At 35.2% G+C, this 144,179-nt stretch overlaps 1 protein-coding gene across 2 annotated transcripts; it reads left to right on the top strand.

The window, feature by feature from the left end:
• The first annotated feature begins 33,910 nt into the window (after positions 1-33,910).
• LMBRD1 (LMBR1 domain containing 1) lies at positions 33,911-143,703 on the top strand. Of its 2 annotated transcripts, none has more exons than XM_038554443.1 (16): positions 33,911-34,166; positions 40,782-40,958; positions 48,898-48,958; positions 60,281-60,378; positions 62,694-62,761; positions 73,116-73,204; positions 76,413-76,486; positions 93,784-93,909; positions 98,749-98,901; positions 116,245-116,309; positions 116,657-116,759; positions 117,292-117,396; positions 119,282-119,431; positions 120,986-121,064; positions 142,891-142,982; positions 143,133-143,703. In XM_038554443.1, exons 1-16 carry the CDS (start codon positions 34,074-34,076, stop codon positions 143,247-143,249), a joined length of 1,650 nt encoding a protein of 549 aa, XP_038410371.1. In that variant the 5' UTR covers positions 33,911-34,073; the 3' UTR covers positions 143,250-143,703. The 2 variants fall into 2 exon arrangements, with proteins under 2 accessions (XP_038410371.1, XP_038410372.1); XM_038554444.1 differs by lacking the exon at positions 33,911-34,166 and adding an exon at positions 34,720-34,815.
• Positions 143,704-144,179: the final 476 nt, after the last annotated feature.

Raw genomic sequence — 144,179 nt, 5'->3', positions numbered from 1 at the left:
AGATAGAAATTATTCAAAATTAGTATATGTACTAATATATACACTATTATAGAATGTAGTCTAATTTCATTTCTTTTTGTCTGCCACAGTATATGCTAGAGGTAATGGAGTGGACACCTTTATTCTTTTTAGCTATCCAACACATGAATTCCTTTTCCATGTTTGGGAAATTCCTACCATATGAGACTGAACCTTTCTCCCACTGTAAAAGCTGAAAATATGAGATACTCTTGTTTCCCAGCTAAGTACACAATGATGGTGGCAGTAGTGTTTTCACCAGACTATCTCTGTGGTATGATTTAGTCATTATTCCTTGTATACCTTGAAGAAGTTGGGTGAGTTACCCAGTATCTATTTAACAAAACCATTTTCTGCCTAAATCAAGCAGAATTAGTTTCATTTGCTGAATGATAGTGCAAATAAAGAGACTTGGTTGCATACCATATTACAACTTGAGAGAGGAGGGCCTAGTTGGAATTGAAAGCAATAAAAATCCAGCTTATGTTAATTGATGGAACATTAGAAACTCAAAGCATAAAATTATTTACTAGGTTACTTGAGATGAAATACTCATTGGAGAAAAAGGTTTTGGGAATTACGTGGCCAATACCAAGGGCTTGAAGAATTAAAGGACTATGGGGAGGGATGGTTATTTCTAATAGCACCATAAAGTTTATACATAAAGAGAATGACAAGGTCAGAGTAGATGGCCAAAGATAGCTCTGTTCCACATTTATGGAGTGAATTTATGCATTTTCCTGATGTTGCTCCTTGGATATATCTTCCCTAAGGAAATTCATAGTAGGATGGATGCCTGAGAGAACACTAAAATTGACTAAAGTCAACTCCTTTTTGCAAAATGTTCAATGTGAACATTTTATTTTTTCCCCTGTAAAAGAGTCAGACAGATAATTTAAATGACAAATTAATCAAGCATAGTTAAAGAAGTAAGAAAACACCCAGCCCTTTAGTGTATCAAATATCCAGGTCCAGCTAAGTGAATTATGCTATCAATAAGGCAGGTTCAGGTATAAAACAAGTTTAAGTCCTTAAAAATGCAGGGTGGGGTAAAGAAGTTAAGAACAAGGAGTGAGCAGAAAGATGAATATATGTATTCATGATTTGAAGACCGGTGGAGGCCAACCTAACTGCAAAGATTAGCCCCAATGATAGGAGCAAGTGTTCAAAGTAGGCTGAAGCAAGACTCAGGCAAGTACTGACACCAGATAATATAATTTCAATTGCAGGACTAAGTAGCAAGAGAACCTAGTTAGTAGTCCAACTCAGAAGTTAGCAGAATCTCCACCCTTTGACATTTCCGAGGGAGCAAACACCTGTAAGTAACCAGCAGAGTGAGACTACAGCCACTGGCTTGGGATCAACTTGATTTCTCAAGAGGCTGTATTAGTTAAGAAATTAAGAATAGAACTAAAATAACTAAGGATGAATATATAGATATGAAGGTGGAAACACAGCCTGATAATTCAGACCTATACAGAAGGCCTATACTGCCATAATAACATGGGAGTCTCAGAACAGCACAGAATTTACTGCTGTGGAATCAGATTCTGGGTGTAGGAAACATGGCTATTTCCAAAGCCCCAGATAACAAAGTTTTCTGCCTTGAATATAACAACTGACATTTTAGGACATAGATTGATACCTATTTTTAAAATTGTGTGGCACCAAGATGACTGAAGAAAACAAAACAAGGAAAGAATTGAAAAACTACCTCAGAAATCCATCTTCGAAGTTTTGTCGTCATATTTTAGGGATCACAGGAAATTTGAGTGCTGCAGAAGAACAGAGATGAGTAAATATTGCCTTGATTTTCAAAAAGAAAAAAATAGATAAATCATTCAAAAATTTAAAATGTAGATCGAAAAATACAGACATCAAGAGAATGAAAAGACAAACCACAGAATGGGAGAAAATGTTCAGAAAAGACACATCTGATAAAGGACTGTTATTTAAAATACATAAAGAACTCTTTAAAGATCAATAATAAGAAGCAAACAACCTGGTTAAAGAATGAATCAAAGCCCTTAGCAGACACCCCAAGGAAGATAAACAGATGGCAAATAAGCATATGAAAATATGCTTCCCATCATATGTTACCAGGGAAATGCAAATTAAAACAAACATAAGATACCGCTATACAATATTAGAATGGCTAAAATTCAGAACACTGGCAACAGGAATGCTGGCAAGGATGTGGGGCAACAGGAGCTCTTATTCATTGCTGACAGGAATGCAAAAATAGTACAGCCATTTTGGAAGGCAGTTTGGCAATTTCTTACAAAATTAAATGTACTCTTTCCATACAATTCAGTAATTCTGATCCTCAGTACTTACCCAAAGGAGTTGAAAATTCTTGTCCACATAAAACCTTGCTTTACTCATAATTGCCAAAACTAGGAAGCAACTAAGATGTCTTTCAGAAGGTGAATGGACAAATCGTGGTACATCCAGACAATAGAGCACTATCCAACGCTAAAAAGAAATGAGCTACCAAGCCATGAAAAGACTTGGAAGAACCTCAAATGCCATTACTAAGTAAAAGACGCCAATTTGAAAAGACTACGTGCTGTGTGATTCCAGCTATATGACATTCTAGAAAAGGCAAAACTCTGGAGACAGGAAAAAGATCAGGAGTTGCAGGCCGGTGGGGAGGAATAGATGAAAAGGTGGAGCACAGAGGATGTTTAGGGCAGTGGAAATACTCCATATGATAACAACTACTCTGTATGAGAACAAATACTCTTTATGATGGGTACATGTTATTATACATTTGTCCACCCATAGAATATACAAAAGTGAATTCTAATGTAAACAATGGACTTGGGGTGATACCGGTATATGATGTAGGTTCATTGGTTGTAGCAAATATACCACTCTGGTGGGGGATGTTGATAATGGAGAAGGCTTTGCATATATGGGAACAGAGAATATATAGGAAATCTCTGTACTTTCCCTCTTAAGAGAGAATCTTAAGAACATTCCACACCCAGCATGGAGTCCAACATGGAGCTCAATCTCACAACATTGAGATCATGACCTAAGCTGATATCAAGAGTCAGACACTTAACCGACTGAGCCATCCAGGTGCCTCCTCAAAAAAGTCTTAATTAAACACTTTTTTAAAGTAAATCTTGGAAAAAAATAGACCTTGCTTCCTGGGAAAAGAAAGTCCATTTGGATCATTAAGTAGAATTGTGAACTTTGGGAAGACAATGTAGTAAGTACTAAATATATCAATAAGTCACATAAGATATGCTAAATATCTTGGCTAAAATAATATTTCTTTTTTTTTTTTTAATTTGGGTTTCTGGACTAGTGGTACATTAAGTCAAAACCAAATGTGTAGTGTACCTTAAATTGAGCCAAAGAATTTGATAGAAAACTTTTTTGATTGTCTCAAGGAAAAGATGACAAAATGTTCATTGAATAATAGTGTAGATATTAACAACGTAAATTGGAAATATAGTATACATTCAATATAAAATTAAAATTTATTTGTTCTGGCTATAAAATGTCCTCAAATATTAAAGATATTAATTATTTAATATTTTATAGAAAAATAACTTAGGCCAGGAAGACTGAGATGGAGTTAAGGCAATGAATTTAAATTTTATATATATTTTTATGTAAATTTATATGTAATTAATTATCAGGTAACTTCATATTTTCCCATCTCTTCATAGTTTTCCCATCTTCATCATAGTTACTTCTGTTAAGTAGGCTTTGATGGGGAAGAATCAGATAGAATTTGAAATTTTTACCTTGCCTTGGCCTGTATTTCATGGCACCCTTGTGTTCTCTATGATAGATGTATTATAATGGTTAACACTTTTTTTTAACATCCTGAAATTTCTCCTCTGAAAATAGAACCACCTGGAGCATATGTGCTTTCTCTTTTTATAGGTTCTGATAAGAATGAACTTTGATGGCATTTTCTTTATTACTGTGGATGGTTTTTGTGACCTGGCTGTTCCTCTTGCTTTGATATGTGGACATTCATCTTGAGTGGTACACTTGGAATGCAGAAACTTTGGTGCATGGGGCATTCTGAAACTTTTTTCTGCGTTAATGAGAGTTCATGCAGACAAGTAAAAGTCACAAATATTGAATGGAACTCCAAAAGTTCCTCATTTGTCTTTCTGATAAGAGCCCACCTGTTTATCTGGGAATGTGGAGTGGGAACTTAAATCGGAATGGAGTTGGAGATGATATTGCATGACAATCAGAAATTTAGCTAATTTTAGATTTGGGTCCTGGGCTTGTGCCTGCTGAAGAGTGGGGAGGGGGAACATTACAAAGCCATTAAGTTTCACAAATCTCGGTGAGGCACACTGATCTGTGCTCTCTGCAACCCTGGGCTCCAGAATGGATCTAACTTTCAATGTGTAACTCTCCTCTCGGGTTTCCATTTTTTTATTTGCCCCATCTGACTGTTTTTCTATTTATTAATTTATTATACTTGTTTTCCAATATCCTGAAAGGTAGACCTGTCCCAAGGAACTGTCTTATGGTCTCCTTTTTCCTCCTGAGTGAGCCTCTCTGTGGATGACCTTATCTCATCTCATGCTTCCCACAGCCTCCACTCTGAGGATGGACCCCAGCTCCCATTTCTAGCCCTGACCTCTTTCCTAATCTCCAAATTTACAGTTTTGAGTTGTCTGATGAGTTTGACAGAGTATCCAACTTAACTTTTCTTAAATTTATTATTTAATCCCATACCCTCAACTTTCAGAAATAAAAAAGAAGGAAATCTTGCTTTTCCATTTAAATATTAAAGTGAAAAAAATTATTATAAGTGACAACACTTCATTAAACATGAAAGTTCAGGTCTTTTTTTCCTTAACTCCCTCGTCATAGACTATGTTGCCTACTATAACATATTTTGCCTTTAAAATGACATATATATCTGCTCCCTCTTGTTCATTCTAAAGATACTTTCTAGTTCAGACCCAATTTGCTGAGATTCTTACAATAGTTTTCTATTGGATCTGCCACCTCTGAGACACGCTATATACTGCTGCAACATTGATTCTAAAAGCAAAAGAATAATCATGTCAACTCCCTACTTATAACCCCAAATTTCTCCCCATAGTTTACCAAATTCAGTATAAAATTTTGTCTGACATCTTGACAACATTCCTTTACCCATTCATATGAGAAATGAGTGAGGGTAGTCTGTATCACTCGCATTTGAATCCCTGGGTACTTGTTAAAATTTGTGTTTCAGGAGCTCAGTCCACTCTCTGAAGAAAAATCTGTAGGAGTAGAGGCTTGAAAATTCCAGGTTTAAAAATCTTGTTATGTACTCTAAAGCATTAGAATAATTGGTCAAAATTCAGACTGAACTATTAGTTGATTGTCAAATATGTCTTGTGTATTCTTGCCTCTTGACCTTTGTTCATGGTTCTCTCTCTTTCTGAATGCCCTCCTCTTTCCGATCTGTACCTATTTAAATCCTACTCATTTTTTGAGAAATACACATACCACATGCCAGGCTTAGTGTATATAAGTAGTTCAATAAATACATTCATTGTAGATCAACAAATATATGACTTTCTCTCATGGCAAGTTCCTCAACTTCTCTAAGTCACAATTTCTTCAACCTCAGAAAACAGTGTTTTGAACTAAATGATCCCTAAAGTGACATTAGTCTTCTAATTGTGATTCTTAATTTTTTTCCCTAATTTTGGTGCTTATCACAATCTGCGTAGTGCTATTACTCGTATATTGTCTTTTCACCTTTATACTATAAGGACCTTAAGAACACAAACTACATCTGTTCCTATCTATGCCCTACACTATTTTGCAACATGATTGCCACATAGGTGGTATTTAATAAATAACTGATTTCATTGAATTGATTTAAGGGAGGTAAATAGATATCTAAACTCTACTTTGCTTCTGTATCCTGGGGTTTCCTGCCTTGACTATAATAATATAGGTATATGCACTTGGTTTATATTAAGAATGAGTCTGAATTCCTTCTTTTTTTTAAGATTTTATTTATTTATTCATGAAAGACACATAGAGAGAGAGAAACAGAGACACAGGCAGAGGGAGAAGCAGGCTCCATGCAGGGAGCCCGATGAGGGACTCGATCCCAGGTCTCCAGGATCACGCCCTGGACCGAAGGTGGCACTAAACTGCTGAGCCACCCGGGCTGCCCCCTGAATTCCTTCTAAAAAATTAAATTATTTAATATTTATTAACTAAATGCTACAGTGCTAATGACATTTATTGTTCTATTAACATGAAAGAATATGAAGTGTGAGACATGGAAATCTATACTCCATTAGAAGAAGTGACATGTTTGAGTTTCCTTCAGAAGCATTTCAATATTTCAGTGTGCTTATGATACTAGTGGTTCTGTGATATGCATAATAGATCAACTACAATGCAATGTTATCAAAGAAAAAGCTTTATTTGAAAAAAATCAACACATACAACTTAATTACATTGAGTTCTGAAATGCAAAAATGTCAAAAGAAATTATGTTTTATATTTAAGTATTTTAAGAAATGTGTCTGAAATTTAGTCTGCAGATTAGGAGGCTGTCAAGGGATTTGACTATTTCTAGATATATGCAGATATATGCAGATATATTCTCTGATAATGAGTAAATATTTCCACTAGAGTAACTCAAGAAATAATTAATTAATTAAGTTGAAACAGAAAGAATGATAGTTAGGTATTAGGAACTTGACAGCACTCTGAAATCTAATTTATGCAGTCTTAGAAACAATATTTAAAAAAGGAAGCATCTTCATAGAAGATTAAAATATTTCTATCTTTTCGGTCAGGCTTATGCAAAGGGGTCACAAACATATACCATCTATGCCTCATATATGGATATAAAATAGGGCTTATTAGGGGAAAACTTACAAATAAGTAATAGAGAGTACAACCACTGAGCTTTCAGTAGCCCATGGCTTAGGCTAGGCTTAGTTGAATGAACCATGCCTAATTGTCCAGATGAGACTGTCCTCCTCAATGTTCTACACATTTATAGGGTAGAAGTACCTATCATCATGGAACGGTTTCAGTTAGAGTGGGGTAACCTCTGGAACCCAGGAGGGAGTATCAGCTTGTCCTTCAGTTCCCTAACTCTGGCCTGCAGAATCTGCTGTCTGACAGGCCACTGAACAGGGAGCAAATAAACCCTGAAGCCATTCAGGTTGTCCCTCATCAATTACTGCCCTGGCTTTTGGGGATTTATCAAATCTACATATCTCCATCAGCTCCAAATGGCTCCAGGTTGCAGCATTTGCTGGTGTCCTTGGGAGTATGGCATTCTGTAGTGTAGTCTGGGAGGGAGCTATCATTTCAGATCCCATGCCAGACTTCTAGCACCAACCCAGATGGGGTAGCCCATGACACTTACCTCTCACTGCTTGTAACCAGAAACTTGGTACGAAATATAAAAAGAAACTACTTGAATAGCCAACAGATTGGAGAAAAAAAGTCAAAATTGAAGAATGGCTAGTAGAGTGAAGATAAGTTTCCTGATTTTTTCTTTTCTTTTCTTTCTTTAAAATCCTTTATTGGCTAATTTTGACCCAGAGGTAGGCAGAATCAAGTGGAAACAAAACTAAAAACTCCAAAAGAAACCATTTTTCTACCCAGAAGGCCAGAAAACCTGTGAGCCAAAGAGTATGGAGGAAAATCCCTAATTTCTTTTTTTTTCCTTTTTCTTTTTTTTTTTTTAGTTTTCCTCCAGCCCTCCTGAGGCCAACACTAGTGACAGAGCTGAATTGCCATCACTATGAAATCCATGATCATGAAGAATACACCACTGAGCAGTAATATGTCTGTTGTGATGGTAGGCATCTAAAACCCTGATAATTTAGGTGGAGAAACTAGAAGAAAAGCAAAAAAGTAATCTGTTGTGTAAAGAACAGAGTGTGGAAATCCTGATTACTTTTTTTCTCTCTTTTATCTTGGAACTTCACATTAAGTGTACCCCAGTCACATAGAACTGCACAACAGCACAGGGAACTACAATTCTGATAGAATCCAACATTTTTGGCCAGAGGAAGTAGGGGTCTCTGAGAACTACAGAATGTAGGACAAATTCCAGAAATTATAGAGCTACACTGATATAATTGGCAGGCTCACTCCCAAACTGAGTATGCACAGAATAAACTAAAGAGTAGCAAAGGCTTTTATTTTTTTTATTTTTTATTTTTTTCAAACCAAAGAAGCAAAGGCTTTGAGAATAAAATTATGAGAGAAACCAGAATCACATCCCAGACTAACCTGAGTGGTTCATCCATGGGGGCCAGCACTGAGTACAGTGAAAACTTTGAAACTAACATGCATTGCATACTTGGTTTAAAACTCGGGAGCTTCCAGGTGAAATCTGAAACTGGTCCCTGTACACAGAGGACAAGGAAAGATGAAGAAAAAGATGGTAGGTGGCAGTTTCAATGAGCAAGCAAACTGACTTACCAAGATCTTACAAACTTTTAATCACATTTATCTGATATTTGACCCTTTTCTAACAAGACTGATGATGTTATTTATGTGTTCACATAGTTGTTTATACTGCTTCAATAGGCACTTTGTATTCTTTAAAAACTATTTGATAAGGGGATCCGTAGGTGGCTCAGCTGTTTAGCACTACCTTCCGCCCAGGGCATGGTCCTGGAATCCCGGGATCGAGTCCCACATCGTGCTCCCTGCATAGAGCCTGCTTCTCCCTCTGCCTGTGTCTCTGCCTTGCTTGCTCTCTCTCTCTCTCTCTCTCTGTGTCTTTCACGAATAAATAAAAATCTTAAAAACCTATTTTAAAATTATGAAGTATATATGAAATATATATAAATGTATGTAATGTCTAAATATATTTTATTTTTTAAAGATGTTATTTATTTGAAAGAGAGAGAGAAAAAGAGAGAGAGAGAGAGAGTCAGAGAAGGGGGAAGAGCAGAGGAAGAGGGACAAGCAGACATTTCCCCACCCCACCCCCTGAGCGCAGAGCCAGATACAGAGCTGGATCCCACAACCTGAGATCATGACCTGAGTCAAAATCAAGAGTCAGATGCATAACACACTGAGCCACCCAGATGCCCCTCTAAATACATTTTATTTCATTTATTTTATTTTTTAAAAGATTTTATTTATTCATGAGAGACACAGAGAGGGAGAGGCAGAGACTTAGGCAGAGGGAGAAGCAGGCTCCATGCAGGGAGCCCAATACGGTACTCGATTCCGGGACTCCAGGATCACGCACTGGGCCGAAGGCAGACACTTAACTGCTGAGCCACCCAGGCATCCCTATAAATACATTTTAAAGAATGATAGTAAAATGAACACCCAAACATCATGAAGCCTATGAAATTAAGCTTTAAAAATCTGTTGAAGCTTCCTGTGTGCCACCCCTCATTTTCCTTTTTCCATAACAGAGGAAAGCACTATTTATGCTTATAAAGCCTTTGCTTTTTTGATAGCTGTACTACATATGTATCCCTAAACAATGTATTGCCTAGTTTTGCTCATTTTAAAATATTATAGTAATAGAGTTACATTGGACGTATTCTCGGGTAATTTGCTTTTTTGCTCAACATTAATTTCGGAGATCTTTCCAAAGTGATGTGTGACAGTAGCTTATTTTCATCACCGTATGTATTATTTCATTGTGTAAATACTCTATATTTATCTATGTGAGGGGAGAAGCATTTGGGTTGTTTCCATAATTTTTGCTATCATTAAAAAATGCTGCTAACACATTCTTATATGTGCCTCTATGTGAACATGGGCAAGGATTTCTCTCAGGTATAAATCTAAAAATTAAAATACTGGTTCTATGATATGTGTATGTTCAACTTTACATAATAATGCTGTATTATTTCCCAAGATGGTCATATTTTCCAAAATACCTCTAGAACAGTTTCATTGCTCTACATCTTTGCCAACATTTAATATTTTCAGCCTTTACATTTTTTATATCATAGTGTAGATGTGAATAGTTTCTCAATTGTTTTAATTTGTGTTTCCATGATTACTAAAGAGTTTGAGCTTCCTTTCAAATGTTATTAGCCATATGTACTATGCAGCTCTTTATATATAGAGGTCAAATAGACAAAGTTAATCTGTGGTGATAATGGTTATAATAATATTTGCCATGTGATGAGGAAATGAGTAGTTGTTGATTGGTAAAAGCCATAAGGAAGCTTTTTGAGGTGCCATACATATGCTACAGTTTAATTTGGGTGGTGGTTTTATATTAAATAAAAATTCATCAACATATAAACTTAAAGTTTATGGGCTATAAAAGGGTAAATTCTCAGATGAAAGGGAAAATGTAAATATAACTATAGAATTTCTAAAATGATAATAACTACTTTATGTAAAACGATCTCTGGGGTACAATTGAAATAGCTATTTGTGACAAAAAGTAGAATGTTAAAAAACATAAAAATAAAGAGAGAATTAGAAATTAATAAAATGGAAAGAATGAAACTAATAAATAAATCAAAATATTGTTTTTTAAAAAATCAGCAACATAGACAAATACTAAGAACATAGAATAAAAGTAACAAGAAGAAAGAGGTACCTGGGTGGCTCAATTGTTTAAGTATCAAAGTTTTGATCTCAGCTCAGGTCTTGATTTCAGGGTCTTGAGTTCAAGCTCTGCATTGGACTCTACATTGACTGTGGAGCCTAAGAAAGAAAGAAAGAAAGAAAGAAAGAAAGAAAGAAAGAAAGAAAGAAAGAAAGAAAGAAGAAAGGAAGGAAGGAAGGAAGGAAGGAAGGAAGGAAGGAAGGAAGGAAGGAAGGAAGAAAAGAAAGAAAGAAAGAAAGAAAGAAAGAAAGAAAGAAAGAAAGAAAGAAAGAAAAAAGAAAGAAAGAAAGAAAGAAAGAAAGAAAGAAAGAAAGAAGGAAAGAAAAACTAGAGGAAAATAACCAAATAACCACTGGAAGAAAGGAATTAAGAAAATGAGATTATTTTACACAAAACTTTGCAAATACTTCAAAAAATATAGATTAAATGAGTAATTAATTTTCTGAGAAAATGTAATTAACTGGAATTACCAGGGTTGATATAGAAAGCTTTAGCACACTATTCTCCATGGCACAGAAAAGGTTTTTTTTAGTAATCTTCACTAAAGATAGACCTGCATGTACCTTAAGGCCAAATTCTTACAAAACAACTACCTACCAAAAATGTTACAGGTTTTTTTAATAAGGAAATTCTATGAATCTTTGAAATCAATAATTGAGTGATATTTATATTATTTTAGAACTTATAAAAAATAGAAAAATTCCAAATTATTTTCATGAAGTATAAAATTAATAAATAGCCTTAAAATGTATATACAATAACTAGTTGAGATATATAAGAGAAAACCCTAAGTATGATCAAACCAAAAAAGATAAAAATATTTAGAATATTTATTTGCAATAAAAATATACAAAATCCTATATGAATAAAACTGAAAACGTGACTAAAATATGTAAAAGTAGACCTGAAATTTCAACACATGGAAACATCATGTCTATAAAATAACCAACAAGTTATATTTTATGAAGTCAAATATAAGTCATCAATTTTAAAATTTATATAGAAAACACAATATGGAAGAATTTCTACAATAATCCTGCAAAAAGAGGTTAATAAAGCTGTATTAGTTTGCTAAAACTGCCATAACCAAAAAGCACCACAAATGTCATGGCTTAAACAATAGAACTTCCTTGTCTCACAGTTTTGGAGTCTAGAAGGCCAAACTTCAGGTGTCAGAAAGATTAGTTCTTTCCAAGATATGAGGGAATAATCTGTTCCAGGCTTCTCTCCTTGGCTTATAGATGACTATTCTCTTCCTGTGTCTCTTCACATCACCTGCCCTATGTATGCCTCTTTGACCAAATTTCTCATTTCTATAAGGACACCAGTCATATTGGATTGATATGCACATTGCTAAATTCATTTTAACTTGACACCTCTGTAAAGACTATCTCCAAATAAGGTAACATTCTGAGGTCTCGGGGATTAGGACTTCAACATATGAATTTTGGAGAGAATAATTCAACCTATACCAAATGGAAGCTACCATTGCTTTATTATTGCATATTATTAAAAATATGCCACAAAGTCAGTGTGATATGAATAGAGAGACCTAAATAGAATTTGGTAAGTACAGACCAAAATGTGTAAGAAAATTTAATGTATGACAAAAAAACTAAATGGGTGAGGAGCACCTGTGTTGCTCAGTTGGTTAACTATCTGCTTTTGGCTCAGGTCATGATCTCAGGGTCCTGGGTTTAAGCCCTGCATTGGGGTCTATGCTCAGCAGGCAGTGTGCTTCTCCTTCTCTCTCTGTGCTCTCTCTCTCTCTCAAATAAATAAATAAAATCTATAAAAAATAAAATGAAACTCATTGAGTCTTAACTAAACTTATTGTGGTAATCATTCTGCAATATATACCTATATCAAGTCATTATGTTGTACTCGTAGAATTAATACAATGTTATATGTTTTATTACATCTGAATTAAAAAAATCAATGGAGTAAAAAGGCCAAAACCAGTAGAAAATGAGTGCCAAAAACTAAACCAAAAACAAATCTCAGGAAAAAATTACGATGACTATATGAAAAGAAGGACAGTATTTCTCTGTCATACTAAGAGAAATGTTAATGAAAACCACTTGATACACTTCTTACATATCAAATTTGCAAACATTAAAAAGCTTGAATATTTACTGTGTTCACTGTTTGTATGAGAGAAGAATGGTACATTCCCTCTGGAAGGGAATATGTTATTTAAGGAAGAATAAATATGAATTTATTTTTTGACTCAAAAATTCCCACTTTTTTGGGCAGACTGGTGGCGCAGCGGTTTAGTGTCGCCTGCAGCCTGGGGTGTGATCCTGGAGACTCAGGATCGAGTCCCACGTCAGGCTTCCTGATGGAGCCTGCTTCTCCCTCTGTCTGTGTCTCTGCCTCTCTCTCTCTCTCTCTCTCTCTCTTCCTGTGTCTCTATGAATAAATAAACAAAATCTTAAAAAAAATTCCCACTTTTGGAATTTATTATAAATATTACCTAACTCCTACAAGCATATGTATGAGGTTATTCATCACAGCATTATTTGTGAATGAGTGAGTAGAAATGCCATTAAGTTATTGAGAATAAGGAACAGATTTCTGAGAGAAGATGATGAGTTCAGATTCAAGTATGTAATCTTGAGATATTCCAAATAGAATATCCTACAATACATGTGTAGAAGGCCAAGGAAACTCTCAAAGACATTGGCACTATGTTCCACACTGATGGGTGCTCTGTACTGAACTTCAAAGTGTAACAAATATGGCTGGTATTTCACTTCTGCTTTCTTGTAAAATGTCTTTTGTGGTCAGCACTAAACTGGAACTATAAAGGTCAGAGGATCCTAGGAGATATAATTCCAGTCTAACAAAGTCAACACATTCCAAGATCACAAATGATAAGTTGAGCCTCTGAAGGTTTTAGTTATTTATGCATAAGCCTGTTGCAAGAGGGCTATATGCTATTTGATTCTAAAGCTGGTGTTCTTTCTGATACATTGCACTGAAATTTTTACCTGGACAGGACACACATGGGTGGGGAAAAAAGATCTGTAGATGGAGGCATTTTCTTTGTATATAATCATGCATGCACATAGTAGAATGCATTTATTGCTTGTGGTTCTATGCCACTTGTGTGGACACTTAGCAAAATGGAGGAGATATGTGGTTGGGAATTCTGACCAAAGAATGCTGGAGAGCCAGTTGCTGCTCTGACAGGAGGAACCTGCAGCCATTTTTGCTTTTTGTTCCTGGAACCACTACTGAGATATGAGGATGTGGCACTGTCTTAGTCTGTCTGGGCTGCTATAGCAAAATACCACAGACTTAGTAGTTTATAAACAGTAAACATTTATTTCTCAAAGGTCTGAAGGTTGGATATTCAAGATTAGAGGGCTAGTATGGTTGGATGAGGACTGTCTTCTGGGTTAAAGACTTCTCATTGTTCCTTCATATGGTGGAAGGGGCAGGGGCTCTGTGGGATCTCTTTTATAAGAGTACTGGTCTCACTCTTGAGGGCTTCACCATCATGACCTAGTTACCTCCCAAAGGCTCCACTTTGTAATAACATTATGTGAGGCATTGGGATTTCAACATGTGCATTTTGTGGGGGACACAACCTTCCAGATCATGGCAGGAATATAGTGAAATGCATCCCAAATATTGTTGGCACAGGGAAGCCATTCATGGCGCTACCTATTTGATCTTTAGTGTCTGGATGGAGAGGAGTCCCAGATGGCAACAACATATTTTATCTATTCACTTGCTTTGATATAGGAAGAATTGTAACTATTTTGGAAATGAATATTTCTGCAAGGAAGAGGAATAGACAGACAAAATGCTACCACAGGATATAGTCAGAATCAGTTTCATGGAAATTCAATCACATTCAGCAGGACCCCATGCTTAGTTTAATGTTCTATCACTGTCATTGTCTTAAAATTCATAATAATTATATTTTTTAATTGTCTGAATTTAAATTCAAAAATTGTATTTTCAAATTTTGTAAGTAAAGTCCAATGGGGAAATGGAGTATGTGCATGAGGAGGGGAGAAAAGTTGAAGAAATAGAAAAGTTGTGTATTTTATTATCTTTAATGGTACTTTTTTCTGCTTTTATAACAAGGGGTCCCTCATCTTCATTTCTTCCTGGGTCCTGCAAACTATGCAGCCAGCCCTAAGTACAGTGGTGGGACGAAGCTTGTCCATTCCAAAATGAATGAAATAAATAATTGAATTATGCGTTAAAACTGATATCAATACTTAGGAGTCAATAGTAAAAATACTATGCTGTCATGAAGTAGTAAATATTTTTGACTTAGCAGAAATAGGTTTGTTCACAGGATTGAACTACAGAATATTAATACATCTGTGATGTATTATTAAGGAGAACCTGGCTATTTCATGAGGAACCCCTTACATCAGGACATGTTTGGAGGCAAACGTCAACTTGTGCCATGCTTAGAATAATGGGAATAGATGGACATAGAATAATGGGATAGATGGACATAGCTCCAGATCAAGGCAATGATCAAAATATTTTGGAGTTTGGAATTTGGAGACTCCCCACCCTGTCCTTGTGGCCAATGGATAAAGCAGGAAGGCCAGGCAAGTGTGCCTGGAAGATGCCATATGGCTGAGAGAATAAAAAAAAAGTGGCAGCTGGGGTACCCCCAGGCAAGGCAAAATGGAGCAGATGGGCATGGACATAAGTAGGAGGGTGCTGTGGGAAATGGGCAGCAAGGCTGTTGGCAGGCCCAGGCCCAGGACGTGTGGGAGTAACAAGCTGGATAGCATATTCCAAACAGGAGAGATAGTATTTCCTTTTACAAATAGGTTCAGGAAGAAAAAAGTAAAAGTAGAAGACATTGTGGGGGAAGAAAAGACCAAATATATTCATAAAGAGATAAAAACTGTAAAAAGAAATATATCTGCACTGTTCCACAAAATTGGGGTAGAGCATAGATGTATTTTATTGCTCAAATGATTAAAACACCAATATATCTATTAGGAGAAGTTCCTTCTTGCTCTCTTGAGGCATTTCCCTCTACTCCACACACTCATCATCAATAATCCCTGGAGCATGCTCATTCTGAGGGATTCTGTACTTGTTCTAACCACGGGAGCCAAACCCACAGAGTGAGTCAGAACAAACTCCATTGCTTATTCTTGTTCTGCAGTGTTAGGTTGGAGACTGGTTTGGCATGATTCCAGGGTCTTATCCATCATGTAAGGGATGCTCTGGTCGGATCAGGGCTGTGCACAAGGTTACAGTGGTGTCCCACCTTGAGAGCCAACATGACCTATCTTTTTCACTCCCCTCCCCTTGATGAGCCCTTATTCTCCAAAGCCGAACCACTGTGGCAGGGTCGAGAGGTAGCTTTTAGACCTGGTCAGCCTAAAGCCTTACAGAATGCTTGAGGACCAACGTGGGCACTGTTATTTCAGGGACAAGATTTTCCCACGATGATTTTACTTCAAAAGTACCTTGCTCTTCCTTGAAACCTAAGACCTAGCAGAAACTGCTATGGTAGCTGAGATTCAGAAAACAGGGTTTGGAGGTTGATTCTCCTTGCTTCCAGAAGGTCTTGGATTTTCCTCCAGGGTAATCAGCTTTTGTGTAAAGGACCTCTAGAGAGGGACAGCATTAATCAAAAGATAAAAGGGGGGATCCCTGGGTGGCACAGCGGTTTGGCGCCTGCCTTTGGCCCAGGGCGCGATCCTGGAGACCCGGGATCGAGTCCCACATCAGGCTCCCAGTGCATGTAGCCTGCTTCTCCCTCTGCCTGTGTCTCTGCCTCTCTCTCTGTGACTATCATAAATAAAAAAAATAAAAAAATAAAAAAGATAAAAGGTTCTTATTTTCCATGCCTATCACTAGTAAGTCTGTTGTCCTTGCTATCGTATAAGAGAAGGAGATTCTCAGCGATTCTTCAAGGAACAAATATCTGCTTATCATGATTTTCTATTTTGCTGTTTTGAAGTTGCCAGAAGCAGCAGTAACTTTTCTTATTAAAATATGTGTGTGTGTGTTTATGTGTGTATGTCTCATGTATCTGCCATACCAGGTACTATATTTTGCACAAACGAAATGTGTAATACATAGAGGTGATTAAAGACTAGTTTATGTGTTTTAATTTTTTAGAATGGCTGTTTCACTTATTCATTTGATAAAACTTTATGGATTCCTTTCTATGCGCCAAAACTCCAAGTGTAGTTAACAAAATAGCCCTAGGCCTAGAGACTCAAATGGAGGAAATCGATAAGTAAATAGACCATTATAATACAACATAGTAAGTGCATATGCTGGCTAATGAGTACCATGTCCTGAAATTATAAAAAGGTTGTACTAATTAGGCCTTCTTTGTTGTTGCAATGACAGAAATCCCCTCAGAAGGTCTTTAGTCATGTGGCACTTATTAAAAGGCTTCATATGGAAATAAGAAAAAGAGAAATCTCACTCATGTGTTCCGAGCTCCTGGGAATCCAAGAAATGTTTTCAAAACAGGCCCCACAGGAAGAATTGAAATCTTCCACTTCAGGAATGTGGAAAGTCTTTCAGGATCCAATCAATACCATCATCAATTCCTCCACTACGTAAACTTTTAAATTCTGTACGTTGCCTGCTACTGATCTTATTTTCACTTATCTCCTTTCTGAGTCATAGCTTGCTTTACTTTTTATCTTTTCTGATATTTCGTAACTCACATCTTCCTCCTTGGCACTTGTATTGCCAGACGATGGCTTCTGCCTTCTGTCTGTAATGTCTTTCTCCTTCTGCTTTGTTAACTGGCCAACCCCTCTCCCTTTCTCTTTTCCTAATTTCGAAATTTCCTGAGTTTGCATTCAGTTTATCCTCATTGTCACTGATGGGCAAAATTTTAGCCTGCTCCTCTTATTTCCTCCTGTCTAGTTTTTAAACTACTTGCCCTCCTGGTCTCCACGATTGCATTCTGACCATGAAATCAGATCACACAGGGCATAACATGGCTATTAATGTGTTCTATCATTTTTTGCAACAAAGGGTTATGGGCAAGTTCACCTTCAAATGGCCCATGGGCATTGGAGGCACTTCAAGTCTAGGTTTGCCTAAGACAAAAATTAATATAAATATTCATAATAATTTATGAACTACTGATACAGCATTCAAGCTACCAATCACATAATTCTATTGGATATATAATAATGGTACAAGAGGTGTTGAGATACCCTTAGAAGATGATGCCTAAAAGCTTTGAGGCTTTAATCTTGCAGATGCCAAGCTCTCGACTTGGAGCCACCGCATATTTTTATGTGAGTTTTGGTGTTATAGTTTTTGGTTAATCAGATACTTGTCTTGTTTTATATGAATAACACACATTGATAAAGATGTAAACAATTGGGGATCCTATAAGATATTTAAGCATAACTATTACAAAAGACTAAACTGATAGGAATAATTTTAGTAGTAAATTGATAACAAACATTTTATAATTATTTTATTAGTAAAACAAAATAACATTTAGAGTTTTTTAGGTCATTTTTTTTTCATTTTCTGTTTGTATTTTCACAAAAGTCATACAAAACATAACTTGAACACATATGAATCACTTAAAGCACCTGATAACTGAGTACTATCTTGCAGTTGCTATTTTCTGTCCCATTGGCACCAGCGAAAGTCAAACAACATCAATTTGAATGTATGACAGTAGTTCACTGGTTGGAATAGAAAAATGTGATGATAGAATTGAAAGATACCATGACACAAGATAACATGGGCTTACCAAACTTACAATAACCTCTTTGGGCTAGTTGATGTTATATTCATATAGTCAACAAGTGATTTTAAGAATTCTGTGTATATTCCATTTTTAATACTTTGCTAGCAAAAAAAAAACTAATAAATTGTTCTATTCCCAATTCCAACAGTAATTGAATTACAAAACCATTTACTGCATACTTTGATAGTGTCAATACATGATTTGCAAGGGAAGAAGAAAATTCAGACAATTATCAAGTGGCTCCACTTTAAACTGACACTCAAGGATTGCTTACTAACAGGGATTCAGTTAAACATAAAGCCTGATTAAAATTAGTTAGCAAACAAAGATTTGAAGTTATTAAGTACCATATGCTATGGAAGACATTCTCTACATTTGTGTAATTGAAATCAGAATCCAAAAACAGATTAATTATATAGCCAGACATAAGTCTGTATCTTTCTACTATACGACTCAAGACTGGATGATTTTGTTTCAGCAAACACCATCATTCATCACATTAAAATAATGCTTTCAACATGGATTTTATTTTCTTTTAAAGTTTTGCTTAAATTTTATTTTTTAATTTGTTTTAAAGTTATAAAAGATCTATAAGCTCAAGTTATTTATATATAATTTTATATTTTTATATTTGAATTTTATATTTTTATATTTGAATGGCATTACAAAAAATAATTTAAATTGACAATGGGATTCCCCAAAATGTTTTCCCCTTTGAGAATATCCATCCATGTATTATTCAAGTTTGAGAAACACTGGATAATCATCTAAAACATGGAGACTTTTATTTACTTTTAATTCCAAAGCAGAGACCTACTTCTCTTTTTTATTTACTTAAATTCAGTTTGCCAACATATAGTATAATACCCAGTGCTCATCCCATCAAGTGCCCTCCTTAGTGCCTGTCATCCAGTCACCCCATTCCCTCATCCTCCTCCCCTCTGTAACCCTTTGTTTGTTTCCCAGAGTTATGAGTCTCTGGTGGTTTGCAGAGACCTACTTCTTAAGAAAAGAGCAACCAGAAGGGAGGTAGAGGAATAAAACCCAGATGCTTAGCAGGAGTTTTGTGAGGTGAGAGCAATGTACATAAAAATTTAATAGGGAGATAGGAGAGGTGGGGGGGGGGGATACTGTTAAGAAAGGAGTAGTACTTAGCACAAAATGTCAGCCTGTCTGATCTTTAGCAAAGTTTTCTGGGAATTAGCCAGAGGAAGAGAGAGAGAATTTTTTTCTCAACCGCAAGGCAGTAACTTTAGGGAGTTAGTCCTTTTCAGGAAAAAGAAAACAAAATTAATAATACAAAGTCCGATTCAAAAGTGAATTTTCATTTAGAACAAGAAGAAAACAAATTAGAAAATTGTAATAGCTGACAAATACCACATACATCAAAAAATAAAAAATAAAAAAGTCCAGGCTTGATTCTGGCTCCACACTTTTCAAAACTTGTGTCTCCTTCATCACCCACAAACTTCTGCTATTGAGTACTGAGATTTTTTTCTCATATCACACTACAAAGGCCTCTGGTCTTGGCCTTTGTATCATGGCACTCATTAAGTTGTGGGATATTTACCAACACCAATAATCAACTTTCCAATTCTCCTAACACAAGCTGGGTATCCAACAATTCAATTCAAATCTGAAACAATCTTCCTGGAGCTGGTGTCAGATCTCACAAGCTAAAGGGTTTAGTCCTGTAAGACTGCCTCCACTTGAAATACCAATCTCAAGTCCTGGGTCACTCATATTTCTGATTGGTAGTAAATCTGGGTTTCCCACAATTCCCTCAATGATTTGCTGGGTTCTATAATCAGTTAGAATGGCTCACAGAGCTTAGAAAGGCAACTTATGTTTATGTTTTTTTATAAAGGGCACAGCTCAGGAATAGCCAAATGAAGGAGAAGCAGAGGACAAGGTATGGGGAAGGGGAGTCCTTAGAACTGTTATGCTCTCTGGGAATACCATCCTCCCAGCACCTCAATATGCTCACAATCTGGAAGTTCATCAAGTCATTCAAGAGTTTTTATAGTACTTAATCGCCAATCCCCAACCCTCCCCTCTTAGATGTTGTTGAGTGGGGCTGAATGTTCCAACCCTCTAATCGCTGAGACTTTCCAGTGACCAGCCCCATCCTGAGGTTGTCTATGAGACCACTCTAAGTTACCTCATGATTGTCAGTATAGGAGTGTTCACAAGGGAGCTCATTATAAATAATAAAAGACATTCCTATTACTCAGGAAATTCCAAGAGTGTTAGAAGCTCTATGCCAGGAATCAAGGACAAAAACCAAATACATTTCATATATCACAATTGGAATAGTGGGCCATAAAAACATTCCTAGACACCATTCCTACACCAAGATGTCTAGCAATAACTTAACTATATAAGAGTATAACTATGAGCCACACAAATATATTTCATTTAACCCAAACTGAATGAAGCCCTAACTCTATTTGCCCAGAGCTGGATTCTCAGAATGCCTGTGGTCACTCAAAAGACACTCATAGGAGAGGGACCAGGATACAGAGATCATCTAAAGGGAAAGAGACGGTAGTGTCAAAAGATTAAAGTGAAAGTACATTTCTCTAAAAATTTTTTACAAATACCATGAAACCATGTGAACACATTGCTAGACCCTTTTTCAGGGACCATGAAAAATACCTATGCAAGTGGGCCATCTAGGTTTAAGTTTCATTAGCATCACTGTAAATCTGCCCCTGGAGACTTGTGAGAGGAAATGAGAGTAAGGTCTATGGGGGACTTTAAAGAAGTGTAATTACCCTAATTATCCTTTGGTGATTTCTCAAGATCCTAAGTAAAGATTTTACTTCTTCTAATTATATTTTTATGCCTACATGGTATAATTCTTTGAGTCCAGACTGGATTATGAGTAGCCCCAGAATCATACAGGTTACAAGATAATTAGATAAAAGTAAATTGATAGTTGACCTTGGTAGATGGTAAAGACCAAATCGTTTTCAAAAAAAGTTGTGAAAACTTATATTTGCATATATTTATCAGAAAAAAAAATTTGGCCTGAGGGGAAAAAAGAGTTCTAAATATCAGAAATGGATAATTTCTTATCTTCTACAGAGCTCCATTTGCCCTTAAAAATTAAGCATATTCTAGAATTGGTCAGATATTCATCGGCAGAATGGCTTAGTGTTTTTGGTTTTTGTTTTAGTTTGTTTAAAAGACGTGAAAAGGAAATTGCTTAAGGTTTTCTATCAAATTTATTACCAAAGCTGTCTTCTATTTTAATATGAGAAAAAGGCTTGTCTGAGTGACAATAAGCTATCAATCCATAAAGTGTGCATGTGGACACATTTATGTATTGATGAGAATAATTTTGAAATCAAAATTTGATACTTTTTTAAAAAAAGATTTTATTTGTTTATTCATGAGAAACAGAGAGAGAGGCAGAGACATAGGCAGAGGAATAAGCAGGATCTCTATGGGGAGCCTGATGTGGGACTTGAACCCAGGACCCCAGGATGATGACCTGAGCCAAAGGCAGAGGCTCAACCACTGAACCACCCAGGTGCCCCATGATACTTATTTCTAGGTTCTGGTTCTTTTTCTTTAAGGTCCTATATTGGCAGAAATAGCCCAGGCTTTTTATTTTACACAATTTTTAAACTGTCTGCTGGCTAAAGTTTATCTATAATTGATGATAGAAAGGAAATAGATATGGAATCAACATTATAAAAAAGCCCCTTGATCTTTAAGATCTTTAAGACCTATGGAAAGTTTTTTTTTTTTTTTTTTTAATCCAGTAGAGTTAACACACAGTGTTACATTAGTTTCAGGTATACAATACAGTATTCAACGATTCGTACATTACTCAGTGTATATCAAGATAGGTATAATCTGGGATCCCTGGGTGGTGCAGCGGTTTGGCGCCTGCCTTTGGCCCAGGGCGCGATCCTGGAGACTCGGGATCGAATCCCACGTCGGGCTCCCGGTGCATGGAGCCTGCTTCTCCCTCTGCCTGTGTCTCTGCCTCTCTCTCTCTCTCTATGTGACTATCATAAATAAATAAAGTAAAAAAAAAAAAAAAAAGATAAGTATAATCTTAATTTCCATCACTTGTTTCACCCTACCCACCCACCTCCCCTTTGGTAACCAACAACTTATTTTCTATAGTTAAAAGTCTGTTTTTAGTTCATCTCTTTTTTCCCCTTTGTTCATTTTGTTTCTTATATTCCTCATATGAGTGAAATTGTGTAGTATTTGTCTTTCTCCAACTGCTTAGAATTATATTCTCCAAATCCACCTATACTGCAAATGGCAAGATTTGCCATTCTTTTTTATGTCTGAGTGATACTTCAGTGTGTGTGTGTGTTTGTGTGTGTGTGTGTGTATGCACCACATATTCTTTATCCCTTTATCTATCAATGGACATGGACTGCTTCCATTTTCTGGCTATTGTAAATAATGCCACATAAGCATGGGGTGCATATAATCTTCCAAATTAGTGTTTTTGTATTTTGGGGGTAAATACCCAGTAATGGAATTACTGAATCATATGGTCATTCTGTTTCTAATTTTTTGAGGCAACTCCATACTGTTTTCCAGAGTGACTGCACAGTTTGCATTCCCACCAACAGTACAGGGGGATTCCTTTTTCTCCATATCCTCACCAACACTTAATTCTTGTGTTTTTGATTTTAGCTGTTCTGACAGGTGTGAGGTGATATCTCATTGTAGGTTTTTTCAAAAAAATACTTTATCCATCTATCTGAGAGAGAGTGCACAAGAGAGAGCAGAGAGGACAAGCAAGAACTAGGGGGTGGGGGAGAGGAGCAGAGGGAGAGGGAAAAGTAGACTCCCCGCTGAGCAGGAAGCCCAATGTGAAGCTCCATTCCAGGACTCTGAGATCATGACTTGAGCTGAAGGCAGATGCTTAAATGACTGAGCCACTCAGGTACCCCTCATTGTGGTTTTTGGTGGGAAACAAAGGCAAAAGAAAAATTAAATGTTTTTAACTGTCTACAGCCCATTGACAAGTCCTTGAAACAAGTCCCTTCCTCTGGGAGCTCAGGTGCCCCAATGTTGACACTTTGCTAAGGGCAAAAGGCAATGTGAGCCATACCTCCAGGATCTTGTAAGTCTACTTTAATGTATAAAAATTCCTTTGCAAACTTCCTTTATCTCTATGCCCCGAGATACATGCTAGCAATCATCCCCCAAGCATATGGCCCACTTATATACATCTGAAGGGCCTCATGACTGAGTTTTTACTAGACAGTAATAAATGACCTTTCCTAGCAATAGCTAGCCCCCTTAAGGTCCTGGAAATCTTTTTTCCAAAATACCTTGGGGGTTTGTGCTATCCTTAACCTCCTCCTAACTCATCAGCCACTCTTCAAAACCTCAGTGCAGCTCTTTCTGACCTGTCCCAGTGCTTTAATAAAATTGCCTTTTTGTGGGGCACCTGGGTGGCTCAGCCAGTTAAATATCCAACCTGAGGTCATGATCTCAGGATCATGAGATTGAGCCCCAAGTCCAGCTCCACACTTAGCACGGAGTCTGCTTGAGATTCTCTCTCTGCCTCTGCTCCTTTCCCCACTTACGCTCTCTCTCAAAACAAAAATAAAAATCACCTTTTTGCACCCAAGACCTCTCAAGAATTCTTTCTTGATTATTGGCTCCAAGCACCACCACTTCAAACCACGTCAGTTTTGCTTTGTATTTCCCTGATGACTAGTGGTGTTGAGTGTCTTTTCATTTACCTATTGGCCATCTGTATATGCCTTCTTTGGAGAAATGTCTGTTTATGTTTTTGCCCATTTTTAATTGGGTTATTTGGTGTTGAGTTGTCTAAGTTCTTTATATATTTTGAAAACTAACCCTTTATCAGACACATCACTTGCAAGCATCTTCTCTGGCTTAGTAGGTTGTCTTTTAGTTTTATTGATGGTTTCCTTGGGTGAGCAGAAGCTTTTTATTTTGATGTGGTCCCAATAGTTTATTTTTGCTTGTTTCCCTTGTCTCAGAGATACCTAGAAAAATGTTCTATGTCAAAGAAATTATTGCCTGTGCTCTCTTTTAGGATTTTTATGGTTTCAGGTCTCATATTTGGATCCTTAATCCATTTTGAGTTTATGGTATATGGTATAAGAAAATGGTCCAGTTCATTCTTTTTCACGTAGCTGTCCAGTTTCCCAACCTCATTTACTGAAGAGACGTCCTTTTTCCCTTGCATATTCTTCCCTCTTTTGTCAAAGATTAATTAACCCTATAATCATTGGTTTATTTCTGGGCTTTCAATTCTGTACCATTGATCTATTCAATGCAATCTCCATCAAAATACCAACATTTTTCACAGAACTAGAACATTCAAACCTAAAATTTGTTTGGAACCACAAAAGACCTCCGAGTAGCCAAAGCTATCTTGAAAAAGAAAACAAAATGGAGGTATCACTATTCCAGATTTCAAGTTATACAAAGCTGTAGTAATCAAAACAGTATGGTGTTGGCACAAAAATAGATACAAAAACCTAAAGAAAAGTTTAATATTGTTCTTTTTTTTTTGGGGGGGGGGCTAAAGTTACCAGTGGCAGTTATTTTTTTAAACATCAATTTATTCAAAATTTTTAAAAAAGAATCATCCTCCTAATTGGAAAGCTGTAAAAACAGCTTTTATGAAAAGATGAAACATGTGAATATTTTTGTAATCCTGCAAAGAATTAGAATCTTTTTATTTTTTATTTTATTTATTTATTTTTTTTAGAATCTTTTTAAAACCATAGTTATCATTGGTTGTTTTCAATGCAAAGTGAACAATGGGTATTAATTAAGACAAGGATGCTGGGCCTTTTCTTATTTAGAAATACCAGTTTCTCATTAACTAGGCAAAGTTAGAATAGTCTTTGTTGTCACTACTGCTAGAATACATCATAGAATCTGTAGAAAATGCTTTCTTTGTCTTTACGAAGAGTTCTATTGTCTTGGGTCTTAACTACCATTTGGACAAGCCCTTCCTTTTCTGTTCATTGTTTTCCATTTGCTCCTCCAGATCCATTCTCCACTCTTCTCCACCCTGCTGAATATCCAAGGAAGCTGATTATTATGCTTTCCATCAGATGGACTCCCTTGCCCTTTGACTTCTTAAGTTCATCTGAAGAATGCAGTGGCAGGATGGGAGGAGAGAGAATTCAGGGCATTTATCCTCCATGGCTCTCACTCTAAGGAACTTTGGGTTGACAATGGCTGCTATGCAGTTCTTTCCTAATAAGTTTACAGGTCTTGCCAGATTTCAGTAACTTCTTGTTTTATCCTTTTAGCAGTGGTACTGACTTCCTGCTGTTACCAATCTTAGGGTTAGTTTAACTTTATCCTGTTCACACTTTTGTAAATAGCTCAGTCATTGACCTGTCTTGAATCACCTCTTTTGGCTCTAATCTTTGCTTTTTTTTCTGCCAGGATCCTGGGTGATTAACTCATCTCCTTCCTTTCACCTGACTACCTCATTTCTTCAGAGTTCAAGTTGTCAGTAAGATGACCTTATAACCAAATTTAGACTGATGTGCTAACTGTGGCTCTTGTCTTTACTATTTATCTTAGAAACAAGTTCAAGGCTGAGTCACTTGTAACAAAATCTCCTTCGATCTCATTCTCTTCATATTTTTTTCATTGTCCCATCCTCCTTAGTCAAGCTTCCTTAAAGAAATGTTCACATTCCTGATCTCTGCTGTCCCAATTCTCCTTCATTCCTTAGTCCAGTGCACCTGGCTGCTTCTTCACGACTCTGCCGGTCATTTTAAAAGTTGTTAGTGGCCCTTATCTTGCTATATACTCAGTGGGTACTTGTCATTTCACTGCATTTGACATTGATATCTCCTCATAGCTTGTAAAAATTATCTTCTCACTTTGCTTTTATGTCATTTTCTGAATTTTTTTCTGATGACTCATTTCTTTTTTTTTTCTTTAAAATTTTGAGTTCTTTACAGTTGCCTATTCAGCTCTTCTCATGCCATCTGCTTTCCCTAGAGATTTTATCTATTTCCATTGCTTCAACTTTCACTTGAGTAAAGATGACTCTAGAAGTCCTATCTCTATGGCAAGCCTCATAGCTGGGTTTCATTGTTTCCTACCTATGTATTCTATGAACTAGAGTGATCCATGTCCCTCAGGTACTTCAAATTCAAGATACCAAATCAAATCCATTACGTCCTTTCCTTCAATCTAAGGTATCGTTGATTGTAAGGCATACCATCATTTTATAAAATACTAAGGAAGAGATTCCAATTAAAGTAGTAAGATCTCATCAATTGCAAGATGCATCCTGACTTCAGAGGCATTAAAACGTAAAGAGGGCAGCCGGGATGACTCAGTGGTTTAGCGCCGTCTTCAGCCCAGGGCGTGATCCTGGAGACCCAGGATCCAGTCCCACATCTGGCTCCCTGCATGGAGCCTGCTTCTCCCTCTTCCTGTGTCTCTGCCTCTCTGTGTGTGTCTCTCATGAATAAATAAATAAAATCTTTAAAAAAGAAAAACAAAACGTAAAGAAGAAAAGCGTATCTTAGAATCTCCTGCATCTTAGGATCTTCTTCATGTGTTCCCTACCCTAATTAGTGGCCCCCGTCCTTCTCCACATTTTTCAATTGAGAACCAGCAGTGATGTTGCTGTGCAGGTATTTCCTAGGTGTGATTAACATCTACAGCTGATTCAGTAAACAAGATTATTTTCCATAATCAGGATTGGTTTGATCCAATCAGTTAAAAGGCCTTCAGAGCCGAACTGAGGTTCCCATGAGAAAGAGGATATTCTGCCTCTGAAGTGCCAATGTCAGGTCCTGCCTGAGAGTTTTTAGCCTGTGTTTTCTGGTGGCCTGCTCTATGGAGTTCCGACTTGCCTAGCCAGCCCTCATAATTGCGTAAACCAATTCCTCCTGATAAAACTCTCTCTCTCTCTTCACCTTTCACACTTAGACTTCAGGTCTTGGAAATAAATCTTTATTACAATCTCATAAATCTATCTTCTGCTTTCATGTTGACAGCCTGTTTAGCTTTCATCATCTCTTGCCTTGACTATGGTGACAGTATCTTAACAGAAATAAACTCTCCTTCCAGTATGCTCCATCTCCAACTCAGCATTCAGATTATCCTAAGGGGACCTTTCCAAAATGCAAGTCTTATTATATTCTCTCTGCTTAGAACATTTCATGGGTCCTTGCTGACTATAAGATGAAGCCCAAGTTTCTTAGTGGGGAATATACATCCTCTCCTGACCAGTCTCTCAAATGTCTAATTCCTCTCCCCTCACACTGATTGCTCAAGTAATACTGAATATGGTATCTCATGCTCTGTGTCTTTATACATGCTATTCTCTTGATGGAATCTTTGCTCACTTTTCTCCTTGTCTGTTTGAAAAACTCTTAAGTTAGTCTCTAATGGTTCTGGAAGCCAAAAGTCCAAAATCAAGGTGGCAGCAGGGTTATGCTCCCTCCAAGGCTCTGGGGAAAGATCTGTTCCATGCCTCTCTTCCAGCTTATGGCAGTTGCTAGCAATCTTTGGTGTTCCTTGGCTTATAGACACATTAGTTCAATCTCTGCCCTCATGTCCGCACGGTGTTCTCCCATTGTGTCTGTGTTGATAAATCCATTTTCATCCTTTAAAACCTGATCCAGTGTTACCTCCTCCTGGAAGCTTTCTAAACTTCAATGAATGTATTTCATATTTTTAATTAAAATATTTGTCAAAAAAGAATTTGGACATAGTGATCGAAATTCCCACTTTGGGGCACGTATGTGGCTCAGTGGTTGAGCGTATGCCTTTGGCTCAGGTTGTGATCCTGGGGATCCAGTCCCACATTAGGCTCCCCTCACAGGAAATCTGCTTTTCCCCCTGCCTATGTCTCTGCCTTTCTCTGTGTGTCTCTCATGAATAAGTAAATTAAAAAAAAATCCCTACTTTATAACATTAAAAAACAATAGAAGAATTTACAGTGACTATTTGGCAACAAAAACATAAGGTTAAATGTCTTTATCAATTGTTTAAAAACTTAAAAGATCAACTTAAAATTCATTCATATTGTGCTACAGATATAGCTATCTAGACCTGAGCTACTTTAGCTCTGTAAATTCTAATAATAACAATTGGTTTCACAAAATTTTATGACTTATAAATTATTAACACTTGGGAATTTAACTCCAAAAGTTCCATTTGATTTATTTAAAACTTATATTTAATAAGTTGAGAAACTGTCCAGAAGTGAAGCAAGCAGAACCATACAAAGTATGAGAATAGATGTTGGAGTCAAGAGAGGAACCCCATTGTTTGAAAAAAGTTGAACATATGTTACAAATAAAAAATGCATTGTTTATTAAAATTATGCAGCATGCTATGGATTTTAACTATAAATTAAAAATCAGTTTCTATTGTAACTTTTACTCATATTACAAACTGTCTTTGACATTTCCTTATTTTGAGTTGTATTTGCAAACTTAACTTTTTATATCTTAAAGTAAATAAACAGCGGATTTAGAAATTGGCACAATGAAAAACACTTGGATGTATTAAGTGACATTTTAGCATGTCTAGACTATGTTTAAATAATTTATTTCATAGCCAGAAGAGAAATCTTAAGAAGAAAACTAACATGCATCACCAGTTCATATGGGAATGTTTGTTCCACTGGAAGTATATAGATGTTATCCATTAAGAGTTTATAATTGCAGAAATATGGAGATGTGAATTTTACAATTCACATTACGATACTGTGTGCAATCTAATTTTAGGATGACAAATTGGAAAATTGTCCTTTGCATCCACAAATCAGAAACACCAGATATTAACATTTCAGTGTTATTTTCTATACAATGAAAACAGATGAACTATACTTTTGAATATACCTTATACTTTAGGGGCTCAATAAAAGCTATTTTGATTTTAAATGAACAAATGTAGCCCATGAGCATTTTTCATGGATTGGCTCTTGTGCAAAAACCTCTGGCTCCCCACAAAATTATATACAAATGAGCAAATATTCTAGTAGAACCAAATAGACCTCTTCACACATATGTGCCAATTCCCTCTGAAACACACTTTCAGTACTTTCACAGAGAAAAGAAGAAACTTCTCAGGGTTTCAATGACCAATTCAGTTGGATGACAGTGGAAAGATTAGGGGAGGAAGGAGATAATGCAGTAATAGGAAAGAAAGGTTTGCTCAGACCTTCTCAGGCCCACGGTAATGTTCACTCAGAATCACTGTTAAATCCTTTTGACAGAAGATTAAGTGTAGGCAGTACATGGAACAGAACAGAGAGTTAAATTCTAAATCAACACATAATGGATCAGGCCCGACATGTGCAAAGTCACTAGGATCTGAGGCCAACAAGGCTTAACTGTAACCTGACTGAAGGTATTAAACAAGCTAAGGAAAGAATTTGTCAATCAGAAGGATTATTGGTTAGCAAGAGAAGCACAGACAACATGACAGAAAGAGAAATTTTAAGGCTTTTCAAGTATCTTATTTGGACAGAAAGTTCAATATTTTAAATTTTCAACAAGGTAACAAAAATAAGAGAAAAATGATGTATAAAAATCAGCTATTTCAAAAAGAAAACACAAGTTAACATCTGGTTGTATAATACACACAGTTAACTTGGATGCATAACTAGACTTTGCTGTGGTCTAAGTGTAATTTCAGACTGCAAGCTGCTTCATCACCTTGTATACTTCCCATTGGGTGGTTAGCTTGATGATGGAACTTTTTGAGATTACTGACTGACCCCTTTGCCAGACCCTGAACTTTCTGTGTTCCTGTCTCATCTACCCTCTAATTCTAGGCCTCATTAGGCCTCTATGTCCTACTTTCTTACTTTATTCTCTACCTCCTTTTTGTCTCATTGACATAAATTATTCTCCCAGTCTTACTTTTTCCTCTTAATAAATTAAAATGTTCAGTTTTCTTTTTGCTGTTTCTACCAATTCCTATGTTAAGATCCTTTTTATAAATTTCACCTCCTAGCCTGTGTCACTTGATCATAACCTAACCTGGAGTTAGGAGTGATTATCCTTTCATGAATTCTTTTGTTGGCAGTTTTGGTATCTGTGTTCACTGTAGTTTTCTATATTCCATTTCATCTTTTTCCAGTTTTGGTAACAAGGTAACCTTTCTGTAGGTCATCACTGCCTGTCCCACTTGGGACTTTCCCCCAACTTTTTGCTATCCACATGTTTCTGGGTCTAGGCTGAGAGAATTCTTAGTAAGCTCTCCTCCAAAACAAACAAAAAATTTAAAATTAAAAATTAAAAAAAAAGAAAAGCCTCTTCTAATAGAGGTTGCTGAATGTGTCCACAGGAATAGGCACATAGATAGGGTGGTTCTCAAGGGCTATCTACGAAAGCCTTCTGTATGAATTGAATGGGCATTTGTGGGTGGGGTTGGGAGGAAGGATGGGAAGGAGCTAATCTACACACCCTTTCTACACCAAAATACTCCCAGCACAGGTTTCTTTGCTAGCTCAGCACCAGGTACCTCTGTGAGTCAGCCACTCTCAGCACTTGCAGCAAGACCCTGGGCCTCTCCCAAAATTCAGGTCACACCCTCTAACCACATGGGTGATTCTCTTATGTGATCCCCTCTTACTGGCTTTAGGGGAGGAGGACAACTCAAAGGCTGAAGAACAGAGGAATGAGGAGAGGATACTTGTTCTCTTGCAAATGTTGCTTTCCTCCAGAGGTCTCTAGCCCTCTTAATATAGTCAATGTGGCTAGGTTTTGATAGGAGGTTTTCTGCAATGTGTCCTCTTATTAAATCCCTCAGGAGTGATGGGCTCTACATAACCATTTCTTTGAACTTAAAATAGAACAGAGTTGGGGCGCCTGGGTGGCTCAGTCAGTTAAGCATCTAACTCTTGGTTTTGGCTCGGGTCATGATCTCAAGGTCCTGGGATTTACCCCTCGTTGGGCTCCACACTCAGCATGGAGTCTGCTTGGGATTCTCTCTCTCTCTCTCTCTCTCCCTCTGCCCCTTTCCTTGCTCTCTCTCTCTCTCAAATGAATAAATACATCTTTTTAAAAATGGAAGAGTCCACAGTACCTTCCTAAGAGTTGCTGGTTGGGGGTAAGGCAAGGGCATTCTTTAGTAATGCCAGGTGTCTTAGTCTCTTTAGGCAGCTATAACAAAAATACCATAAAAGGGTGACTTTATAAACAACAGAAATTTATTTTTTATAGTTCTGGAGACTTAGGAAGTCCAAGAACAAGGTGCCAACCGATTCAGTATCTGGCTGGGGCCGGTTTCCTGGTTCATAGCTACTATCTTCTCACTGTAACTTGATATGGTGGAAGGGGCAAGGGAGCTCTCTGAGGTCTTTTTTCCATAAAGGCACTAACCATTCATGAGGGCTCCACCCTCATGACCCAAATGCCTCTTAAAGGCACTATCAACAAATACCATCACCTTGGGTTTTTAGGATTGAACATATGAATTTGTGGGTGTGTGACACAAGTATTCAGTCTATAGGACAGGGGGAGCAGAAAAGGATTATCTGTTGGTTTTCTGTAACTAGTCACAATTATCAGCAACACAGGTTTGTAAATTTTTTTCCACTTGAAAATCAAGCAACTGCCTAATAGGACCCCAATACTTAAGCATTCAGAGTCAACAAAAAAGCTAAAGCAGTTTATTAAATGGGCTTAATTAAATGGACAGTACAGCAGATATTTAAAAGGTTCAGTTTGGTCTTGCTAAAAACTCCAATTTCACATAAAATTTAAGTGGTAAGAAAGATTATAGTCTTTAATTCTTTGTCTCTCTCCTAGCCATGAATTCTCCTTCATATGCAAAATTATAAAGGGTTGTGAAAGGAAATTATTTTACAACTCTTGAACCCCTCAGCCAAAAAAATAAAATGTTAGGAAATGGATTAGAGTGGGGAGAAGAAAAATTGAAAAGATTTCTTTCTTTTTCTTTTTGTTTTGTTTTGAAGAGATTTCTTTCATGAGAATTTTCCTGGTTTGTGGATTTCCACCTTTAACTCCAAGGGATAGTGTGCGTTTGGGGGAAGGGAAACATCAGGCTAGGATGTTCTCATGTTTCTAACTAACTCTTAGACTAATAAGGGAGGCCTCAAGGGAACCACTGGGAGAATTTGAAACATGGTGTCTGCAGTGGGGAGATACAGAGGGCTGGTACTTGATTCAGGCCTGGGAAAACTGCAGCAAACTGGAGGGCAGACTGACTCCTTTTGGGATATCCAGGAACAGCTGATTGCTTTGATGGTACAAATAGGAGACTGCAGCAACCCTGAGATTGGCCTGTGCTTCCAAAGGTAGTAATGCAAGGTATGCAGAATCATTTCCTATAGAGAGGGTTTGGGCCATGGAGGAAAGGGAGAGAACTGGCCTGGGGTTGTGTTAGACCTTTCCTTCAAGCCAAGTGAGCCCCTAGGAAAGGATAAGGAGACTAGCAGGAAGAGGCAGAAGAATACCACAGGGGTGCCTGGCTGGTTCAGTTGGTAGAGTGTGCTACTCTTGACCTCTGAGCTCTACATTGGGTGCAAAGAATACTGAAAAATAAAATCTTGAAACAAACAAACAAATAAACAAAGGAGTACTACGCTATACCTGAGAACTGGTGAAGGAATTTAAATGACCACTTGAAACAGAAATGTCTCTATTCACTTTAAGGAAACTATAGATTTCCAGAGAAATCAATGTCCCACAGAAGCAATTCATGAGCAAACATATGTAGATCCAGAGAGCGTGAAGCCAGGTTATGATGGCACCAATTCATGTTAAAACCGTTCTGTCCTCTATTTCCTTCTTTCCTTTTCCCTTCTTCCTGACATCAGGATTCAGCTAGAAGTAGGTCTTAGGCGGGGGATAATTTATCACCGCATAATGCATTGTAAAGAGAGGACAGGGAGACGCCTGGGTGGCTCAGTCCATTAAGCATCTGCCTTTGGCCTGGCTCCCTGCTCAGCGGGGAGTCTGCTTCTCCCTCTACCTCTCCCCCTTGCTCCTGCTCGCTCTCTTACAAGTCCTGCTTCTTCCATTTAGTGGTTAAATTATGTAACCCCACTCCAGGGAACCCAGGCAAGCGCTCCCAGGAACTACCCATCCCTTTGCCTCACTAGGGCCTACCGCACGCCTCTGTTAACTTATGAATACTAGGAGAGCCTGCAGTTTCGCCATGAACGTGTTCACAACGTCATTACTGGAATTCGCAGGGAGGTATAGGACTAAACAGAAAGGCCACAGCATCACGTGATAAGGCAGCATCCGGCCAACGAGTGACCCAGGCTGGGCCTCAAAGCTGGCAAATTAGGAAGTCCCTGGGCACCAGGCAAACTGCTTCATCACAGCCAAGCCGGCAACCTGGTGGGCTCTGCTAGTTACAGGGCCCATTCTCTAGGACACCAGGTGGAAGTCGGAGCTCCTTAACGTCGGCGTGAATTTCTGGAAAAACGCAACCCAGGCCCTGTGGAGTCCCCTCGCGTTTCCAGTCCATCCGCTCAGGCCCAGCCAATTAACCCCGAGAAGGGCGCGGGGCCTTCCCAGCGCCCGCGGAGCCCCGGCGCGGGCAGCGTGGTGACGTCACGGCGTCCCGGGCGCGCCCCGCCCCCGCCCGGCTCAACGCCAGGGGACGCTCGAGGGCCGGTCTCCTTGGCAACGAATGCTCCGCCCCCTCCGCCCCTTTAACCTTTAGGGTGCACGGGCGCCGCGTCCGGCGCGCTCTTTCCCCTTTCCCCCTCCCCTTTCCCCACCCCCGCTGCCCCAGGCGTCCGGGCCGGAAGTGAAGATGGCGGCGGCGGCGCCGGCCGGCGCGGCTTCGGCCGGCGCGGCTTCGGCGGAGCTGGTGATCGGCTGGTGCATATTCGGCCTCTTACTGCTGGTAGGGGAGGTGCTCGTAGTTTCCCCGGTGTTGGGGCTGGTGGGAGAGAGGGAGGGGCCGGCCCCGGAGCTGGCCTTCGGGGCCGGGAGACCGTCTCCGTCCCGCCCGCCCCCCGTTTAGTGTGGACGGGGTCGGGGGGGCCCTTCTGTCCCCGGGCGGGGGCTGCGCTCGGCGCGGGGAGAGGAGGCCGGCGGGGGTTCCGGCCGCCCTTGCTGGCGTCTCCCGCACGACGGCTAGGGGTGCAGGTTTCCGTTCTCAACGCTCTTGCCCTTGCCCCTGACGAGGGCGCCGGGACGGAGGGGACCCTCGGGGTTGAGAAGGGAGACGTGGCCTTGGGTCCCCAAGGCGCGGGGCACAGCGCCCGACCTGTGCAAGTTCGGCCGGCTCCGGCCTCGGTCTGGGTGAAGGGGCCGCCGTGCTGCTCTGAATGCGTGTGTCCGTGGTCCCTACCCTTGCGGTTCCTGGATCTCCAACCTTCTCCACCCATTGTGCGATGCTGCCTTGATGACGTGAGGTGCTCGTTCTGACTTCCAGGTTTCACGTTCCTTCCCAGGCTTTCTTGTTAGACGTAGAAACCTGTGCAGGGAAGAGCCGTAGCCCTCTTTACTGCCAGTATCGGTGTATTCTGCTACAACTTGTCGGACCTCAGGTGCTTTCTTTCCCAGCCATCTAATCCCTGGTTATCCAGTGATCAAAACGTGGGCTTCAGTAGTCCACATGCCCTAGTTTTTACTCTTGCCTAATATGAAAACCCATGAGCTTATTTTATTTGGGGGCCCAGTTTGTTTTTCTCCACACTCCCCACCCCTCCCCATTCTCACTCTTTGCTCGTTGTCTTCATCCTGTCGGGTTGTAGCATTGTGTCCCAAAGTATTTTGCTGCTTTGCATTTACTAAAACAAAAACAGAATCAACCCCAGAACTCACTAATTTCGGTTTTAGAAATCAAGACTGCTTGGTACTTGTTAGATTGCACTACAGTGTCTGCAACCTGGGTACTAAGTAGTATCTTTTGCTGGTAAATGTCTCAGTAGAAACTTTACAAAGAAAAAAAAATATATATATATATATGTGAAAACTTATGGAGAGTTATCTGTTCTCACCTCCACACTCTCAGAAAATAATACTGTCTTTACACTACAGCATACTTTACTCCTGTTGATGGAGAAAATGGAAACAGTAAAAGGTGTCCCTGGTCCTCAAAGCCCATTCAGTCCTTGTACTTGAGTTCACTGGCTTTTCCAGACCATCATATATTCATTTGGTTTAGAAGAGGACAAATGAGCATGTAACTAGTATCAAAGTCTAGTGGGAATATTTTGGCAGTTATCAGTTAATAAGTGCTTAATGTAGAGCAGCCCCAGTGGTGCAGCAGTTTAGCGCCGCCTGAAGCCCGGGGGTGTGATCCTGGAGCCCTGGGATCGAGTCCCACGTCGGGCTCCCTGCATGGAGCCTGCTTCTCTCTCTGCCTGTGTCTCTGCCTCTCTCTCGCTCTCTCTGAATGAATGAATGAATGAATGAATAAATAAATAAATAAATAAATCTTTAAAAATAAGTGTTTAATGTATATGAGTTGTGCAGTAAATCGTGGGAGGATGCAAACAAAACAGTGTCTTTTAAGGGGGCCTGAAGATAGGTGGGAAAACGAAGTTTCTTTCTTTTTTTTTTTTTTTAAGATTTATTTATTTACTTAAGGGGTGTATAGCACAGAGAGAGAGAGAAATGCATGGATCTCCATGCCCAGCTAGAGATCCAATGACTGAGATCAGAACCATAGTTGAAACCAAGAGTGGGACACTTAACCAACTAACTATACCACCTAGGCTCCCTGAGCACAAAAATTCTTAAAATAGGTATATATAAAAAAAAAAAAAAACAACAACAACCCACAGGTATTTTAAGTACTAAAAAACAAAGTATGATTTTATAAATGAAATAGGACCTTAGAGAATAGAGAACAATATTGGAAGAAAGCGAAATTGAGGTAGACTTCGGATAGATGAAGAAGGGAAGGCATTGAAATTGGTGATAGTACAGCAGGAAAAAAAGTGAGAAGGGAATTAAGGAGTTTGAAGCTAGATGTTGGAGTAGAAGAAAATAAGTAATAAGGGCTATTTAATTTTCTGCAGATTTCTTTAATTCCTGACTGATTAGAAGAGAGCTAGATTCTCATGTCTGCTGTGCATTCAGTCTTTTGAGATGTTTTGTGGTGGTGAAGAATGGAACAACTACTTGATTCATGCCTAATTTGCCAGCAGGAAAAAAATAAAATTGCCATTGTCTTGATTCATGCTTGATTTGCCAGTTTTTTACTAATGACTTACGCAGCATGAGTGCAAGTATCAACATAGTGAAAAGGGAAATAAATGACTTTTTAGTATTATGATCATACTTTTCAATTTGTAAATCCCCAGAAAGGATTCTGAGACTGTTAGGGGTTGGAGCACTTCACACTTTGAGAACTGCTGCCAGTAATTTACTAAAGAATCAGAACTACTAGTAAGCTTGACTACAAGTGTGATCCTGAGGAAACAGAATGGACTTTAGTTTCTTCTGCCATGTGAGAAATGGTTAAATTTGGTCCTCCAACCCTGTGATCTAACTATATGTTTCTTTTATGAAATCTAAACCTTTCTACCTAAGTCCCCCAAGATCTTCAATTACATTTCCCTTTGCTATATAAATAAGAGTCTTCATTTCTGTAAAGCAAGTTTACTCTTATTACTCAAAATGGTCACTTGGGAACTTGTTAGAAATACTATTAAATATAAGACCCCAGCCCTACTGAATCAGAATCTGCAGTTTAACAAGATCCCAGGCAGTTTATATGCTCATCAGTTTAAGAAACACTTATCTATTTTCATTCCTACCTCTGCCCCAGTCGTCAGCCTTGACTGCTCATCAAAACCAATTAAGGAGTTTTTAAAAATCCTAATGCCTAGACCAATTAAATTAGAATCTCTTGGGAGGGGCTGGGGCCTGTTCTAAACCTTTCTTTATAATTGTTAGCAAAATTATATATTTCTTTTATGAAATGCTCTTAAGATGTTATTTCATTACATTTGGTTTCATATGATATATATTATGACAATTCATATGACAGTTGCTATTTGATAGTTACTGTGGCCAGACACTGCTAAACTTTTTTTTTTTTTTTTTTTTTTTAAATGATAGTCACAGAGAGAGAGAGAGGCAGAGACACAGGCAGAGGAAGAAGCAGGCTCCATGCACCGGAAGCCCAATGTGGGATTCGATCCCGGGTCTCCAGGATCGCGCCCTGGGCCAAAGGCAGGCGCCAAACCGCTGCGCCACCCAGGGATCCCTGCTAAATTCTTTATATCTTATTTAACCCTTATAAGCGGTTATGAAGGATTTTTGTTACTATTTTATAGATGATGATATTTGGTTTATTTTATAATATAGTAACTACTGATAGATTTAACTCACATAAATACAAAAAGCTCTTTGGGGTTTTCAGTTTTAAAAGTATAAAAGTATAAAGGGATCCTGAGACCAAAAAATTCAGGATCATTTGGCTTAACTATTTTGGCTGGGTTGCTTGCCCTTCCCCCCTTGTCTGCCTGCTATTGGCAAACATATGCCTCTGCAGTAAAACCTATCACTTTGAACTTTGTAGATATGCAGATCATTTTGAAATCCAACAAAAAATTTGTGGAATACTTTGTGTCAGGTCCTGCTAAGGATAGAATGCTAAGCTCAGCTTCCAGTGGCTTCAAAATAATTTGAGGAATGTTTTAAATAATTGTGAATTCACCTAAAAACAAAAACAAATCCATTAGTATAAATTTATGAGAAGTAATTTCCTCAAACAAAAATAAATTAGTAAATAGTCCAGAATTTGAACCTAGGTCTTTTTCCCCTCCAACATCCAGATTCCAAAGTACATTCCATTCTCACTTTATTTTTTCCTACTGTTCTGACACCAGTTGAAATGTTAGTAATGTGAAGGAATTACATGAAACAACTTGGATGGATTTAAAACGCATTGTCCTGGGATCCCTGGGTGGTGCAGCAGGTTTAGCGCCTGCCTTTGGCCCAGGGCGCGATCCTGGAGACCCGGGATCGAATCCCACGTCAGGCTCCCGGTGCATGGAGCCTGCTTCTCCCTCTGCCTGTGTCTCTGCCTCTCTCTCTCTGTGACTATCATAAATAAATAAAAATTAAAAAAAAATACAAAAAAAAAAAAAAACCCCGCATTGTCCTAAGTGAAAGAAGCCAGACTCAGAAGACGATATGCTATATAGATACATTACGACATTCTGGAAAAGGCAGAAGCTCTAAGAACGTATAATAGTGATTGTCTAGGGTGGAGAGTAGAGAGAGGGGTTCAATATACAGGGCAAAGGGGATTTTTCTGCAGTAGTGGAACTGTTCTTATGTCTTGATTGTAGTAGGGGAATTTGGAAGCTGTGAAACAAATTAGGTGGTGGTATTAGTTCAGTACAGGCTCCTATACTAGGATACCCACAAAGGAAGTAACAGTGGTATCTGTTGAAAAGAGTGAAAGGACAAAACAATGCCTTTGTCTCAGAGCTCTTAATAGAGTTTATTTAAAACAATGGTTCTCTCTTATGGCTAAGTAATATTCCATTGTCATTTGCCACAACATGGATGAACCTAGAGAGTGAAATAAATCAGATACAGAAAGACAAATACTATATGATTGCACTTACATGTGGGATCTAAAAAAGCAAAACAAAAAAAACAGAAACAGACCTGTAAATACAGGGAACAAACTGGTGGCAGCCAGAGGGGAGGGGTTAAGCAAAATGGGTGAAAGGGAGTGGGAGGTATAGGCTTCCAGTTATGGAATGAAAAAGACATGAAGATGAAAGGTACAGTATAGGAGTCAGGGACACTGTAATAGTGTTGTATGGTGACAGATGATAGCTATACTTGTGAGCATGGCATAGGGAATAGAGTTGTGGAATCACTATGGTATACACTCGAAACTAATGTAACATTATGTGTCAACTATAGTTCAGTAAAATAGGAAACAACAATGATTCCCAAGTTTGGCTCCGATTGGAATCCTCAGGCTTTTTAATTTTTATTTATTTAATTTATTTTTTTAAGATTTTGTTTTATTTATTCATGAGAGTTACACACACAGAGAGAGAGAGGCAGAGACACAGACAGAGGAAGAAGCATGCTCCACTCAGGGAGCCCGATATGGGACTCGATCCCGGGACTCCAGGATCACGCCCTGGGCCAAAGGCAGGTGTTAAAACCACTGGGCCACCCAGGGATCCCTTATTTTATTGTATTGTATTGTATTTATTTTATTTTTTATTATTTTATTTTATTTTATTATTTTATTTTATATTTTATTTTATTTTTTTATTTATATTTTATTTTATTTATTTTATTTTATTATTTTATTTTATTTTATTTTATTATTTTTTAGTTTAGTTTTTTTCAACCCTCAGGTTTTTTAAAAGTGCTGTTGCCGGGAGGAGCCTCACTCTGATTGAATTGGTTTGTGGGGACAGCATAAGGGTATTTAAAAACTGCCCAGGTGATTTTGACAGTCTAGGCTGAGAATCACTGATTTAGTACCTATCTGCATTTTCCTAAATTTGAGTAGAGCAGAGTTTCTCCTAGTTCTGGACCAGTAGCAGCCTCACCTGGGAACTTGTTACAAATACAGATTTTCTGGGCCCAGTCTAGACCTCTGAATCTGAAACTGGGGGTGGGGCCCATTCTGTACTATATAACAAGCCCTCCAGATGATTCTGATACTACCTAAGGTTGGAGAACTGTGAGTAAAGTTCTGTATTCTATGTCAGTCATTAGAAAGGCATTGGTAACTATTAAGAATACTTGGTGGAGGGACACCTAGGTGGCTCAGCAGTTGAGCGTCTGCCTTTGGCTCAGGGCATGATTCTGGGATCTGGGATTGTAGTCCCACATCGGGCTCCTTGCAGGGAGCCTACTTCTCCCTCTGCCTATGTCTCAGCCTCTCTCTTTATGTCTCTCATGAATAAATAAATAAAATCTTTATTAAAAAATAGTACCTGGTGGATTAGAGATGCCATTGTCAGTACCTCTGGGTGTACTTTTATCACTGGAAAGTTCCTTGCGATGCACCTGTACTCATTTTAAATGTTTTCTTTGTTTAATGCCCTTTAAAATTTGAATTATAGTATAATTTGTGAATTGCATGGTGATTATTGGCATTTAATCTTTAGCTGAATTCTTGAACTGTCATAATGGGGCTAATTTCAGTTCAAGTTATATTTTATTAGGTTGGAGAAATATATAAATAGAAAGTATTCAAAACTAATAATGACTGTGGTGATATGTGAAACCATTAATGTTTGCAGTGTGTTCAGTGAGGATATATATAATTGAGCACTGTTAACAAAACTTGGTTTTTTGTGTGTCTCTGCACCTAAGTGAGATTGTACTGCATTCGTGAATAGGCTTTGAAAATTATAAATCTTGAATAAGTTTATAAGAAGTAGTGGACCTTTCATACACATCTAAAAGAACCTTTGTTTGACATAGTTTCCCATTGGAAACTTAAACTTATACTAACATCTGTGTTAAAGAATACATAGAGCAATAAAAAAACATTTTTGTTTTCTTTCAGGCAATTTTGGCATTCTGTTGGATATATGTTCGTAAATACCAAAGTCAGCGGGAAAGTGAAGTTGTCTCCACCATAACAGCAATTTTTTCTCTGGCGATTGCACTTATCACATCAGCACTTCTACCAGTGGATATATTTTTGGTTTCTTACATGAAAAACCAAAATGGTACATTTAAGGTAATTACTGTCATGCTTTGTGATTTCTTTTTCCTTCAAGTTCTTGGTAATTAAGTGTTTTAAGTTTAGCAGTCCAGTATATATTGTGCTTTTTATTGTGGTCTCTGGGGAATAAATGAGAGTGGAAATGCAGCATAGAGGCTGAGAATGGGACAACCACCATCGAAAACTAGAAACAAACTGTTAATTGACTTAAGAACTGTTAATTTGGGAGCCCTTCAAATGTGAAGAATCCCTTTTGTTTATCTGAAAATATATTAAGTAATTGAAATAGGTTTTATTTTTGTGTCTCTTATAGCTCCCTTGAAGTTTGAGTTGATTTACATTAATGCAGTAAATAAATAATTTAGCAGGGCTTTTGTTAGTGGTGGATCAGAATCTCAGTCTGTTTCGTATTAAGTACTTTGAGTCAGTACTTTATGGAACTTTATGGAAAAGTTTTTTTCCATAAAAGTTTTTTCTTTATGGAAAAGACCACTAAGCTAGCTCGGAGTTATTAAGACCTGCTTTCTAGTCTTGATGCATTATTATCTAGGCTGTGTCTTTGGCCAAATTAGTTAAGTTTTCTGAACTTCAGGTTCTTCATTTTTAAAAAGAAGGGTATTGGACTGGAAGGACTCTTTTCAATTATGTAAATTATTTTTAAGTTTCTTAATAGTGTAAGCTTCTTGAGGCAGGAGCTGTGTCTTATTTATTGTTGTATCTCAAGTGTTCAGCACACAGTAGATATTTAAATATTTGAATGAAATATTTCAGTTAACTCAATATTACATGCTTTCAGAATAAGTTCCTGGATTGAGCCAACTGGACTTAAATAATTTGAAAATGTTTTTGTAGTTAGGTTTAGATACATTATGATTGGTGTGAAAACTAGTTACTTATGTAGGTTATTTATTTAAAGATTTTATATATTTATTTGAGAGGAAGCATGCTGCAGAGCACAAGTGGGAGAGCACAAGTGGGAGAGGGGCAGAGGAAAAGGGACAAGCAGACTCCCCACAGAGCACAGAGCCCAACCAGCCATGTGAGGCTTGATCCCAGAATCTTATGATCATGACCTGAACCAAAGTGAGATACCTAACCAACTGAGCTACCTAGGTACCCCAGTCACTCATTTATTTAGCAAGTATTAATTGAGTGCTTAGCATGTGCTAAGTGCTATATGAAGATAGTAATTAACATCTATTGAATATTTACTGTGTTAGATCCTATTTTCAATGGTTAATGTATATATGAACTCTCTTTAACCTCCCAAACAACCCTGTGAGGTATAGTATTATCCATGTTTTTATGGGCAAGAAACCAAAGTCTGGAGAGGTGAAGTAACCTGTTTAAGGTCCTACAGCTTGTGGGTGCCATAGCTGAGATCTGAAACTCTGCAGTCTGGCTTCAACAGCTCTTTGTTCGCTATATTATATATATATTCTCAGTGAGTACTATATAGGTATAGAGGTAGATAGGTATCTGGTATGGAAGTAGTAGTATCCCTTATAATTATTGATTGAATAGGACATTTTTAAATTTTTTAATTTTATGAATTTAGAATATTTGGTTTGTTTAGATTTTGTGGAGATATGTTTCCATCTTGAAATTTCTAAAGTATTTTCATGAAGTTTTGAACCTTCTCTTAGAATATGTAGTTAGTTTTCTGGGACTATGCTTAAATTAGTAGCTACTCGGTATTAGTTTTTGTTTTTTAATCTGTGAGATGCATTCTACCTATTTGAGCAAGACTGAGAATACACCCTCCTACAAAAGCAAAACTATAACCTATAAAAATTTAGGGTACTTGTTTTATTAAATGTTTCCTAAGAGAAGAAAATGTACAACTCTATTTAATGTGCTTATTTTATATTTGTTAGGTGTAAATGTGGCACCAGTAATTATGAGAGAAAAATGTTCATATTTTTCCTCTATTTTTACTAACTTCTTTCTTTGATTATCAGATTATTTATTCAGTAATTATCTGTTCTCTTTTTACTACTTTGCATTTACTTGTCTCTATTTTGTTCTATTTTTAGTTACCTCAGAGCTTAGATAATGTATTAGTTTTTACCCTCAGTACTTTGAGACTTTTTTTCTTGGTATCTTGAAACATTCTTTGCTTCCCTTTCTCTCTTTCTTTCTCTTTGCTTTTTGAGGTGGGAGGCTGGGGGACTGGTGAAATTCGTAGTTTTCATTTGAAGAATGCCTGTGCTAATGCTTAAAAGTAGAACTGAAAAGACTTAAAAAAAAAACCTTTTCCTGAATAAACTGTAGAAAATATTTCTCCAAAGAGTTCTGATGAAACTTCTTGAGGTGTTTAGTGAAAGAAAGACAAGTGCAAGTATTTAAGAGTTCTTCAGACTTCATGCCACAATTTTAAGTTCAGCCATATTAGAGTAAAAGTTTGGCATAATGATTTTAATCTGTCTATCCTTCTTTATTATTTAGGAGAAATGTACAAGTTCAAACTTTTCTATAATGAATTATATTTTATCTTAATTTTTCTGATGTGCATTTATTCTTAAAATTCTTACCCATTTTCACCTCAAGTATTTTGAAGCCTCTGAATGAGTGTAGGCTTGTTGTTTACTTTCTATTATTAATTAATTAATTAATTTTTGTGTATTATTTTATTGGAATTCAATTTGCTAACATAGAGTATAACACCCAGTACTCATCCCGTCAAGTGCCCCCCCCTCAGTCTTACTGTTTATAAGGTATAATTATTTAGAAATGCAAATGTCATGATTGTGAACCGAAGATGCCTAAGCTTTTCTGTGAGCGGGTCGTAAACAGTGCTTTTTTGTTTTGTCTCAGTTAACCTTCCTTGCTTTCTATGCCTCTTATGGCAGGGGTATATTGTAATAATGCCTGAGTTTCCGAGTTTCCATTGTTTTTTTTTTTTTTTTTTCCTTCTTCTTCTACACATGGCACTATGGCACTATGAATAATTTTAGCCAGATAATGTTTCTAGTTCTTTTGCAAAACAATTAACTTTTCAGATTAAACAAACAAGCAAACCTTAAAGAATAGTTGTAAGTATTCCGTTAGTGTCTTATATAGTTGGCCAGTAACTTTGGATAATGGTATACACAAAATGTGCCAATCACAAAAAAATCAGAAATTGGCACTGACTTTAAAAAATATTTTTTATTGTATACAGTGTGTAAGAATTGTTCTAAAAAATTAATAGTTAAGATATGGCATTGGAACATTTAGTGTTTTGGTAGCTAAAATGTTCATATCTTACTCCCTTTCTCCAATGATTAATCTCTCTTCATGGCCTGTTATTAGATGTCTGGGTTTAACTCTCCAGTACTGCCTCAGTACTCTCAAATTGTGTTTTAGAACTGCGTATTTTTCACTGCACCTTAAATATATTTATTTGCTTAATACTTATTAAGTATGTAGTATGTACTTGACACACATGAGTGCTGGAGATTAATAAAACAAATGAGGTTGCTGTTTTCATGGGGCTTATATTCTGTAAGATCTGGCCAACAATAAACAATAAACAAATAAAACAGACTGACTTTGTAGTGATACATTCTATGAGGAGATATAACAGATTGATGTGAAAGTCTAAGTCGTAGGTAATTCAGATAGGGACATAGGAAGGCCAAATTGCTGAAACAGATTACTTGAGATGAAGCTTGGACAAGGGAGAGCCAGTCAGAGGAAGAGCCAGAGATGAAAGCCTTTAGGGAAAGGGAACAACAAATACAGAAGCTCTTAGAGATGAGTTTGGCCTGTTTGGCTCAAGTGTGGTGTTAGGGGTTGTACTTTGGTACCAGCTGAGATGGAAAGGAATGGTGGGATCCAGATTGTTCATGACTTTTAAGTCGTGTTAAAAGAGCTGTAGTTTGGGCAAATTACCTTCAATATTGTCTATTTGTGTGTGTGTGTATCAAGTAGGGAGTTGGAAGAGTTGGTGAGAGATGTAGTGAGAAGGATAGAGAAGTGATTGCTGGCTTTGGTCAGTGGTGACCAAAGAGCAATGTAGTTTCAGTGGAGCATTTGGGTGGTTAGGTTGGAGTGGGTTAACCGTGGACAGGGAGATGAGGAAACATTGACAAACATTGATAGGGAATGCTAAAAACTTTTCAAGAACTTTTGTTTTCCTAAGAAAACAAAAAAACGTGGGGTCAAGGGAAGTATTTATTATTTATTTATTTTTATTTAAGGTGATTCTGTGTATATCTCTGTGCTTAATGGAAGTTACTAGGGTTTATACTTTAGGATTCAGTGGAGTAGAAGAAATTTTTAGAGGGAAGAGAGGATACTATTGCAAGCCAATGTCTTTGAGAAAGCAAAGGGGTTGGGGGTTTAATGTGAAAGAACTGGCCATAAGTAGGAGTATAGGTACTTGGCAGAAGGAAGGACTAATATTTAAATACAGATAGGGTTAAGTTTTAGATTTGGTAGTAAGTTGAGGAATTCCTATCTTTTGACTCCCAAGTTATTTTAGGGACCTCAGAGTCAGTGTTTCTGAAGCATTGACATTTTGTGCTGGTTAATCTGTATTGTGAGGATTGTCCTGTGCATTGTAGACAGCAGATCTTTGCTTCCTCCCACAAGTGCCAGTAGTACACGGACACTCTCCAGAATTCCTGGGTCTCCATTGCCAAATGTTCCATAAGGGACAGAGTCACCCATGAATGAAAGCCACTGGTCTAAGGTGAGAATATCAGTGAAAATTGAAGAGAGTTGAATACTTTTGCATTGGGCAGAACATTTCCAAACATCATCTTGAGGAATAGGAAAGGAAATTTTACATACATGACCTACTACTTCTTTCTTCTATGGAATTTATATTCATTTTCTTTCATCTGAAATGTAATTTAATATTCTTCGGTATTCCAGTTCTTTAAGTCTTAAATGACTCTGGTTTCTTTCGGTCTCTACTTTGGGAGGCTGTGATCTATGAAACATAGCAAGGGCATAGTGGTTTTCAAAATGTAAAAGAAGGAAGGTTTCATAAACTAAGCTTTTTTGACAGTATATACCTTAAAGACAAGACAGGGTATAAAAGCCAAATGCACTAATAGTACTTGAATGATGTTGTATATATTACACATATTTTTAGCCTCAAAATAGTAACATTAATATTTTCTTGTTATAAGATTTGGTTAAACAAAAGAGCTTTTCAGGGTAAAAGTTTTTTTTTGGGGGTAAAAGTTTCTAAATGTCAGTGTATCTTTGGCTTTAAATTACCTACATACTTTCTTCTTTCAACTTTTTTCTGGGATTGGGGTCTTAGTTAATTTTAAAGTTTAACTTTTAAGTATTCTCAGTGGGTTCATTAATACTTTGTGGGATTATTTTGGAAATTGGAAGGGAGTTTGTATAAGGATAGGTGAATTATCCAAGATCTTCAAGATTTAAAAATCTTTTTAAAATTCCATTTTGTGTATAAACAGTAACTAAAACTGTTAGGAATTAAAGTTTTGATTATGTGCATATCCATTTGGATACTTGAATCATTGATGAAAAAAATTTCCAATCATTGCACAGAATTATTCCCAGTGCTTTGCAATTCCCATGTGGTAAAAGCACTGTTCCATTTTTTTGGTATATGTGTGGTATTTCATTTTTTAGACAAAGATTGCATGTGTTAAAACTATTAGTTGGAATTCATTCTGTGTACCTCCCCCCACTCAAAAGTACCTCGATATTTATATATACCAGGTTAGACAGATTTCATTGTTTTTAATGTCTTACAGTTTTTCCTCAGGCATTTAGATTGTTTCTAATTCTTACTGTTTTTGATTTTTTTTTAACAATACTGTACTGCATATTGTTGGATAAGGAGGTCTTGAGTGAAAAATCAATAAACATTATTTGGTGTAGGCTGGAATTTATAAGGATAAGGGTCCACAAGTGCACAGGTTCTAATATACTTGACATTCTGTAAAAAGGTGAGCTTTCCCAAAGTGCAGGTGCTTCAGCAGAGGTACCGCTATCTTTTTTTGTTCTCCCTTCTTCTAAGGCAAGAAGAGTGGCCTTGCAGATAGGTAAACACTAGAGACTTCGGTGCCAAGTATTGTGAACTTATTTAGATACAAGCTGTCTGTGACATGAACATTGGACATTCCAGTTGCTGAGCACCTAGAGTCTTCGGGGCCCTGTAGTACTGTAATAGAGATGGGGTGCAGCTCTTCTACTGAATGGGAAGAGGAGGCCCCCTTTTGGTAGCTTGTCATGCAACCCAGTAAGACCTCTTGAGGTCATTAATTACATAGTACTACTACTTATCTTTAAAACTTAGGTGTGTACTGATATCTGTGCTGATTTGTGTGACTCTTTTTAGGATAGATTCCAAAAAAGAATGTCTGTATCATAGACTATTTTTCTTACTATGTAGGAGATGACTTTTCCTCCAAGTTTGCCATTAATAATGTATTTTAAATTTTGCGACTTAGGTAAATAAAAGGTAGTAGATGTTCATGTTTTATTAATAAAATCTAGTAATTGGGTAAATTCCTCATTGTTGGTCTTTTTCAAAAAATTTCTTAGCTCTTGCCTATATGTTTTTCAGATGATTTTTATAATCAGCATGTCAAAATTACTCTACTTCCTAGTATATTAGGATTTGGATTGACAGTATATATAGTTTTTATAGATTAATTTTTAGGGATTTGGTGTTTATAGTCTTTTCATGTAGGTGCATGTTTCTTTCCATTTATTTAGATTTTTAATATTCTATAAGTTAGTTTTCTTTATGTAGTTAACATAAAATTTTTATTTAGCCTATTAAGTTTCTTATAGTCTTTATTGCTATTGGAAAAATACAATTTTTATTGTTCTTTGTCAAGGTTTTGCTTATAGTGCTAAATTTGGATATTCCACAATTTTGTTCTTTGAGGAATTTGTCAGTAAGAAATTCATAGATGTTCATTGCTAGAGGTGTGTATAGATGAAAAAAAGGAAAACCTAATTATTTGAGATTTAAATGTTGCTATCCTTCCTTCAGTGCCAGTGTAGTGGGATGTTGATATTGCCTTGAGCTCTTAAAGTGTTTATAGAAAAGAAATGATCTGTATACTAATTTAAGCCTTCTTATTTAATAGTAGTAGTCACTTGGACTCTCCAGGTTTAATTTTTCATATGCTTAAGCATAGGACATTTGGTAAAAAGACTTGCCATTTATACCTCAGTTCTGATTCATTAGTGTACAGATTTTTTTTATTTGAAAAGATTAATTTGAATTATATTTTTTATATTTTTATTAATATGAATTATATTTGTAGTTAAATTACTACATTTAAATTACTAATCTAATGAATTCTTGTGTGGGATGAGTGCAGAGGAGTTTTAGATTGACTCAGGTATTTTTAAAAAATATATTGTATTAAAAATATTTATATGTAGTGTACTCAAATATCTTTCTAAAATACAAATCATATTTCACTCTCTGTATAAAAACTCATCACAATTTTCTGGTGCCCTTAGGACAGAGTCCAAAATACCTAGCATGACTCATAACTTCCTTAAACCTGTGTCCTTCCTTGGGTTGTTCCACCTGCTTTTTCTTACTTTTCCAAAAGCTCTAATAAATCTATACATATCTTCTTGCAGTTTTCTCAGACTTTCCTATACGTTCCTTCTCTTTTCTATCCTTCCTATTGTTTTTTCTCCTTTTCTCTGAGTATAACCTTTCTTCCTTCATTGTTCAGTTTCGAGTCATTTTAGGAAGCCATCTCTGATCTTCAGGCCAAGTTAGGTGCATCTGCTTATGTGTTTCCCTAGTACTGTATTGCCATCTTATCTCAGTATTTACCTATTGAAGTGTGTGTGTCTATGTATCTGTTTCTCAGTTATTGAAGGCACTGATCATACTTGGTTGGGTTGTAGATACATTTATAAGTGAAATTCAGTCATATTAAAACTTAATCATAACTGTTAAACAAATGGATGTTTTGTTAATATTGCTGTTATTTCCTTTTTATTATAGGACTGGGCCAATGCTAATGTCAGCAGACAGATCGAGGACACTGTGTTATATGGTTACTATAGTAAGTATTTGAGTTTCATTTCCTTTCTGGGCTGCTAACCAAGATATAGAATTAAGCTATGTATAAACATTTAATTTTGATATCACATTTGTGATTACTGCTTCAACACCAGGAGTAAGTAATACAGTATTCATTCTCATAATCCAGAAACTTTTCACCTATTTTGCTTTATTTAGGTTCACTTGTAATATGTCTTTTTGGAGTTTCAGTCAAATACTTTTTTATTTTATTTTATTTTATTTTATTTTTATTTTTATTTATTTATGATAGTCACACACACACACACACACACACACACACACACACATACACACAGGCAGAGACACAGGCAGAGGGAGAAGCAGGCTCCATGCACCGAGAGCACGATGTGGGACTCGATCCTGGGTCTCCAGGATCGCGCCCTGGGCCAAAGGCAGGCGCTAAACCGCTGCGCCACCCAGGGATCCCCAGTCAAGTTACTTTAAATCCCAAGTCTCTTCCTTTGTCTATATTACCAGTATGCAGTCTTGATTTTAAAAATCTCAGTTTTCTAGACATTTTTTCTAAGTATTGACACTAGTAGAGGGCATTCCAGGGAGTTTGTAACATCAGCTTTATTGTACTGTACAGAGCCAGTTTAAGGGATTCTGATTACAGAGCCACTTTAAGGGATTCTGATTGATTGGGCCTTCCCTCTCTCTTCCTTCCCCAGTGTTCAATTATTAAAGCTTTATAATTAGTTTCCCAGTTTTTCTCTTTAAATATACACATACAACTTGTGTTTTTATAAAAGTGTGTAGGTGCTGGGGCGGCTTGGTGACTCAGTTAAGTATTAGACTCTTGGTTTTGGCTCAGGTTATGATCTCAGGGTCCTGGGATCCAGTCATGTGAGGCTCCGCTCTCAGCAGGGAGCCTGCTTGGATTCTCTCTCTCCCTCTCCCCACTTCCCCCCTGCTTACGGGCACATGGGCATGCACACACACATGCTCTCTCTCCCTAAAGTAAAAATAAAATAAATAAATCTAAAAAAAATGTCTAAGTACTGAATTAAGAAAGGGATGTGATTTTTTTTTCAGCAGTTGATCAAGATGTTGAATAAGATTTCAGTAGGACACTAAATTGAAAACTGAAAAAACAGCTTATAGAATTTCTTTTCATGGGATAATTTTTTCAAGGGTTTCATTGAATTTTCATTTAGCTGCTCTGACTCTGCCTTATCTCTTGATCTGAAATCTACAGAACCCATGAAATTATATCCCTTTGGTGTATATTTTAGAAATGTTTTGTGGTATTTTAATGTAGAATTCATTATTTCTGATGAATACATTATATTTATATTTTAAAATATAAATTTGACTTCTTAAGTTAAAACCTTTGAAGTGGTGCTATATTACACATAAATAAGATTCAGGGTGGTGGATTCAAGTTTTCCAAAAATCCTAATTTTCTTTTGAAAGCTTAGGTTTTATCATTGACAGCAAATACTGTCATTTTTTTTCTTTGAATTAAAGGGTCACTTTATTCATTTTTGGAAAAGTCCCTCTAATGCTCAAGGGTAGATAATTACTATATTTTAATGTAGAATTCATTATTTCTGATGAATACATTATATTTATATTTTAAAATATAAATTTGACTTCTTAAAACTTTTGAAATGGTGCTATATTACACATAATGTTGCTTTTCAATACAAATTTTGGGAGGATATAAATCACTTCAAAAACAATTTTACGGGAAGTGAGCCTCTCTCCTATGTGACATTAAAGAGTATTTGTGCTGTAGAACATGTGACAAGATAAGGTAGCTTTTATCTTGGTGCAGTCCAGGTCCATGAGCCATATCTTATCATTGAACCTAGAGGCTGTTGGATTAATCCATTGTAACCAAGGTTACAAAGACTTATAAACAGAAATATTAATTTATGCAGCCCTTCCACTTGTTTCATGTAGAGAATTAAGTCTACCAAAATGATTTTAGTGAGTATTTTTTTTCAATTCTCCTAAGAATAGTATGTCTCTAGTATATTAAATGCATAGGAGATAAGTTAATCATTACAAACAGTAGATGACTTAGGTATTAGGGTTTGATTTTCTGCAGAAGTTGAGTTGTTAGAAATATAACTACCTTGGGATAGGATGGTTGAGATACTCATATAAGGAAGGACTTTGCATAAGAAGCCAAATAATGATAGAAAACTTCTCGATGACTATGGATTCAAAGCAAGATTTAATTCAATAATATTAATGGTGGTTGTTATAAAGATGACAGTCATATCCACTTTAACTGTGGATAATAGGCCTTTAACTTTGTCTTAGAAAGGTGACCTATAGTCAGGAGCCTAAAAGGATATATAGCTTCTGAAATAGTTACTATCTTCAAGCCCAGGTGTTTTTCTAGAAATGTTAGATATTATCTAACTGCCTGTTAGCTATCTCCTCCTGGATGCTGAGAACAAAACAGACTCCAGATAATTGAAAGCACCATTTTTATACATCCCCTTATAGTTCATCCAATCTCTCCTAACATCAACACGTTTTCATTGTCTAACCTTGCCAAAAACTGTAGAAGACTTTCACCTTCAACATTTTACTTAATTTTCATGAGTGTCATTTTTTGGGGAATATATTTTATGTTTTACAGATGGAGAAATTGATATTTAGAGATAATAAAGATCGCCTTGTTAGTGAGTGGCATAGCCTAAAGTGGATTTTATTTCCTAAGCTGGAGCTTGGTAGCATTAAGTGAGCTGCCTTATAATAAATAGTCCTTGGGATGTTTCCTGTGAGAATGCTTAGCAGCACTGAACCCTCAGGGCAGCTCCAAATATCATCTGGGACCTTTTAAATAATACAGAATGCTAGAGTCCATCCAGAGAGATTCTGATTTCCATTAATGAATTCTCTCTTCTGTTAGTGTCAACACTGCTCTTGTCAGAAACATGTTTATCTATAGGGAAGAAGTAAGATTCAGGGTGGTGGATTCAAGTTTTCCAAAAATCCTAATTTTCTTTTGAAAGCTTAGGTTTTATCATTGGCAGCAAATACGGTCATTTTTTTTCTTTGAAGTAAAGGGTCACTTTATTCATTTTTGGAAAAGTCCCTCTAATACTCAAGGGTAGATAATTACTGCTGGTCTGTCAGTTCTTTCAAGTAAAAAATGGTGTTCTTTGAAGGAAAGTGACTAGTGTAGCTCATAAGTAAAATAGCACAGTGCGTCTCACAAGTGTGATTCATGAGTACTTCCTTTCTCACAGAAATTTTTTAAAATGTGTATTAAAAGTAGACATCTAATAGAATCATTACTACTTCAAAAGGAAGTTTCCTGAATAAAAGTGCTCCCCACTAGTGAGTGCTTGATGGTGACAAACATAACTGCTGGTGGAAAGGCTAACAACATTTTGATATTATTATGAAAATAGTTTTCTTGTTTTGGGTACTCTCTAATCCCTGCAAATCAGGGTCGGGAAAACACATTTTTGAGATCCTTCTGTTATATTAATTGAACTTTTGTGTGTGTGTGTGTGTGTGTGTGTGTGTGTGTGTGTGTGTGTGTTTCTGGAAAATTTGTAGAAGTCAGGCCAACTGCTGCTTCTACCTACTGGTTCTTCCCCAGCTGCTAAAATGATTATTATTAACAGTCCTTAATTACCTCACACTGACTGCATGGGAAATACAGGTTCTTGGATCTTACTGAACGATGAAAGAGTAAAATTGTTTTTCTGCCCTTTTGTCTGATACTCATAGGGACCCTATACCTAGAAGGAGATCCCTTCATCCAAGGATGTTGTACTCCTCCCAGAGACATTAAGGATTCAGTCTTTTTTTTCCTTTTTAAATGTTTTTGTTTCTTCATTTATGTCTTTAAACCTCTTTGATATTTTCCTTTAAAAAACTACTCTTGTCTTTTTTATTCTCAGTTCCGTTTTAATCCTATGTTTGAGCCTATTCAGGATTTTATTTCTTATGTATTATGTTTAGCCTTTTATCTGAGTCCTATTTTTATATTTCAAATTTATTTTCATCTTTAAATTTTTTACATTCTATTTAATGTACTTTATTGTAAATGTTTATTCTAATGTTTTCTCTAACCATTCTTGAAAGTTTTAGTCTTAATTCTTTCACTGTCCACTTTAAGTGAATTTTCATTTTACTTAATAGTTTTTCTAGCTTTCTGTTTTGATTTTCAGTATATACAGGGGTTGTAGAAAAGGAGAGAGCTCAAACCATAAGCAGGAATTATTCCAGACTGTTGTGTTCAGCCCTTCTGTAGTTGTATCACTTTATCCTAGAGACACTTTATTTTCTTGATACTGATTCTTGGGCTATCGCTTTTGTGTGTGTGTGTGTGTGTTGATATAAATTGAATCATACAGTAGGTATTTTTTCTCTTCTGGTTTAGTGGTCAACATTTTATTTGTGATTTATCTGTATTGTTGCAGGTAACAGTACCTCATTGAATGTCATTGTTGTAAATATTCTATTGTATTAACATCCCATGGCTTGTTTGTCCATTCTAAAATTTATGGTCAGTTAGGTTCAGTTTTTGGTTATTTCAAATACCGCTGCTTTGAGGATCTAGTATATGTATACTTGCATTTTTTAAAAAAAGCATTTACTGCATTGTTTGCCATTGTATGAGTACTCTTCTTCAAAGAATCCCAGATTATTAAGATGTTTAATAAGTTCTTACTTTTTGCTCTCCAGCATTTCTGCAGTGAAAATAGGTGTATACATATTTGGGTAAGGTAAATTATGGAACTAAGGAGGAATAAGATGGACGAAGACACTTTCAGACTCCTGTTTCTATGCCATGCCTTTTAGAGTACCTAAGAGAATTTTTAGTAAGTTTTTCCGTATGTCCTATTGGTTACTTGCTGAAAAATTGTACCTGGAGTCTATATTATGCGTTTTGAACTTAAGGTTTACAACTTCCTACTGTCTAATTTGAGAAGAGTACCATGAGACCTTGAAGTCACTTAACTTCTTTATGACTTTTCCACTTGTGAAATGGTGATAAAGTAGTATCTACTTCATGGTATTAGGAGTGTGAGATGTGTGATTAGTGCTAAATAGCTGATAACTGCTATTGTTTTAGTTCAGATTAGCTGAATTAAAACAAGGGTAGTAAACTCAGTGCAATGATATGAGAAAATTAATATGAAAGAATTGACCTAGCATCTCATCATGTTTATGTCTTTTTGATTCTTTCTTGTTTTGGAAACATCTCTAATATATTTAATTGCTTTTCTAGATAAGATAGACTGGGACTAATTTGGGGGACCTTTTCAGTTCTGCAGAGTTCTTCTTGATGAGATAGTTGTATCCTATCTCCTGCTTTCCCTCTCCCTTTTTAAAAGACTGTATTCTTAATCACTGGGGGAGTTTTCTAAATGGTTTCTAATTATATTTGCTCAAGAAATTCTCTAGATAGTGACTTCATGAGATTCAGTAACCTAAGAATTTGTTTCCACGTGGAAAGATTAGAGGAAACCAAAAAAATCCATAAGGGAAATGACTGTTCTTCAGACTACATATTCTAAGTTAAAGCCTGTAAACAATTTTGTACTCTAATTGTATACACGGTCAGATCATGCCCTTTAATGTTTGAATTAGTGAGGTACTATGAGCAGTGATAATAGTTACCTATTGTGGTATACCAAATTATCCCCAAATTTAGCAGTTTAAAACAAACATTATCTCATAGTTTTTCTGGGTCAAGAATCTATATGTAGCTGATATAGGTCCTCAGCTCTGGGTTTCTCCTCACAAGGCTGCAGTTGTGTATTTTGGGACTACAATCATCCATTAGGGGAGAGTTGGCTCCCAATCTCCCTCACGTGGGTAGGGGCTGGCTTCAGATCTTAACTACCTGTTGCCAGCAGCATCAGTTTCTTACCACAGGGACTTTTTCATGGGACGGTTGACAACATGGCAGCTGAGGTTTCTGAGAGCGAGCAAGATGGAAGTCAGAATCTCTTAGTACTAATCCTAGGAGTGACATTCCACCACTTTGTCACATTCTTTTCATCAGCAGTGAGTCAGTGATCTACCCCACACTCAAGGGAAGGGGATTGCACAAGGGTGTGGGGATCATCAGGAGCCATTTTAGAAGCTAACTATATAGCAGTCTTATAAGTATTGACAGTTTTGATGTTTATTCAACATATAATGCTTTTATACTTGCAATATATCTATTAAGCATGCAAAGTATGAAGTTTGAAGCCCCTTGTGTGCCTTTCCATGATGCCACCTCTTCTCCAACTCCCTTAGAAGTAACCACTATTATAATTTAGTCTCTGTTAAACCCTTGATTTACCTTTAAAGTTCTACCAAGGTGTATCTTTAGTTTTACATTTTTTTTACTTTATATGAAATTTCATATAAAGTTGCTTGTTTTCTCTCAGCCATATGTTTCTGAGATTCTTTCGTATTCGTGCATGAAGTATAGCTTATTTTTATTGTCTATGAATATAACACGTGTTAATCAGTCTGGACATTTGGATTGTTTGCTATTAAAAATTGTGTGTTGAACATGTTTGTACACGTTTCTTGTTGCCTAAATGCAAAATGCATACATACATAGAGTTGATAGACCATAAGTTACATGCATCTTCAACATTCTAAATAACGACAAATTATTTTTCTAAGTGTTTATACAAATCCCATTGAAAAGATAAAAACATTCCAGTTGCTCTGTATCCTAAACTTGGTATTTTTTTAAAGATTTTTTTTTTTTAATTTTATTTATGAGAGACACAGAGAGAGGGGCAGAGACCTAGAGAGAGAAGCAGGCTTCCTGCCAGGAGCCCAATGTGGGACTACTCGATCCCAGGACTCCAGGATCATGCTCTGAGCCAAAGGCCGGACACTCAACCACTGAGCCACCCAGGTGTCCCTAAACTTGGTGTTTTTGTTCTTATTTTTGTTTTTGTTGTGTGTTCCAGTAGAACTTTATTTACAAAAGCAAGTGGTAGGCCAGATTTGGCCCGTAGGCTGTAGTTTTTTGGCACCTAGCCCAATGAGTTACATAGCAAATAAAAATAAAAACACTGTGTATACAATTAGTGACTAGAAGAAGATATCCCAAAGTTTAAATTAGGTGGCATTTAGATAGTTGAATTATCTATAATTTTAATTTTGTGTATATTTTTGTATCTTACAGAATTTCCCAAATAAGTATATACTACCTCTAAAATGAAGGAGAGAAAAAGAACATTTGAAACTGTTCATGCATTATCTGAGCCCTTGGAATAGCAAGGAAACTTTATCCTGACATTAAAATATTGCTGTAAAATCCTGCCGACAAGACTAATATTATTTGGATTATGTGGGACATCAAGATTGTAGCTGTAATTTTATTTTATTTTTTTTTATTTTTTTTTTTATTTTTTATTTTTTTTAGCTGTAATTTTAAAAACCATAGTGTACTTTTTAAAATATGGCTGACACAAATATTACATTAATTTTGGGTGTTCTGTATGCCAGACTTTGGTATTGCTATGCATTTTTAGTTTTTGCCAGTCTGGGAAGTGTGAATTGATAGTTCCTTAATCTGCATTTCTCTTATTTGAAAATGAAATTGCATGTTCTTAAAATATTTATTGACTTTTTCAATTTTCTGCTTTAGTTACCTTTTTTAGTTGGGTTGTTTGTATTTTTCTTATTTAAGAAACTTTTTTTATGTACTCTGAGTAGTTTGCACAGTGATTCTAAATATTTTCCCCCCACTGAATTCTTAGGAGAGTAGGGACTTCTGAGCTTTGATTTTGCCATATCCACGAACCCTAGAATGATGCCTGGAACATACTAATTAGATATTTTTTTAATTGAATACCCTTTACCAGAGTATCATACGGAGTTTTTTGTTGTTGTTTTGTTTTTTAATAATTCTTTCAAGTAACGTATTACATGGATAGATTATTCTTCAGTCAACTTTGCATTCCTAAGATAAACCTTGACTAGTCGTGATGATGGCTTTTTTGGTTTTTAAATCTCTTGCTGGATTTGATTTGCTGTTTTCTTATTTGGTTCTTTTTAAAAAATTGACTCAGGTAGACTGGTATATAATTTTCCTTTATCTTACTATTCTTACCAGGTTTGTGTATGAAGACCCTACAAGCTTCATAAAATGAACTTTGAAGTGTTAATTTATTTTTTTCATTTAGGGAATGCTGTGGACCAGTGAGCATTACATGGTCTCTTTGTCCCATAATCTAGACCTATGTTTGATAACTAAGGGATAGAAGTGAGCATGGCAGTTTGTACAATAATTCCTAATGAACTAGCCACAAAACTTGTTTCTTGTAGCTGAGTTCTGCTAGTTAGAATTTTTAATAGCCATATGAGAGTACTTCCAGCAAGGATGCAATAATAGCTTTGTTGAATTAGAGGTATTATTTCCACCTGACCATTTGGTCTCCTTATTCTGTTGCATAAACAGGCAATAATAGTTACCGTGTAGTTTGGAGTGATTGATCCTGGCTATAAAGGGAAATAGAGTTGCTGCTACCTAGTAAAGACAAGAACTGTATCTTGAACCCAGGGGATTCTGTGGCACTTCATGATGCTACCATGTTCAATGGTTAAAGTTAATTGAGATCTATTACACTCATGGCTCACAGGCAGGACCACCATAGTTCAGGAGTGAATGTTTGGGTTCCCCCATTTCTTGTATCAGATTCTGCTTCAGCAATTACACTTAGGCAGCTGTTAACAGACTGGAAGTAGATGACTTAATGGATTGTGGTTTTAAATCTCACTTAAAATAAGTCTAGAAATGGGCCATCCATGGTTCAGATGGCAGCATTATGGCATGAGGATCCTAAACATGTGTTTGTTTTTTTCCTTCTCTTTTCCATCCTTAATGCATGATTTCCATCTTAAGGTTACGAGAGTCCAAAATGGTGGTTAGAGGGTAAGCTATCATGTGTCCATTTTAGGCAGGAAGTAGGAAGGAAGGGGAAGGACAGAAAGGAGAATGCCAGCTGAGATGAAAATGGGATATGTAGCTAGCAGTCTTGACCCCAGATTTCTCCAGCTGGGTAAATGGGATAATTTTAGAAGGCTTTTAGAATTCCCAGAATATCTTTATACTTTGGCCTTCTGAAACAAAAAGCTTTGTAATGATTAATTATACTATCACAATATTGACTAAGTTATTCTTTGTCTTAGTGTTTTCATCAGTAGTTGGGAGGAATAAAAAATGTCTAAAAATCCAAAAGCTTAATTTATTCAAGTTAATTTTCATGTGAGTTATAATTTAATGATACCCAGTTTTTAAAAGGGGTAGGTTATTTGCTTCATGTATATGAAAAGATAACGATCATCATATTCTTTGCCACAGTTTTTGTCCATTTCCTTTTAAGGGTTGATGGCTGTCTGTTCACTTGTTTTTGCTTGTTCTTGCTAAGATGTTTTAAAAAAAGGACTTGTTTTATGAGTTTATTTTTTTTGCCAACTTCTGTGCACATGAAGTTTTAGAATTTGTTCTTAATATGTTTTCTTTGTTTGTGGGACTAAACCAAAGAGTCTGTTTATCTTTTCTTTGCTAGTAGCAGTCTTTTAACAAAAACATTTACAAATAAAAGCATACTTTATAAAGATGTCAGGATATGAGAGTGTCATCACTGTTGGAGTTAAGAATAATTTTCCTTTGAAAATAGCTATCAATTTGAAATAGAACTGTAACAGAAGCAGTTTCTCTGTTTCATAATAGTGGTAGCAGCAACTTTTTTTTTTTTTTTTCATTTACAGATATATAAACCCAACTGGACATTAGAACTGATCTGAAACACAAAAATGTTAATTATTTTTCTTTATAGATTAACACTTATGGGTTAAAGGAAGAGATCTTTATGAAGGACACTGAGGAAAGAACAGTTAGCTTCACAGAAGATCATTTATTTAGCATGTGGTGTTAGCAAAACAAAGATTTAGAGCAGTTGTTCTATACCTATTTTGAGTCACAGACTGCTGAGGGGTTATTATGGTCTTTTCAGATTGTTTCTGTTCCCCACTTCCTTCCCCCAGGCATGGATTGCTAGTAACTGCCTTTTTCTGAATATTCCTGTTGCCATATATCTTCATGTCTCTTTACAGTCAGTAGCTGCCCCAACCACTTTTTTGACTTGCAATAAATTAGTTACGCCAGTTTTAAAGCTTTCCTAAGTTCAGTCATAGAAAATGTACTCCTGTGTTTAGGCTTATTTTATTCAGCATAAGGTTTGTGAAATTCATCCTCATCTCATGTATCCATGGTTGCTTCTTTTTTATTGCTGTATACTAGTCAATTATATAAGCAAGCAATCTATATATTGTTTATCTGTTCACATGTTGATGGATGTTTGGGTCATTTCCAGTTTTTGACTACTGTGAATAATGTTGCTAAGAACATTCTTGTTATGAAAGAGTTAATGCAGGGGGTACTTGGGTGGCTCAGTCTGCATCCGACTGGATCTCAGCTCAGGTCCTGATCTGAGGGGGGTCCTGAATTCAAACTCTGCATTGGGCTTCACATTGGGCATGGAGCCTACTTTAAAAAGAAAGAAAGAGAGAGAGAGAGACAGAGAGAGAGAGAGGAAAAGCGAGAGGAAGGAAGGAAGAGAGAGAGGAAGGTAGGAAGGAAGGAAGGATTAATGCAAGACACTTGAGATAGTTCACTTGTATACTTTCAGGAGGGCCTTCTTCTGTGGCTGACCCTTACTGATTTGTATAAAATCAGTTTTATAACACTACATATTTTAAACTTCGATTGGGGAAATTATTTGTATCAAAAGGACAGTATTGATTATAGCTATTTTTTTTAATTTGACTGGAAAATATTGTGTCAACTTGATTTTCAGTTGGAAGGAATATAAAAGTTAACATTCCTTTATTTTTTAAAATATTTTATTCCTTTATTTATTTTAGAGACAGAGAGAGAAGGTAAGTACATGTGTGTGAGCAGGGGAGGGAGCAGAGTGAGAGGGGAGACAAGCAGACTTCATGCTGAGCACAGAGCCCCTTGTGAGGCTTGACCCCACAATCTGAAGCTAGCTCAGGTGTTAGCTGCTACACTTGTTATAGGCACAGTTATTATCATTACTGCTGAAAATTGCCCCATGGTTAACTTAAATTATGATCTAATAATGCTATTGATTTCTTGGGACAGGGATCAGAAAAGGCTGATTGGGATATTACATATAAACAGTTATGGGTATAGGGATCAGATGGGGAAGTGACTTTGTTATGTAGTGTGAATTTGGTAAGTTACATTTGTATGTTAATATGTACACACACAAGTATATATATCACAGTTATTAAGTTTATGTGTATTCGGTAGAACTCAGCTTATGTCTTTCCACAGCCTTATATTCTGTCATACTGTTCTGTGTGTTCTTCTGGATCCCTTTTGTCTACTTCTACTATGAAGAGAAGGATGATGATGATACCGGTAAATGCACTGTAAGTATGTTTATTTTATGTTCAGGGAGGAGGAAAGATTATTTCCTTTCTCAAAGAATGACATGACTGAATTTATTCTGGAGCAGTGTTGTCTAATGGAAATACAATGTGAGCCAGATGGGAAATTTTAAATTTTCTAGTAGCCACATTGAAATAAGTAAAAAGGAGCAGTTGAAATTATTTTTAATGATACATTGTATTTAATGTAATAGGTTCCAAGTATTACCATTTTAAATAGTCAAAACGCATTCTTAATGAAACATTAAATTTCTTCTTTCACACTAAGCCTTTGAGATTTAAAATGTATCTTAACACTGCAGCACATCTCAGCTTGAACTAGCCATTTTTCAAAAGCTCAGGAGCCACATGTGACTTGTGACAATTGTTTAGACAGCAGTTCCAGAGCAGGGGTTGGTGGACTTTTTCTCTAAAAATCAGGCAATAAACATTTTGGGCTTTGTGGGCCATATGGTTTATCGCAGCTACTTACCTCTGCTGTTGTACTGTGGAAGTAGCCAGAGATAATACTTAATAAGCTTGATGTGATCCAGTAAAATAGGAGATAGGCTACATGTGGCCAACAGGACAGTCTGCTGACCCCTGTCAGCAGGAACACTTGTAGACTATTTTTACTAATCCAGGATAACATTGATATAAAAACCTGATAAATATAACATACATATATATATATCCAAAACTTCAGACCAACATCACCTAAGTGCTGGTATACGAATCTTAACTGAAATATTAGCAAATTGAATTCAGAGGTATCTTAAAAATATATGAATATAGTACAACTGAGTTGGGCCTGTCTCTAGATTGCATGGGTGGTTTAGACAGCGTATCTATTAATATATAGTCATTTAATAGGTCAAAGAAGAAATCATGTTGAAAGATAATTTGCTAAAATTGGACCTTTTTTTCTGATTTAAGGGAAAAAAGGCAACATAAAAGGAATTTTTTTAATTGCATTACAGGAATTTGTTTTATACCTTTTTATGTTTTGTATTTAAATACAAAAAATACATATAACTTTCACTTAAAAGCCAGCATTATGCCTAATCATGTTTATTAAAACCTTAAAGTATTCGCATTAAGATCAGGAGCGAGTACAATGTTTGAAGTGATTCCAAGTGGCAATCAGTACAATTTGTTAGAGAAAAAAATAAGATGTTTAAATATTTATATAGAAAGTCAAAATTAATTCTTTGCAGATACTTCTGTAACTCTGTATTTGTAAACCCAACATATATGTAAGTTAAAGTGGCTGGTTAGGAATTTAATGTTAAAAATGGAATGAATGAGGGACGCCTGGGGGCTCAGTGGTTGAGCGTCTGCCTTCGGCTCACAGGATCCAGGATGGAGTCCCTCATGGGGCTCCCTGTGGGAAGCCTGCTTTTCCCTCTGCCTGTGTTTCTGCATCCTCTATCTGTGTCTCTCATGAATAAATAAATAAATCTTTAAAAAAAATGGAATGAGATGCCAGCTTTCTCTTTTCACTTCTTCTGAAGTTCATCTTCCCCAACCTTTTGGTTGAACTTAAGATCCTCCTCAACCTTTACTTTAAGATTTTTCGTAAAGATTGTCTTAACTCCTTTGTGAAGAATTCGTCAAATGAAGCATGAATTTAAATTTTAAAGGTGATTTTTAGAGAATTCCTTAGGCTGAGAGATGAATAATGTTTGTTTATTTGTTTTACTGATTTAACCTTTTCTCTGAGATTAACTTTTCTTTCCATATTTAGAATATCCAGCTTTGTGTTTTTCTTTGTCTTTGGACAAAGATAATAATAAATGTGTTATATATTTATATATATGTTCTATGTATTTTCATTTTATATAAATATAATTGATATATGTTATATATAAATATAGAGATATATACACACATACATGCATATTAAATATTATAATTATTATTTTAACCCATTTTAATGAATTAAGGGAGAGGTATTGTAGTTTCTGTTTGCTTCCTGTTTTGGGGAATATTTTATTAAATATTCTTATAATTTTACTAATGATTATGTTGAACTGATTACAGTTTTCAGTACTGATTTCCATAAGTCTAACCATTGAAAAGATTTTAAAATCTAGTGTGGTTTGCAAAGATACTTATGATGTGACGTATACATTGTTTTTCCTTAAATTTCAAGATTATTTTTCAACAAGGAAATTGTACATAGTTGAATATAAATGTGTATTTGATGTGAAAGTACTGTTACACTGTAGCAAGGATATTTTACATTTTAATTTTTTAAGAGTATTTTATATATTAAAGGTTTAGTAAATGGTATACTTTTTCCCCTTGACTTCCAGCAAATTAAAACGGCATTCAAGTATACCTTGGGATTTGCTTTAATTTGTGCACTGCTTCTTTTAGTTGGGTAAGTCTTGATTTTTTTCCCCCTGAAAATGGAAATAGCATAATAATAATAAAGGCTCATTCAGAAAACTGTAGGGAAAAAAAGTGTAAGAAAAAGAATAAACTACTGTTTATGTTACGACTAACCACTAACCTTTTTTGTGTATATTTTTCTATTAAGACATTTTTTATGTGCTCAGATACATTCAGGGTGCTCTCCCCCCCCCACATACATATACCATCCATGTTATAATTTTAATGGTTTTATTTTATGAATTCTTGATAATCTACTTGCTGACATACTGTAGGCATCTCTTTGGATAGTAAATGTAGATTCATCAATTTTGACTGTATTGCATTCTCCTTTTAGGATACAACAATTTAATCTTGTAGTGATGATTACTTGAACATTTATGATGTTTCTAGGTTTTCCATTTTTATGAACAGTTCTTAAATGAAATCCTATCTCTGCATCTTTTCAGGAGTTGATGCATCAGTCTTTAAATCTTTGAATTAGGGATCCCTGGGTGGCTCAGCAGTTTCACGCCTGCCTTTGGCCCAGGGCACAATCCTGGAGTCCTGGGATCGAGTCCTGTCTCGGGCTTCCAGCATGGAGCCTGCTTCTCCCTCTGCCTGTGTCTGTGCCTCTCTCTCTATCATAAATAAATAAAAATAAAAATAAATTTAAATCTTTGAATTAATCTTTGTGTATGAGTTCCTTTCTTAAATCTTCTTCCTTAAGGTTTTATACTAATTTCAATAAAATTTTGCATGTTTTTATACATTTAAAATTTTCTCTTTGGAAAACATTTGTCCTTGTTAATGGAAGACATTTCTCTTTGTTAAAATAGGTTTTGATTCTTTTTTTTTTAAATGTTAGGAAATAAAGTGAGGTGTTAATAAGCTTTTAAAAGGTCCTTTGTATAATTTGCTCTCAGAAATTTCAGTAAATAAAAAATGTCATTGAATACATTTTGTGGTGGGAATAAAATTGGTCAGTAACCTTTTGTAGTTCTAGGAGTTCTTAGAATACAAATGTTTTATACTCAAGGCATATTTCCAGTACCTTTTGTCTGCCTTGATGTGTCATGAAAAAAGAGTACTTATTGAACGGACAGGTTTTTTTTTAAGTAGTTTTTCTATTTATTTTAGCTATTGATTTTTTTTTCCTAAGTCTCTTTTGGCCTCTTAAGAAAGCAAGTTATGTGAATTTTCTTTGTTAATATGAAAGTCTCTCATTTAGAAAACTAAATTATCTAGAACAGAATTTAGTAAACTTTTCTTTAAGAGTAGTTATTAGTAAGTATTTTAAGTTAGAGGTCCATATGGTCTTTGTGGAAACTACTCACCTCTTTTGTAGCTTTATAGCAGTCATGGACACAATGCGAACAGAAGGACATGGCAGAGTTCTAATAAAACTGCTTACAAACAATCAGTAGTTTGCCAACTCCTCATTTAGAATGTGACTAAGAACCATTAGTAAACCACACTTCTTAATTAGCAGTCAGGGTATCTCCCAAAGGTATCCGAAAGTATATTTGTAAATTTACTTGGTCTTTTCATGGCATATTACCCTCAGGCCCCATTTAGAGTTACATTTTACACAGTTCTGATACAACTTTAACATTCTCTAGATGACATTTATTTATTTAGAAGCAGTATACTAAAAGTTAAGAAAATGTTTCCTTGCAAATACACAAATAATAAGCAACAGTTTCATCAGCCATTTTGAACAATATAACGTTCACTTATTTTTCCAAATATTATTATATACTAGTTAGTTCCAGATACTGTACAAGAGCCTAGTGAAACAGCAGTTAACAGAAAAGATAACTCCTCTTCGTGGAGCATTCAAGAGAAGTTTAGAGGGGCAGGGAAAGAGAATAAAAAAATGAGTTGTGTTAAAGTTGTGAAATGTTAGGGAAAGCACTGATAAGGGAATATTTGAGAAGATATTTGAAGGAAGTGAGGGAGCCATGAATATATGTGGGGTGAAGAGCATTCCAGACTGATAAAACAACAGATGAAAAGCCCTGAGACTTGAGAGTATCTGGCATATTTAAGACAATGAGGAAACTTAGTGGGCTGGAGTAGAGTGGGTAAAGGCTAGAGTAGCTGAAGATATGGTCAGAGGTAACTAGAGCTGCCAAATTTCGTAGGATATCATAGGCCATTGTTAGGATTTTGACATTTATTGTGAGAGAAAGATGGGAAACTCTCAGAGGAATTTTTGTCTTTGAGCAACTTAATCTGATATTTTAACAAGATTCCTAGATGGCGTTTTACAGTTTGACTTTATAGGGGTAAGGGTAGAAATATGAGATCTGTGAGGAAGCTGTTGCAATAACTGAGGCAGTGCATAATGATAGCAGTAGTGATTTGATTCTGCCTATCTTTTGGAGAAAGAGCCAGCATGATACTCTGATAGGATGCATAGGTGTGGTGTGAGAGAAGGAGAAATTGAGGATATATTGTGAAGTCTTAGGAACACTTCTCTCACTTTTGACACCAACTGCAACTTTGGGAGTTTCTTAAAACAGTCTCAGGTTTGATAATTCTCTAGGATTCACAGAAATTTTTAAAAGCTATTATATTCATTGTTATCATTTATTATAAGCAAATACAGGTTAAAATCAACTAAAAGAAGAGACACATAAGGTAGAGTCTGGGAAGATTCTAAATATGAAACTTCTATTGTCTTCAAGATATGTTACTTTTCTGGCATTGATATATAGCTGTATATGTGGAGTATTGCCAACCAGGGAAATTCACATGAGCCTTAAGACAGAGTTTTTATTAAGACTCTGTTATTTAGGCAAGTCTGATTGATTGATCGCCCACATAGTTATCTCAGCCTCCAGGTCAATGGATCCCATGTGTCTCAAAGTCCTTACCCTAAGTCACGTGGTCAGTCTTTCTGGCTAACCATTTAAGATGTTGCTAGCTCCTGCCCTAAACAAAGACATTGAATACTTGCCAGAACCATGGGTAAAATTCACACCTTTTTTTGGGCAAAGCCAAATTTTTTGCTGCACAGAAAGGGTGAAGTTGTTATCAACTCAGGCAAATCTGAAGGAGGAGGTTTGGTGGGGAAGTATCAGGAGCTCAGTTTATTTCATGGTAAGTTTTATAGGCAGTCAGGAAGAGATGAGTAAGACACCAAATCAGGCGTCAGGAAAGTCAGAGTTTAGTCTTTGCTCTTCCAAAGCTATATCTAGCTCCAAAGAGAAAATTAATTTTTTCTTTTGTAAAATGTAAAGGATAAGCTGAAGTATTTTTCCCTGTGCCACCTCTTGCCTTTTTCAGTACTATGGTCCTTTTGTAATTGAATTGATAATGTTGCCTCTCAGGCGGATAATAGGTGAGAAGAAATGGCCTTAGAAAGCATTAATTCAGTGGAAGGCTTTGATTTAAGTGGAAAGATATTTCCTCCATTGTTATATGAGCAATAAAAACGAAAAGAGGTGCAGGTGGTTTCTTAGGTTTTGTGTGCAAATAAAAGAATTCTTCTCTGATTGGCCTCTATTTTCTCACTGATATTTGACATCATCAGCTGAGGGCACTGATAGAGGGGACTGCTATATTTCACAAGCCTGAAATTTGTGAATAAAAGACTAATTATGTTTTGGTTACCCAGGATAATGTTCTTCTCATTACCATATTTGAATGAGGTATATTATACATTTAAATTAAGTGATTGACTAAATTTCTTAAAATTTTCCTGAAGGTAACCTACTTCTAGTTTTTGTTAAATTATGTATGTTTTTCTTTTAAAACAATAGATAATTTTATGGCAAAAATGTGGTTGAGGTTTAACTAAGTCATGTAGCTAACATTTTTGGAGCACTTTGTTAGGGTAGTGGGCAAGGGCTTGGGGATAAAGATGGAGGGCCATTGTGTCTTTCCTCAAGGTTAACAGTGGGGAGAGACATAAATATATAACTTGAGCTATAATTAGGTGTTCTCAAAAGAGATAAATACTAAGTTTTGATGATAGAGTAGCAAATTCCTATTCTTGCCTTGAAATCAGGGAAGACCTAATTCCCTAATAGGGAATAATATTTGAATTGAAATTTGAAGAGTGAAAATTGATCAGCAGACTAAATAGAGAAAAAAAGATAAATAGCATGTATAGTGTATTAGTCTTTTCAGAGTGCTGTAAGTGACATATATTTATTTTCTCATAGTTCTAGAGGCTAGAAGTCCATGATCAGAATGTTGGCAAGTATGGTTCCTGGTGAGAGCTCTTGTCCTGGCCCATGGACAGCTGCCTTTTTACTGTATCCTACATGATCTTTCCTGTGTGCTCTCACTAGGAGAAAAAATGCTCTCTGTTGTCTCTTCCTTTTCCTAAAGAGACTCAATCCCCTTGGACTAGGGTCCCAACATTATGACCTCATTGAACTGGTTACTTTTCTAAAGGCCTTATATCTAGATGCCATCACATTAGAGGTTAGGCCTTCAACATAGGAATTTTGTGGGGACAAGTTCAGTCCATAACATTCTGTTCTCTGGCCTTGCAAAATTCATGTCCTTCTTATGTGCAAAATACATTCATCCCATCTCAGCAGCCCTCAGAGTCTGAACTGAGCATCAGTTCTGAGTCCAAAGTTTCATCTAAATATCACCTAAATCAAATATGGATGAGACCTGAAATATGATTCATCCTGAGTCAGAATTCTTCTTTAGCAGTGAAGTTGTGAAACCAGACAAGTTATGTGCCTCAAAGATAGAATAGTAGGGCAGGCACAGGATAGACATTTCTGTTCTAAAAGGGAGAAATTGGAAAGAAAAAAGGGGCAATGGGTTCTAAACAAGTCAAAGCTAACAAGGCAAATTATATTAGATCTTAAGACTCAAGAATAATCATCTTTGGTTGGATGATCTGCTCTATAGACCTACTAAGGGGTAGGTGGTAGAGTCACCACCATGGCCCTAAGTAGTGGCCCTGCCCTCTTGGTTCTCAGCATAGGTCCTGCTCCCTTGACCCTTTGTAACAGTTTCCTGGTGGCTGCAATTGAGGAAACTGAGGAGGAAGCAGCCTTGCCACCTGGGCCTGTGGTGGGAATGGCAGCCCTATTGATAACTGAATTGCTTTTAGGTACGTTTTTGTGAGGGATAAAGCATGTTCTCAACTAAATAATTCTGTCTTGTCCTGTAGAATCCCATAGGCTACCTTATTTTGTTCCATCTCTGTTCCCTATATTTTAAATTGGCAGTGTCCCTGCTAGTATCATCCTACCACTATTCCTGTGTAGGCTGAAACTGTTGATTAAACCCATCGTTGCCACCCATACCCCTCTCGTCATCAAATGGTTGTTCAGCCACATTCTTAGCACAGGCTTCAATCATTTTTTTTTTTTTTTTCAGTATGGATGCATTAGTTCTTTTTTGCATAGCAGTTCCTTTACCTTACCTGTCTCCTCTCACATTTTACTGTAAACAATAATGAGAAACCAATCTACTCCTTCAACACTTTGCTAAGAATCCTCCTCAGCTTTAACACTTTGCTTAGAATCCTCAACTAAATACCCAATTTCATCTCTTAAAAGTTCTGCTTTCCACAGAACTACAAAACAGTTTAGCCAAAGTCCTTGCCACTGTTTAACGAGTTATCTTCTTTCTTTTAATTTCCAATAACATGTTCTTCATTTCTAGCTCAGATTTCACGACAATGACCTTTAGTATCCATATTTCTACTAATGCTCTATTCTATATCTTCTCTAAGACAACAGAGGCTTTCTCTGTAATTCTTTTTGAGTCCTCCCTCTTGCCTTTAACATCCATGTTTTTATCAGTCTCTTTGTTAAAATATAAAATATTTGTTAAAATATAAAGTGAGTAAATTTGAAGATCCAGTTGGTTTTATTCAGCAGTTTGTGAGTTTGGGCAGCATCCAATCTAGCAAATAGAAGGGAGCTCTGAGGAGTTATGCGAAATGGAAGATTTTTATAGGTAGACGAGGTGGGATAAGGAAGTTCAAAGAGGGTATTGTTTCAGGCAAGACAGGGTTTTATCAGGCAGACTCGGAAATTCCAGACTGATTGGTTTAAAATTCTACTCTTGGGAGAGGCTGAAGTTGCAATTATGTATTAAATCTTGGTGGCTTTAGCACAAGTGACTCCATTTGGGACTGACCTTCCTCCCCTCCCCTCCCCTCCCCTCTCTTTCTCCTTTCCCTTTTTAAAGTCACCTTCAAAGCAGCCTAGGCTTTTTCTCATATGCACTAAAACTCTTCCAGCCTCTGCCTATTACTGAGTTTCAAAGAGATAGCCTCATCTTTAGGTATTTGTTACAGTAGCAATACACTTTATGGTACCAAAATCTGTACCAGTTGGGGCGCCTGGGTGGCTCAGTGGTTGAGCATCTGCCTTTGGCTCAAGTCATGATCCAGAGTCCTGGGATTGAGTCCCAAATTGGGCTCCCTGTGGGGAGCCTGCTTCTCCCTCTGCCTGTGTCTCTGCCTCTCTCTGTGCCTCTCATGAATAAATAAATGAAATCTTTAAACACACACACACACACACACACACACACACACCCCAAATCTGTATCAGTCTACTTGGGCTGCCATAATAAAATAGCACAGACTGGGTAGCTTACACAGTGAACACTTATTTTCTCACAGTTCTGGAGTTCTGGAGGCTAAAAGACCATGATCAGGGTGTCAGCAAATTTGGTTTCTGCTGAGTTTACTTGGTGTGTAGATGGCTGCTTTTTCACTGTCTTCTCACATGGCCTTTACTCTGTGCTAGCAGGGAGAGAGCGAGCTGTCTAGTGTCTCTTCTTCCTCTTATAAGAACACCAATCCTGTTGGATTAGAGCCTTACCTTATCTTTAGGACATCATTTAACCTTAATTACCTCCATAAAGGCCCAGTATCCCAATACCATCACATTGGTGGTTAGGGTCAACATGAATTTTAGGGGGCGGGGGGGGGTCTATAACATGGTAACTGAGAGACTGCAGTTAATATGGAATATTTGAAAAATGATATTAAACATATAATGTGTGGGGGTTTTTTTGTTTTGTTTTGTTTGTTTTTTAGAGCAAGAAACAACACAAGTGGGGTAGGAGAGGGGTGGGGGAGCTGGGAAATCCCAAGCAAGCTCCATGCTCAGTGCTGAGCTGGATGTGGGGTTTAATCTCACAACCCTGAGATCATGACCTGAGCCAAAATCAAGAGTAGAATGCTTAATTGATTAGAGCCACCCAGGTACCCTACATATATTGTGAATTTAAACTCCTACCCTCTTCAATACAAAAAAAACCTATGATGTGATGTTTCAGGTGTTTGTGTGGGTGACAGGCCATGAAAGCCAGGTAGGTAGACTCTGGGTCTTACAAACAATGTTTAAGAAATTTTGAGTTTTATCCTGCTGAACAATTGAAAGACAGTGGAGATGTGTATACATTTGTATGTGTGAATGCATAAAAGTAAATATATATGAATTTATTTTAAGAGTTACAGCACTGTGAAGGATGCATTTGAAGGGGCATTTGGGAGTTGGATTGGAGAATTGGAATATAAATGGTAGTTAGGAAGACAGATTATATAATCATTGTAATAGTTCAGGTGATAGATGAGAGTCTGAATTAGAGTAGTTACAAAGAGAGCAGAAAGGAAGAAACTGGTAAGTTGTTTGGAAGATAAATATGACTTGGTGATTTGGTATAAGATGTGAAAATCTTATTTTCTTTTCTACTGAATTTATCATTTCAGTTTCATATCTACTGAAATTCATTAGCCTTTCCTTTGTCTTTTCCTTAAGAGACAATCTATATTAAACTAATACCATGAGTCAGATTGGGTATAAAATATTTTTACTAAGCAGTTATTCAGTTTTACTGTTTTTAAGATTATAAGAAAAATTTATAACCTTTTGAGGCTCCAGTTCTTGATCTAGTATGGTGTATTTTTGGAAGCTAAGGTTCTCTTTATGCTTTTTTTTTTTTTTTTTTTTGAGAGACTGAGATTAAGAAAATACCTGTATTTTCTACCACACAAATCTCATTATACTCATACTCTTGGTTACGTCATTATCATTTAGTAAACAGCTGATAACCATTAAATGCTGCCTCCTCATCAAAATTGATATATCTGTATTCCAGACATATCTGACTTTAATTTTAGTTGCCTTTGCATCTTTTAGGAGATTTTCCTTTCTCTTTATAGATCTTTGTTCTACAGGATAACATTTGGCCAGTGAACATTGGTTTGCCCCTTCTGTTGTTAAGAGGTTGAAATGCTTTCATATCAGTCAGCTGCTGCTTTGCCTTCCTGAATCTTCTTATGCCACCCTAGGCCCATTTAAAGGGTAAATCCTGGTTCAGTAGGATCTTCAGAATTAAGGCCAGTGCCTTTGTCGGCTCGTTTGTGTCTTTGCCAAATTGGTTGTGAAATGTTTTGAATATTACTGTTTGGGACATGTAGATTAATTTAGTTATAACTCTTGAATTCTGCCTCTATGGTGTTTCTCTTAGTTTATGTGAAAATATTTCACATCTGTTTCTTAGATTATACAATCCTGGTGGCAATGCGATTCTCCTCATTGAGGGGAACCTGCTTTGGGGTTTGTGCTTTTGTGACTACCTCTAGTTCCTACCTAAAAGTAAGTGCTAAAATGCTAACTCTACTGGATCTCTTCAAAATAAGTATTTTCCTGGAGTCATTCTGACAGTAGTTTGGGCCATTTGATCCTTTAAAAAATTTTTTTTTCTTGGTCATAGTTTTTTGTTATATATTTGAATTGCTAAAGAGTCCAACTCAGGAGTTTGAACATGTAAGTGTCATCAACAACTAAGAGTTAATTTTCTTCTACCATTAGGCAGAACCTTTGATTACCTAAAATTGATATAGATAATAAATATGCTAAGTACAAATACTTTTTTTAGATATTTGTAATATATATTTCTATTTTAAATAAAATCAGTGGTATTTTGTACATGGAAGTTTTTCCCCATACTCACAGAATTGGTCATTCCCAACTAACAAATTCAAAATAAGCATATATATGGAAAAAACTCTGTCCAAATAAAATCGAAGGATATTATATAGGTAGTTTTTTCTTGCTTGGTTTATACTTTTGTTCAATGCAAATAAATAAGTTAATATCATTATAGAAGCATAATTTGCAATAGTTTTTTTTTAATTTTTTGATTCCACTTTACTACTTTAATTTGCTTTTGATTTTATGGCCAGGGCAATAATGAACTATTTTACATTTATTGCTCTCTGTGTGAGTAATCACTTTTCTTTCTCAAAGTGGTATGAAATAAGTCTCCAAGGTTAAGAATGCAATAAATGGACATCAATGCAAATAATTAGAAGTTTTAATAACTTTCTGACGTGCTCTGATTATTCATCTTTTTATAAGAATAGTAAGTATCAGTAGTACCCAGGAGTAAAGGCTAAAAAAAGAGAATTATACTTTGTTTTAGTTACACACATTATCAGAGTAGATATTTACTATATTGTTGAACTCATTTAGCATTTCTTCTTTATAGATTTTTGTGATTTACAATTAAAATTAGGTTAGAAAGGAGGTAGTATTAGAGTTATTTCTTAAATTTGTTTGATTATCCACATACACAATTTAGGGATACTCAGCCCGTTACTTTAGTCTTGTTTCTGAGCTAGATACTAAAGTGGTATCTTTCTTCTTCCTTCTCTTTTCTTTCTTTTTCTTGATTATTTCTTTGTCATTTCTTTCTCTTACTTGTTTCTTTCATCTCTGTCTTCAATTTGTCCCTGTTTAAGCATCTAGAGCAAGTCCTAGGAAGCCATCTATCACTGTTATTTTTATGATGCCAGCTGTGGATTGAAAAATAAATAGAAACTACTTTCACTCTATGTATTGGTTAGACTCTTTGAATGACCTAAAAAAAATGCTAAGAAGAGAGTAAAAAAATTACCCCTAGTCTCACAATAAGATCTTTATTGTTTATTTTCATATATTTCCTTTCTATTCTATATGCATAAATATGTTGAAATCATTACATATAATTTATATTCTGTTCTCCTGATTCAACACAGAAATTCTTAACTTTTTTTGTGCCATGGACCTTATTGATCATCTTTGGCCCAGGGCTCCCTCTCAAAATATTTTAAATGCAAAAAGTAAAATACAGACTACAAAGGAAACTATATTGAATGAGGTAATAAAACTATTAAAAGAAATTTATAATATGATAAATACATAGGTAGGAGACTTATCACACCCCTCTGTACATGGTGCAGTTTTGATTTGTTAATTTGTGTGTGTTGGGGGAGTTGACTTTTGTGTTAAAAGATTGCTAGAATTTGAGTTTTAGACCATTATCTTCTATTCAGATTTTTTTATTTACAACATTAAGCAGAGTTATTTTCTTTTTTGTAGTGCTTTTGTACCTCTGAATATTCCAAATAACAAAAATTCTACAGAGTGGGAAAAAGTGAAGTTCCTGTTTGAAGAGCTTGGAAGTAGTCGTAAGTATTCTTTTTAAAAAAATATTCAGGGGGATCCCTGGGTGGCACAGTGGTTTAGCGCCTGCCTTTGGCCCAGGGCGCGATCCTGGAGACCCGGAATTGAATCCCATATCGGGCTCCCGGTGCATGGAGCCTGCTTCTCCCTCTGCCTGTGTCTCTGCCTCTCTCTCTCTCTTTCTCTCTCTGTGTGACTATCATAAATAAATTTAAAAAATTTTTAAAAATTAAAATTAAAAAAATAAAAAAATATTCATAATATTTTATGACTCTTGGGACTTTTCTGAGTAGTCTGTTTTTACCGTGTTAAGAATTTAACTCACAGTTCTTTTGACTTGTGGTTAAAAGTGTACTAGAAAAATTGGGAGCTTTGTGTTGTTAATACTCATTGCTAGTTATTATATAGTTAAGTCTCTTCTTCATACAGTTACCAAGTTGAAAAAAACTCTAATCTTCAAAATATTTCAGTAGTGAAGGTCTTATAATTTCTAGTTGTTTGTTAAATCACTTGGGATTACATAGAATATGTTACAGAAAAGTACTTGATATGTTTTTTTTTTTAATTTTTAGCCAATGAACTATATATCGCTGTTTGATCATCATTAATTTTTTATGTGGAATATAAATTACAGAGGTTTTATATGAATGAAATAACATTTTATTATAAATTTACTTCACCAAAACATTTTGGAATTGCTTTTCCAGAAGTTTTCCTTAACTTATTAATCAATGTGTCTTTGGCTTTTAAAAGGAAAAAAAAAATTAGGCAACTTTAGGAGGTTAGGTTAAGAAAAATGCTCAATCATTGAAAAATACAGTTGGTATTATAAACTGATATCAAATAAGAATGTGTATCTTTTCAGAATTTCATGTGCATTTGGACATAGTAATAACTTTATTTTCAAAGAAACCTAGAGTATTTTATAAATGTGAAAAATGTTTATTGATTTTGGTATTTATTCTTTTAATAAGTACTGTACAATCTTGATCAGCATTACTTTTTCCTCACCCAGATACGATATTAAAGGATGATTAAATTAAGTCTTGGAATCCTTGCTGTACAACTTCTTAATTTTCTTGCTTTCCACTTAAGATTTCATCTTGTAAATTGTGGTCCATTAATATCTTGCTGATACTAGCAAGACTAGGATAGCAGTCCTGGCATGTACTAATACTGAATTGTTAGGATTTATGCACCTGATCCTATTACTGAGAAGTAAATTGCTTCTTATAGTTAACTCCTTAAGGTCTCTTGCATAACTACTCTTCCGTCTTATACATTAATTTATACTAGTCTTTGAGTATTAGTATAACTTGAATTGGTAATTATAAGTAGCATTATTCTAATTTCTGTAATCTCATGCTCTTTAGTCTTAATATTATTTTCTTTTATCTCAAATCTTAAACACTGTATCCTGGAGTACATTTTGCTTATCTTTGTTAGTAATACTAAGTTTTTTAATTGGCCAAATATGTTAACATAGTATTCCATTTTATCAATTGTAAGAGGCATATTTTCCAACATTTTTGTATTTTTGATATTGGAATGTGTTTTATAAGTGATAGTACTTTAAAATTGCTATTAGCTAAATACCAGATATCTCCTAATTTTTTCATCTTTTTTTTTAAAGATGTTATTTATTTGAGAGAGAGAGAGAGTGTGTGTGCACATGCACAAGCAGGGGATAGGGGCAAAGGGAGAGGGAGAAGCAGACTCCCTGCTAAGAAGGGAGGCTGACATGGGGCTCCATCACAGGACTTTGAGATCATGACCTGAGCCAAAGGCAGATACTTAACTGAGTCACCCAGGTGCGCCTCTCCTAGTTTTATGAACACTTTCTGTTGATAATTCTAGTAAGATCAAGAAGATCTAGCATCAAAATGTTTTTAATAAAATCTAATATTTTAAAATGTTTTGTGAAATGAAGGCTTAAAATTTAGCATTGCGTAGTTTGTGAATTTAAAAATATGCTTTCTTCATGTACTATATAAAACTGAGACGTGAATTTTAAGAAGATAGATGGTTTTAATTTTATTATTCATGAAAGATTAATATACATTAAATTAAAATTATATTTAGTTGCATAGGACCTGTATTTTAACTAGATCAAAACAAGTTCAATAGGACCTGTATTAAAACTGAAAAGTTATTATTACTCCCATTTATGAATATTCAAATTTGCATAGTACATCATTGTATAGTCTAGTATAATTATTTAAAAGTATCATTCCTGCCTCTGACTTATTAGCCTTTCCTTAAATAATTTACTAAGTCTAACTTGTTATAGTATTCCTATGTTAGTGCTTTGTTTGAATTTTGTTTGCTTTTTGTTTTTGTTTTTTCCTGCCAGATGGGCAGTCTAGCTCTTTTCAAATTAATGAAGGAAATATACTCTTTAAGATTTAATTTTAGGCTATATGTTGAAAACTTAATTTGAAAATTAAGAAAGAAATTAGAAGGGATGCCTGAGTGGCTCAGCAGTTTAGCATCTGCCTTTGGCCCAGGGCGTGATCCTGGAGGCCCTGGGATTGAGTCCCACAATGGGCTCCCTGCATGGAGCCTGCTTCTCTTTCTGCCTATTCTCTGCCTCTCTCTCTCTCTGTATCTCATGAATAAATAAATAAAATATTAAAAAAAAAGAAATTAGGAATATCAAGATTGAGGGCAGAGGGAAGAAGTAGTCAAGATCAGTGGGTTTCCTATGTAATGTTATTTCTCAAGCACTGCTATTCAGAAAGTCTAGGATAGTTTTTTTGCCACCTTTTGAGCATCTACTATTTTGTTGATTTCTTTTTAAGCTCAATAATTAGACAGTAATTTTCCTCTTTAATTTTAAGAAGTGAAAGAAAGAAAATCATAGTTCAGAAGATCTTTTGCAAGTCAATTTGTGAAGAGCTCTTTAAAAATTTCTTTCTCTGGCACCTGGCTGGCTCAGTCAGTAAAGCATGTAACTCTTGATCTCAGGGTTTTGGGCTCAAGCCCCACATTTGGTGTAGAGATTACTTAAAATCTTAAAAGAAAGAAAGAAAAATAACCTTAAAAGCTCTTTTCTCCACTTGGAGTTGGCACTTCAAAGACAAAGTGATACACATTGGGTTTTTTCCTTCAGAATATATAAAAACCCAGTTTTTATATCTTTATGTTGATTTGAACATAAATATTTGGATAGTATATGTGTACATTTTTAACAAAATTCTTCTTTTTTTGCAGATGGTTTAGCTGCATTGTCATTTTCTATTAGTTCTCTGACCTTGATTGGAATGTTGGCAGCTATAACTTACACAGTAAGTGTAATGGTGATAATTGAGTTAAAATCAAGAAATTACTTTATGAAGCAATTTCATTTTATCTTTGTCATGTATTCAATTTAATTATATTTTCCTCTTCAATATTTTAGTACTTTCTTCTTCATGTTCTTAAGTTTTCTTTACTTAAGGGGAGGATAAATTTTTAACAACTTAGTCACAGTCATTTTATCTGTATTTTTGAAATTTAATATTCAGAAACATTTTATAACTTGTAAAACTTGGAGTTGGTTATATTATATGCAATAGATTTAGTGATTTATAAGCATATTAGAACTCTGAACTGTGTAGATCAGTATCTATTACTGATGCAATAGATTCATTCCACTTGGGCATATAGGGTTTTTAAAATTCGATTTTTTATATAACGTGATATTTCTGTAGTATACAGAATCTAATCTTCTACTCTGAGAGACTACTTTTTTCCCCCATCTTTCTGGAGATAGTAAAGTATGAGTTATAGCCTGCCAGACTTGTGTTCAGACTCCTTTTTGAGTTTTTTGCTCAAATTATAGAGGGAGAACCAGTAACAAATGCTTCTAACCTACATCTTGAAAGAGAGTAGTGTAGGAAACTTTAAATTATCATGAACCTTTTCAGATTAATGGAGTTTGTGTTTACAGCATTTTTAGTTCTTACAGAAATGGGAAATACTGGTTATAAAGAAAGCATTTTTGGATATTGTTCCAATAGGTCTTTCTTTAGACATGAAAAAAATGGGCTGTTAGTGTGATAGCAGAATCTAACTTTGTTACATAATTATTCAAGGGTCATCATTTAGAATAAAAGAAGTCTAAAATACATGCATTTTAATATCTGTCAAGTACTTATTTGGACACTCCATTTTATTCATTGTCATTTTTGTTTTTTTCATTGTATTACTCTGTAAGGAATTTGTCATAATATCAGCAGGTAATTATCCTTCCATTTCATAGAATATATGTGTACTATGTTATTTATCTGTATTTTTTTTCTTTTTGGAGAGAGAGTGTGTGAGTGGGGAGGGGCAGAGGGAGAGGGAGGAAGAGAGAGAAAGAATCTTAAGCAGCTTCCATGCCTGGCATGGAGCCCATCACAGAGCTCGATTCCATGACCCTGAGATCATGACCTGAGCCAAATCAGGAGTTGGACACTTAACCAACTGAACCACCCAGGGACCCCTATTTATTTGTCTTTTAAGAAGCAGTCACAAGTTAACAACAAATTATGAGTTAGACCTGGACTCTAATTGCTATTCTGTGACTGATGTGTTAAGCTGATTTTGCATTTGTTTTCTAACCTTCCTAGGTCAGCGTCTTACCCATTAAATGCTAATTTTAAAAAAATGCCTTTTAGAGATTTTTAAAGGTCAAATGATAGATGTAAAAGCGCTTTGAAAACTACAGGAAAATGAGTATATAACAGTTGACAAAAGATTAGTCAGGTGAAACAAATGGAAAAAGAGGAAACCAATATGTAAGGTCAACATCAAGAACTATGAAGAGTCTAACATTTTACCCTACCTGCAGCCTGCTGTATTTCTGTGGTTGTTGGCTGAAATGCAAGACTTCTGGGTCAAAGACAAAGACCTTTATATTGCACCATTAACAGCCATAGGGTTAACATTTTCTTGTGCTGGCTTCCTGAGTTCCAATTCCCATTGGGCAGTGTGAAGTGCATAAGATAATACTTTCGTATAGAAGAGGAACATTAACCTGAGGGAAGCTAAATCTTTTATAATGGACAATAATCCTGCCTGCTCTTTGCTCCAGAGAAAGATGTTGTCTTTGTTTTCCAAGGCTGTTTTCTATATAAACATCCTTGAAAGGATAGTATGGAAAAAAGTGAACATGTGTACCTGGCTTGCAAGGTTAACAGAAGTGAGAGACCCATCGAGGATTGATGTCCAATATTCAAATGGTATTTGCAATGAAAAAAATAAGGCAGTATAATGGGATAGACAATACAGGAGGCTGGTTCTACTATAAAGGTCAGGAATGACTTCTCTAACATTTGAATAGAGACTTGAGTAAAGTGACTAAGCCAGCTATGAATGAAGAGTAAGTGCAGAAATTGTGAGGTAGGCACATGTGTGCTGTGTTCAGATAATAGCAAAGAAGCAAAGCCAGTGTGGCTGGCGCTCAGTTAACAAGGGGAAGGATGAATGAAGTTTAAATGAGAAATAGCCAGAGGCCATGTTATGTAGAACCTTATACACCATGGTTAGGATTTTGAATTTTATTTTGATTGAGATTAGAAACCATTGGGAGGTTTTAAATGGAGAAGTATGATAGAACCTATCTAACATTTTAATACTATTACTCTAATGGCTCTGAATTACATAAGCTGTGGCAGTGATGAGTAGGAGTGGGAAAAATGTGTGAAATTATAAAATTCTTTGAAAGCTTCCCTGTAAGAACAATATTATTGTAAAGAAAATATTTTGAATTAATATTTTATATTACTCTAACAAAAACTGTGAAAATTATCATTTAAATAATTAAACCAGATAAAATAATCATACTGACTTAGTTAAGGTATTCTTAGAAGAGCTTTACTTTTTTAGGTTGTAGAGGGCATTGATAGAGGACTCTATGATGGGGCTTTGGCTAGGAACCTGAAAGACATAGAAGGTATGCTGAATAAGTAGGGAGGGGTCCCTTAAGTCCTAAGCCCAAGGGAGAGGGTCCAGTGTAACAGTATAGCAAGGTCAAACTATCTAGGGAGTTCTATTTTTTCTTAAGTAGCATAGGCAATAAAATGTGATCCTGGTGGAGAGTCTTTAGTAGTCTTCAGTAGTCTTCACTACTAAAAAGTCTTTTTAAGTCTGTGGTCCCTTGAACTACTTTACTATCTAAATTTACTAATTTCTAAAGTAGGAATAATGTTTAATAAGATTTTGATAATTTAAGTAAGCAGTTTATCAAGTCTTGGAATTTGTTGCTCACCAAGTAGTCACTAGTAGCTCAAATTGTTGAATATTCATGGTTTAGCATGGTTTAAACTATAATCCACAGCTCTTTCCATGTCTTACTGTGAAAATAAACTAGATGCTCAGTTGTATCATGATCAGTGAGAATGTGGCTTATGAAAAGATGAGTAAGTCAAAAGAGATATTCCAAGTTGGGTGGTAGTTACTTGGGGGAGGGGATGGATAGACAAACATCATTTAAATAGCACAGAATATACTCAGAAGTCTGTGGGAGAATGTTTTGCTACCAAGCCAGTCAGGCCAGTTTTACTATCTAGTGTGTATCGAGGTGACCCTGTTTAGTGGAGGGAGAGCATGGCCTTTATAGCTGAGCGCTAGTAGTGAGTGAAAGTCTTTATGTAAAACCTAGTATCTGAACCCGAGCTTCTTCATCTGTAGTAATGGGCCATTAATACTCAAACTTTATTGAAAATCAACTGTTTATAGAAATGTGATTTTATTATAGAGAGGTGGTTAATAGTGCTGATTGTTTCCTGCAGATGTAAAGTTTTGTCCTAACCTGTTATGGAAAAGCCTGAGAATTGAGCTTTTCACCTTGTAGAGCATGGAAAGAAGTACAGTGTATATTCACGGGAACTAGAAGAGATTTATTTTATTTTACTTATTTTTGAGAGAGCGTGTAAGCAGAGGAAGGGGCAGGAGAAGGAGAGAGAGTATCATAAGCAGGCTCTAAGCTCTGCGTCCAGCCCAACACGGGACTCAGTCTCATGACCCTGATATCATGACCTGAGCTAACATCAAGAGTTGAATGCTTAATCACCCAGGTGATCCAAGAGATTGATTTTATTCAACATTAAAAGTTAATACTTAAGTACTTGGAACCTGAGTGCAAAGAACTAATTATTAAAGTAAAGTCATGTCTATCATGAAGTCTGTAACTGTTAATATTGAGCCCAGAGAAGTTTTTGTAATGTGTCAGTAGAGTATGATTTTCTTAACTACCCACTATTGTTTAGTTTAGCATCTAGGTGATTATTTAAATTTTACCGAGATTATCTCTACTATGTTGAAAGGGATAACCCAATAATTAGGTACTCAATATTAGAAGAATGTCAAACAACATACAGCTTGCCTATTCAGCTTAAATTGAAAGGGAATGCTACTTTAAAAATAATAAAACCTCTAGACACAAATATTTATGTAGATATTTTAATTTTTTGGTGCCACCAAGTGGGGAAATGTTGAATAATAATACTTTCATATAAAATGTGTCGTGTGGACCACCAAAGTGCCTATAGAAGCAGTGGCTACTGAACTTTTTATTATATACACATACCAGTAAAATATTGACTATATTGTCACACATATATATTTATGCACATATACAATATAACATGCTAATCTATATACATTTAACATAAAATATAAAGTAGTGGATTAAAGAAAAAGTGATAAACTAAAGATTCAGAAATAGAAATAGAGCATTGGTTCTCAATAATCTTTAAAGAGAGAAATGCTCTTTAAAAGTCCAACTTCCTCAGCTTTCTATGTGATACTATGTTTCATTGAGTCTATACCACTGTATACCTTTGGTATACAAAGGTACTGTAAGATGTACCTTTATTTTACATACCAATATAATGATCTCTGCCTTTGCTTTCTATTTATAATTTTTGTTTTATGTTAGTGCAAATCTTTTAAACTTGTATTCTTTTATTTTTGTTTTTTTAACTTATATAAGTACTTTTTAAAAATTGTATCATTCTTCATGTGTAATAAGGAAAATATAAGTGAAATAAATTGGAAAGGTGTTCCTTAAAACTTCACATTTGGAATCTGAGTCTCCTGAATCACTTTTTAAAATATGTTATTCATGTTCTTATTTTACTATATACAAGATGCTTCTTTTACACTATCAAGAGAATTGGTGATGAGCTTTTCTTAAGGCCTCCACTCTTGTCTGGAATTTTCTCTGAAGCTGCTAACATACACATTTTGTAAGTGTAAGCTGTTTTTGCTTTTATTTCTTGTCCTGCCATGTGATGGGCAAATGAAAAATGGCTTTTACTTTGGGTGTGTTCCTCTAAGCTCATAAAACATTTGGTTGTTGCTTTGCAAGAAATATGGGATTATGCTGCTCCTTGTTTCTTTTTTTTTTTTTAAGATTTATTTATTTTGAGAGAGTAAGAACAAGCACATTCAGGAGGGGCAGAGGGAGAGGGAGAGAGAATCTCAAGCAGACTCCATGCTCAGCACAGAGCCCCATGTGGGCTTGATCTCATGACCTGAGCTGAAACCAAGAGTCAGAAGCTTAATCAACTAAGCCATCTAAGTGTCTCTGCTCTTTGTTTCAATAAATATTTGCCTCACTATTTGCTTCTTTGTTCTCTTTCTTCTTACACATTACCTTTTGTTTCAATGTTAAATCACAGTACTATCTTAAAGATATTTTAAGTGGCAATTAAACTCAGGAGTGGTAGCAAGAATGCATGTAACTATAGTGTAACTGGCTGTGACCAAATTTGTAAGTGTGCAAGTAATGACAAGTATGTCATGACTTCTGTGTAGCCAGTGATTTATAAGATGTATACAGATTTCACTAATGTTAAATGTGATAAAATATGTGTCTTAAAGTCCATGAGTAAAGAAGAAATCTTAATTGAGTATGTGTTTGATGAATTGTTTCATTAGTTAGAAGTGCATACGTCTTTGAGTAATAGGTGTTACAAATATATGCCAGACATTTTTGCAGTCTACAAGCAGTGGTTGGTGTTGACCCTATACAGTAATCTAAGGATCACAGGTTGGAAACTTATTCTAGATATTAGAGAGAGAGAGAGATTGAGGGAAAAGGTGCTGTTCTAAACTGGGCAAGATAACAAGGTTTTAGAAAGGTTTGTAGTTTGTATATACTTTTTCAAACGCCGGGTTTTATTATATATGGTGATTTATTTTTGGAAGGTGAAGCATAATATTAGAGGCAATTATGACCAACCTTAGAAGCATTTTTAAAGGATATAATCTCTTTAGCCTTGTTGATTTTCTGATAATTCACTAGAGGGCAGTAGTAAGCAGTGGAAGTTTAGTTTCTGAAAAGGATAGCTTTTTTTTTATACCTTTTTTTCAAAGTCTGAGGCTAAATTCAAAAGATTATTCTATAAAGACATAAGATTGTAATGATTAAATGTTTTATGTAATGTTTTTTGACAGTTTTGCCATAATTAAATATTACAGTTAGATTTTCTGATAATCATTAAAACTTAAATATGCAATCCAAAAAAAAAAAAAAGCTGAAAAGGTAGATAATCCAAAACTATGACAACTTACTTTTATTGTTCTTTTCAGACAAATAAAAGGTCGTAAAAAGATGTTGTGTTCTGGTCCCATGTTACCACAAGGTATTACCAAGGACATGTCTTTATTTTCTAAGATTTTCATATTAAGCTACTTAGGAATTTAGTTCAGCTCTTTTAACAAATAAATAAATTCCACAGAAGGAAATGAATTCATGTGAATTAAGGTTTCTTTTTTAAAACAATTTTGGTTAAATATTATTAGAAAAAATATCAATTAAAATAATAAAATAAAATAAAGAAAAATTATCAATTGAATAAATCTGTTTTTGGAATAAAAGTAGGAGAAAAAACAATTAAGACTTGCTTTTACACACCAAATAGTCTACTGTACTTTTTTCAATCTGGCTGAGAAATCTGTGTTTTTTTTTTTGTTTTTTGTTTTTTTTTAAGATTTTATTTATTTATTCATGATAGTCACACACACAGAGAGAGAGAGAGAGAGAGAGAGAGAGGCAGAGACACAGGCAGAGGGAGAAGCAGGCTCCATGCACCGGAAGCCCGACGTGGGATTCGATCCCGGGTCTCCAGGATTGCGCCCTGGGCCAAAGGCAGGCGCCAAACCGCTGCGCCACCCAGGGATCCCGAGAAATCTGTGTTTTTAAGAATTTTCTGAGTGATTCAGAGTTTGGCGGATCTAGTGATAAAATAAATGTGCAGACCAATAATGTTAATGTATAGCATTTTGTAATATAATTGAGTTATAAGCAAGGCACCCTTATAAGTCAAGGCATATTTCTCACACATGATGTAATTGAGACCTGAAGGGCATTGAAATTTGCTAAAGAAGTAGGGTTAAGAAGTTAGAAATTCTAGATGAAGGCACTATATGTAGCAAAGTGTGGAAACTAGGGCAAAGCTAGAAGTAGTATAAAACTAGAGAACAATTCAGAGGTGTGAGGCATGAGATGAAGTTGGTAAGGGTCAGATCATGAAGGGTTTTGTATGCCAGGATTAGATAATTACAGTCTATTCACAAGACCAGTAATTCTACCTCTCATTGAAAAAAAAAAGTAACAAAACAACTTTTTTTAAACAATCTTACATGAAATTCTGATATATAAAAAAGTTAGGTGTACAACATAGAATTGCTCTGGTTAAAGTAGTAGCAGGTCCCCATGCAGCTACCAGTCTTCTTCTCTACCGTAGTGGCCTTAAAGGCATCTACCCCAACTCCTAGAGTGCCCTTCCAGAGCACTTTGAAAACTCTTCTAACTGGGGGCTCTTGGGTGGCTCAGTTAGTTAAGCATCTGCCTTCGGCTCAGGTCATGCTCACAGGGACCTGTGTCAAGCTTCCTATTCAAGGCAGAGTCTGCTTCTCCCTCTGCCCCTGGCCCTGCTTATGCTCACTATGTCTCAAATAAATGAAAAAAATCTTTAAAAGAATAAATAGAAAACTATTCTAATTAGTCCTGTAGATCTTAATGATGTTAATTACAGGAGTGACATAATCTGATGTGAGTCCTAGAGATTACTTTGGTGGAAACAGTGTAAAAGATAGATTTATAGATAATGAGACCAGCAGTATTTAGATGATCTTGTATTTGACAGTATTTGACAGTAGACTCTAAATAAGGGCATTGTTGATACTGACTAGAGCAACAGATTCCTTTGGAAATAATATTGAATACTGAGGTTCTATGTTTAGGGATCCATTAAATAGAGATTAACAAGCATTAGAGTAAAATAAGCTTGTTTAGAGGGAGTTGGGAGGACAAGGAATTTATTTGGGCATAAATTTGGTTGTAAAAAGCAACATACTCTTCTGTTAAAACTATATGTGAGTGGATAATTGGTCAATAGTCATTATGTAATATTCTTCAGAGTCTTCAAGCATTATATTACTTTATTTCAGTTTTGAAAAGTAGTAGAAGTATACTAGAAGAAACAAATGGGTCAAATGATAATAGGGATAAGAAAGTTCTATAAGGAAAGATTAAAGGAACATTGGGATAGGCTTTTTTATTTACATGAATTTCAGTGTTTTAAGGATATGCTATTATATATTCTTTTTATATTTTACCAAGGTTATTACAGGTACAAATTTGATAAGAATTGATTAATTACAAGAAAATTACTCTGGGGATCCCTGGGTGGCGCAGCGGTTTGGCGCCTGCCTTTGGCCCAGGGCGCGATCCTGGAGACCCGGGATCGAATCCCACGTCGGGCTCCCGGTGCATGGAGCCTGCTTCTCCCTCTGCCTGTGTCTCTGCGCCTCTCTCTCTCTCTCTCTCTGTGACTATCATAAATAAATAAAAATTAAAAAAAAAAAAAAAAAAAAGAAAATTACTCTGCCTAAATTAGGTTTTCTTTTAATATGAAACAATCTTTCCTACTTTCTGTTTCTCAGGGAGGACAGGGAGGAGAGGAGATGATGGGGAAATCATGAGAACATTAACTTACATTTTAACAATCTGTAAAATACAATATTTTAAGGTATTAGAAAATAGAAGGATTTGAATGTGGGTAATAAGTTCAGCTACTGAATTATCTAGATACAATGTGCTATATATATTGATATATATATTGATAATATATTGATATTACCTGATAGAACTAGTTAATTTCTGGGATTCCTTTTTGGTCATGTTCTTTGTTCGTATTCTCCCTTTATTAAAAAACAAAACAAAACATTGATGAATAAAATGATGGTTTTAAGATTGTTGCACAAGAAGACCCTGAACTCACCTTTTCCCATGGACACAACAAAATTACAGCTATGTTTGGAATAAATTTTCTCTAAAAACCACTTGAGAACTTAATAAATAATACCTCTGCAACAAAAGGCAAAGAGACACATCAAGTAGTGTAGGAGAGTCGGCCTTACACCCACCCCTATCCCAGATGACCCCACAATCAGAAGATATCCCAAAATAAGGAACTCTCCCTTGAGGTGTGAGGGGATTGTGCCCCCTATCAGGCATCCTGACCCTAGGGGCTAGCACTGGAAAGATGACACCCTCCTTCCCCCAAAACATCTGGTTTTGAAAATCAGAGGGGGTTTAAAAGAGGAAGAATGCTAGAACTATAGGTAACAGAAGATCCTGCTCTTAAGTGGCTTGTGTACAAATCTGCTCTCCCTGAGATCCAGCACAAAAGCAACAGATTGAGAAGTGCCTACATTGTGAGAGAGAACCACTTACTAATGTTAAGGATGCTGCATGCAGCAAAGACAGGGACTTGTAGGCACTTAATATGGTGATGGAAGCATTGGTAGAGTCCATTTTTGGAATCTCATTCTAATTTGCTGGTGACAGCAGTTGAGTACCATTTTTCATTTAAAGATTTTATTTATTTATTCATGAGAGACACACAAAGAGACAGGCAAAGACATAGGCAGAGGGAAAAGCAGGCTCCCCAGGGGGAGCCTGATTCAGGATTTCATCCCAGGACCCCAGGATCACAACCTGAGCCAAAGGCAGATGCTCAACCACTGAGCCACCCAGGTTTCCCTCTAGCTCTCCCTCCAGCATGCTAGCACCAGAGGGCATACTCTGCTCACTTAATCCTTAACCTGGCTGTCAGGCATCCCATACCACATTACACCCCAGCTACAAAGGGTCAGGCTAGTGTTCTGAGCCCTGTTCTCACTCAGCAACCAGGGTGCAAATGGGCCAGATGAGCACCATGAACCCCATTTTCCCCGTCTGGTAGCCAAGCTGCACTTGGTCCAAGTGGGTGTCCTAAGTCCTGCCCAACTGTGCAGAGAACCAAGCTGTAACTGGGCTGGGAGAGTGTACTGAGCCTGGCCCTTACTATGCAACAGCCAGGCCACAACCTAGTTGGTTCAGTGACCTGAGTCCCACCATCCTTGTGCAGCAGATGGGCTATAACTGGGCTGATAAGCACCTGAGCCCTGTCCTCCTGTAGCAGGAGCCAAGCTGTAATTAGCTTCCAGGGACACCCTAAGCCCTAGCTAATCAGCAGAGACTGAGCCACAACTGTGATGGGCAAGCTCCTGGAACCCCACTCTCCCTTCATGGTGCCCAGGCGATAACTGGTCAGGGCGAGTGCCCAGAGCCCTGACATGTCCACATAGAGTGGTTGCCTGTATGAAGTGACTGACTCTGATAGCCAAGGGAGATTGCTCTAATGGCCCACATGAACTAGCTATTACACAAGACCACTCCTTCAGGACTGAGGGAGGTAGCCATTTCACCTAATACGTTATAGACAAATAGGCAGAATGAAGAGATAGGAGAATATGTTCCAAACCAAAGAATAAGGCAAATCTCCATTAAAAAAAAAAAAAAAAAAGAACCTTAATGAAAGGGGGATAAGCAACCTACCTGATAAGTCAAGTAATGGTCATAAAGCTATTTAGCAGTGTTGGGGGAAGAATGGATGAACATAACAAGAACTTTAGCAAAGCTACAGAAAACATAAGAAAGTTCTATATAGAAGTTATAGCTGAACTGAAAAATATAGTAGAGGCATTCAGTAGCAAAAGGGATAATACAAACATAAAGGCAAAACTTGAAGCCAGAGCAATGGAAAACATCCAGATAGAGCAGCAAATTGAAAAAAGAATTAAAAGAAGTGATGAAGACAACTTAAGGGACTTCAAGGGATTACATCAAATGGGATAACATTTGTATTATAACATTCCCAGAAGAGATGAGAGAAAGAAAGGGACAGAAAATTATTTGAAGAAATAATGGCTGAAAACTTCCCTAATCTGAAGAAGGAAACAGATATCCAGGTTCTGGAAGACCAGGGAGTTACAAACAAGATGAACTTAAAAAGAAAAACACTCAGACACATTGTAATTAAAATGGTCAAAGTTAAATATAAAGAGAAGATCTTAAAAACAGCAAGAAAAAGCAACATACTGTATACAAGGGAAGCCCCATAAGACCATCAGCAGATTTTTCAGCAGAAATTTTACAGGCCAAAAAAAAAAAAAAAGAAAATTTTACAGGCCAGATGAGAATGACATAGCTAAATTTACTTATTTATGTGGCATAATATATTTAAAGTGCTGAAAGGGAAAAAAAAACTACCACTTAAGAATTTCCTACCTGGCAAGATTATCATTTAGAATTGAAGGAGATGTTAAGAGTTTTCAACATAAACAAAAGCTAAGGGAGTTCACCACTAGGGTTAAAGACAAGAATAGAAAAAATAAGAATATAATCGTTAGTGGGGTGCCAGGGTGGCTCAGTTGGTTAAGTGCCCAACTCTTGATTTGAGCTCATGCCATGATTTCAGGGCTATAAGATCGAGCCCCGTGTTGGGCTGCATGTTCAGTGGGGTGTCTGCTTGAGATTTTCTTTGTCCTCCCTTTACCCTTCCTCCTAGGTGTGCACGCATGCTCTCTCTCTCTCTCTCTGAATCTTTTATATATATATAAAATTAGTGAAGGGATACATAAAATAAGATGTAAAATGTGCCATCAAAAATATAAAATGTGGGTAGAGGAAATAAAAATATAAAGATTTGGGATGTGTTCCAAGGTAACTTGAAAGATAATGTTATATACATGGATGTTATACATGGATATTATATGTGAAACTTAGAGTAACCACAAGAAAAAACTTAGAGTAAATATACAAAAAGAGAAAGGAAACTTAATGATACTAAGGGAAATAAATCAGGGAAGAGAAGAAAGGAACAAAGATGAACTACAAAAAGCGCCAGAAAACAAGATGGAAAAAAGACAAAACAGTCTTTAAAACCAAGATGTTAAGAAAAAACAAGAGTGTTACATATTGATAAAGGTATCAATCTAATAAGAAGGTATAAATGTTTATGCACCCAATTTGGAGTACCTAACCATATAAAGTAAATACTAACAGAAATAAAAGGAGAAATAGCAATACAATAATAGTAGTGGATTTTAGTATTCTCTTGGATCAATGAATTGGTCATCCAGACAGAAAATAATAAGGAAACATTGGCCTTAAATGACATATTAGATCATATGGATTTGATACATATAGAACATTCCATCCTAAAACAACACAATACACATTCTTTTCAAATACACATGGAACATTGTCTAGAATAGTTCATATGTTAGGTCATAAAACGAGTTTCAGTAAATTTGAGATTGAAACCATATCAAGTATCTTTCCAGTCACAGTGGTATGAAGCTAGAAGTCCGTTACAAGAAGAAAATTGGGGGGGAAAAAACCCCACTAACATGTGGAAGCTAACAACATGTTATTAAACAGCCAGTAGGTCAGCAAGGAAATCAAAGAGGAAATCCAAAAATACCTTGAGGTAAATGAAATACCTTGAGGTAAATGAAAACAGAAACAGCATTCCAAAATCTTTGGGATACAGCGAAAGCAGGTCTAAGAGGGAAGTCATAACAATACAAGCCTACCTCAGGATACAAGAAAAATGTCACATAAACAGTCTACATTTAAAGGAACTAGAGAAAGAAGAGCAAACAACCCCAAAGTTAATGGAAGGAAATAATAAAGAGATTGGAAAAAATTGGGACTAAAAATCCAATAGAGAAGATCAATGAAACAAAGAGCTGATTCTTTGAAATGATAAAATTGACACACTTTCAGCCAGACTCCTCAAGAAAATGAGCCCAAATAAAATCAAATCCAAAATGAAAAAGAAATTACAACTGTTAGCACAGAAATAAAAGAGGATCATGAGAGAATACTTTAAACAATTATATGCGAACAAATTAGGCAACCTAGAGGAGATGGATACATTTCTAGAAACACAGCTTCTTCTAAGATTGACAGTGAAAAATAGAAAATCTGAATAGATCAATTACTAGTAATAAAATCGAATCATTTACAAAAAACTGCCCAGAAATAAAAGATGGCTTTACAAATGAATTCTACCACATGTTTATTTATTTTTTTTTAAGATTTTATTTATTCACGAGAGAGAGAGAGGCAGAGACACAGGCAGAGGGAGAAGCAGGCTCCATGCAGGGAGCCCGATGTGGGGCTCCATCCCAGGACTCCAGGATCATGCCCTAGGCCGAAGGCAGGTGCTAAATTGCTGAGCCACCCAGGGATCCCCCTACCACAAGTTTAAAGTAGAGTTAATATCTATCTGCCTAAAACTATTATACAAAATTGAAAAGGGAAGAACACTTTCATGCCCATTTTATGAGGCCAGCTTTACCCTATTACCAAAACCAGACAAAGACCCTGCAGAAAAAGAAAACTTTAGGCCAATATCCCTGATGAACATAGATGCTAAAATTCTCAAGAAATCAAAGTCAGTAATACATGAGAAGGATCTTACAGGGGATGAAAGGATGGTTTAGCTTTTGCAAATCAATCAATGTGATCGACCTCATTAACAAAACAAAGGGCAAAAATTATATGATCATCTCAATAGATGTAGAAAAAGCATTGACACAATTCAACATCTGTTTATGATAAAAACTCTCAACAAATGGTTATAGAGGGAACATACCTTAACGTATGAAGGCCATATATGGCAGACCCACAGCTGACCTCATATTCAGTGGTGAAAAGCTCAAAGTTTTTCCCCTAAGATTAGAAACAAGGCAAGAATACACGCTCTCACCATCTTAATTCAACATAGTATTGTAAGTCTAGTAACTGCTGTTAGGCAAGAAAAAGAAATAAGAGGCATCCAAATTGAAAAGAAGTAAAACTTTCATTATTTGTAGATGACATGATACTATATATAGAAAACTCCATCAAAAAAAAAAAAAGACTCCATCAAAAAAAAAAAACAAAACAAAAACTATTAGAACTATTAAATGAACAGTAAAGTCACAGGATACAAAATAACATACAGAAATCCATTGTATTTCTGTACACTAATAACAAAGTAGAGAGATTAACAATCCTATCTACAATTATATCAAAATGTACAAAATACCTAGGAATAAATTTAACCAAGGAGGTAAAAGATCTATACCCTGAAAACCTAAAGACCTTGAGGAAAAGAAAATGAAAGCAACCCCCAAACTGGAAAGATAATAACATATTCATGGATTGGAAGAGTTAATATTGGTAAAATGTTCATACTACCCAAAGTAACCTCAGAATCAGTGCAATCCTCCTCAAAATGCCAATGGCATTTTTTCACGGAACTAGAACAAATAATCCTAAAATTTTTATGGGACTCCAAAGAGCCAGAGCAATCTTGAGAAAGAGGAACAGGGGATCCCTGGGTGGCGCAGCGGTTTGGCGCCTGCCTTTGGCCCAGGGCGCGATCCTGGAGACCCGGGATCGAATCCCACGTCAGGCTCCCGGTGCATGGAGCCTGCTTCTCCCTCTGCCTGTGTCTCTGCCTCTCTCTCTCTCTCACTGTGTGCCTATCATAAATAAATAAAAATTAAAAAAAAAAAAAAAAGAGAAAGAGGAACAAAGCTGGAGGAATCCAGCCCCCTGATTTCAAATTATACTACAAAGCTATAGTAATGAGAATAGTATGGTACTGGCACAAAAGACAGTCACCAGGATCAATGGAATAGAATAGAGATCCCTGAAATAAACCCGTCTTTATATGGTCAGTTACTCTACATGAAAGAAGGTAAAAACAAATGATGAGGAAAAGGCAGCCTTTTAAATAATGGTATTGTGAAAACTGGACAACTACATAAGAAAAAATGAAATTGAGCCACTTTGTTATACCATATACAAAAATAAGCTCTAAATGGATTAAAGATGAATATAAGACCTGAAACCATAAATCTCCTTAAAAAATAGTAAGCTTTTTGGCATTTCTCTTAGCAATATTTTTTTGATATGTTTCCTCAGGCACCTTGCCATCAATAGCAAAAATAAAATAAATGGGACTATACACAGTGAAGGAACTCATCAACAAAAGGAAAAGACAGCTATTGAATGGGAGAAGATATTTGCAAGTGATATATCCAGTAAGAGGTTGATACCCAAAATATATAAAGAACTCCTACAACTCAACAACAAAAAGACCCAACCTGATTTAAAATGGGGGCCCCAACAGACATTTTACCAAGAAGGCATACAAATGGCTAACAGGCACATGAAAAGATGCAGCATCACTACTAATCAGGGAAATGCAAATCAAAACCACAATAACATTACTTTACCCCTGTCAGAATGGCTAGAATCAAAAAGACAAGAAATAACATGTTTGGCAAAGATATAGAGAAAAAAGAACCCTTATGCAATGTTGGTGGGAATGCAAATTGGTGCAGCCACTCTAAAAAATAGTATGGAAGTTCCTTAAAAAATTGAAAATAGAAATACAGTATGATCCAGGATTTCTGCTGGGTATTTACCTGAAGGAAATGAAAACACTAATTCAAAAAGACGTACCTCTCTGTTCATTGCAGCATTATTTACAATAGTCAAAATATGGAAGCAACCTACATGTCAATTGCCAGTTGAGTGGATAAAAAAGATGTAATATGCATGTGTGAACAACATGGGGATTAGTGGTGCTGACCCAGTTCGAAAAGACTTATGTACCTTTTGTTCATTGCAGTATTATTTACAACAACCAAGATATGAAAGCAACCTATATGTCCATCAAACAAGTGAATAGATAAAGAAGATGTCATGTGCCTTTGTGAATAACATGGGGGTTAAGGGTGCTGACCCCCCACATGTGTGAAAATCTGTATATAATCATTGACTCCTCTTAAACTTAACTATGAATAGACTATTGTTGACCAGAAGCCTTACCAATAGCATAAACAACACATATTTTGTATGCTATACAAGTTATATCCTGTATTACAATTAAATGGAGAAAAGGAAATGTTAAAATCATAAGATTAAATTTATAGTATTTATCAAGAAAAGATTCTATGTATAAGTGGAACCTTGAAAGTTCAAACCCAAGTCATTCAAGGGTCAACTGTAGTTTAAATTGTCACTAAAGATATTTGGAGTTGATATCTAGGTAAACAGAGTTTTAGGGAAAATATGCAAGATCTCCCAGGATATTTTGGAAGTTTTGGGATTAAGCCTAAGAAATAGTATTTATCACTTCTGCCTACACTCATTGTCTTGAATTCAATTTCGTGAGCCTAATTTAACTTCAGGAAAGACTGGCTAAAATAGTTTGTTCTGTGCTTAGGAGGAAAATGAAGGCAATGTGTCTGCTTTAGAGCCTGTTGTGCAAGTATGATCAACCAGGAGGTGACAATTGACAGTTTTGTTTCTAAAGATTTAATGATTTAGAATAATAGTTATGTAGCAATTGCCATTAAGTGTTACATGATTTTAATTAAAAGTAATCATTTGGGACTGACTAATATGGAATGAGGTAATACAAAATGATACATTTATTCTTTTTTTTTAAATTTTTTTCAATTTTTATTTATTTATGATAGTCACACAGAGAGAGAGAGAGAGAGAGGCAGAGACACAGGCAGAGGGAGAAGCAGGCTCCATGCACCGGGAGCCCGACGTGGGAATCGATCCAGGGTCTCCCGGATCCGGCCCTGGGCCAAAGGCAGGCGCCACACCGCTGCGCCACCCAGGGATCCCTGATACATTTATTCTTAATGCCGATTAATATTAGAAAACTACTTTTAGGAAGATATTTAAAATACTTAGCATAATGATTAATTACACTTAAAACTTATAAATTATACAGATAATTGATATGCTAATTAAATAACACATGTATGTTAAAATATATTTTAGTCAGGATTTACTTATATAGTCGGAAAAATTGTTTTTTCCATAGAAAATAATTTTGTAAGTTGTTTTTACTAATTTACACTATCTTAACCTGTCATTAATCTGAATTTATGGTTTATTACTTTGGTAAAGTATTCTATTTACACTAATTTTGCAACTTCTCCTTTGAACAGTACATGCTATCTATTCTGTGAATAGTTAATATTACAGATATAAGTTAATATAACTGTAAATATGAAGAGAATTATTGGACAGCATGATCATGATTCACTCCCATATACTGTTCTTCAGTGACTATGATCCTTCACAATGGCTTATACTCTTTTGCATTCATTTTAAAGGACATTTTTCTCTCAAAATTGTGCATATTATGTATAAAATAATAGTACTAAAACATTTTAATTTTCTTTCTTTTAGGCCTATGGCATGTCTGCATTACCTTTAAATCTAATAAAAGGCACTAGAAATGCTGCTTATGAACGTTTAGAAAACACTGAAGACATTGAAGAAGTGGAGCAACACATTCAAACGATTAAATCAAAAGTGAGTTGTTATTTTATTGTAATTGGGAAGCATAAAAGGATGTTTTCTTTGCACTACCTTCTGATAATGATTTAGACATTGCCAAACCCATATTTTTGACATTGTTTGAATTTTCTTGTACCATATCCTTAACAAACCATGTCCATTGTTTTAAAATTTGTCTTCTGTGATATGCAAGACAATGTCAATTTGAGAATTTCTGTCAGTGTTCTAACAGCGAAAAGCAAAAGTTTTGCTCAGGTCTGGTCAAGACCTTGCTTATTCTCAGATATGCTGATTTCATGTTGTAACATCAGTTTTTATGGTATCACGTATGTTCAAGTTATATGTACTAGTGGAATAAGCTAAAAATACTTATGTAATCACTTGCCAGTTAAATGTACTTCTAAAAACACAATGAAGTTTCTTCCTCTATCACTTTCAAGTAACAGATAAATATTAATTATAGAACATAGGAAAAAATGGAAAGTTTTCTAAATTATGCTAAGATAGCATAATCCTGATACAGAAATCAGATGATAATTGCGTACAAAATAAATGACTACATATGTACTGGTCTTTCTTATGAACATAGAAGCAAATGTTTTAATACAAAGAAAAATATTAGCAATTCAAACCTGTGCTGTAAGAAGAGATTACAGCATTATCAGATTAGGTTTATCCTAGGAATGCAAGGATGATACATTAGAAAATCTTTAAAGGAGTTTAATGTATTGAGGATAAATGAGAAATATAACCATTTAAATAGATGCTAAAGAATATTTAGTAAAAGTCAATTTGTAGTTACGATTTTTAAAAAAGCCTTACAAAAATTAGAAGAGAAGAGAGTACTTAGGAAAGGAACCCTATATTGAGCGTCATACTTAATGATGAATTAATAAATATTCCCATTGAAGTCACACACAGGGCAGTGTGGTCAGTACCCTTGTTGCTCATTAGCATATTCCTGGAGGTCTTAGATAAGAAAGAATGCAGGTATAAACATTAGAGGGAGAGGGAGAAAAAGGGAAATATTCCTTTATTAGTCACAGATATCATCTACAAAGAATATCTGAAAGAACAAACTGACTAATAGAACTAATAAGAGTTCATCAAAGTGCTGGATACAAACATAAATCATTAACCAGTTGGAAGATGGAATAGAAAATGATCTCATTCACAATAGCTGCAAACTATAAAATAATAAGAAATGTCAGAATCTTCCTGGTAGAAATTATAAAATTTATTTAAATACATAATAGGAGACTGGACTAAATGGAGAACTTCATCAGTTCCTGATTGGGAAGATTGAATATTATAGAGATGATAGCTTTTCATAAGTTTATGTGGAAATTTAGTGCAATCTATAAAAGACAAAATATGAAATTTTTGTAGACTCCATCCCATACAGTAAAACAATCCTGAATTCAAATAAAATACAAAATTTACAAAACATTAGGAGAAAGTAAAAATAAAATTTTTATCTCGGTGTATAGAAGACCTTTCTAAACAAGACACAAGATAACTCTAAATGCTAAGAGATTGGTGAATTTTACGTTTTTAACTTCTAAAATTTATGTGCCCAAAAAGCACCACCAAAAAGAAAGTTAAAGAACCAGCAATAATGTAGGAGGAAATAATCTGCAATATAGGGTGTATATATATATATATATATATATATATAGAGAGAGAGAGAGAGAGAGAGAGAGAACGCATCTTCAAATCAGTAAGAAAAAGGAGGGCAGCCCTGGTGGCTCAGCAGTTTAGCGCCGCCTTCAGCCCAGGGTGTGAGCCTGGAGACTGAGATTGAATCCCATGTCAGGCTCCCTACATGAAGCATGCTTCTTCCTCTGCCTGTGTCTCTGCCTGTCTCTCTCTCTGTCTCTCATGAATAAATAAATAAAATCTGTTAAAAATGAACAAAAGACACAAATAGAGTATACTGAAGGAAAAATTGAATTGTCCAGTGAAAATATAAACTGATGCTTCAGCTCTTCAGTAGAGTAAGACCAAGCATCCCAGCTTGCCTAGGACCCGAGGGGATTTTCTAGAACATGGAACTTGCAGTGCAGAAACCAGAATGGTTGATCACCCTCGTAATGAAAGATATGCTAATTAGAACAAGTCAGTATTTTTTTAATCTTTTAGATGTCTTTGAAATTTTTACTTTTGTCATTATTAAAGAGATTTTAGAAATAGATGTCCTGCTTGTGGGAATGTAAACCATACAGCTTTTTAAAGAAAATTGTATGATGTAATATGTGCCTGTATACAAACACATCCCTTTTAATAAAGTTTAATCCAGCAGTTGACATCTAGGAACATATCTTACTCAATTACATGTATATATTTGTATCTGGGTGAATAAGAATGAATAAGAATGTTTGTGCACATTGTTAATACTCTCAAGAAAAAAAACAATCTAAGTGCTCAAAAGTAAGGTATTTATTAAGATACTATGGTATAATGTGGTGTGTAGTGATGAAGAGGAATGAGGTAGGTATTTATAGACTGAAGAATATATCTTTATAGAACCAAACCAGATGCTCTCAGTTCAAATTCTCTCTCTCCTCATTATGCTTATAATTCTGTCCAAGCCTTATTTTACTCATCTAATAAATGGATATAATATTACTACCAACTTTAGAGTTTTATTCTGAAGATTTAAGGAGAATAAATATAAAAGAACAAATCTTTTTTTTTTAGGGACAAGAAATGTGCTCAAGAAATGATAGCTGTTAGGTACAACAAAAACCCATACGTATATTAGCATATATGCATTCATGCAAATACATAGAAAATGTATAGAAGGATACTGAATTGCTTAATGGTGATAACAATAAGAAAGGGCAGTGGTACTCTGGGACAGTGTGAAGGGAAGCTTTCACATTTTACTTTGTTTTAAACAAAGGGTATGTATTCATATACTTTATAACTACGTTTTTTTTTTTGTTTGTTTTTTTGTTTTTTTTCCAGATGAGATAATTAGCTGACTGCTGGGTTTCTATCCTGGTGTTTTGTTTCTCTGACCAAAAATTATTCTTATATTGGTTTGGTCAGTAGGCAAAGCAGAATGGAGTTCTATCCTTCACTCCTCTGAAATACTCACCAAATAGGCAGATGGATAACTTGGGTTTATTTTCAGTGGACCCTTAAATCGGTTTACTTTTTTTTTTTTCTCCTGAACTAGTGAAAGGTAGTTATTATATAAAACTACCTTATTATTGGTATCCTTTTGATATTAGAAAGGCACTTCTGAGAAAAATTCTATGTTTAAAATACAAATTATTGGACTTTTCTCATTCCACACACACAAAGTATTACTGCTTGGATCTTTCTTCTAGAAAGGAGTGTTTGTTATATTCCTTTGTCCTTCCAAAAATACCTTTCTCTGAGGCTTCTTTTCTGGGGGGGTTATAGTTTGATTACTTAACTAAAAGGAGTGAAGGTGATTAAATATAGTCTAGTGAATGCAAAGTATGGTCTCTGGACCAGTAGCACCAGCATCTCCTCAATGCACATTTTAGGCCCCACTCAAGACCAATTAAATTTTATTTGTAGGGTCTAGAAATCTGTGTTTAACAAACTTTGCAGGTAATTGTTATACATGATAAAGTTTGAGAAGCAACATGACAAGGTATGGAAGAGGACAACTGATTCCAGAAGAGCATGGCAATGCCATTATGTAAAGAGATCATTATAACTATGTAGATCTCTTTATTAAAGGATAGTTGAATTTTGTCTTCATTATATCTATGATTTCAGATGAGGCTGTACTGGGCTATGTTAGAGAGCAGTTTTGTTGACTCTTAAGAACCTATTTAAATCTGAATTAGGGATATTAACATTTTAATATCTTTACAATTTACTTTTTAAAGTATTTATGTATGTATGTATTATTTAAGAGAGGGAAGGAGCATGAGTTAGGGGGTGGGGGCAGAAAGAGGGAGAAGCAGACTCCCCGCTGAACAGGAAGCCTGATGTGAGGCTGGATCTCAGGACCCTATGATCATGAGCTGAGCTGAAGGGAGACACTTAACCGAGCCACCCAGGCACCCTTGATATCTTTACATTTAAAAAATGTAGTTCCATGCAAATATTTTTCTTGTCGCCTACAATAAAAGCAAACAAATTTGCATTTCACCTTTTTTGTATTTAGCACTTGTCATATTATTGGAATTTCTTATTGTACCCTATTGAAGACACTTAGGGGGCGTGGGAGTTCAAGTAGGAAGGTGTTATCTTTGACATCATGAGAAAAGTACTGCTCATGGTTATAGTAAGCATCACATAAAAATAGATGGGTGAGAGTTACCGTTAGTAAGTTGGCCAAAGAAAACATTCATTTGCAGAAGTACTTGGAGAATAAGAAAGTGATAATTTTTAGCAATTGTTATAAAAACCTATATAGCACATACTAGTATTACATCCCTCTGCTGCTGTCTGAATCAGGGGCTGACTTGAAGGGAGGGGAGGGGTGGAACCAAATATATTAAGATAAGGGATAGGAGGAGGAGCTTGGAGGTGAGGGAGAGTAAGTGAGCAAATTGAATAAAGTGCCCTACAAAAAAGGCATTTTTAGAGATATTTATCTCTCTCCACATAACTGTACTATATATTTGGGAAATAGAAATCAAGAAGTTTGATATTAAATGGACATACATCTACATTTTGATGCTGACCTTGGTTCAGAGATATGTATTGTCACAAAGATCTTGTCATTTTTTTTTTTCAGTTTGTAAATTTGCGTAAGGAGTATCCAACCTAAAAAAGGGCTTGTTGCATGATTTGTTAAATCTGATGGGTACTTTACTGAGACCTTAATGATAAAAAACTTTTATTTTATTCTGTTATTTGCAGAGCAAAGATGGTCGACCTCTGCCAGCAAGGGATAAACGGGCCTTAAAACAATTTGAAGAAAGGTTACGAACCCTTAGGAAAAGAGAGAGGCACTTAGAATTCATTGAAAATAGCTGGTGGACAAAATTTTGTGGTGCTCTGCGTCCCCTGAAGGTAAATGGAGTTTTAAAAAATTATGTTGTCACTCTTCTCTCAAGTTTAGATAGACCTCTCAGAGTAATTGAGTTCTCTTGTGAGGCATTACCGCATGGTACTTACAAGCGTGAATTTTGGAGTTAAAGTGATTTTGAATCATAGCTCTGTGATTTGGTAGTCTGCGCCAGTTACACACCTCTCTGAGCTTCATTTACTCATGTGTAAAGCAAGTGTTAAAACAGAGGTATTGAGAAATTTAAATTAAAATATAGATAAGTAATGTAGTATGCTGCTAGCACATTTTGCAAGTTTGTACTTCTCCATAAATAGAACTGGGACCCATACTAGAGCTCAGGACTCTAACTGAAAGTAATAGAATTTGCTTCGTTATTAGTTGGTGTGTTTCTGAAAGTATGTAAAAAGATATTATTTAGGACAGAAAACCATTAATTTTTCTTTCTTTTTTTTTTTTTTTAATTATCATTTGCTAGCCTTGCTTGACTTCTTTGGACAGTGGTATCTAAACTTAAATACCTATATTGAACTAAGGGTGTAATAATTCAGCTTTGAAAAAAGTAGCTAGAACTGCTGGCCATAGACTTCTGTATTATCCATTCTGTATCTGGCATTTCAAACACCAGAGCTTTGTATATAATAGTATACAAGTTGTAATTTAAGAGGTGCAGTGAATAGACAGGTTTGAGGAAAGGCAAGATAAAGCTATAAAGTAGGTTTTGGCTAAGTTGAAAAAAAATGATTTAGAGAGCCCTGTGAAAGGATTAGTCAGGTTGAGTTCTGCTTTGTCTTCCTCTTGTCAGAAAGGAAATAAGGAAATGCATTGACTGCTCACCAAAAAAAAAAAAACTGCTTTTTGAAAGAGCTCTTCAAAAATATATTGTAATATTAGATCTATTGTGTATTACATTTTGAACCTTCTGTTAAACTCAATTTTGTTAAAGACTCACCACTCCTTTTTTGCAGGGTAATTATTTTCATAATACCAAAAGTATGATGCAACCTTCCTCAGACTTTTTTTTTCTTCATCTCCTCAACCTTATCCTAATTCTAAATTTTATATATGGCTTCTTTATAAATATTTATAACCTGGTCTCTAACATTAGCTGCCTTGATTATAACATGCTCTGTTCTATTTCACTGAACCTATGTTTAGAGGAATTTTTAAATCAACTTTATTAAGTGTGCAGATTGATTTTGCCAAATAGAGATATGTAGATATAGATCTACATTAATGCAGAAAAGATACTTGATGTCTTTCCCTGTTCAGTCAAACTCAGATCCCAGACAACTGTTAATGTCCTCTATTGTTATAGTTTAGTTTATATGTTATAGTTTAGTGTTCTATAATTTCATGTAAGTGAAATCAGAGTGTAGTGTAATCTTTTTTTTCTGGCTTCTTTAGTGCAACAAAATGCTTTTAAGATTTGTCTGTGTTGCAGGTTTTCTTTCAGTAATTTATTCTGTTTTACTGCTGGGTAGCAACCTGATATGTGTGTCTATGTCACAATTTGTTTATCCGCTCACCTGTTAGTGGAGATATGAGTTATTTCTAGTTTGAGATTATTATGAATAATGTTGATGTGAACATCTAGTGTAGATGTGTGTTTCAATTTCATTCATTTTTCTTGGATAAATAGTAGAATTTCTGGGTTTAATGTTTAATGTACATTTAACTTTATAAGAAACTGCCAATGTATTTTCCAAAATGGTTTACCATTTTGCATTCCCACAATATGAGATTTCACATTGCTTCACATCCTTGTCAACTCTTACATCGTAAGTTTGTAATATCTTTCAATATAAGATTGTAAAATCCATCTGATGGATGTATAATAGTATTTCAGTGTGGTTTTGATTTATATTTCCTTGGTGACTAATGAATACTGAGAATTTTTTGGTATTCTTATTGTGTATTTTCTTTAAAATGCCTGTTTAAATCTTTTTTCCTTTTATAAAATTAAGTTTTTGTTTTATGAGTGAGTTACAAGAATTCTTTATATACTACACATTAAAAACTTTGTCAAATACATGTATTGTGAATGTTGTCTCTTTATGACTTGGCTTTATGTTTTCTTAACACTGTCATTCAAAGATGTTCCTTAAATTCTTACTGCAATCATTTTTCTCATATGCTTTCTTCTGGAAATTTTATGGTTTTAAACGCTCTTATATTTTAGGTTGTAGTCCATTTTAAGCTAATTTTGTGGGATGACATGACTTAAAGGTTTGTTTTCCATATGGATATTCAGTTGTTTCAGCAGCATTTTTGTCAAGACTGTTCTTTGCTTATTGACTTTCCTTGATACTTTTCTCAAGTCAATTCATCATGTGTATGTGTGGGTCTATTTCTGGACTTTATCTTTTGTTCCATTGATTCATAGGTCCTTATGCTAAAACTTGATCACTGATGTGTTTTACAATCAGTCATGAAATTAAGTATTGTAAATTCTTCAGGTTTTTAAAAAAGATTTTATTTATTTGAGAGAGAGAGAATGAATGGGGTGAGTGGTAGGGGAAGAAGCAGATTTCCCTGAGCAAGGAGCCTGATGCAGGGCACGATGCGGAGCTCAATCCCAGGACCCTAAGATCATGACCTGAGCCAAAGTCAAGTGCTTAACTGAGCCACCCAGGTACCCCTTTGGTTTTGTTTTTCTTTTTCAATATTGTTTTAGCTATGGTAGATCCATTGCATTTCTATATAAATTTTAGAATCAACTTAGTATTCTACAGAACACCTACTGGGATTTCTATTTGGATTACTTTGAATCTGTATGCAGATTTGGGGAGAACTGATATTGTAAACTTGAGAAATGAGAGTTCGTTCCAGTGCACAGCAAGCCAGTAAAAACTGAGGCTGGCCTTTCCCAGTCAAGAAAGGCTGTTGATTGCTGTGGCACCACCCAGGATAATAGGGAGCTAATGCTCTAAAGACCTGAACTACATGGTGGCTTGCAAGTGAAGGTTTTTAAAGGCAAAAGACAGGACCCCTCCTGTCAGTGGAGTCCGCCTTCTTAGGAGGCCCATGTTAGGAGGTGCTCTGGTGCTGCTTAGTCTGGTACCTCAGAGGTCTCTTCCATCTCAAGAGTTTTGGAATCTGAAAAATACCTTTATGTTTTATGTTAGAAATTTCATTACATTTGGTACGTTTGGTGATTGTATCTTTACTTTTAAGCTAGTAGGGTTGTATTCCTACAGGTTCCCTGGCCAATCCAGCTGTGCCCAGGGATGGTAGGACCTTTAGTATTCATTCTTTAATCTGAACTGACAAGATGGGTGCCGGCTTTAATATTTTAATACTGAATCTTCCAGTCCATGAACATGAAATATTTCCATTTATTTATGATATCTAAAAGTTTTCTCTGCAGTATTTTGTAGTGTTCAGTACAGAGGTCTTGCAAATACTTTGATAAATTTATCTGTATCTTTGTTTATTCTGTTACACATGATTTTGTTTAATTTCAAGTATCAATTATTGGCTTCTTACTATGTAGAAATTTGTTTTTGTACAGTTGATCTCCTATCATGCAACTTGGCTAAATTATTACTTGTAGTAGCTTTAATATAGATTGCTAAGGAAATTTTATGAACATGAACATGTTAGCTACTATAAAAGACAGTTTTGTTTCTTCCTTTTCAATTTAAGAGTTCCAAGTGCTCTTTTTTTTTTTTTTTCCTTATTGCACTGGCTAAAATCTCCCATACAATCACCTTACCACTCATTCTTTTTGTTACATAGTGTATTATTCTTGAATATGAATCGAAATTCATTTTCTGGGCCTGTTAGGAATAACTAGGAACAGTTAGGAATAATAGGCATGCCTGAAGAAAAACTCTGGGAATACACACTTATTGTTATATAATTGAGGGTTTAGGGATAAGCATTGCTTTTTTTACTTAGATGAAATATGAAATCACTTCTCTGTTTGTGACAGTTGATATAATTCAAAAATAGGAAGAAGCCACATGTTCTTAGTGCTTCTTAAACATTAGCATCCAAATAGTCCTAGTGGAAGAAGGTAGAGACAGGTTTGCTTATCCTTCTGCATTGCTTAGTACTTGCCGAAGGTGACATAAGACCTGTGAGAAACTCCTGATACAAAATTTCTTTGAAGTTATACTCTTATCTCAAAATTTTGTGCTAGTATTGCCTTTTACGCTGTATTCTAATCCATGTTTTTTTATTATAAAATGAATTAGATTTAAATTTTTGCAAATGCAAAAGTTCAGAGTTCTATGATTATACAACTTTTTATGAGAAAATATAATATCTTTCATAAGAGTAGACCCCCATGAGATACCTACTGATCTTGTGATTTCACATTGCCATGTATGCTGTAGGGTTTGCAGGTGTGGACTGGGCTGTCACATACGTCTGGTTTTGAGTACTTGTTCTGATCCTCACCAGAGGATATAAACTCTTGTTACTTCACCTTTTTCTTGTCTTGTCTTTTTTTTTTTTTTTCCACTTTATTTTTGAGAGAGAGAGCGCGCACGCACACGCAGGGGCAGGCAGTGGGAGAGAAAAACTTTCGCAGACTTCTCACTGAGCTTGGAGCCTGACATGGGGCTTGATCACACAACCCTGAGATCTTGACCTGAGTGGAAATCAAGAGTCGGACACTTAACCGACTGCACCACCTGCGTGCCCCGTTACTTCACCTTTCTAAACCTTAACTTTTCTCATCCTTCTAATGGAGTTATCTGTTTACCTTATTTTTGTTGTGGGAATTAAAAGAAATAATGTATGTAGTGTTAGTGCCTTTTGATGTAAACAGCTCAGAAAACTGCAGCTGCTGTTGTTACAGTTCTATATATATGGGATTTTTTAACTTCTTAAATACTGCCATAGAACTTAAGGGAAAAAATCAGTTTTGTTGTTGCAGACATTTATAAAACTAAGCATCTAATTAGAATAAGTTAATGGCTTCTACAAACAGCGTTTATATATAATACCAAACACATCTAAGCATACAGTCTAATGTTAATTAAATACTTGGTTAATTTCTCCCCATCAGGAGGGCATATGTTAAGCTTATACAGCTAATTGGCCTTGGTAACCTTTAGATTCATTAGGTTTTAAATACAATTTTTGATATATACACACATATACCTCCTATTATGTACATACTTCTTGTATTTACATAGAAAGTATAAATTCATGTCTATAATTACATAGATATTTTTCACACTTTTTTATTGTGGTAAAATATACATAAATTTGCCATTTTAACTATTTGTAGGTATGCATTCAGGGGCATTAGGATATTCACAACATTGTGCAACTATCACCATTATCCATTTCCAAAACATTTTTTCATCTCAAACAGAAACATTGTGCCCATTAAACAGGAACTCCCCATTCCTCACCCACTTCCCCCAACCCGCATCCCCTAATGACCTCTATACTGCTTTCTGTCTCTGAATTTGCCTATTCTAGTATCTCATATAAATGGAATTGTACTGTATTTGTTCTTTTATATATGGCTTATTTCAATTTGTATAATGATTTTCAACATTCATCCATATTATAGATGTATCAAAATTTCATTCCTTTTAAGATTAAATAATATTCTGTTATATGTATATTTCCATTTTGTTTATCTGTTAATGTACATTTGGGTTGTTTCCAACTTTTGGTTATTGTGAATAATGCGGCTGTGGTAACTGGTATACAACTCTGTGTTGAGGCCCTGCTTTCAATTCTTTTGAATATATACTTAGAAATGGAATTACTGGATCATATTCTAGTTTTGTGTTTTTACTTTTTGAGAAACCTGAAAACTGTTTTTCATAGTGGCTGTATCATTTTATATTCCCACCAGAAATGCACAAGGCTTCCAATTTTTCCACATCCTTGCAAACACTTATTTTCTGTTGTTTTGATAATAACCAATCTTGTGGTTGTGAAGTGTCATCTCATTGTGGCTTTGATTTACATTTCCCTAATAATTAGTGATGTTGAGCATCTTTTCATTTGATTATTGGCTATTTGTGTATTTTCTTTGGAGAAATATTCATTCAAGTCCTTTGCCCATTTTTAAATTATTTGTATTATTGTTGTCAAGTTGTAAGAGGTTGGTTTTTTTTAATAGTCTGAATATTAACCCCTCATCAGATAAATGATTTGCAAAGATTTTCTCCCAATCTTAGGTTGTCTTTTCATTATATTAATAGTGTTCTTCATAAACAGAAGATTTTAATTTTGATGAAGTCCAATTTATTTAATATTTTTGTTGTTGCCTGTGCTTTGGTGTCTTATCCAAAAAATAATCGCCAAGTCCAGTACCATGAAGATGTTTTCCCCTTTTTATCCCTAAAAGTTTAATAGTTTCAGCTTTTAGGTGTAGGTCTTTTGATAACTATATTGAGTTAACTTTCGTATATGGTTAAGGGTAGAGGTCCAGTTTCATTCTTTTGCATTTGGCTGCCCTTTGCCCAGCACTATTTGGTGAAAAGATAGACCTTTTCCAATTGAGTGGTCATGGCACCATTGTCAAAAATCACTGGATCATACATGAGAGAGTTCATTTCTGGTATCTGTTCTGTTGGTTATATATCTGCCCTTATGCCAGTACCAAATTGTTTTGATTACTATAGCTTTTACTAAGTTTTGAAATCAGGAAACGTGAGTCTTAAAACTTTGTTTTTCTTTGGCAAGATTGTTTTGGCTATTTGGGTTGTTTTTTGTTTTTTTTGTTTTTTGTTGTTGTTTTTTTTTTTGAAATTGCATATAAATTTTAGGATAGAGTTTTCTGTTTCTGCAAAAAAACACCTTTGTATTTTTTACAGGCATTGCATTGATTCTGTAGATCACTTTCAGTGGTATTGATATTTTAACAATATTGTGTTTAGGTCCATGACCAAAGTGTGGCTTTACATTTATTTATGTCTATTTGAGTTTCTTTCAGCAGTGTTTTCTGGTTTTCAGTATGTAAATCTTTTGTCTCGTTTTAATTTATTCCAAAGCATTTTATTATTTTTGGTTTGTTCCGTTTATTTGAATCAGATATTTGGATAATGATATTCATAATTAAAGAACTAGCAAAAGTTTCTTTTTCCACTTGTCCCACTAATCTAACCCCCACCATATACAAACAAACACAACTAACTTTCATTAGGTAAGCCAGCAGTGAAAAATAATTTCATCATACACAATGCTTAGTTGTTTTGAAGGTGCATGTGGTCATGGTGGTTTGTTTTAGGCCACACTATTTGAATATGTCTAAAGACAAAGACTGGCACTTTCTAACTTTAAAAGAGTTTTATTAAATATTTTATTGGAAGTATAAGTGTGCATTTCAGATTTTTATTTGACACTATTTGAGAGATGTACTTTAATGCAGGTGCTTCTTAAGATGTGTTTTGGGTGGTTTAGGTTGGTAGTAATTGTCTACTAGAGTTTTTGTAATGTACAGTATTTTTTGTAAATTGCCAGTAACCTTATGGTATGGATATTGAAGTTTTATATAAGAATAAACCCACTTGTAAGTGACCTAACCCATCTTTACATTGGTACAGTAATGAAACTCAAGTATATAAAAAAGCGTGGATTGGGTCTTGGAGGTCAGTGACTGATCAATATAACGTTTAGTGTTTGTGTGGAAGAACAACTTGTTTAATATATGTGGTTGATTCATTAACATTAAACTTAAGACCCAACAGTAGAATACTCATGCCTGGACAAAGCTTATATAACACTTGCATTTTTCTCAGTTGTCACAGCCTTCTTAGTCTTAGGGACATTAGACAGCACTATGCTCCTGGGCTGTTTGAAAGTGCAAAAATGGGATCCCTGGGTGGTGCAGCGGTTTGGCGCCTGCCTTTGGCCCAGGGCATGATCCTGGAGACCCGGGATCGAATCCCACGTCGGGCTCCCGGTGCATGGAGCCTGCTTCTCCCTCTGCCTGTGTCTCTGCCTCTCTCTCTCTGTGTGACTATCATAAATAAATAAAAATTTAAAAAAATAAAAAATAAAATAGAAAGTGCAAAAGTACCAACACGAAAGCACAAAAATCCAAAAAATGTAACACTAAATAGACAAAGGATACTTATTTACCAAATGGGAGCTGAAATAAGAAAGAGTGTTGCCTTGTTGTGGAAGCCGGGAACTTGCACATCAGGTGACTTACATTTTTCATTGCTCTGCACATATCCCAGAGGACCACAAGTGCCCCAGGTATTGATTTTAAGGTTGTAAATAAATTGTAGTGAGTAGATGAATTTGCAAATACAGAATCCTCAAATGAGAATCAACTGTACCTATAAGTAAAAACAAAAAAATTCCCAAATCCAGCAAGTGCTCTCTCTAGCTCTCGCTGTTAAACTTTGTGTTTAAACAAAGATAGTGGGAGGATTGCATGGGAGAGAGAAGAGGAGATTTGGAGGTGGGCCTAAGATTGATCTGAAGTGCCCTAAAAGTTAAATGAAATAAGCTAGTCACAAAAAAAATAAATATTGTATAATTACACTTATAGGAGGTATCTAGTATAGTCAAATTTGTAGAAATAGAAAGTAGAAGGTGGCCAGTGGTTGGGGAGAAGGAGACATGGGGATTTGATACAGAGTTTCAGTTTTGCAAGATAAAAAGAATTATTGGAGATGGTTGCACAACAATGTGAATGTACTTAACACTACTAAACCGTGCACTTAAAAAAGATTCAGTTGGTAAGTTTTATGTTATGTATCTTTTATTGCTATTTTAAAAATAGAAGAAAAAAAAAACAAATGACCAAAAACTAGGGAGAAGTGAAGAGTTGGACTTAGGGAAAAAATGGAGGAAAGCACAATTAATTTCAGAAGACAAAATTACAGGGTGTCCAAAGGAGAATAGATTCAAATAAAATTTAATATGTGGCACTGAAGAAAGGTAGGAAACAACCAAGAGAAAGAAAGCAAGATGAGGTAGAATCAGTGTTGAAGCAGAAGAGAAAGAAAACTACATATGTATAATTGGTGTCTATACAGTAGCAAAACAAAACAAATTAGCCATATTTCAAAAAATCCACAATAGACAGACATGTATCTACATACTGAAAGAGCCACTTTGTACCTGGGAAAATTTATGTGCATTTTCCTTGCAACACTGACTTCAAAATTAAAGGAGAGCCTTCAAGATTTCCAACTAAATCAACTGACTTGCAAGGGCAACATAGATCTCTATTGGACTTCTCAAAAAAACATGATAAAGCAAGGGAAGAATGGGGGAACATTAAAAAAGTCTCCGTGAAAAAGTATGAAGCCAGAAATTTATATTTAGCCAAACTTAGAAAAGTAGTTCTTAAACATTCAAGAACTCAAGGAATTCTGTATTCATGTTCTTTTGAGAAATCCACTAATTAACAAGCTCTAGCCAAGAGGTGAGAAGGAAAATATGAATCAAGGAAATAAAGATGAATATATAATATTTCAGATCTATGAAGAAAAGGTGTGAGCAAAGGTGAGACTGTGTATAAATCTATGTTCTGTCGAAACTAATCATGCAATTAAGAAAGGAGAAAGAGAAGTCGGATTTCTCATAGACTAGTGTATGACCAATAGGTGGGAGTTGGATACATAAAAACTAAGCGACTCTATACCAAAGTGCTAAATAAAAAAATGGGCTAAGGGCATTTGAATATTGAAGTACGCTAAAACAAAATATAAATCTTCTTGACAAAAGGGAACTAAAAGAGTGGAGAACACATATTAAGTAAGAAAGAAACTCAAGAAATATACACATGATTGTCAGACAATAAGATTGTTGAGATCAATGTTCCAGGCATATCAATAAATATGGGTGGACCTAACTCACTATTAAAAGAAAAATTTTAATTTTCCTCATGAAGCAAGATATAAACAAGATATGTTGTTTAAAGGAGCCACCTAAAATAGATTGACAAAGGCTAAAAATGTGTGTTGAAAGATATACTAGGCAAATGGAAATAATAAGAAAACATTTAGTGATCTTAATATTAGATAAAGTAGAATTTAAAGCCAAAAAATATTAAATCCCACAATGGATCCTTTTTGTGATAGAATCCCTTCCTCCTCCCATAATTATTTCCATGCCCTAATCCGTGGAACCCTTCTTATGTTACATAAAGTGGCAAAAGGGACTTTGCAGATGCAATTATACTTACAGACTTTAAAGAGGTTATCCAGGATTTTCTGGGTGGGCTCAGACTAATAACATGAGCCTTTAGAAGCAGAGAACTTTTTTGGCCTGAATCAGAGATAATGTGGTATCAGAGATAGTAAAAGAGTGAGAAAGACTTGACTTGCCATTATTAATTTGAAGATGGAAGGAGCAGTGTGGAAAAAAATGGAAACAGCCTAAGGAATTGAGAAGCTCTCAGTTGATAGCAAGGACTGTAAGTAAAGACCGTAGCCCTATCCTCTCAAAGAACTGAATTCTGTGAACAATCTGAAAGCATGAAGTGATTCTTCCCCAGAACCTCCTGGAGGGAATACAGCTCTGCTGACAACTTGGTATTTTGGCTTTGTGTGATCTTAAGCAGAGAACTAGTAGAGCTGTGCTGTGCCCAGACTTCTGACCCACAGAATAAGTAATAGATCAGTTGTTTTAAGCCACTAAATTTGTAGGAGTTTATCACTGTAGGAATAGAAAACTCATATACTTATTAATATGAAAATTCACAAGTCACAAGGAAGATAAAGTAGTTATGTACCAAAGAACACAGTAACCAACTTTATGATGCAAGAAGTAGAAGAGATTCTAGGAGATCTAGATTGAAATATGTTAACTGAGAATAACATAACACCATAGTCAGGGTAAGACATTTGAGGTACACAAAATTGAATAAGAATATAGAAGGTCTAACATATAATCAGTAAAGTGTATATCATAACTTCTGAATTTTACATCCCAATAATAATGATTGGGATTCAATCCAAGTGCACATGGAACATTCACTAGATTGATTATATATTATGTTATGAAGAAACTGTCAGTAAATTTTACAGAGTAGATGTATTACAAACAACTCTTCTCTGATTGCAATGCATCATTAAAACTAGAAATTATAACAAAATCAATAAACTAAGGCATTTTTCACTTAGAGAAATAACCTTATATTCAACTCTTGGATGAAAGGAAAGGAGAAAAACTGCAAAATTTCTAAAAATTAGTGATGGACACATCCTATTAGAATTTCTGGGGTACATTTAAAACTAATCAGGAAATGCAAAGCCTTAAATGCATTTATTAATGATAATAAAAGGATAAAACTATACACACTAAATTCTAAGCACAAAAGGCTAGCAGTAGGAGCAAAGTGAACCAAAAGAAAGCACAAGGGAAAAAATAAACGTAAAAGCAGAAAACAATCAGGAAAAACAGATCAGTTAATATCCTTTCTATGTGTATGTTTTAATTTATAAATAAAACACTAACTTCATTGAAAGGAAACAGGGCCGATGGAGAAATGGTTGATGCTGGAAAAGTATGTAAGCCCACACCTGCTATGTCAGAAGGAGAGGATGTGCTGAGGAGTAGCAGGGTATGATAAAAGGAACCCAATTAAAAGAGCTCCTGCTTCCTAAATCTGGGACCAGTTAAGTATCAAAATATATTAATATATTGATATAAATAATAGAGAAAGGAAAACTCTTCCCTACAGTGGAATTCTAATAAATGTAGAATGAATGTCAGAAAAATCAGCATTTGGCAAACACCACATACTGTTTCTTTAAGAATAAATGAGTACTAAAATTAGAAGGTGAGAGTTTGGTAACAACAGGATATTTGCATAAACTCAGAGTATTTCCCCAGAAGACTTATTAATTACAAAGAGAACAGTAGTAATTTTACAGTGGAAAAACATGACCTGAACCACCTTAACCACGTGATCCAAGTTAAGCTCATCAATAATGAGGTGATAGATATATTGTCATTTCTGCCAAAAATACATGAGCTGAATTAAGTGTGAGGAAATAGGCAACCCACCTTGAAGGATAAGGCAAGTAACTGCTCTGGACTCTTTAAAATCTAAAGGTCATGAAAATAAAAGTGATTTAGGAACTGTTGCAAATGAAAGGATATTAAAGAGACAAAAGCAATGTATAACACTGAATCACATTTTGGACCAGGAAAAAAAAAAACAAACTTTTTTTCTGTAAAGGACTTCAGTTGGAACAATTGAAATTTGAATAAAGTCTATAGATTAGATAATAGCATTCTATCCGTATTAATTTCTTGATATTGACAATTGAAATGTGATAATGTGAGAGAATTTGCTTTTAGAGAATAGGTACTAAAATATTTTTCTGCAACTTACTCTCAAAAATAATAGTTTAGCCATATAGATGGAGAATGATAAAGCAAAGTAAATGTTAAGATTTGTAGAATCTGGTTGAAAGGTAAACTAAAATTCTTTGTGCAATTTTCTCATATATCTGACATTATGTTAAGATAAAGCATTAAAGTCTTAACTTCTACCAAATCACCCTTACTCCCCCACCCCCAAATTTTGGCATTATCCTTACCATTTTTAATGTCAATTTTTATGAAAATCTCTTCCATAAGATTGTATTGAACTGAAGAAATTGCTTCTAATATATGGAAAATTATAACCATGACCAAGCTGGTATGATGCTGACAAATCATCATGAGAATCTTTACAACAATAATAATTTTCTTCGCAGTATAATAATTTTTAGCCAGAACTGAATATTATTGATCTAACTTAAAAAAAAAAAAAACTTTTGTAGAACATTTAAAACCTGGAAAACTTAATTATCTTCATAGAACTATAACTTACAATGTCCTATCAAGATCTGATAATGAAAATCATGTGTTCTTACCTTCTCCCTATGAGGAAAGTCTTGAAGACTAACTGGTACCTAGAGTTAGGGGCCCTGGGACTCATGGCCATTTGCTATGTAATACTGGACATATGAAATCAGATGATCTCTGGAAAGAAGTAAGCTCAGTTTATGGTAAAATTTAAGTCCAGTTCTCCATTCCAAAATTCTCTTTTCAAACTCTTAACCTGGATTGACTTCATATCTTTTTATTGTAGTCATCTAATTTTCTAAGGCACAGATTCTTAATTTTAATGGAAGAATTATTTGGGAATCTTGTTAAAATACAGATTCTGATCTAGTCCACCTGAGATAAGCCTCAAGAGTATGTATTTCCAACAAGCTCCCAGGTGATACTGATGCTTCTGGTCCATGACCACTCTTTGATTAACAAGATTCTAAGCAATTTTAAAGAGACATCATGCATCTGTTTCCGAGCCTCATTGTTACTAAAGCATTAGAAACCTAGAAAAAGGTTTTTGTTGCTCGCATGCTTCAATATGCCTCAAAAACACAATTTTTTAAAACATTCTTGACACCGGCCATTGCTTTTGGCAAAAAAGGAAGCAGTACCTGGTATTTTATTTAAGGTAACATTGATGATAAAATTCAATAGAAATTACTTTTTACACTTAAACTTTTGTTGGAATCTCTTTTGGGTTATATTCTAGATACACAAAAGTTATTTTATGCATATAGGAAGTTCACCTATGAAATCTGATAAATATCTCTTTAAAAAAACAAAAAAACAACGCCCCTGTATTATTTCATCCTATATTGCTTGGAAGTTTTGTTTCACATTGTCAGACAATATTAAATTCTAGGATCGTGGACGCCTGGGTGTCTCTGGTTGAGTGTCTGCCTTTGGCTCAGGGTGTGATCCTGCGGTCCTGGGATCGAGTCCCACATCAGGCTCTCTGCATGGAGTCTGCTCTTCCCTCTGCCTACATCTCTGCCTCTCTCAGCGTCTCTCATGAATGAATAAATAAAAATAATTTTTTCAAAATTCTAGAATCAGAGATTTATTTTAAGCTAATAAGCATCTTAAAACACAGAATGATTTAGGAGAATGGTAAGTTTATTTTTGCTAAAATGATATAATGCTGCTTTCTAATGCCATGCAGAGTTCAATTTAAATCAGATTTTCCCATTTTCAGCACAATTGACATTTGGGCCCCAATGATGCTTTGCTGGGGAGAGTGAGTATTGTCCTGTGCATTGTATGATATTTAGCAGTATTCTTATCCATTTGATGTAACGCTCCCCATCCTGCCCACCCTACCTCAAGTCATGATAGACTCTTTCTAAACATTGTCAGATGTCCTTTGAAGGGGGGGGGGGAGGTCATCCAGTTTACAACCACTGATTTAAATGAAAAGAACATAGGGTTTTAAACTTAGTATAAAAGGGAAAGGGAAGAGATATGGGGGAATGGTATACTATTAATGAGATAGAGGAACTTCTAAATTTTCTTTGTTGGTAATGGAGAATTTTCTAGACAGTTGATCCATCATTGGTTTAGATAGCATCACATATAAAGTTAGTAGTAGTAACAGTATATTTACTCTGACAGATAATGTCTTACTCAGTATTGCTCGGTATTCTTCATAGATTATAACATTTCACCTTTTTATTGTGGTTTAGTGAAAGTAACATGATTATATCTGATTAATACACAGGAAAAAATGGGTTTCTGTCACATATATTTATATTTCTAAAACAACATTTTTTAAGAGGTCAATTTCCCCAACTTGATCTATAAATTTAATACAGTTCTGATCAAAATTCCCAACAAGTTATTTTGTGGATATTGACAAATTGATTCTAAAACATACATGGTGAAAAATAAGACTTAGAATAACCACCATAGTACTTAAGAATAAAGTCAGAGGACTGACACCATTCACCCAGTGCTCATCCCATCAAGTGCTCCCCTCAGTGCCCATCACCCAGTCACCCCATCCCCCTGCCCACTACCCCTTGTTCATTTCCCAAAGTTAGGAGTTTCTCATGTTTTGTCATCCCTCTCTGGTTTTTCCCACTCATTTTCTCTCCTTTCCCCTATAATCCCTTTCCCTATTTTTTATGTTCCCTGTATGAGTGAAACCATATAATGATTGTCCTTCGATTGACTTACTTCACTCAGCATAATATCCTCCAGGAGACTTTTAAAGAGCTCCAGCCCCTTTCTGTTTCCTCAGGTGGCTGCTAGGCTTCTAGCTTTTACAGGCTATCTTCCAAGGCTACCATACAGTTAGAGAGGAGGAATTGGGGCTAGAGCAAGTTAAAATGCTATAATGCTTTGTGTTCTTACCGAGATTTTGTCATTTTTCTTAAATGTCCTTGGACTGTTGCATGGCTTTGGTTAATTTCCCTAATGTGGAAAAAGTTAATTCTGACAATTTATGCCAGTTTCTTATTACTTTTATGGAGGAGATTTTCAGAGGTTGTTAACCCCTCTCTCTTTACTGATGTCACCTCTATATCTTAGTCTTTATTTCAAAATTGACATTTTAGCTAAAAGTGGAATATTTAGGTCAGTTCAAGGTAGTCATTACTGACATGATTCTGGAAGTGCTAATTTAAGTTCTCATTTAAGTATATGCATTTAAGTATATGTTGTTTTCTTGGTTTTTATAAAAGTTATATAATTTTTACATTCTGTATTCTATTAGGTAGCTGCGATTAAACAGTTTAACTGTGGGTCATTCATCTCAACAGATTGAGAAAACAGTCAGAGATTTTTTTTTTTCCTTTTCTTTTTCTACCCTAAAATGGATATCAAGGAACAGAATTTTAACCTCAGCTATTTCTGTGTTGTGTGTGTGTTCTAATAATTGGCATCTGGCAGTCATACTCCCTCATGCCACAAGCTATTTCTTATTAACAGTCTATTAGGAAGTGGTATGTTTCGCTTGTAGATCCTCAGTGTAATTACATCGTCTTCTAGTTCAGCCTAGGTAGCAAATAAAGATGCTCAAATCTAGTAGAGAAAGATTGTGTAAGCTTCTTTATACCTTCCACTACTGGACTTTTGTTACTATAAAGGAGTCACTTCAAACTTCTGTAGCAATGAGACCTTTTTAAAAAAGATTTATTTATTTATTTTAGAAGGAGAGAGACCATGTGAGCACAAGTCAGGGAGGGCCAGAGGTTGAGGAAGAGGGACAAGCAGATGCCACACTGAGCACAGAACCTGATGTGGGGCTTGACCCCAACCCTGAGATCATGACCTAGCAAAAGTCAAGAGTCAGCTGCTCAACAGACTGAGTCATCCAGGCACACCAGCAGTGATACCTTTTTTTTTTTTTTTTTAATAAATGAATTCTCATGTGAAATTCCAGTATGTAAAATGGGTACATGCAATGTTTTCAATTTCAGATAATGACTGTATCCTTTTTGGTCCTCTCTTGCCAATTTTCTTTCCCAGTGAGTTCCAGAGGCACTCTTTCAGAACTGAAGAATTCCCTAGAACACAGCCTAAAATGTATCCCAAAATCCGTCTTTATATGTGGGGTAGGATGATGTGTTATTATTTTACTCCATTTATCCAGGCAGAATTCTAAAGTATACTTAAACAATTATGTGGAATAAGATGAAAAACACCCTCACATTCATGAGGTTATCCATGTATTCCTATCAATTCCAGTCAAAAGAGAAGCCAAAAACACTTACCTGTGCTTAATTGGAATCTTCTTTTTTTTGTTCTGACTTTGTGGACTCTTCAGTCTACTTGTTGCTAGAACTTAGGGATGATGACAGAGAACAAAAAGAGCCTAAGTTTTTACTAACATAAATTGCAGCCCTTTTTTATTCCTTAGAGACCCAGTTCTAAAGATTTTTTGCTTGTTTTCTCACCATCTCTAATATAAAGTTCATATGGTAGAAGGAAATATATTCTGCCAATTACAAAGCTTAATACATTTCTCCTCAGAAATATCATTTAACATGACAGTTTCTTCAGTGCTGTTAGTACTCTCTATTTCAGGAATATTAGCAGTTATACAGACTTTTAAGGACCATGGTATGAGATATACACACACACAATATGTAAACAACAACTACAAATTTATGTATGTGAAGCTATAAATTATATGTATGTGTGTATAAAAGTTCTGTGCAGGAAATGTTCCGGGTTCCCTTTTTTAATAACAGGTTTATATAACCTGGTGAGTTTCATGGTTTTGGTTTTTTTGTGTATGTATTTAAGTCTTACTGTACTTTTCAGTTATCTTTGAAGTTTATATTTCATCATAACTGAACATGGACCTGTTATGTGACCTAACAGAGTCTTACTTGTTTACTTAGTAATGAAGACTTTTAAATACTTTGTCTCTTTTGTATGTGTGTGTTCAGTCAATCAATCTCATAATGAAAATTTGGATGACAAATGCCTAGGATTATATACTAAATTAAAATATATCTTGGGTCATTTTATTTAGATCATTGTCATAGGCTTGTAACTCATATCGAACATAATGGTTTTGTGCTTTTAATATCAACTTCTAGAGCTATATTTTAATGATTTTTTTTAACTTTTAGATCATTTGGGGAATATTTTTCATCTTGGTTGCATTGCTGTTTGTAATTTCTCTCTTCCTATCAAAGTAAGTATAGTACACATATTTTCTAAAGCACACACATCCTGTGATGTTATACAATTTCCATTCTGGATTCCATTAGTGTATCCTATTCATCTTTGGTTATTTTTCTTGAAGTGTTCTACAGCATTAACTCAAAGAATGACTAGAAAGTTGCAATAATAGATGGTGTTTCTTTTTTCTGTATCAGTTGAACAGTATCTGTAAGGTATTTAAATGAGATTTAATTTGTTATCCATGGTTTTCTTTGACTTTGTTGAATCTGCATGCTTAAGTTATGATATTTTTCTAAGTTAATTGAAAATGTGCTAATATAATAAATAAATTCACTTTTTAAATTTTTGTTGTTTTAGTTTGGATAAAGCCCTTCATTCAGCTGGAATAGATTCTGGTTTTATAATTTTTGGAGCTAACCTAAGTAATCCACTGAATATGCTTTTGCCTGTACTACAAACAGTGAGTAAAAAAAAAAAAAACAGTCATTGTATTCTCCAGCAAAAATTCTCACACTCTGTCAAATTATTATGTTAAAACTATTAATACTTGGCAATATATGCTTATGCCCTCTGTTGATTTGGCTCTTTATTTATATATAACTTCGACATTGATATATTATTTTAAAGATTATTACATTGATATATTGCTGAGCTCTTATACATAATTTGATTTGGCATACATTTTAATACCTCAGATGAGCTTTTCCAGTTAATTACTATTTTAAATTTTTAATGAAGTCTTTCATTCCATATGTAAATGTAATTTTAGTTTAATTTATTATAGGATTTTTCTTAGGATAATAGTACTAAGCAATTTGGTAACAGTTTAGTAATTGTTTTTTGGAAGATTTTTTTTTGTATCATAGTAGCATGATTTAAATCAGGGTTGATATTTTACACATTTGTCAGATATTAATAATGAAGTTTCAGTTAATTTTACATGACTTCTAGTGCCCTGTTTATGTGTTAAATTAAATTTTATTTTTTTTCAGGTGTTTCCTCTTGATTATATTCTTATAACAATTATTATTATGTACTTTATATTTACTTCAATGGCCGGAATTCGAAATATTGGAATATGGTTCTTTTGGGTTAGAGTGAGTATAACAATATTAATTTTGATTTTTTTTCATCATTTGTACATAATCTCTATTACTACAAATTAACTTAGATTTATAATATGAAAGTTGTAAATATCTTGCTATTAAAAGTGATGGAAATATTGGCTTCTTCACTTCATGTTAGCATAAAGGTGCTTTTTATCTAAAAGTGGTGGTTTTTCAATGGGCAAGTTTGCTCCCTGTGTACATTTGGTTTTCGGTTGTTAAAACTAGTGGGTATTACTGGTGTCACGTGGGTAGAGGCCAGGGATTCTGCTAAACATTCTGGATTGCACAGGGCAGCCTCCTATAACAAAGACTTACCCAGCTCCAAATGTCAAGAGTGCCAAGGTTGAGAAACTCTGGTCTAAAAGTTAAATTATTTTCCTTAGTGTTTGATGCATGGAAACACATTGAAGTACAAATGAATACACTGAAGCTCAAAAGATGGCCCTTCATACTAAAACTTCTATATGACTGGAGCAAGAGTTATTTTGAGATAAATTAAGAATTTTAAAAGATGATTCAGGTAGAGATTACTTCTACCTGTGAGTAAGAGAAAACCCAGTTAAATAGTGGTTTGAACTAATAAAAGATTTCTTGCTAAAAAAAATCTAGTGTTGCTTTGTAGCTCAAAAATGTCAAGTGCAACATCTCTGGCTTCTCCCTCATGATTGTAATATAGCTGCTGCAGCTCCATTTATCCTGTTCATGTTCCATTAGAAAAACATATCAACAAAGCAATGCTTTCCCAGAAATCCCCAGCAGCCTTCTTTCCTTTTGATGTTTAATATTTCATCACTGCTAGGTACGACTAGATGTAAGGGAAACTGGGAAATGTCAATTTTTAGGTGTTCATGTTATCATCCCATCCAGAATTGGCACTCTTTTACTCTATATTATACTAAAATACTATATTATACTAAAATCTGTTAGTAAAACAGGGAAGTGATTTCTTAGTTGCTAAAATAAAAATGTGCTCTGCCATTGAAATGAAGTAAGTCCCCTGGCTCATTGTATTTGTTAAAACATGTTTTAGTTTTCCTTTATTATAGATATATATGAAAATATTTACAGTCAGAGTAATATAAATTATTATAAACCAAAACTTGTAACAGTATAATATGAGAATATCATGAGTATTTCATAGAAATGAGTATTTCATAGAAATGAGTATTTATAAATGCGTGGCATGTCTGTTCTTGTGTAATAATATTATATAAAACCATGAATATATTACTAATGCTTATAGTTTAAACTCATTCCTCTAATCTTTAGATAGCATTAGTGGTAGCTCATAATTCTCCTTAGTACTATAAACTTATAACAGATGCTATTATGTAGTAAGTTTGGAAGATTTGTCTGGAAACAAACCAGGTGAATACTAATATATAATTTATTCTCTAGGTCTTCAGTTTTTCAAGGATCATTTATAGGATCCTTTGAATATAGTTGCTTTACTGTGACTTTAGAATAAACATAAATCTAAAACTAAAAGCTTTACAGAGAAAAAAATGTCTTTGTCATTCACGTAATCATTTGAAATGATTAAGAATTTTTTTTAAAGATTTTATTTATTTATTCATGAGAGACATAGAGAGAGGCAGAGACATAGGCAGAGGAAGGAGAAGCAGACTCCGTGCAGGAGCCTGATGCGGGACTTGATCCTGGAACTCCAGGATCACGACCTGAGCCAAAGGCAGACGCTCAACTGCTTGAGCCACCCAGGTGTCCCTGATTAAGAACTCTTACTCTTTATTTTAGAAAAAAGAAATGCTTGGTTGAACTGTATTCATTATTACCTCTAACACATAAAAAGGACTTAGTGCCTTAAAAATAAAGCATATTGCTGAAATATTGTTACTGTCTTTTTTCTTTTCAGCTATATAAAATTAGAAGAGGTAGAACCAGGCCCCAGGCACTCTTATTTCTTTGCATGATACTTCTGCTTATTGTCCTTCACACTAGCTACATGATTTATAGTCTTGCTCCCCAATATGTTATGTATGGAAGCCAAAATTATTTAATAGAGGTAAGTGCAAAATTTTGAACGTCATCATTTTGGTATTTTAAAAATAGTGATATTTACAACCAAATTTTAATTTGTGAAGGCTGATATAAGATAATAACTAAACAGATTAAGTTTAACATTGCTTAAACAGGTTTTTCATTCCCTTTTTGAGCATGTTTATGTTTGTTTTGTACAAGTTTTTTTTTAATAATACTCTGAATTTTATTATAATGGTTCTTTAAATGGATTCCATGATGCTATGCTCCTGAGCTTTATCTCAGTCCTTTATTAAAATTCATAATATTTCTTTTGAAATAATACTTTAAGAAGTTTTATTAATATAGCTCCCAAAAAGTTTTGATGAGCAAAGTATGTCTGATTATTGGAACTGTGAATCCCATAGGAAAGACTTTAAAAATATTTTATTTGTGGGTTGTCTGAGCTTTCTTTTAACATGACAATTGTCCTCTTACCTGTTACACCCCAACGTTGATTTTTCAGAAGCCAGCTGTGGGTCCTGGTTGTAACTGGACAGCTACCTTGGTTTTTTTGACAGTTTAAAATATTTTGACCATATCTGATTCTACCTCTGTGTAGTTCTTTTCTTTTTCCTAAAATACCTCTCACTCTACTTAATAATGCAAATCACATCTGTGTTTCATGTTCTAGTTCAAGTTTTGCTGTAATGGAGTCTTTGGTTACTAATCTAGTCTGCCCAGATCACTGCCTTTTTAGCCTGTACTTCCTCCATTCTTTACTTTAACATGTACTTAGTAACAAATATATAACAAGCACATTAAACCTTCCCTTATATCATACTAATAAATATTGCCGGTGGTTGAAAAATCAATTCATTGACAGATATTAATAATGTAGGTGGAACAAATATAAGGCACAAACTATTATAGAGGTACATGAGTAACCTGGGTTTGGGAGACAGTACTAGAAGATCACCTGAATCGTGTTTTCCACTTCTTATATCTTTTTATTCTCTTCTGGCCTTATCACCTGCACCTGGTTCACTAGGTCATGCTTATTAAACTTTCTTCTATGAATAAATGAAGGAAGATCATGCATTTGCATGGACAAAAGATACTCTTATTGCACAGTGGAAAAATAAGTAAGGTGTTTCTCTGGGAAGAAGCTCTGTTCAGTCCAGTACTTAAAGATTGTTGCAAAAAAGTCCTAATTTGTTAAAATTTACCATAAATCCTTTTGTTCTAATTGTAATTTTGTGTAAAATTTACCTTTTATTTATTTTTTTTAAAAGATTTTATTTATTTATTCATAGAGACAGAGAGAGAGAGAGAGAGGCAGAGACACAGGCAGAGGGAGAAGCAGGCTCCATGCAGCAAGCCCGATGTGGGACTCGATCCCGGGTCTCCAGGATCACACCCCGGGCTGCAGGCGGCGCTAAACCACTCCGCCACTGGGGCTGCCCCTAAAATTTACCTTTTAAAATATTAGCTAGGTGTAGTTTAACAGAAAACAGAATAAAATTCATAATATGCTTACTTTTTCATCCAATTATATTTCTTAATATATTTACATTTTAACTGTATTTTTGTCTTTTAGAGCAATATAACTTATGATGACCATAAAAACAATTCAGCCTTCCCTGTGCCAAAGAGATGTGATGCTGATGCCCCTGAAGGTAAGGCAGCTCTTATCAACTCTTTTAGAATTTATAACTCTATGAGAAAAGAGTTGGCTTGCATTTTGTTGCATTAATCATTTAATGCATCTATTTTAATATGTGGTGACAAAGGAACTTTTAGCAAGAAGAAATTGGTAAGTCTTTTCAATGGAAAATTTCTTTGTGATATATTGATTTCCATTAGGGAAAGGAACATTATAAATTCGTTACTTACTAAGTAACAAAAAGTAGTTACTATTTATTACATTTATTACTGAAATAAGAAATCACTTTTAAATGCCTTTTTTACCCCTTGAAAAACTCAAGATAGTTTTGGTGGAATCTAATTCTTAGAACCAAGACAAAAAGTACCTATGATTTAAAACTTTTCATTCATATACGTCTAGTTATTTTACTTAAGAATAATAATGTTAATGATAATAGCAGTTCACTTTTAAGAGCATATAACTGTTCCAGTTCCAGTTGTAACTGGAACTATGGTAAGTATTTTATGTGTATTCTAAGAAAAACTCTGTGATCCTATGCTTTTAACCTATTTTTAGAGATTTTTTCTTCCTTCTGTTTATTAAGGTAATTTTTTTTTCCTTTTGAATATTATTCTGTCCTGATTAAGGATTCCAGATTCATTTTTCATTTGTAGATTTTTCCCTACTGTTATCTTCAAAATGCTTTTCCCATCAGGGTAAAGTAATATTTCAAATGTAGTATATTTTTTCATAAATCACTCATGGGTGCCATTATAAAAAGATAAATTCTGAGTTTTTTAGTAGGGTCAACTACAGACTGTGATGGAGTAATAGAAAGAATAGGCCTAGCCCAGAGTGGAAGTAATTAACTCCACCTTGAGGAGATTTTTGTTGTGCAGTGGTAGTCAAAAGAAAGGCTTTTGGAAAAGTGACACCAAAGCTGCATTTCAAGGTTAAAGAAGAATTTATCTGGTGTGCATCAGGGGAAATTGTTCTGGGCCTAAGAAAAAGTGTACAATAAAATTATCATAAACTATATGGGTATGTGTCTAAAAGAATCTAAACCCATTGTTACTGTATTTTAAATTCTAGGGGTAGGAGGTTGGAGGGAGGGAGGAAATGAGATTGAAGAGTTAGGGGTCAGATCACAAAATGTTTTGGAAAATAACTTAAAAGAGTCAATGAAGAGTTTTAAGCAAGATTCTAGAATGGCCCCCCAGTTACCAAGTAGTTTGGTAAATTTTAGTATTACCAAATTGAGTTTAAAAATACATACTAAGATTGGACAGAATTGTAAGAAACGATTAGTTGGCCTGAGATAATCTCTAGGACATTTAGGTAGGAGGTTTCATAGGCAGTTGAAACTCAGTAAGGAACTAAGAGGGTAAAGAGAAGACTGAAAAATAGTGAGAAAAATGTTGATGAAAAGGAATCTAATTGTACTGAGTAAAAAGGGATATAAATCAGTGACTGAATTGACATTAGTCTTCATGGAAATTCTTCATAGGGATTATGAGAGATTAGGCAGAAACTAAAGGCATGCAGGGTCAAATAATTTTTTTTTTTTTTTTTAAGATAGATTTGGAGAGACATCAGGGATGATGGCCTGGAACTAGTAGAACAGGAGAAGATGAAAAATATCAGAAAGGATGAATGATGGGACAATATCCAGTTCTAGAGGAGATGATATTAAGAACATCCAAGACAGGAGGCTTTAGATAGAATGAAGGGTACCTCTTTCTCTAGATTGTGAGGAAAGAAGCAAGGACATGGACTCAAATAGTAGTTTCTTAGTGAGAGTGGGCGGGAAGTTGTTATTTGTATCTGACTGCCTCAGTTTCCTATGAAGTGTAAGTCCAGGTCATCTGCTGAGAATTGAGTAGGCCATTTGGGGCCCATAATTCAGGAAAGTTGCAAAAGTTTTTGTTAGATAATGAAAGTAAATAAAGAGGGATCTCACTGAAGATAAATTAGTGATAGATAAATATGTCAGGGGACAGAGATGAGATTAACAATTTGTGTGTTTGTTGAACAAGTCTGTACAACTGGTGTGATTATTCTTCATCAGTGCTTAGCTTTCTGGGAAGGGTAGTTTGAAGGTTTGAAGTAGGATGCAAAGGACAGGCTAAGAGTGACAGAATAAAGTGACCAACCACAGTTTGGGATGCATAGGGAAATAAGGGAAGAGACTAGAACTGGGAGAAAAGAACAAAAAGAGAAGAGATGGGAGAACAAATCCAGTAGGATACCTTTTGTAGCCTGAAGAGCTAATAGTAAAACGATTATAGTATAAATAGATATGACTTGACTTTCCAGTTCTACTCCTGTAATGACTTTAGTCCCAGATTTTTTACTTTGAAATGTACACATACATCACATCACAGATAGGGTTGATATTTGAAATGCTTTGGGTTGTCATTTTTAATTAAATGAAAATAGAATGAAAAATTACTGCTGAGTTGACTTGTAATTTTTTTTTTTAATTAAGAGGGCACTTACCCTGAAGATCTAAAATAGGTTCTGCTTTTAAAGTTCTTATGACAGTATTGAAACTTTAGCAGAAAAATAAATAAAAACAAATTAATATTTCAATATTATGTTACACTGATAAAGAGAATTTAAAATGCCTCTGTATTGCTGAACAGAGTGAATTCATGTAATGCTCAAGTATCATCTGACTAAAGCTTATTTAGATGATACTAAATAAGCTTTAGTCAGAAGATATACTTGAGCATAATTTTTTATGAATCCTATTTAGTATTTCTGTCTAACCTAATTTACAGTAGTTAAAATGACTCTGAACTGTTTAAATATTTTTCTTAAACATTTTAGTTGACTTATCCTTTGAAAATGTTACTTTGCAGTGCAAAAAACACCCTATAGATTTATGGATTTGATTAATGTTTCTCAATTTTTTCTTTTGTTCTCTAGCTCATTTTTATTTTCCTGGTAGAAATATCATTGGATTTGGGGTAGCAGGGCAGATTTTTTAATAAAAATAATGATGGAGAAAGACAAAGAACAGATAAGGACATGTGATTTGACACGTAGGAGGAGGGGTGGTGTGGAATATATGGTGACAGGCTGGTATGGCTGTATCCATTTAAACACAAACTTGGAAATCTCAGCATACAGAGAAAAAAACACTGTTGTTTGTGACATTTTGGTGGGCACATTTGACTAGAGTAGATGGTGCTACAATATAAATATGCCATAAAGCACTTGGTGGCACTTTTGTTATGTGTCTGTTGCAAGTAACAGAATCTTGAAGAGTTCTAGATTTAGAAACAAATTATAATTTATAACGTTATACTTAAGATTAGTTCTGAGGAAAGATAATCTGGAAAGATTATCTGGAAAGATATTAAAGCAACAATTTCTAAAAATACATATATGGATCTCTTATCAATCAGTACATTTTAGAGACTTTTTTCTTAAGTAATACTGTGTTAATTAATATATGGGGTAGTCTTGCATTCATTAAACATAGAAGAAATTACTGACACCTAGTTTTAAGTGTTTATAGTGTCTCAGATTCAAAAGAGAGTTATTCACCTAAAAATAGGTTTTTGTGTTTACAATAATTTCTTACAGAATAGAATGATTTAGCAGATTTATGAGGAATACTTATCATACTGGGTTTATAAACTTTTCCTAAAATGACAACATTACATAATTTATCTTGACAGGTAGTACATAGTTTATATGTTTAAAGTGAGTCAACTTGGCAAATTAGAAATCAAGTTTTAAGTTTTACATGCCATTGTGGCAAAAGGATTTTTACATTCCTAGTTTTACATTATTTAATTGCTACTTCATCTAAAAACTGTTAATATATAATTTATATAGTAATGTAAATAAAATAGTTAAAATAAACAATTATCACAAGTAACGTAAACATACATAAATATTGGAATCAAAATAGAAGGTTGAAAAATCATTGTCCCTTAATGGACAAATACAATAGGCATTGTGAGTCCTGGGGTAGATTTTGGGAAAGTGTCAGAGGAAATACATATCCCTATTATACGTATCTCTGCCATTGAATAACACATAAGCTAATGGAGTTGGATATGAAAATAAATAATTGTAATAGAAGGAAAAGTAAGTGGCAAACTATAAAGAAATGATAGACAAAATTCTTTAGGAAGGCAAAAGAGAATAATGATTTATTCTGCCCAGGGGGCAGTATAACATTTCTGCTGGGCCCAAAAGCATAAGTTAAATAAATCTAAATGAACAACAACAACAACAACAAATGAGGATATTCCAAGCAGAGAAGGCACCTGCATTAATAAGGCATAAAGACATAAATATATTTGGCATATTATGGTAATAGTAAATTATGGCAAGAGCATTGGATATTTGTGGAATACAGTGAGGGATGAGGGAAGATAATACGTTTCCAAATATAAAAATCCAAGTCCTATCTGTGCTGTTCTATTTAATTCTTTTATACTTTCCTTGAAGTAAACGTGTGTTGTCTTACTTGGAACTGGAAATGAAGTGGTCTGTATAAGTCAAACTTGATTTTTGTGGGTTATTCTGATTAAGTATATTTGTTAACATATATAGCCAGTCTTAAATAATCAAATGATTTACTACATAGCGTTAGATTTTAGCTTAGGATATAATTTTCCTAGGACAAATAGTTAAGATGACTCAAGGTAGCTGGTGATGCTAAAATAGAAGATGTGTTAAACTAAACCACATGAATTACAAAAAACTAAGCAGACTTAAAAAGTAAAGCAGAGTTATAATTGTATATATACTAAGTACAAAGGGAAAAGTGAGAATTATTTTGAATTGATAATGTTGAAAAAAAGTAAAATGTTTATGATACCTTTAGAAAGTAAACACTAAATTCTGAAGTAAGTCCATCATCAAGAAATGACTCAAAATACTTCTTTCTCCTTAAATAAAACTTGTTTACTTGGCTGTTTTGCCAGCAAATAAACACGTTGACCTATTTTGTCAAAACTTAAGTACTTATCCTTCTAAAAACATTTATCTCTAACATATTATGTCAGTTACGAATAGAGAATTCTTTTTCTCCTTATTTTCTGTGTGAGAAGTATAGAGATGGAAATAAAGGCCACAAAGAGATATGTAAGTTGTAAGTAGGATTAGTCAGGGTTTGCTGGGCAGAAAAGCTATGAGACTGGATGAGAGATCACCAAGAGACTGAATATAAATGGAGAAGAGGTACAGTACTCACTCTGGAACTGTCCAATGGTAAGAGGTTAGAAAGAAGAGCAAGCAGCAAAGAAATAAGAAGGGACAGTGAATTAGGTAAAAATTAGGCAAGGGAAGAGTGGTGCACCATTTCAAGTGCTGGCATTTGCCAAATTAAAAAAGAGAGAGAGAAACTATTTAAAAAGATGATGACAATAGGAAGAGGAGGACTTTTGCAATAAGGAAAAACTCTCTTACTGTGAGATCTCTAATTGTTGCCAAGATAAGGCAGAAAAGAGGTTTTTTGTTTGTTTGTCTCTAGGTAGGGAGGAGTAAATAAGGCTAGAAAGAGCCAGGTGTTTGGGAGTAGGGTGATGAGAGAATAATCCCCCCACCCGCCCCGAGGTCAGCCAAGGGGGGGGTGTTCAGGAGCAGATGCAGGCTAAGGCAGGCCAGATTAAGGGGTTTGGAGAAGGAGAGGAATTTAAATTGGGGCCAAATCAAATTAATAAGCCTTTTGTCCTGATTGATCAGTGTAGACACACAGCTCAGGTCATCTTTTTTGAAGCAGAGACTGGGAATTTAGAGGGCCTGTGTCTTTCTTGTCAAAGGTAAATATTTGGGGGCCATCCATGAGTCTTAACAAAGTCATGTGGGAAGGGGAATTCTTTTCTGTAAACACACAAAGAGTAGGAAGATTTATTTAACCATGGTTTCCAGAATCACAGGGTCAAGTTCAACATTGTCAGGATAAATCAGGTAAGACCAGGACTAAAAAATGACTCTTGGTGGGGTGAGTTGGATGACTGACAAGAACAGTTCTGATTGGATGGTGCAAGCAGAAACCTGATGGGAACAGGTTAAAGATGGAACGAGGAGTTGAATGGCTAAGAGTTTGGAATGATTGTCATAATAAAAACCCCAAGGGGGGAAAAAAAAAAAGCTGCTGAGTAAAATATCAAGTTTCTTAAAAATATCAAAGTGTTGATAGGATCTTAAGACAAAAATCTCAATTGTTTTCAGTCATCATTAGTTAGACCAGCAGCATCTGGGAACTTGAGAACTTGTTAGAAATGTAAATTATTAGGCCCAACCTTAAGCCTACTAAATCAGAAACTCTAGGGATGGAATCATACTAAGTCTTCAAAACCTGGTGTATATTTTTGCACTTAAGTAACACCATAATTCAAATCCTAAATTTTCATCATCTAAGTGAAATCATTTATTAAAGTAAAATATAGTTTTACCAAAGCAATAAAGTTGTGTTTAATGAAAAAATATTTTATACTGCTTCAGTTTTTTATTTATTTATTCATGAGAGACACAGAGACGGAGAGAGAGGCAGAGACACAGGCAGAGGGAGAAGCAGGCTCCATGCAGGGAGCCTGACGTGGGACTCGATCCTGGGTCTCCAGGATCACGCCCCGGGCTGAAGGCAATGCTAAACCGCTGAGCCACCCAGGCTGCCCCTATATTTTAATTAATTATAAGTAAAAGTAAAATTAGAAGTTCAGCTCCTTAGTCTCAGTAGTCACATATGAATTATTTGATAGCCACATGTTATTCGTGGCTATTATATTGGACATACAGGGCTAGAACACACATAAGTGGGGCATCTCATAGGAGATGAATGTACCCTCTTGTAAAGCTAAGCCCCTCACTCCCTCCTCCCAAGAATTACATCACCATCTGAGGATGAGCAAGAAGCAAAGTTCTATTATAACTTCCAGAAAATTGAAGGCAAAGTTGACCATAGTGTCAAGAACATGAAGGTTCAGAATCACGTCCCTGAGAAACTGTAACCACAGTACCACCAGCTCTTTGCAGATTTGTAGTCCAAATACACATCACCAGAATGAATTTGTTTCATTGTCATCTCAGACTGGCAGATGAGGTACATGGCACAAGTAAATATAAAGGTTCACTAGAGGAACGCACCTTAATTCTAGGCCTCAAGGAATTTCCTCAAAGGAGCACAAACGAAGACATTAGAGTCAAATGTTTAAGCACACAAGGTAAAACACCATGAAAAAAAGAAGAAATAGCAGGCAGCAAAAAGACTTGCTAATAGCAGATCCTGGAATTATCAACACAGGTTATAGAACAGTGAACTATGATAAAAGGAATAAGACCAGATCAAAATATTGTCAGGGAACAACAAAAAGAATGAATGAATGAAAATGTAACGAATTTGTAATGGACCCAAATACAATATTTAGAAATGAACATACAGTAATGAGAATTAAACACACTTCAGGGAACTACAGCTTTAAATCACAATGATTTCTCCATACATTGTTTATTAGTTCCAAGAGGAAATGTGGTAGCTATAATAGCTATATGTCAGAGAAACTGGGCAGTAGCTGCACCAGTAGAACAAAATTAGCATCATCAAGGGGCAGTGCATGACATCCTGAGAAAAAAGGACAGCATGAATCAAATCATGAGGAAATATCAGACAAAACCAAATTGACAATTGACAAATATTGTATAAAGTAACTAGCCTGTGGTTTAACAAAGAGGTTGAGAAACTGTTACAGATTAGATATGTTAACCAAAAGTAATACATGATCCTGGATTAGATCCTAGACTAGAGGATAAAAATACTAGAAAGAATATACTGGGATAAATGAGTTGGAATATGAACTATAAAGTCTTAAAAATACAGTATCAACGGCACCTGCGTGGCTCATTGATTGTCTGCCTTTGGCTCAGGTTGTGATCCCAGAGTCCTGGGATTGAGTCCCACATCAGGCTCCCCTGGGAGCCTGCTTCTCCCTCTGCCTATGTCTCTGCCTCTCTCTGTCTCTCATGAATAAATAAATAAAGTCTTTAAAATATATATATAGTATCAATGTTAAAATTCTTGAGTAGCTATACTCTGGTTATGTAAGAGAATATCCTTCTGCTTAAAAAATCCTAAAATGTTAAGAGGTTGTTACAATATATGGTTCAGAAAAGATAAGTGTGTATATGTTAAGAGAATGATAAATGGGAGGGGGAAAAAAACACATGAGAACTGCTGAACACCACCAAATGGCAACTATTTTAAAAACTGATAGTCCCAAGAATAGACCAAGATATGAACTACTGGAGATAACCATTTCTAACTACCATTTAGGGGATATTATATATTATATATATAATTACACATTATTTATATACTGTTAAAATTTACATTTATATGTTATTTTTCTTAAATTCTATAAATTTAAGGTTACATCCCTAGTGGTTCAACATGATGTATTTGCCTTACAAAATGGCAAAACACATTTTGAGCATGAAAGTTTGTAAATTCCCTAAGCAATTTAGAATAAAAGATATATGAAAGTGAGTTAATCTTTCTTGTTTATTTTTAATTTTGAATCTGCTACAAAATAATTCATCTCTCATATTTTCCTGTCACTTCTGGTATAAATTTCTAGCATCAGATAAACCTTGATTTAATTATAGACATATTCAATCATGTAAAATGAGTTATTCTTTGGTTAGGTTTACAGAATGTATTCCTGTTGAGGTTCTATGCAGAAGGACAGTTTAAATTCACAAAGCACATATTAAAAACACTTCAAAAAAAAAAAAAATCTCTTCAGAAATTAAACCTCTTCTCTAAAGCCACATAGTACTTTAAAACTTATTGGAGAAATTTTTCATATTTTTAATAATCCACCAGTTTAAGTGCAGTGATAATGTTCTATATTTGGTTATATAATCCAATTTCTTTAAATAATTTAAGATTTTTTCCATAAATTTATCACCTATATTTATTGATAGAACAATTTTTACATTTTCTTAGATGAAGCTTTTGTTTTGAAGGCTTCGAGTTGAAATAGGCGGATTTTCTAACTAAAGTGGTTTCTTATGATAGTATCATCAACCTGTGAGAGTGGATTGGGTAGTTACTGAGTTTGAAAAATGTAATTCTTAAATTCTTAGTACCATCCTTTTCCCTAGAATATGGAATGTTTTCTTTCTACTTGAGCTTCTAAGATTCCAGGAAATTTTATTTAGAGGTCTAGATTACTAAGCAATACTGCTCATAACACTTTATGTGATCACTAACAATGGATTCAGGTGGTATTGTTTTGTGTTTTTTGGGTGTGTGTGTGTTTTAAGACACAGGGTTTGATCCTAGGACCCTGGGATCATGACCTGAGCCAAAGGCAGATGCTTAACTAACTGAGCCCCTAGGTAATTTTTTTTTTTTTACCCACCCACTCATACATTGACCTGTAAGCAAAAAAAAAAAAAAAAGAAGAAGAAGAAAGAAGAAGAAAAGAAAAAAATGCTTTTTTAAGGAGATTCTTATTTCTGTTTAAAAAACCAGTGTTATTAAAGGAATTACTACACTAGTTGACATTTGATGTTTGATTTATATAGTTATAAATAAAATTCACATTTTAAAGAAAGCCAATTTTAACAGGCTCAAAATGAAACTGCTCAAGATATTTCATTAGAAACTAAAGCCTTAAGGGCTACGGTCAAAAAAGGACCCTGCTGTTTTGTGATGACAGTATTTGTTAATGCCTCCTCTGGTGCTGTGTGCCCACATGGATGGTCCATAAATATAATTTGAAGTGAAAATGGTACCCGACTCTTACTGTGGTTATTTAAAAGGCGGATTTTGAATATGGACTATCAATTTAACACCTCCTACCCCATATTAGGTGAAGCTAATTAATTTTAGCTCTCTAGAATTGTGTAACTAATAAGATCCAATTCAGGATTCAGGCAATGGCCTTCAAACAACAACTATGTGTGGTCTTTTTGTCTTAGAGTCTGAAAATTTGGGGTTGGGGGTGGGGATGGGTAAATTAAGGATAGTTAGATTTCGACTATAAGACAAAAAGATAGATTTAGTTATAAGACAAAGATAAGTCAACTCTTAGAATTGTGATAGTTTTGATAGCCTTGTTTTAGAAAGTTAAAGGATTTCTTTGAGGAGTACACCATTAATAGCTATTACAATTTGCACACCTTTAGAAGATACTGACATATCTTTTTTAGTAATACTGAGAATCACCATCCTATCTGTCTTGAAATTTTAAGGTAAGTTTATAGATGTCTTAATTTCTGGGATTCCATATGGTTATTTAATTTTACTTACCTACTATTCCTGTGCTGCTTCATTTAACAAATGTTTATTGATGTCTACTGTGTGTCAGCTGCTATTCTAGATACTAGTGTAACAATAGTGACAACAGAATCAAATATTCCTGTCCCCATGAAGCTTATGTAGTAGTAGGAGACAAGTTGTAAGTATTATGGAGAAAAATAAAGAACCGAAGGAGAGTAACTGGTGTCCAGAAGGAGGGATGATTTGAAATTTTGAGTAGAAAGGAAATTCTTACTGAGAAGCTGTCATTTAAGGAAAACAACCTTAAGCAAGTGTGGAACAAAGGCAGCTATGGGGGAGAAGACCATTCTCGATGAAAGTAACAGCAAGTGCAGAGTAGAAGTATGCTGGAGGAAGTAGTGGAACAACAAGCAGCCAAGTTTAAGGACTTTAGCTTTTACTTTCAGATGCAGGATTATGAGTAGAAGAGTGACATGATGTTCCCAAAGGATCACTTTACTGTGTTGCCTAGGGACCAGGGCTTAGCATACTTTTTCTGTGAAGGATAAGATAGTAAATATTTTAGGCTTTGTGAGACATACTGTGTAGCTCTGCCTTTGTAGTATTAAAGCTGCCATAAACAGTACATTATGGATGGCTGTGGCCATGTTCCAGTAAAACTTACAAAAATAGGTGATGGGCTAAATGTAACCTTTGGATTATAATTTGCCAACCCCTGAGATTGACCATAATAAACCCAAGGACAAAAACAGGTTGACAGGAAGCTTTTTCAGTAATCCAAGAGAGAGCCTGTGATGATGATGCAAGTGGCAAGAAGTGGTCAGATGCTGTTGTATTTTGAAGGTAGAACCAGTAGGATTTGCTGAGAAATCTAGTTATAGGCTAGGAGAGAAAAAGGGGTCAGGAATGATGCCTCTGTTTTTTTTTTTTTTTTTTTTTTTTTGTTTTTTTTTTTTTTAGCATTTTAATTAGAAAATGTTACTTAATGTTTTGTATTCTACTTATTAGATAATATCTAGAATAGTTGTCTTTGAAAACTGCTTGCAGCTATTAAGATTATACTTTTTTTCTTTGAGCCTGTTTGACTTTGTTTTGTTCCTGGTATTCCTTATTAAATAGAAAACTAGTAAGATAACCTATTAACTTCTCGGTCTCACTGTTGGTCATTGCACATTTTCTCATTAGATTTCCCTTACAGTTGAGAGCAAGTGTGGTCATGTGGTATGTGGGGTTAGGGCATTAACCTCATGGTCAAGAAAGCAAGCAAAATAAAGATGTTAGCCTGTTAGCTATTTATTAGTAGCTTTATAAGACTTACCAATATAAGTGAAAATAATATACAGAGCCTACCTTATTTTGGTAATGTTTATTAAAATGTTTAAAATGACTAGTTCTTGATGAAGACAGTATAAACTACTAGATAAAGCCTTTGAACTATGCTTACTGACTTTACTATTTCTCACATTACCACCATTCTTCAAAGCACACTTAACCTTCATTCACTCTTCCTCCACACCCAGGCAGCTGCTAAGGGATGCAGCTTGTTGCCAGAATGACCTTCACATCTCACATGAATTGTACCTTTTAACTAGTGCTCCAGTCTAATCTACACTGCACAGTGCTGTTAGCTTAATTGTTTTGAAGCAGTGATTATCAGACTTATATATGCATCTGAGTTTCTAGAAGGCTTGTTAAACACCAATGGCAAATTTTTGATTCAGTAAATCTGAGGTGGGAGGATTTTCGGAGGGTTCTGGTCTGGGAGCCACACTGTAGAAACCACTGATCTAAAGTAAGTACTCTGATAATGCCATTTCCCCCAATAGAAACCTTAAGTGCTTCTCCCCTCATCATCTGACAGATTCAATCTAGGATTGAAGGACTACCTCTATTTAACCCATCCTACAGCTATGTAGCTTTTTTCCATACATTTTCTGAACATCACCATCTTTTCCACCTTTGCTTTTCAACTATTTGTTCTTGAAATATCACAACTAGTTTCTATGCCACCCTGCCTGTTTTCATTGCTGAGTCCTATGATGTTTATTTCAAACCTAACCATTTTTTTTGAGCCTCTAAACATGAGCAGTCTCTTTTTATCCTTTGAATTCCCATATCATTTACATTTTATGACTACCTTACTCTGTCTTAATTTATGGTCATTTATATATATTATCGCTCTTTTAGTTTTTTAAATTTTCTTAATCTCTATGCCCAACGTAGGACTCAAACTCATAACCCTTAGATCAAGAGTTGCATGCTCTACTGACTGAGCCACCCAGGCACCCCTGTTCTCTTATAGGAATGTAAGCTCCTTGAGGATAAGAAAATATTACCTAAGCATATTTTTCTATCTTCCTCAAAATAACAATCTAGAATTAAACCAGTTTTTTATTTGTTATTTTTCTTTGTCATTTTAAAAATGTTATTTAAGTATCATAAAATATTAGTTTAGCTAGCATCTTCTAGCTTTTTTTTTTTTTTTAAGATTTTATTTATTTATTCACGAGAAACACAGAGGGAGAGAGAGAGAGAGATGCAGAGACACAGGCAGAGGGAGAAGCAGGCTCCATGCATGGAGCCTGATGTGGGACTCCATCCTGTGTCTCCAGGATCAGGCCCTGGGCTGAAGGCGGCGCTAAACCACTGAGCCACTGGGGCTGCCCATTCTACCTTCTTTCTTATTTAATCTGTTGGATGAAATCCATTGTACCTTCTAAGTCCCTATTGACTTCCTTTTCTTATTTAGATCAATTGTTTTCTGATTCTGCTGCTTATCAGTAATCTTATAATTTCTGTTCATTGGACTTTAGATGCATTATAAGCCATATCTTTTTTCTTGATTTCCTCTCCCAAGCCCTTAGTTTTTCTTGAGTTAAAAAAAAAAAAAAATGCCTTGTATTTTCACATCTGAAAATGACTTATATGTCCAAAAAGTATCTCAGTTTATTAATTGATGGGTAATTTGGTTGCACTTAGAAATCCACATAAGAAATCATTTCTTTTAGAATTTTAAAGGCATTGTGTCATCTTTTATTTTTTAACTGGTCACATCCTTTCGTTTTTTAACTGGTGAGAAATCTCATGCCGTCTACTACTTTTGTTTTTTTCTTTGTTTTGTTTTGTTTTGAAATTTAGTTATGGACTTACTTTATTTTTTTTTTTTTTTTGCAAATTTATTTTTTATTGGTGTTCAATTTGCCAACATATAGAATAACACCCAGTGCTCATCCCATCAAGTGCCCCCTGCAGTGCCCGTCACCCAGTCGCTCCCACCCCCCTCCCACTTTCCCTTCCCCCACCCCTAATTCGTTTCTACTACTTCTTTTGAAGCTAACTTGGTAAGTTCTCTTTTCTCCATTCTCTCTTGGGGAGCTCATCTTCATTAGTTGCTGGATATCTTCAGCTGATCATCTATCTCATCCATATTTCATATTCTATGCCTACCGTTTTACTCTGGATACTTGCATGTTTGTTCAGCTTTATCTTCAAACCATATCCTAAAATTTTTATTTCATATAACAAAGTCATAACTTTCCTCAAGTACTTATTCTGATCTTTTTCAAGCATCCTTGTTTTATGGCTGTAAAATCTTATTCAATACCTGAAGGTACTAAACATTTTTCTTAATGGTTTCCTTTAAATAAAATTACAATTCTGTTTACCTTGGAACAATTCTGTTTATCGTGTCCTTTCTCCTTCATGCTGATAGTTTCTATATATATCTGATGTATTCATTCATATTTATGCTAATTTACATTTAAGTATCAGGAACTAGGAAGCCTCATCATGGGAACTCTGTGACTGAGGTTTCTAGTGATCCTTAAATTATATTTTAAAATAAATGAGAGGGAAACTAGTTGTTTTATTGGAAACCTTTTAAGTGTGGCTTTTCATCTTCCAGGTTATTGTTGATTTTCATCACCTGATGGCTTACTTCCCATTCTGTTTGCTGTTAAGAGATTGCTGCTGGTTTTATTCCTATACTCTAACTTTTAATGAGGTCCTGAGAAGGAAAGAAACAAATGACTGTGCCCAGTCTGTCATCTTGAACCAAAAAGCTTTGTTCTCAACAGATTGAAATAGTTCTTCATGCTTAAGTACTGTAAATTTATAATCTTTTACTTGACAGATAACAAGTTTGTGAATTGATAGCTTTATTTGATTTAAATCTACCTACCTTTCAAATGCTCCTATACCTTGGTCTTTATTGTCTATATTGGGCTTCAGATAACTGACCGAACAGAGAAGAGACTAATATATTAGCCAGCTGTGAGTTTATTAATTTATCATAGGAAATATAACTATTAAAGAAACTAGAGACTCAGGGTTAGTGAATTCTCACCGCAGAGAAAGAATGTGTTTTGAAAACCAAATTTATAGTCACAGTTTCTAGGTAGGCATAGAATCATAAAGAAGGCCTCATTGATCTTATTGGCTGGTATCATCTAGCTGAGATAGCCTGATATATTGTGTCCATTGTCAAGGTGAGGTTGCCATGCAGACCAGAAAATTAGGTATTGACTACAGCATCATTTTTCCTGGGTTTTGCTTGCAATCCAGAAAGTCTCTTGATGTCAGAGTTCTTTTTCTAGGTGACATTTTGACTCCGTTGATAAAAGTTCAACTAAGAATACTAAAGTTAATTAGGTGTAAGCTTTCTGAGTTCTCTGGAATCTATGCCAAAGCCAACCTAGGTAATTTTGTGAAACTTAGCCACTTGTATAGAGTTCTTGCTCAAGGTTGCTAACTCCTAAAACAGTCTTCTCTTTTTTTTTAAATCACATGTAGATTTCTCTCTAAATTTAATTTTCAGAAGATCAGTCTATCAAAAAAAAAAAAAAAAAGAGTCTGTCCTGTCACTGTATACCACAAGCAGATACTATTTCATTGTCACTTAGAAAGAAACTGATATTCAGAAGTTAGATGACTCACCCCAGAATCTCACAGTATATGTGGCAGACTCAAGAACCAAATCTCACTTTTCTATTTCTACCTTTAATATTTTCTACTATACTCATTACACTATTACTATTTTATGAAAAAAATATAATGGAAAATGGTTGTTCTTTCTGTTTTATGTTTGACTGTCTTTGGGCAATTAAGACTAGTAGACAGTAAATCTTAATTAATTTAGAATTTACTAATGAGTTTGTGATTATTTCTACAGATTATATGCTAATGCTTATCTCTGTGACTCCCATTTTATAAATTTTATATGGCCAGTGAGTAATATAGTGATATTAGGAACATTCTTTATTGGAACGCTACATATTTTAGCACCTTTGAAATACCTTACATTTTTAAAAGTATAATCAGAGCTCAACAGAAGTTATCATTTGTTCTTAAAAATAATCACTGTAGAATTCATTCTTTTTTTTTTTAAGATTTTATTTATTTGAGAGAGAGCGTGAGCGAGAGAAAAGCACAAGCAGGGGAAGGGGTAGAGAGAGAGGGAAAAGCAGAGTAACCACTGAGCAGGGAGCTCCCCATGCAGGGCTCAATCCCAGAACCCTGAACTGAAGACAAATGCTTAAACCAACTGTGCCACCTAAGCACCCCTGTAAAACTTATTGTTTAGTGTAAAACATCTGACAAGTGGTATCTTTATTAACCTGATACAGTTTGTGTATTCATAAAATATAATAAAACTACTTCCTTTAGAATTTCTGTACTTCTTTATGTTTACCAATTCTTTCCCTTTTGACTAGCCCCCCAGTGAAATTTAACAAAACTTTGATTTAACTGAATGCCATTTGTTCAATTTTAAGAAATATAGAACTTTGATTTTTATTATGTATTTTAATTTTTTTCTGCCCCTTTTTATTTGGATGTGTGTTGTAAGTATCTCAAAAATTTTTACGTGTGTATATTTCATATGCTGTAAGTCCATTTGACACTAAAACAGTGATTAACTGGAATTATACTTCTAAAATCTTTCAGTCTAACCTTTTTTTTTTTCCATCCTAATAGCTCACATTTTCACTTGGATTGTCTTCTACCTGAGTGAACTTCCATCTACTCTCAGTCCCTTCTGCTAGTCTATGGCCACTCATGTTATTCTCTTTCTTAGGATTAATAATTCCTAATCCTATCACAATAAAATCGAGCTCCTTAGTCTGTATGTAGTTTAGATTCATGTCTATTTTAAATATTCAATAGTATCAAGACCCTAATCAGAAATCAAAGTTAGCATAATCTTGGATAGCCATGAGAAATGAAGTGGCATTCTAAATAGTCCAATCTTCTGCTAGTTTTTTGTCACTAGCCAAACAAAATATTCACTTCAAAGTTCATTCTTCATGATGCAGGAGTTTTCTCATAGGCCTTCTTTATATATGCATATGTAATATAAGGATTCGTTTTATAAATAAAGTACAATTATAGAGTGTAATTAATTCTAAGTTGATTTCAGGTGAAGGTATAACATGATGACTTAATTGTAGCTTAAATCAACACTAAATGTTTTAAAAATATATTTAAAATAGATGGTGTGATTTATCATAGCTAATAACCAAAGTTATCTTAGTGGTAGTCAGCATACATTAACGATGACATAACAAATAATCTAAGAGGAAACAAGAAAATGGAATATAAAATTTATGAGGTATATTTTTAAAGGTTGCTGTTACGTGAAAACAGATTTAATTGTACTTTCTGTTATTTATTAGATGATAAGTGAGAAGAGATAGAGAAAGGGTAGTAGTGTCAGTATTCAAAGTCTTTTGATTTTATTCATATGCTCCCGATGCCCTTTCTTGGCTCTTTTAATTTTGATCTTTTTTGTACAGCCACTTTGTTGTCAGAAATTTTTTTATCTTAACCCCTACTTTAATTTTTCATTGTTAATAGTACTCTTTAGTTTAATTAGAACTTTTGTATGTCCTTTTGAGGTACAACAGTCAGAAGTTTCCTGAACACTTTTGATTTTAGAACACAATCCTTAAATGAAATATCTGGCAATTTAAATTTACTTTGAAGTTTGAGCCAAGTTCAAAATATTTAATTATAATTTTTTAGATAACTAGAAAGACCTCTATAGATCTCCTAGGTATCGTGATTCAGGTAAACATCTAGAAAATGGCAGATGGTCAGGAGAAAAGCCTCCTCTGTTTATTCAGTGTGGAATCATCACTTGAATATAAAATATATGCATACACTTATTAACCAAAATTATTCTGTAGTCATATACCACTTTATATAAATGTAAACATAATAATGCATACATATAAAGATAGCTAGAAAGAGTTGTTACATACTCATTGTGTATATGGATTTGTAGTGTAGTGTAGATTTGTGTCAAATCTACGACCTTTGAAAATGGTGGTAAGCATGTAAAAGTGATAAGAAAAATATTTAAGGTCTATTTTTTGTGGTGGGCAAAATCATCAGTGGGTATAGGCCAATTTAAAATGTCACTGAATGGATTATTAGACCTCTGTGGAAAAATGATTTGATCTGACTTGCTTCTGCAGCTCAGCTTCTGTCTTATAATCCTTGTTCTGGCCCTGAAATTTCTAATTCAGTGAATTTTTGACTCCCAAAGAATCTTTAAGTATACCCTTATAAGGGTAAGGTGAAGCTCATGTAATACGTAAGCCATGGAACATACTGCTCTTGTTTTTAAAATAATTATGAACAGACATTTTTTGCATAAATCCTAATCTGTTCCTCTTCATTTTTAAAACATCAAATTGGTTATTTTTATTTAATTAAAGGTATATTACTGTTTAGGAGACAGCATATTACTGAATTATACAGGTTCAAATCTCACCAAATCCCTTTGTATCTGTATTTGTAACTGAACCAATCAATGTGAGTTTGCTCCTAGGTGAGTCACAAACTGCACCAGGTTGAATGGTCATACCAAGACTTTTATTTCTGGCAAAGAAGGAGATCATTAGGAATGGCTTCCAAAGCTGTGATTCCCCAAGAGAGGGTGAATGAGTACCCTGTTTTTAGGGTTAGGATGAATAAATAGTTAGATAGGGGGATCCCTGGGTGGCACAGCGGTTTAGCGCCTGCCTTTGGCCCAGGGCATGATCCTGGAGACCCGGGATCGAATCCCACGTCGGGCTCCTGGTGCATGGAGCCTGCTTCTCCCTCTGCCTATGTCTCTGCCTCTCTCTCTCTCTCTGTGTGACTATCAAAAATAAAATAAAATAAATAAAATAAAATAAAATAAAATAAAATAAAATATAAAAAATAAAATAAAATAAAATAATAAAATAAAATATTTAATAGATAGGGAAGCCTTTTCATTCTGTGTAAAAATGAGCATAAAGTCATGCATGCACCTTAGAAAGCATGTCTGTACATACGTAATATGTTATATAAGTGAGGCTATGGCTCCTCTTGGGGCAGATATTTTAGTATTATAATGAGGTAAAGGTAATTGTTGGTCACTCCAGTGGTCACTGCTTGGTCCATCTGGACAGGCACAAGTTAGTGTTTTAGCTCAAATGGCTTGGGTGGTCTGGGCAGCAGGAGGTCTTGTTAGGGCAGTTGCCATCCCCTGAATGGTAGTTTCCAGTTTCATTTGCCTGAGTTAGAAGGTAGCCCAGAAAGAAGAGTTTAAGGAAAAATGCAAGATAGGGATTAGTGAATACAGACAGGTGGGCAGTAAAGGTCAGATGTTGGGGTCTCGCTGGTGACACTTTAACTATAGGGACAGTAAAATAATGAACATAGACACAGTAGTCATGATACTAATACCTAAGCAATTATTTTCTTTACTACTATTGCTTTACTACTTTTAAAATCTTAATATTATTTGTTTTCCTCAAGACCACTTCAACAGCTCTTGAGAACTATGTTCTTATCATGGATTCAGCTATACTTCTACACTTTTCATAGAGATTTTGATATACCTCATCTGATCTTTAGAATGACCCTATAAAGAAATACGGTGATATCTCCATTTTACAAGCACAGAGTCTGAACAGTTCAGATTTTCCCATTCACGTGGCAAAGAAGTGGCCAAATGATATTTGACACTAAGTTGTCAGAGACTGGAGTCTGGGCTCTTCCTTCACCATACTGGATATTTAGTTATACTTTCATTTTTAAGACCTATGCAAGTGTCTTGTTTTGACATCATTGGAATCTTGTCAGATTTTAAATTAGAATTGTGTTTAGCGATTCCATTTTAAAATAAAATACCCCTTTAAAAATATTTAGCTAATTTTGGCAGTTACATTGAATATGAATGCCAGGTATACTGATAGATATTTGAAATACTCAGGCTTATCTAATGAAAAAGGTGTCAAATTGAATACAAGCATAACTTGTTTTATTGTGCTTCACTTTATTGCACTTTGCAGATACTACATTGTTTATAAATTGAAGGTTTGCAGCAGCCCTGCATGAGCAAGTCTGTTGGTACCATTTTACAACAGCGTTTGTTCAGTTTATGTCTCTTTGTCACAGTTAAATTCTCATAAAATTTCCAACTTTTTCATTTTATTTGTTACAGTGATCTGTGATCAGTGATTGTGAGTTGCTGAAAGTTCAGGTCATGGTTAGATTTTAGCAATAAAGTATTTTTTCATTATGATATGCATTATTTATTTAGACATAATGTTTTTGCACATTTAATTATTAATTAATAATTATAATTATTAATAATAAATAATTTTTAATAAACATTTCATTTGATTCGCTTTTATTGCAATATTTTATTGCAATATTCACTTTTTTGAGGTGGTCTGGAACCTAACCTGCAGTATCTCCAAGGTATGCCTGTAGTTATATTACTTTGAAGCGAATTCTATAATAGAAGAGAGTAAAATATTGAGGAGCAAAGTGAATGACTAATGACTTTCCTGTCTAGGTTTCTCTGCTAGACTGAACTCGCAGTACAGCGTCTAGCTATAATTTTGGGCACGAGTAACCATAGGAGAGTAGAGAAACATTTGTTCAGCCACTACTGCTTGAATCCTTTTTGGTTTTTGTTAGGAAGCTTTGAATATTCCTTCTAGACTTTTCTATTGAGAAAGAGAGCAAAAAATATGTAGGAGGACTGTGAAGGTATGGGGATCAATAGATCATCATTAGATTGGTGATCTCTGCTTGTGAAAGGAAGATACTGCCTCTTTATTAAACTGCATGCTTCTCTGCCAGAAGAAAAAAAAATGCTTTGTCCAATTGCTATTGAGTAATTCAGAAGTAAATGTTGAAGTACAGTGGAAGGGATTAGAGTAGATAAGATTTAGATTATCTGTTTATTTACATGACCTATTTAAAACTTTATATGACAAGTGTTATATATGCATAAAGTATAACCTAAAGCCTGCTTTTCAGAAAACCATGTGATAGACTCCCCAAGATAAAGTGTTTTAGAACCTTTGTGTAAAAAACTGGGTTACAAAAAACAAAAAAAACAAAAACAAAAAACTGGGTTACAGATTTCTCAACTCAACTTTATGTTTTAAGAGAAAATAGTACTTATTTATTTACACTAGAAGAGAGTTCATAAAATTAGAAATCAACAGTGTATTTTCTTAATCAGCAATAGGATGTGATACTCGTCTCCTAGTTGCATGTGGAATTTCTTGCTGTTGTCAATTTTGGTTAAAATATGCAGAAATCATAATCTGTTTTGTAATTAATTGACTAAAAAGAAGTTGCCTTATAAGATTAAGGAAAGATTTTTTTCTGTAGCGAAAAGAAAAGGCCCTCTGAAATTTGGAAGGTTAAATCCTCTGTTAGCTGCAGAATATATAATTTTTCAATCAAGCCTAAGCTACCTCAGGCCTTTCTGAATGGTATCAATAAACAAATATTTCCTCAGATACTATTTCTCAAACATATCTATTTAAAGGACTTTGTAACCTAATGGAAATAACGTATTTGCATGAAAATAGTATGGAGTCTAACACAGATGTTAAATAACCAGTCTGCCACTTTCTCTTTAAAGGTTACTTTCCTTTTTTTTTTTTTTTTGAAAGAGAAAAATATACAATTGATTGATTTTTGGTGTATGATTTATTTTTAATTCAAGCATAAGTACTAATCTAAAATTCAAATGATAAGCATATCAGTAAATGACATATTTGTATTTCTTTCTCAATGGCGGTCTTTTTTTTTTTTTTTCAATAGCGGTCTTAAAAAGAAAAAAGTAAATCTCAGAACACCTCTCAAAGTTGAGCTGTCCTGAGAATTAGATTTTTAGAAAAGTACAACTTAATTATGATCACACCTGATTACTTTGTTCATTTTTTCTTATATTCATCATATCTTCTTTAACAACACATAAAAGAAAACTTTGTTTTGGTTAGGACATATCTGGCACTCCAGGTTAAAATGCTTCTTCTCTTTCAAGTAAATGGAACTGTCCAATACAATTTTTCTTATACCTAAAAGCCAGGATTACATAGGTGTCATTTATTTTTTTGAAATGTCATACTATTTGGTAATTTAACACTATATTAAGGATACTGAAGGAGTGGGCTTTAGAGAAAGACCTAGATTTCAATTTTCTCTCTAACACCTATTGACTATATGACCTTGATCTTTAGTTTTGGTTAATAATCTTTTAGATAAAGTTTTAATAGTTCATTTCACAAAAGAAACTCTCACCATTATCCTTTATTTGCTTTTATAGATCAGTGTACTGTTACGCGCACATATCTGTTCCTTCACAAGTTCTGGTTCTTTAGTGCTGCATACTATTTTGGGAACTGGGCCTTTCTTGGGGTAAGTAGTACAGGTATACTAGGGATGATCTGAACCTCAATTGCCCATTTGTATCACAGTGGATTTTAAATTCACTGTGCATTTTAAATTCATTACTTTCTGAATGACTTTAAATTTAAGAAATAACATGTAGCTTATTTAAATTTACAGGTATTCTTGATTGGATTAATTGTATCCTGTTGTAAAGGGAAGAAATCTGTCATTGAAGGAGTTGATGAAGATGATTCAGACATAAGTGATGATGAGCCCTCTGTCTATTCTGTTTGACGGCCCCTCTCTTAGGGGTTTTATAAGGCTGATTGAATGTCTATTATGCATTTTTAAAGTGTTAAACTAACATTAGGATAAACTGACTAGCTTTCATCAAAAATGGGAGCATGGCTATTAAAAAAACTATATTTTTTATGTTATCCGAAGTAACATTATTGTATCATAGATTAACATTTAAAATTGCTATAATAATTCTATGTAAATATAAAACCATGGACTTTGTGAGAGAATGTTTTGTGGAAATTTTCTTTCTCTAGTGTATAATAGTGTTGAATTGATTAAAAATCTTCCAGAATTAATATTCCCTTTTGTCACTTTTTAAAAACATAATAAATCAGTTGTATCTGTGCCTTTGGGTCTCTAGAGTAATGTGGAATTCCAAAGTGTCTATATCTGATTATCTAAAAATAATACAAGATAGCCGATAAATAAATGTTACTCCTCTATGCAACTTGTTTTCTATTTTCTGCATTATATCATTAGTGCCATTCAAATATATTTCATGAGCAGATTTCAAGCTACTTGGTGCTATAAGACCACAGCATTCCAAGATGTGTTGTATGGTTCAGATATTACTCCATTAGATATATTACCACCTCTTTAGTATTTAAGCCTTACACATTGTTGTAGGTGGCTAACCTCAAAATTTGCCTTCCAACATAAATGAGAGTCTTATCAAGAATAATTGATTTTGAAAAAAAAATCAGTTTACTTATTATTTTAAGATATGTAACCTTGGGGCACCTGGGTGGCTCAGTTAAGTATCTGACTCTTGATCTTTGCTCGGGTCTTGATCTTGGGGTGGTGAGTTTAAGCCCCACATTGGGCTCTTCACTGGGCATGGAGCCTACTTACATATGACATCATATTTTGTGTTTAAAAGTACGTTTTCATTCTAAAGATTTATAATTTTCAAAAGGCATAAGG

This window comes from Canis lupus, chromosome 12 (genome assembly GCF_011100685.1).
Source record: "Canis lupus familiaris isolate Mischka breed German Shepherd chromosome 12, alternate assembly UU_Cfam_GSD_1.0, whole genome shotgun sequence".
Classification (NCBI taxonomy): Eukaryota; Metazoa; Chordata; class Mammalia; order Carnivora; family Canidae; genus Canis; species Canis lupus.
Note: the sequence above shows the minus strand (reverse complement) of the source record. Positions and strands in the feature narration are given on the sequence as shown.

Excerpts from the sequence above, each read along its gene's own strand:
- LMBRD1 (XM_038554443.1), top strand. The coding sequence starts at position 34,074 with ATGGCGGCGGCGGCGCCGGCCGGCGCGGCTTCGGCCGGCGCGGCTTCG. Across the intron at positions 34,167-40,781 it reads TATTCGGCCTCTTACTGCTG|GCAATTTTGGCATTCTGTTG; the intron begins GTAGGGGAGGTG and ends GTTTTCTTTCAG. Across the intron at positions 60,379-62,693 it reads ATGATACCGGTAAATGCACT|CAAATTAAAACGGCATTCAA; the intron begins GTAAGTATGTTT and ends CTTGACTTCCAG.